The sequence below is a fragment of the Bos grunniens genome, chromosome 16 (assembly GCF_055505025.1).
Source record: "Bos grunniens cultivar Pamir isolate PY7600 chromosome 16, Bosgru_T2T1.0, whole genome shotgun sequence".
In the NCBI taxonomy this organism is placed as follows: Eukaryota; Metazoa; Chordata; class Mammalia; order Artiodactyla; family Bovidae; genus Bos; species Bos grunniens.
This window is the reverse complement of record NC_141180.1, coordinates 74,917,926-75,059,138: the sequence shown is the minus strand read 5'-3', so window position 1 is coordinate 75,059,138 and position 141,213 is coordinate 74,917,926. Positions and strand designations below refer to the sequence as shown.

The 141,213-nt window shown below is 39.4% G+C and overlaps 1 protein-coding gene and 2 long non-coding RNA genes across 46 annotated transcripts; 1 reads left to right on the top strand and 2 right to left on the bottom strand.

The window, feature by feature from the left end:
- Positions 1-25,088: 25,088 nt before the first annotated feature.
- Positions 25,089-41,954, bottom strand: LOC147357025 (uncharacterized). Its single transcript, XR_015143727.1, has 4 exons — positions 41,735-41,954; positions 38,883-38,975; positions 28,385-28,589; positions 25,089-25,338 (listed from the first exon to the last, which is right to left on the bottom strand). It is a non-coding gene; the product is annotated as an uncharacterized LOC147357025 (long non-coding RNA).
- Positions 41,955-42,171: 217 nt separating this feature from the next.
- Positions 42,172-83,955, top strand: LOC147357024 (uncharacterized). 44 transcript variants are annotated; one of them, XM_086345493.1, is made up of 16 exons: positions 42,172-42,309; positions 62,502-62,627; positions 65,171-65,241; positions 65,694-65,718; positions 67,357-67,427; positions 67,878-67,902; positions 69,762-69,832; positions 70,237-70,261; positions 72,185-72,255; positions 72,819-72,866; positions 75,302-75,369; positions 75,833-75,857; positions 79,278-79,367; positions 81,431-81,463; positions 81,933-82,042; positions 83,679-83,955. In XM_086345493.1, exons 2-16 carry the CDS (start codon positions 62,540-62,542, stop codon positions 83,755-83,757), a joined length of 900 nt encoding a protein of 299 aa, XP_086201619.1. In that variant the 5' UTR covers positions 42,172-42,309; positions 62,502-62,539; the 3' UTR covers positions 83,758-83,955. The 44 variants fall into 44 exon arrangements, with proteins under 44 accessions (XP_086201619.1, XP_086201659.1, XP_086201662.1 ...); XM_086345533.1 differs by lacking the exon at positions 79,278-79,367 and adding an exon at positions 79,421-79,468 and having other exon boundaries at positions 72,718-72,866; positions 81,966-82,042; XM_086345536.1 differs by lacking the exon at positions 79,278-79,367 and adding an exon at positions 79,421-79,468 and having other exon boundaries at positions 70,214-70,261; positions 72,718-72,866; positions 81,966-82,042.
- Positions 83,956-110,583: 26,628 nt separating this feature from the next.
- Positions 110,584-116,845, bottom strand: LOC147357023 (uncharacterized). Its single transcript, XR_015143728.1, has 3 exons — positions 116,709-116,845; positions 113,662-113,782; positions 110,584-110,905 (listed from the first exon to the last, which is right to left on the bottom strand). It is a non-coding gene; the product is annotated as an uncharacterized LOC147357023 (long non-coding RNA).
- Between the last annotated feature and the right edge of the window lie 24,368 nt (positions 116,846-141,213).

Below are 141,213 nucleotides of genomic sequence, written 5' to 3'. Positions count from 1 at the left end.
GCAGTCCAGTAGCTGCTATTCCAGCGTGTTCTTTTTGAAGATCCCCACTGGGGGCTTCCTCATTTCCCTCTGCAGGACCCAGCTCTGCCCTCCAACCCCCCAAAGGCAGCAGGGGGAATGCCTAGGTCATCACCAGCTGCAGAGAGAGGTTCGGGTGGCCCCACCCTCCCCAGTCCTGGGCTCCCAGGAACAGAGTGAAAGAGACACGGGCACCCAGAGCTCGTGCAGTCAGGGAGTCACCTGGCAGCTCTGCCTCCCTGTGTGTGCTCCCTGGCCCTGAGGGTCCCAGCCAGTCTGGGGGGTGTCTGAGTCTGGAGTCCCTCAGGATCTGGAACCCTGGGGTCCTGGGTCAGCTCAGGTACCTTTTCTCAACCTGAAGTTAGAGGTTGTGTAGATTCTTCTACGTATGTGTCCAATTCCAACTTAAGAATCACCAGAAAGCAATTCAGTGCCGTGTGCACTTGGGATGGTGGTGCTGGTGGTAAAGAACCCACCTGCCAACGCAGGAGACACAGGAGACTCGGGTTCAACTTCTGGGTAGGGAAGATAGACTGGAGAAGGTAATGGCAACCCACTCCAGTATTATTGCCTGGAGAATCCCAGTGACTGGGGAGCCTGGTGGGCTATCATCCATAAGGTTGCACAGACTCGAACATGACTAACTGACTGAGCAGCATACTTGGATGAGTGGCAGGATTTAACTTACTCATGTTCGTTTTATTTTTTTTTTCCAATTCTGTCCTTAATAACATATCTTGTCTTATTACTGTTTAAAAAGCAGTATCTTCTCTCAAATTTTAATGTTGTAATATGCTAAACAAATAAAATATACATTTATATTATAACAACATAATAACAGTTGAAAATCATTAAACCTCAGAAGAGTTTGGCTGGGGTTTAGAAATGATTATTTAGGAAAATAGAGACCCTATGTAAATGTCCATTTCCAATGCTCAGGTCTCAGGAGCAGTTGTATTGAGTGTAGGATGGGTGAGCAGATTCTCCTACCCACTGTGTCATCTGATCCCTGCTCCTCCCAGGGCCTAGAGGGAAGGCGGGGGGGGGGGGGGGGGGGCAAGCTTTTAGTCCTGAATCCCAGTCCCCTGTTCCTCCACCTGAGTCTCACTGTCCAGGGGACCCATCAGTTGAACATTGCTGGCCAGATGCTCAGGTGTACTTGCTCCTGTGGGGCATTTCTAAACGCTTCCCACTCACAGACAACACCCTTAACAAAGAGCAGAAAACAGACCCAGCGCCCTGAAGATCTGAGCCCCAAAGCCAAGTCTAGATCCTGGGAAGTCTTCTGGGTCCTGCTCACCCTCCCCAGGGAGCCTTCCTCCGTCTGACTCTGCACATCCCAGGGACTCCATCACCTGTGTTGTCGTTGCAGGCTCTCATCTGAATCCCTGAAGACCTGGACCTGGACCCCATCCTGGACCCCAGAGGTGGTGGAGCCCACACAGCACGAGGAGCCTCATTTGGATCAGATTAGGGGAGGCCTCACTGCTTCTTTCCTGAGGGCCCTCATTTAGTACAGCTTCAGTTGTTTTGTTGTATAGATTTAGTATTAGTTTTATCTAGTTTTATCTACAAGTTCTGTATGTATCTGTATGTTCAATGTTTATAGATAAGGTTTTTCATTAAATTTTTAAAATCTATTTGCTATTTTTACAATAACTTGTTTGTAAAACACACATGTATAGAATAGCACCCTCAGCAGAGGTAGAACTTAATGAATTGTCGTGAGCCAGTCACCCTAGCCTCTGCTACCAGGGTAACTCCCCCTTTCACTCAACTCAGTCTTTGTTGAGAAAGGAACTGCAGATTTAGTCCTTACATCTGTTCAGGGTCACCAGCTTCCTCTGCTTCCTTTAAATAGTCCCCCTGGTTTGATTTACTGAAGTGTGTCTGGACTGCTCTTTTCGTTAATCTGAACAAACTGTCGACAAGATAGCTGTACAATTTCCTGGCAGAGGTCTGACTGTCTGGATTCTGAAAGCATCAGAATCTAATTCAGGATGCACACTTGGGGTCTCCGTACCAGTGAATCCATAAAAAGTGTGTTTTGAAACAGACAGAAGAGCCACAGCATCAGGCCCTGGCTGCAATTCAAAGACTACAGGCTAGTCATCTGCCTTGGGGCCTCAAGAGAACCCTGCTCCTCTGATGTTGCAAAGGAGGCTGCAGAGACCCACGCTGAGCAGAGCCTGGGGCAGACTCAGGGGTCCTACAGCATCAGTCAGGGGCCTTTCAGACTTGATGTTGATCCCATGCAGCTGCTCTCTACTGCTCTCTCTATCCTTTATTTTGTATTTTTAAAATTAATTTTATTGCAAAACAGTTACTTTATAGAGCTGTGTTAGTTTCTACTGTACAGAAAAATGAATCAGCCATATATGTATGTGTGGGTATATATATGTGTGTGTGTATATATATGTGTGTGTGTTAGCAAAGCTCCGTGAGTTTAGCTCATAGTGTGACTGGGAGAGTGAATCTCATTAATCTCCATTCCTCACTATTCAACCTAATGCCATGTATGTGTGTGTGTGTGTATAAATGTGTGTATATATGTGTGCGTATATATATCTGTGTGTGTATATACATCTGTGTGTGTGTATATATATGTACATACATGCATATATGTGTATATACACACACAGACACACTCACATAGCCCCTTTCTTTTGGATTTCCTTCCCATTCAGGTTGCCACAGAGCATTAAGGAGAGTTCCCTGTGCTATTCAGTAGGTTATAATTAGTTATTTATTTTCTATGTACTTCTGTATATATGTCAATCACAACTCCCAACTTACCCTATTCCCCCTTTCCCCTTCAGTGTCCAAATGTTTGTTCTCTATGTCTGTGTCTCTATTCCTGCCATGAAAGTGGGTTCATCTCTACCATTTTTCTAGATTCCATGTATATGCATTAATATACAAAATTTGTTTTTCTCTTCCTGACTTACTTCACTCTGTTTGACAGTCTCCAGGTCCCATCCTTTAAAAGACACTTATGAACCACCTCTCAGGCACTGCTTTTTGCTAGATTTGCTACTGAAGGTACCAAGTGACTCTGAGACTGGAGATGCGACAACTACATATTTGTAAGGAAATCGTTTAAATAGGGAAGGGACATATTTTTTTGAATTCACTAATTTAATGATAAAGGCAATTAACTGCACTTCTTTAGCAATAGACAACACCTACAGATGCCTAAACACAAACTCCAAGCTTTTGCTTACCTGAAACACACGCCAGGATGTCAAGGGCATGTTGGTTAGCAGTGGAGTGAGAACGCTTGATATTTCGCTAAAGACTGGGCAGGGGCCACTGAAGAGTGTGACTCCCTGGGCTGCAGACACTGGGGGATTGTCTCTGTCTTGTGGGCTTTTCCTCCATGAACATCAGCAGGCATCTGAGGGGAAGCTTGTCAGGGGGTGGGGTGTTCCTGGGAAAGGTTTACCTGTATGGCCACCCAGGGGATGCAAATGGTGGGCATTGCTGGAACTCTCCACGAATCCATCTCCTCCTTCTCCTCCATGGGAAGCTTTTGTCTACATGGAAAAGGACCACATATATTTCCCCCTGAAGTCACAGTAGAAATCTATAGCACCTGGGGTATGAGAACAGGGAAATTCTACTGCTGGCAGAGGAGCAGGAAGGCATCTTAGGATCAAAGTTACACCTGCAGGAGGGACAGAAAACTCTGTGACACGTTCGTCCCAAAGCCTAGGTTGACGGGGCTGCCTATAATCCACAGCTAATCAGAACGTCAGACAAGACCCGGTGTGACTCCACCACACACTGACAAGCACAGAATGAAAATGGGTACCCTGGGCAGAGCTGCCCTAGGCAGGTTTTCTTGAGGGACAGCACAATGGGAGGCCCAGAGACAGGCAGAGAAAAGATGTTCAAAGATAGAAACACCGGCAATTTTCTCACCACAAACACGAGGTGTGGCTAGAGTAGACTGACATCCATACAGTGAGAGTTGCCACAGCACAGAAAAACTATGAGCTCAGTCCAAACCCTGAAGCGATGAACACAAATCCCCACACTGAAGGCCTGTCCGAAGGAAAGGAGGACTTCCTTCAAGCAAAAATGGTATTTACCTTAGTACCAGCTTCTTTGGGCTTGCCAGGGGGCTCAGTGGTACAGAATCAGACTGGCAATGCAGGAGACACAGGTTCAATCCCTTGGTAGGAAGATCCCCAGGAGGAGGGCATGGCGACCCACTCCAGTATTCTTGCCTGGGAAATCCAAAGGACAGAGGAGCCTAGCGGGCTACAGTCCACAGGGTTGCAAAGAGTCAGACACAACTGAGCACACACACATCAGCTGTCTTATTCGACAAGTCATTATATATATACACAAACACACACGTGTTAGCCTTTTCTCTGCTACACTTTTTCATACTTAATGCCATGTTTCCTATGAAATAGATTGTTACTTTTCTCTTATCAAGACCTTAGATGCTAGAACATCTTAAAGCTTAAGGATAAAAGAATTTCTTTGACTTTTTTCCTAGAATATTTAAATAATAAATTCATAAGTGGAAATAGTTCTGACTTTAAATGAATTTCTATATATAATGTATGGTAAACAGGCTTTTTCTTTGTTCAAATGTAACGTTGCTTTTTAAAAGTATTAAATACTTTTCTTTAGTATTAAATTAGCCTTAAATTGTACAATAAGATCTTTCTCAATAATTTACATGATGATACATGTTAAATTTTAGATAACATAAAACCAGTTCTTAAAATTACACTAAAGTAAATTTTTAAAAGACAGTGTTGGATGAGTTTAATATGGTAGAATATTCATAGGAGGGGCTTCCCAGGTGGTGCTAGTGGTAAAGAATCTGCTTGCCAATCCAGGAGACTCCAGAGACTCCAGTTTCTATCCTTGGGTCAGGAAAGTCCTCTGGAGTAGGAAATGGCAACCCGTTCCAGCATTCTTGCCTGGAAAATTCCATAGACAGAGGAGACTGGAGGGCTACAGTCCATGGGGCCTCAGAGAGTTGGACCCAATGGAATGACTAAGCCCACGTGTGCGTGCGCGCACACACACACACGTTCATAGGACGCTGTATTGAAATAAACCCAGCACTTAGTTTGCAATGGAAAATTATTTTAAATTTGGCCACAAGATGGTGATATCACAAAACAAGTTCAAAAAAATAAAATTCTATTCCAAAGTTCTGTGTTTCTTTCCAACTTAAATCTTTAAATGTAACTATTCTTGTCAATCAGTGACTTCTCTTAAGTTATGTTGTATTTCTTGATCTGTTTCATGTCTGTATTTGGGGTGGGGGGTTGCCTCTCATATCTACTACCTCAGAGAAAAACAATTAAGTCTATTGCATTGAAACCCATATGCAATAATAGCAAAATAAGATTTCAAAAATAGGAAACAATATACTGCTATTTGTATTCATTATTGTTGTTGACTTGTTTCTTGTTATTTAATAGTGAAGAGATTTCCTGCTCCTGGGTCAGTGTCAAACAATGACAGAGCAAGCACTTGGGAAAATAATAAACTCAGTAAGAAGCTGAAAGGATATTTTTGTTCATTGGGTCAGGTCCGTCTCTTTCCTCACCATCTGGATCTCCACGTGTTGAAAGGTTTGCCTAACCAGCTGAGGCAACAAAGGATTAAGGAACTTCTCCAAGATACACAGAAATTGAGAGAAATTCATAACAAAGCATCAATCCCAGATGATTTGATATTCTTCACACTGCGTTCGATGGTCATGTGCTCAAAACGGTGTGGTTACTGGTTAGTACTCTTTCATGAGCTTCAAACAACTCAAGACCCTCATGCTGCAGCTTGTCTAGAAGCTGAGTGTAACATTTGAAGGTTCTCAAGACCCTCAGTGTGTTATATGGACAGAGGGATTTGAGGGTTTAGAAGCCGAGAATAAATGGTACTAGAAATTGCAGACGCTAATCCTTATGGCAGAAAGTGAAGAGGAACTAAAAAGCCTCTTGATGAAAGTGAAAGTGGAGAGTGACAAAGTTGGCTTAAAGCTCAACATTCAGAAAACAAAGATCATGACATCTGGTCCCATCACTTCATGGGAAATAGATTGGGAAACATTGGAAACAGTGTCAAACTTTATTTTGGGGGGCTCCAAAATCACTGCAGATGGTGACTGCAGCCATAAAATTTTAAAAGACGCTTACTCCTTGGAAGGAAAGTTATGACCAACCTAGATAGCATATTCAAAAGCAGAGACATTACTTTGCCAACAAAGGTCTGTCTAGTCAAGGCTGTGGTTTTTCCAGTGGTCATGTATGGATGTGAGAGTTGGACTGTGAAGAAAGCTGAGCACCGAAGAATTGATGTTTGTGAACTGTGGTGTTGGAGAAGACTCTTGAGAGTCCCTTGGACTGCAAGGAGATCCAACCAGTCCATTCTGAAGGAGATTAGCCCTGGGATTTCTTTGGAAGGAATGATGCTAAAGCTGAAACTCTAGTACTTTGGCCACCTCATTCAAAGAGTTGACTCATTGGAAAAGACTCTGATGCTGGGAGGGATTGGGGGCAGGAGGAGAAGGGGACGACAGAGGATGAGATGGCTGGATGGCATCACTGACTTGATGGACGTGAGTTTGAGTGAACTCCGGGAGTTGGTGATGGACAGGGAGGCCTGGCCGTGCTGCGATTCATGGGGTCGCAAAAAGTCAGACACGATTGAGCGACTGAACTGAACTGAATGGTCCAAAGGTAAAAATAAACAAACAAAAAAAAACAAACAAGACACTGTGCATTGTGGGTACACATTTTAGGAACTGTCTTGCACCACCTCAGAGTTAGCACCCATGGGCACTCTGTGAATGTACATGTCAGGAAAATCCCCTGGAGAAAGGGCATGGCCACCCACTCCAGTGTTCTTGCCTGGAGAATCCCATGGACAGAGGAACCTGGCGGGCTACAGATCATGGGGTCGCACAGAGACAGACAGGATTGAGCAACTACCTGCTACTTTCAAATCATTTGTTATATGGATTTTCTAGGTGCAAGGCATTTTACTGCTATCCGGAGAAAACTGCTCTCAGAAATCTAAAAATTTTCTATGTGAAATTGGGATGGATACCCCCTCTAGATTTATAACCATACATGTTAGTCCCATCTTGGTTTATTTATTCATCATAAGATTGATTTTCTTGGTCCCATGTAACCAGAACACCTCTTTCATGGAGGACGCTATCCCCTTCCTTCTATACAGCAAATAGTTTTTCTCTAACCCTGCATCTCATTCTTCATTGTTCTCTGCTTTTGCATATTTACAAAAAACCTCATAAAGAAAAAAAGAAAGGTGAATGGTAGATTATCTGAGCCTTTCCGTATCTCAAAAATGACCTTCTCTACCCTCAAAGGACACTGATAGTTTTATTTGGTATAAAATCAAAGTGGAAAATGATTTCCTTTAAACTTTAAAAGCATAGCTCCATTCTAGACAAAGCGTGTCAAAGAGCAAACTGTGGCTGATCTGAACTTCATTTATTTCTAGATGACTTGTTTTAGTTGTGTGTCTGTCCGTTTTTCTTTGTTTCTCTGGGAGCTTTAGGTTATTGTTTTTATGATTCAAGGCCTAAATCCCAGGGCATGTCTAGGTGTATGTGGCAGCAGCCATTGGTTACGCTCATTAAGTATCTCCAGCTCTCTCTTCTGAGCCCTTGAGGCAGGTTATACCACATGACCAGCTATGCACAGTGAGGGTGGGTGAAGGTGTTCATCTCCACAGACACGGAGACAATCTAAAGACAGAAGCCTGGCTTGCTGCAATCCATGTGGTCGCAAAGAGTCAGACACAACTGAGCAACTGAACTGAACTGATAATAGGGAGAAAATTTGTTTTTAATTTTCAGAACATTTTGCTGAAAGAAGAAACCTCATCCCTTAAGGAAATCGAAGGAACAAACACCCCCACAATGAATGCATCTACCAGAAGTCTGTTTCTTATGAAAAACAAGTTTAATGGCAATAGATGAACAGTAAAAACCAATGGGGAAAACATGTATTCATAACCATATGCATTTTTTAATCAATGAAATACACAAATGTAAAGACTAAACATTTTTGGTATTTTCTTCCTCTCTTCCCAACCATGTAAAAAGTCAGATGGAAACAGTATCAGAAAAGTCCAGGGAAATGAAACTGTGGTACAGGGCTATACATTGTTTCACATATTCATTCCAAGTATTGAGAGAAACTATTTCACTGAAGATGTAATGAAAGAAAGAAAGTAGAAAAGGTCATGATATTTTTCAACAGGACTTTGGGGATACACAAAAAGCTTGATCCATGAAGTTTTAACGGGTATAAAATGGGTTACTATTTATGACTTTGATAAAAAACTCTTAGCAACAATTTCACCTTCAGAACTTTAGTTCAGTGGCTTTCTATGAGGTTTTTGTCTATATGAAATTCTGATGGTACAAGCCAATGGATATTTATCTGGAAGTACAACACCCAGATTTTTTTTTCATGGAACTGGATATGTACTTTCAGGATCTTTGACCTGAAACATCTACACTGCATCTTTCAGCATACAAACATTTAGAAGATCTGCATGTAGGGCTAGGTCTTCAGAGTTTATGATTCTCAATAAAATTACCACCCAGAATATCATTCCTAAATTTACATAAACTGAAATTTTCTTTCTGTCTTTTTTAATATGCTTGTTACCCCCATTAAGTTTTTTTTCTACTGAGATGATAATATTCTGGAACCTTTGTTCAAGCTGGTAAGGACTCTTGTTCTGAATATAGAAGAATTGAGTATATCACAAAATTTCTGAGCTCTCATGATTTTCTGTGTTCCCTCTATGAAATTCAAACTATACCATAATTATGAGATTCAAATTTGACTCCATCCTAATTTTAATATCAAAAGAAAACATGCAAATAAAGATTTAAAGATGATTTGAATATTTGAAGTTATTGATTCCCTACTGATATTTTTTAAGTGGGTATAGTTTTGAGAATTGCTTGCATGGACTTCCATGAAAGTAAATTCATATCAAGAAGTATTAAATGATTACAGAAAGCATAAGAGTTACTCTGTGGGAATGCAATAGTGAAAAATAAATGACTTGTTATGGGTTTGCATATGAACAATTTTCTCCTACCAAACTGATTTCCCAATGCCATCATGCAGGTACCAGGGCCAGTAGTTTCCAGCCCTCAAAGCCTTGGACAAAGCATATCAGTTGGTAAGAAACGGTCACAGAAACAATTGCCATGTTACAAGATTGAGGAGCTGGTGCTGGATGACAAATCACCTTTGCACCCAGCCAAAATTTCCCACCACTTAGCTTCATCTGCATGCCAAGCACAAAGTAGCTGCTTCTGTAAGTGGGTGCAGTCATCCATACCAGAGCATAAGATGTGGCAATTTCAACACAGGCAAATCTACAGAAGTGATCAATATTGTCTACACAAAGCAAATTACTTACTTACCCTTGATCATCATCTGTATTCCAAAGTTTATTCTGCAATGATATTGGGAGAGTATCATCAAAGAAACAATTGATTTTGGACTCAGATGAATATTGTCTTTTACCCATGACACAAAAAGACATTAAATTACTTCACTAAGTTCCTTCAAAGTTACATGACTTTGGTAATTGTTTTGGTAGCTATTTTATATCAAAAGATAAGCAAAAGGAGGGTGTTGAGAAATACTGAAAAAATGTCAGGGAAGTTTGATTTTTTTAATATGGAAAAATGTCTCTTAAGTCCAAATAATTATGAAGCAGACAGATCCTGTCATATTGGATAGTTTCTATTTAATAAAAAGTTTACAAATATTACAGGGACAATTCTGAAATGCTAAGCTTTTGTTCTTGCAGATTCTTAATAATATACATTTAATAGCATATTTACAAGACATGGCTTTGTTGACCAAAAAGAAAAGGGAAAAGGAAACAAACTCAAAATTGCCAAATGATAACTTTATGACAACGACAACCTAGAGGGGTGAGATGGGGTGGGAGGGAGGACCAAGAGGGATGGAACATATGTATGCGCTGTGCTGTGCTGTGTCACTCAGTCCTGTCTGACTCTTTGTGACCCCATGGACTGTAGTCTGCCAGCCTCCTCTGTCCATGGGGATTCTCCAGGCAAGAATACTGGAGTGGATAACCAATCCCTTCTCCAGGGGATCTTCCTGACCCAGGAATCAAACCTGGGTCTCCTGCATTGCAGGGGGATTCCTTACCTGCTGAGCTACAAGGGAAATGCAGAATATAGGTATAACTATAGCTGATTCATGCTGATGCATGGCGGAAAACAACACAATATTATAAAGCAATCATCCTTCCATTAAAAATAAATAATCTTTTTAAAAGGATGAGTTTATTCAGGAATAGCAGAGGAATTGCAACTTGGGACATGAAATCAATAGCAAATAACAAGCAAGCCTGTTTAGGGCTTGAGGTTAACTGCATTTATGGGCAGAAACATAAAGAAGGGAGAGTTGAGTTAGAATTTTTTAAAATGAAAAACCAGTGGAGACCAGCCTTGCTATTTCCCTACTCAGACAAAACCAGCCTCACCAGACAAACAAATTCAGTTCAGCTTATTTGTTGAGGCTAACCTTACCTGGAGCATTTTTTGTTTCCATAAAGGAAATTTCCTGAGGTTGGTATAAGGCAACACATGACCCACTCTCCCTCATTTAAGAAATACCAATATTACTGCTGCTGCTGCTAAGTTGCTTCAGTCATGTCCGACCCTGTGCGACACCATAGACAGCAGCCCACCAGGATCCCCTGTCCCTGGGATTCTCCAGGCAACAACACTGGAGTGGGTTGCCATTTCCTTCTCCAATGCAGGAAAGTGAAAAGTGAAAGTGAAGTCGCTCAGTCGTGTCTGACTCTTTGCGACCCCATGGACTGCAGCCCACCAGGCTCCTCCGTCCATGGGGTTTTCCAGGCAAGAGTACTGCAGTGAGGTGCCAAGTGGCACTAGTGGTAAAGAAAACCCCTGCCAACGTAGGAGACTCAAGAGACACAGGTTTGGTCCCTGGATCAGAAATATCCGCTGGAGGAGGGCATGGCAACCCACACCAGTATCCTTGCCTGGAGAAGCCCATGGACAGAGGAGCCTGGTGGGCTACAGTCCACGTGGTCACAAAGAATCAGACATGTCTGAGACTCTGAGCACAAGTGAAAAATGAGGATTTCTCACAATAACTTGGAAGAGGCTGAGTACCTCAAAATAAAAGATTTTTCTCCTTTAGTTAGAGATAGTAAATCAAACACAGCTACTTAATTATTTTTAGCAACACGTTTTTCAGTGAAAATTTTAGTCATTTTATAGCCATGTCATAGTGTGCTTTTTCCCTAAAACATTAAAAGTCAATTAATTTCATTAAAAAGTTATCATAAAATAGTCTCTTTTCAAAATCAAATCATTTGTGTCTTAGTTGGCCCCCAAACCTCTAAAATTGAAGCACTTTTCAAGTAGTGTTTCTCTCAATATTTTTTGTTTACGTTTGAATTCTTAGCTAAAATAATAAATATTTCCATTATATTTATACACTTGAAATAATACAAATCAATAATCGTATTTACAAATCTCAACTTGAGTGCTTACCTTAGGCTTAGTAATAAGAGCATCTCATAGGCCTAATCTTTTGTTAAGTTGAGAATATTCCAAGACATACTCAAGTTTTCTTATTCTATATAAGTATTAATAACATACAAATCAGGGAATGGCAGTCTGTAAATTCAGGAACCTTTCCTTTTGGAATTGTATTTAATTTTAAAGTGCAAAACTATCTAGTCTGTTAGCACATGAAATTAAACATATTTGTATAAAGAGAAAAAGGAAAGATATGTCTCTGAGTACAACTCTGAATTTCTTTGAACTGTGACTAAATTACAGTGTAATTTCTTAGATTTCTGCTATTACTTAGGAGGACAGTTGTAACTCTATTGCAACATTTTTATTAATAGATATAAACAGTAGAATGAAATTTTATTGACTCTTGAGAGTCCCTTGGACTGCAAGGAGATCCAACCAGTCCATTCTAAAGGAGATCAGCCCAAAGTGTTCTTTGGAAGGAATGATGCTAAAGCTGAAACTCCAGTACTTTGGCTACCTCATGAGAGGTAGCTGACTCACTGGAAAACACTGATGCTGGGAGGGATTGTGGGCAGGAGGAAAAGGGGATGCCAGAGGATGAGATGGCTGGATGGCATCACCTACTTGATAGATGTGAGTTTGAGTGAACTCTGGGAGATGGTGATGGACAGGCAGGCCTGGCTGCTGCGATTCATGGGGTCGCAAAGAGTCGGACACGACTGAGCGACTGAACTGAACTGAAGATAGTACATAATCTTTAATTATAAGCCAAATAACATTTTTTTCAGAACCATTTGGTATAATCTTGTATTGCTCTGCCACAGTTAAATCTGACCTGTTCCTTTAAATAATATAGATTGGAGAACAACCCTATAAAATGATCAGAGATCAAAATGAAATAATAGTTGTCTAATGCTCCACAGAGTAAGTGTTGTCTGTCTTAAAAATTTCCCAGCAGGTACTATTTAATTTGCTAAATTTTCCCAAAATTTGTCCTCAAATTCCAGGCCTTGGAATTTGATATCACCATTATCTCATGTTTATTCAGATGGAAAACTATTGGCTTATGTATTATTGTCAGCCAGGATCTAATCTGAAGAACTACACAGTGATTTTGACAAAGAAAGTTACAGATAATCATTAACTGCATCAGAAACTTGGGAGTAATGACAGATTGGTTAGTGCTAGGTAAAGAGGACTTGAAAATAACACAGCAATAACAGATATAAGGAGCATGCGTTATCTTAAGAGCTGAGACTGAGCATACAGGACAAGACCCCAGGACTGAAACCAGGCTGTTGGTATCGCTACAGTTCACAGAATTGCAGAAACTTCTGTGATACTCCTCTGCTGAACATCTCAGGACAGTCTTCACAGAGGAGTGTACCACTGGAGGCACTTGATTACACAACCATCCTGGGGGTGCTGAAGGAAGCTCCTGGCCACTGGATGTTTTGACCACCATATATTTTAGGAGATGTTCTGTGAACAAGCCACTCACACTGCAGTGTCATCAGGAGTCTGGTGCTGTGACAGTTGCATATGCTGCAAAGTTGGTCCCGTAGAAAGAGCAGGCTTTTCTTGGTTTTGCTGTTCTCACTAACATTTCCCAGGCTTCCCAGATGGAACAGTGATAAAGAATCCACCTGCCAATGCAGGAGATTCAGGAGATGCAGATTCAGTCCCTGGATTGGGAAGATTCCCTGGAGGAGGAAATGGAAACCCACTCTAATAGTCTTGCCTTGGAAATCCCATGGGTATAGAAGCCTGGCGGGCTCTAGTCTGTGGGGTCACAAAGAGTTACACACGACTGAGCATGCATGCACATTGGTATTTCCAAATAACCAAAGCAATTGTAGGAGGCAAAAAGAAAACCCAGAGAACTCATCACCATGCTGCTCCTCAAGCCCTACTTCCCTAGTCCATCTTCCTTCTTCTCTTCAGCCTTCTTATACTGGATTGATAACTTCTTTCAAGTTATCAATTGATAACTTAATAGACTGATTACTTCTTTCCTTTAGTAATTTAACAATTGTTTATTTATCACTAACTTTCCCAGTGATATAGCCTTCATGTTTATATTGGTTTTGAAATATTAAAGTGACAGATAAAAATACAATTGTGGCAAATCAAAATATAATTTGCCTATGCAACTCAAGTTTTGCCAAAATAAATGTTTTCATCATCAGAAATAATTTTGTCATTCAACCCAACTTAGGTCTGCTTGCTTGAGGCACAGCAAAGCCATCTATGGACACCAGGCAGTGGTGAAGGAAAGTACAGTGTTTATTTCCAGGCACCAAGTAAGGAGAACAGTCAGCTAGTGTTCAAAAAACTCAAACTTCTCAGTGGCTTTCAAGGAAGGGTTTTTAAAGACAAGGAGAAGGAGAGGGTTGTATGCAACTGGCTCATGTACATCCTTCTGGTTGGTTGGGGCTCAGGTAACAGAATGGTTATCCAGGAATCTCAAGTATCAATTTTCTGGTTCCCACTAGTCTGGGATCTATGTTCTGGTGGTCAGCATGTAGTCAACTTCTTCCCTTGTGGGGGTTTCAGTATCTGTGAAACAACTCCAAGGTATGGCTCAGAATATGACTAAGAGCTCTTGAGGAATGAAGTGTCCTTGACTCTGTTTTTTTGGCTAAGTTAATACTATTTTGTCTTGCTTGACTGTTTTCCTAGGACATGCAGGATGGTGTGTCTGTCCCTGGGAAGGCCCAGAGGGTGCTGCTCAGTTTCATATCTAGGGTTTTCAGCTGCACTTAGAAGTAATGGGGAGAAAAGTTTCTACTCCACTTCCCTGACCAAAAGTCTAGCTTTGCATTTAAAACTGGTTTTCTCTAAGCACTGTTTTTCTGGCTTTTAAACTACCTTTTGAATCATTATCCTCTAGGTTTTAAAAGCAAAAAACAAACAAACAAAAAAAAAAAACGCTTTTTTCTCTTCTGGCACCTACATTGGTGTTTCTTTTTTATTTTTTTCCTTTCCTTTTTCTTGGCCTTCTTTTTTTCCTCTCTTCATCTTTTTCCCTTTCTACTTTTCCCTCCCTTCCATTTGTTCACTTCCTCCTCTGTCTCTCTGGCTTTCCTGTCCTTCTTTCCTTAAGTAATCTAACAACTGTTTATTCATCACTAACTTTCCCAGTGATATAACCTTCATGTTTATATTGGTTTTGAAATATTAAAGTGACAGATAAAAATACAATTGTGGCAAATCAAAATATAATTTGCCTACACAACTCAAGTTTTGCCAAAATAAATGTTTTCATCATCAGAAATAATTTTATTATTTATTTTAAAGCAATGTAACTGGTAGCAAAATGGCACATAGACAACAGACAGAACCAAATCCCATAGGGTTACAAGAACTAATACTGACTTCATATTTTACTTGCATGTGCAAGTGTAAGTAATTTAAAAAGGCAACCATTTGTTAAAAGGCTTTTATAAGTGTGTTTTTATTTTTTAAATAACAGAAAGACTAATAAACTATCATCATTATAGCAAGCTGATCTGAATTCTGTTGAATTTTAAATTTGGACTCATGTTCATAGTCAAAAATAATTATTTTAAAATTTATGAAACAAATTTTTTCTTTTCATAGAAAATATAGTCAGGTCCTACCTAGCATAAAATCCTAGTCTTGGCAACTGTCATAATGCAAAAATACTCAATTTGAGATATTGGAGGAAATAGAAGATTTCATAAAACCTTACATTTATTCCTAAACACAATTGTAACAGGTAAAGACATGGCAACTCAAAGAAAGATCATATTTAAATTTCAATGTGCAAATATGAAACAAGTTCATTAAATTTATTATTGTTCTCCATTACATATATTAATTCAATTCTGCATTCAGTTTGAATAATTTATATGTGAATATGTCTATCAAATGTATTTCACCTGTGTTCATAACATATACACATGTATAGGCATACCATCTTTGTTTTAAGCTATGTTTCTATTTCCTTGTTTAGTTAAAGAGAATTAAATATAGGGTCTTCCTATTTTAGGGGAAATTCTTGGTGTTCATGTTATTCTAAAATGAAAGTAATATAAAACACTAAACAAAAACAACAACAAAAAGGCATTTCATATACTCAAAGCCAAATTATAAAATAGCTATAATCTACAATTTCACATTTTATACTTTAAATTTTATATTCACAGAATTATGGGGGAATATTAGATTTATTTATTTATTACCTTTAATCTTATTTTCTTTTCAATTTATCTGATTCTTTGTGTAAAGAAATGATACCACGTCTCTTTCTACTTTTAAATGTTCTACTTTCTGTTGAATTAAAATTCAAAGTAAAATTCAGAAAAAAAAATTTGGAACAAAAATATCTTTTAAAATTTGTCAATATCTATTTCATGGGAATAACAACACATTCCAACTACGTTGCAAACTAAGCTGTGTTTTTCAACCCGTTTCTGAAGGGGACTAATGCAATACAGGTAAGAGCACAGGAGTCACAAAGGGTCAACTTTTCTTTTAAAACTGTCAAATTCTTTATGGTCTGCATTAAATTTAAATGGCAGAAACTACCTTTTCTTTTTGGCCACACCACACAGCTTGCAGGATCTTAGTTCTCTGACCAGAAATAGAACTCAGGCCCTTGGCAGTGAAAGTACAGAGGCCTAATCACCACACCACCAGGGAATTCCCCCAAGTTACCTATTTTTATTGTGTATGTTTTCCACACAGTGTTAAAGTACAGTTAAATTAGATAAAATTTTGATATAGCATTTTTGGGAATACGATTATTTTAATGCTAAAGGCATAAATGAGGACTTCTAATGTTTTGAAATTCTTTGTATTCTATAAAAAGCATAATTATACTTCTATTAAAGTATCTTTCTAATGAAACATACTATATAGATATATAAAAAATGTTAAAGCTCAAAGTTTTAATGAAAATCATTACTTAACACTTCAGTTTCAATTCTTGGATTAAATTTAAGTAGACAAATGTGTTTCAAGTATTTTCCCTATGTTAGGTATACTCTTAGGAGAACAATATGTTAGGAGAACAATAAATATTTGCTTTTATACTTTTCTTGGCATATAATGTGTGTCAAACATAAAGACAGGGAAATTTTCATGTAGTTAATATTTATTTTAGTTGGTTTTGATTTCTTCAGAGTAGTAAAACATGCTATCAACATGGCAAATACTAAAATGGATATCATATCATATGAAAAGGCAACAAAAAGGTTAAAATGACTGAAGAATTCATATTCTAAAGAAAACTATGATCCTTACAGAGAAGTCAGCCACATAAATTTGTTTATCTGTGTAAAGAAGACTAGACACAGTATGATGAGCTGTTCTTATACAACAGCAATGTAATAGGACACATTTAATTTTAAGAGGAGCAACCATCTTTTATGTCCATTGGGATGCACCAAACATAGATTTCTAGTTTACTTTCATAACGCCTTAATACTTTTAAAAAAATTGGTTTATACAGCTTGCATCATTGTCAAACAAGGAAACATCAGGTTTAAATTTTTGTGTTCTGATTTAGGTTTTCAAAACCATTCCATTGATGTCTTTCAAATATTAATAGGAGAAGTACCAACAAGCAGTACTTAAAATTTCAAAATACTCTATACTTCCAGGAGATATATATTTTTTAATATGAGAGAACTGGATATATTACAATCTAGTTTATTTCATGCCAGCAATGCTCTTTCTTTCCTAAGATCTAAAGTTGTTTCAAGCAACATCCTTGGAGGGCAAAAAAACAACAACAAAAAAGCTTATTATTATTATTTTTTTAAATCAAAGCTGAGTTTCCTCTCAACAGTCCTGAACCATGGTGTTGCAGATGCTGTTTTTTTGACTGGGTTCACTGTTGGGTAGGTAAGCCAGTGGATCTGGTTGGATTAAGGATCTAACAAAAGAAAGCAAATGACTGCAATAGCAACTAAAGGCAAAGCTCATCCACCCTGACACTTTAGACTGTTACTTAAAGTTTATTTGTTTAGTGTTTATGGTTATCAAAACTTGTCTCTATATAATGTTGGTGGAAGGACTTGCTGATTATTTGGTCTGTAAAGTTTTGCAGGGCTTGTATTATTTCTATACCTAAAAATGTTGTGAAGATGAATATGGATGAATGATGAATCATTATCGTTCAATTACAATCCATCACCATGTTCACCTTATCAAGCATTTATGTTTTATTCTAGTATTTTGTTGATCTATTATTCTTTTTTTTTTCTTTTCAACTGTTTATTTTGTATTGTGGTATAGTCGATTAACAACATTGTGATAGTTTCAAGTGAACAACAAAGGGACTCAGTCATACATATACTATTCTCTCCAAAACCCAGCTGCCACCCAGGCTGCCACATAACACTGAGCATGGTTCCATATGCTATACACTAGGTCTTTGTTGGTTATTCATTTTAAATACATTGATTTATTATTCTTTATTTTGGCTATTTTTCTATCAAGGAGATCTAAATTCTAGCCACGAATATATCACTTGATTGTTCTTAGTTTTATCATTCATAACTATTATTAATTTGATCAAATTATTTCTATAGTCTTTTAAATATTCTATTATTCTAAAAAAATTAATGATTTCAGAAATGCTATGAAGAACACTGTGCATAGATAACAGTTTAAATTAATTAACCTAAAATTCAGGTTGTGCTATATTAAGCAATTAGACAAAAATATTATCCTTAATTCACTCTATCAATAAATAGGTAAATGTTCATCTGCCAAGCTCACACATTTCAATGTTAGAAATTGTTTCAAGAAGGATGGTTTACTTCAGACTGCCTAATGATATGAGTGTCTGTTTCTTGAGCTTCTCTAGACTACAAGCTGGATCTGGGAATATGAGAAGCCACACTCTCTGACCCCTGCAGAGGATTTAATTTATGAAGCAGATAAAAGCATGAAAAAGAAATTCCAAACACCACAGAAAGATGAAAAGAAAAGCAGACAATGAGGGAATGTTTTATTGAGGGGGTTAGGTTGATGTCTCTCCAGGTAGAAGTGGAGTGGAAATGGGACTGAAAAAAAAAAATTCCATCCCAGGGATGGCCTTGGCATGTTCAGAAAATGAGTTTGACTTCAGAGGACTGGTCAGACCAGGAAACAACAGGAGATAAATTCATAAAAGAACCTAGAAAGATGCTAATGAAGGACTTTCAGCTTCAGGATAAGTTTCTATTCCTGTTCTAGAGGCAGTGGGAAGCCATGAGCACTTGAAAGTGAGGTGGAAAGTGAATACATGTAACACAGCTCCTAAAATGTCTTGTTCAGGTGCAAATGCAATGAGTATTTCATCACTTTGTAATAATGTTAGGAGTCACACAAATAAATGGAGAAACTGGGAACTGTAATGAAGATTTTTTTCTTCTCTTAAAAACGAAAAGGAAGATATTCATAAATATGTCCGAATTAAAGGACATATTTATGAATATTGGATTATAGATGTTCTCTGCTTTATTGACAAAGGCCAAAGCCTTTGACTGAGTGGATCACAACAAACTATGAAAATTCTTAAAGAGATGGAAATACCAGACCACCTGACCTGTATTCTGAGAAATCTGCATGCAGATCAAGAAGCAACAGTTAGAACCGGGCGTGGAACAATGCACTGGTTCCAAATAGGAAAAGGAGTACGTCAAGGCTGCATATTGTCACTCTGCTTACTTCACTTATATGCAGAGAACATCATGTGAAATGCCAGACTGGATGAAGCATAAGCTGGAATCAAGATTGCCAGGAGAAATGTCAACAACCTCAGATATGCAGATGACACCACCCTCATGGCAGAAAGCAAAGATGAATTAAAAAATCTCTTGATGAAGGTGAAAGAGGAGAGTGAAAAAGCTGGCTTAAAATTCAACATTCAAAAAACTAAGATTATGGCGTCCAGTCCCATCATTTCATGGCAAATAGATGGGGAAACAATTGAAACAGTGAGTAACTTTATTTTCTTGGGCTCCAAAATCACTGCAGATGGTGACTGCAGCCATGAAATTAAAAGACGTTTCTTCCTTGGAAGAAAAGCTATGACCAACTTAGACAGCATATTAAAAAGTAAAGACATTACTTTGCCACCAAAGGTCTGTATAGTCAAAGCTGTGGTTTTTCCAGTAGTCATGTATGAATGTGAAAGTTGGACCATAAAGAAGGCTGTGCATTGAAGAATTGATGCTTTTGAACTGTGGTGTTGGAGAAGACTCTTGAAAGTCCCTTGGACTGGAAGGGGATCAAATCAGTCAATCCTAGAGGAAATCAATCCTGAATATTCACTAGAAGGACTGATGCTGAAGCTGAAGCTCTAATGTTTTGGCCACCTGTTACGAAGAACTGACTCATTGGAAAAGACCCTGAAACTGAGAAAGAAAAGATTGAAGGCAGGAGGAGAATGGGCTTACAGAGCATGAGATGGTTGGATGGCATCACCAACTTGATGGACATGAGCTTGAGCAAGCTCCAGGAGTTGGTGATGGACAGAAAAGCCTGGCATGTTGCAGTCCATGAGGTCATAGAGAGGTGGGCAAGACTAAGCAACTGAACTGAACTGATGTGCTTTCATGAAAATGAGAAGAGCAATTTAAAGCACTGTAGTCTATGTTCTTCCATCAAATGAAAGGTGAAATTGGTGTCCTTGGATCTATCGACTGGATTTTGTTATCCATGCACCTGCTTTATAATTACTGTGAATATTGATAGCATGGTAGATCAATGAAGAAAACTAATAGTGCCCATTAAACTTTTTATCATCATATCATCTAGTGATTTATTGTTCTTCGAATCAAATTAATATTGTGCCTTCAAATAAAATGAACTTTTGCATGCAATTCTTTAGAAAACCATTTGGATTTTCTATTTAGAAACCATTTAGAAAAAGTTTGGGTATAATCCATTATCCCCTAAATTCATTGATTTTGCTGCAAAAGTCCCCTTCCATATTATAATCACTACTAAACTTATGAGTCTAATAGAAAAATAATTCTTGAATGTCTTTTTGTACATCTTGTCATGGTAGCTTTTTTTTTTTTTTTTTTTTGCTCCAGTTACAGGAAAATTTAATTATCTCAATGCCCAAAATAGAGAGCATAGCAAAGGAGTCTTTTTTGTTTTTTTCAAAATAGTAGTCAATTTGATGTTTTAACTTAAAACTAGTACACGTAATAGTATCTAAAAGGCATAAAATCCCATGCCTATTTTTCCTATATATATTGTAACATCCATATTTTATTTTTATGTTTGAGTTTTAAAAAGTTTCAGGAATTATTTTGAGTTACAAAATCTATTTGATGGAAGGCTAGGTACATGTACTCAAAAGGTTAACATGATCTTACCATTTCATGAAAAATAATCCTGGAAAAGAATCATATTAGTCTCAAAAAAAAAAACATGATTTTTTACGAAATAAGGTACAATCAGTTTAAAACTATATATAATTGAAACTTTGAAAAAGAGGCATACAGAAGTTGGGACTACAAGGGCAGACTGGATACCTAATAGAAATGGCCTGATTTTATGGGTCAAAGGAGGAAAGATATGTGTAAATATAGACACAAGAAAAACAGAGCAGTTTTATCATATTTTAATTATATATGAAGTGCAGTCTCCAGAATGGGCAGTTGAAAGCCAGGTGTATCACAAATAAGATATTTTAATCTAACTTAAAGTGTTCCATTTCATCATCACCACTGGATATAAATTTTGTCAGCTGCCTTAAGAACATTAGCAGCTGGAATTATCATCATCTGATTCCTCAAAGTTCTAATAGTTTAACTATCTGCTACTGCTGCTGCTAAGTTGCTTCAGTCGTGTCTGACTCTGTGCGACCCCATAGACGGCAGCCCACCAGGCTCTCCCGTCCCTGGGATTCTCCAGGCAAGAACACTGGAGTGGGTTCCCATTTCCATCTCCAATGCATGAAAGGGAAAAGTGAAAATGAAGTCACTCAGTCGTGTCCGACTCTTAGTGACCCCATGGATTGCAGCCTACCAGGTTCCTCCATCCATGGGATTTTCCTGACAAGAGTACTGGAGTTGGGTGCCATTGCCGTCTCCAATTTTAACTATCAGATGGCACAAAAAAAAAAAAAAAAAAGAAAAGCATATTATACTTGCTAGTTGTATCTTTGATGCCTTATATAAAATCTTTTCACACTGATTTTGGGTCAGAGTTACTCCTGCTCATGTTATTTTTCTAAGGAGTTTTTGAAGAACATTCATCTTTTGGCCCTAAAACTGAGTACTACTACTCAATAGGAGAACATTCATTCTTCTACTTTTTCTTCTTTAAGTATCTTTTCTTTTAAAAAATAATTCTTTTAAGTTTCATTCATTTAGAAGATGAAAAAATAACTAACTTCTACGTAGAACTAGCTTCTTTCCAAAGCTCAGCACTATATCCCCATAAGCTTTCTAGACATTTCCATTAGCGCATTGAACAATGTACTGAAACCCTAGCTCCTCACCTCTCTTTCCTCCCCACCCAAAGACTGCTCTTTGCTTGGAAAAGTGCCTCACCTTCATGACTTTTTTCAATTAAAGAGGTTTTTTCTTTTTTCTTTTTTTCCTTTTGCAACCACATAGATTTTAACTCTTAAAGCCATGTAAGAGCCATTATTTTCCAATTCCCAGAACAAAGAACAAGTCTTACATTTTGCCTCCATAAATTTATTCCATAGGCTTTTGTCTTTACAACCCTCATCTAGATATTATGACAGAATCTTATTTCCATCCTGCCAATCAATTCAATTCCTTAATAGACAGCTCTTTCAAAAAACTGAACCCTTTCAATCCCAGCTGAAATCTCCCAGAAAACTGGCAATATCTACAAGTCGGCTTCTAATTGCTGGCATATTACTAATACCAACTTTAGTTCTAAACAACTTGCATAGATCCACTGTATGCTCTGCATCATAGAATGTCCTCACACTTCCAAGTCACTGGCCTTATTGCTTATTTTTCTGGTTATAGACACACACACATCCTGTGGACCTAACACCCACCAATTCTTGTTAATCTTTGGCATTAGTTTTATGTCACTAATACAATCTGGAGTTAACTACCTTGTGTAATCAGGCCTTCGTCTAGAAAAACCTTAGAACCATGGATCTCGGTGGAAGCGTCTTATCAGGGTCCTGCCCCGGTTGGATCCAGGGATTCCCTCAGGATGACGGTGTCGGCGATTAGAATAGTGATAGCTTAGTTAAGTATTAATTAGAGATATAAAGAGTGGTTAAATAGGGATAGCTCAGTGAGAAAATTCAGTGGAGAAAAGAGGCTGAATAACTTGGTTTACGTGGAAAACCAATAAAACTCCAAGACAAGGAGTTTGTGTCACCTACGTAGGCCGCAGGCATCCTCCCGTTCTCCCGAAGGAGAGGAGACATTAAGGCCTCCCCAGTCAGATCTTAGAAGTCCCGTCAAAATTAGTAGGCTTAACGAGCCTCCATGCTCCAGATGGGAATTCAGCCAGAAAGTGAAAGAAAGAACGACATGGGGAGACCAAGTTTCGGTGAGCAAGGCCCCTAGCTTTATTTTCAACAGGGGCTTTTATACCCTAAGTTGCACATAGAGGATAATAGGGGGTGTGAAATCATGCAAAGTCTTTGATCCTTATCAAAACCAGGGTTTCTTTTCTGCAAACTTATGGTATACAAATGGTTTAGGTGATTTACATCATCTTTTGGCCAGAAGGCCTGTTAACATATTATGATTCTGACCAAGGTTTGTCAACCATAAGACTTATTTTCTCTAAGAGTAATAATTTTAAAGTTTGGCACTATCCTCCAAAGGTGTTAGATAAAGTTGCATTCCTATAGGACAAAGGTGCAATGGGTTTACAACAAAGGAAAGCATTTATTACCTTAAGGGTCTAAAGTTGTTAACACCAAGGCCACTACTTATTTTTTATACATACCAACTATATTAATTAATACACTTCCAAGGGTACAATACAGGGGATGTGGAAACATGGCAGCAAGCATTGGCTCAACAATGAAATCTTCTACTAGTTCTATTCTGACAATTTCTAACTCTCCGAGAGGCTCTATACTATTTGAATATCTTAAGCTTCCCGTGCCTCTCGCTGTTGGGAGACTGTAAACAATTGTAGCTGTAGGAGTCCGGGTAAACCTGTCAGGCAAGTCAGAGAGCCATCTGAGGGGTTTGTAAACTAAAACACTCTTGTCATGCCCAGGAACTTTATTAACTGGAGCTGTAACTTAACTCTTTTTCAGAGGGAGAGATGGTGGTGGGGTACGGCCCCCTGTAAAGTCAGAGGTGTAGGTGAGAGCACAAAGCAGTAAAGTAGGCAGACTCCGGTTTTGGGGTAGATGCTCAGGCAGGCCCAGAGGGGCACCCCTCAAGTTCTGGCTTGCCTTGCCCACCAGAACTCTCCCACATAACCTTGTTATGGGTGGGGACTCCCGTGCTGGCTCCCGGCAGCTTCTCATAAGGAATTTCTCTCCTAGACTTACATCAACACCTGTCAAAACGACTTTTCTAAATTTTTGCTACATTCTTGCTCATATATCCAAGTGCTCTTATTACCTAGAAGATTGAGCATAAATTCTTTATTTTCTAATCTAAGATCCTTCCAAAGTCAGGTTTAATATGTTTCCAACACTGCAAAGAACTAACTCATTTGAAAAGACCCTGATGCTGAGAAAGGTAGAAGGCAGGAGAAGAAGGGGATGACAGAGGATGAGATGGTTGAATGGCATCACCGACTCAATAGACATGAGTTTGAGTTGGCTCTAGGAGTTGGTGATGAACAGGGAAGCCTGGCGTGCTGCAGTCCATGGGGTCGCAAAGAGTTGGACACAACTGAGCAACTGAACTGAACTGAATATCATGTTTAACTAGTTATTTGCAATGCAAATGCTAACAATACAAAGCTTTTACTCTGGTCACACTAGGCTCTGTAGTATTGCCAGCTGGCACACATTATGCGATGCCTAGGTACTGCATTTTCTCAAGCCATCTCCATGTTCTGGAACGATCTCTCCTCTCCTCCTGCACAAATCCTATCTACCCTAAGAGTCTAGTTCAAGTCCTCCATCTTTATAATCAGAGTAACTCACAATGATGCCTTCTTTCCTGAGTTTAGAAAAACACTATCTCATTTAATCCATGCTTAACTCATGTGACAGTTATGCTATATAGACCACACTTTTAAAGCAGCACTTTAACACTTTTATGAACATGAATAATACCAATTACTACCATAGACCCTTTCCTAATAAAGATTTTGACCCATTTACCTTGGCTTTGAAAAGTCTAAGGGATTTAGAATTAGCTAGTGTGGGATATTTTAGGTTTTCCTTTGAACTTCTTTCTTCTTTTTATTCCACAGATTTTCTATCATTTGTCCAAATGTATATTTGCTCAATATACTGAAAACAAAATTCAAGTTGTCTTCTATACCTCTACCATCCTATGATGCTTTTGTATAGTATGACACACAGCAATACACAATGCAATACACAAAATGCATTTGTTTATTGAACACCAAAATTAGACTTCAATTTTATAAGTGTTTACATCACAAAAACAATATGGGGCTTTATGGGGAAATAAAAATATAAAAATAAATAAATGTGTGGTTTTCTGAAAATACAGGCCTTATGTGAGCTACATCACCTTACACCACATCATTCAGCTCCAGTGTGGTGTCTGGAGATGGGTTTATCACCATGTAGGACAGGGTATTTTGATGATCATTCATTTCATCTAGAAGATAAATAAATGCCAAGTTAGTTATACCACTTACAGAAAATTATGGGAATTATTGCAGAGCATCTTACCTTCAAATCACATAGCTGTCAATAAAAACTTGCTATAGTTTTGCGCACAGTATGACTGTTTATATAACTTTGACTATTTTTAAATTACTGCTATTGGAAATATCTGACAAGTAGTCATTTTTTGTTCCAACAGATGTTAAAAAATAAAGTATCTAATTCTGTTCAAAACAACCACAGTTATAAGCTACCTTGTAAGCTATTATGCTAACACTTTTTGTAAGTCTAAAAAAGTATTTCTATTACAGAAATGGCTGGACAGGATGTTTACTTGATTTGCTATGCTTTAATAATGGCTTCAGCAATACGTGAACCGTGAACTTCCAGATGTTTAAGTTGGTTTTAGAAAAGGCAGAGGAACCAGAGATCAAATTGCCAACATCTGCTGGATCATGGAAAAAGCAAGAGAGTTCCAGAAAAACATCTATTTCTGCTTTCTTGACTATGACAAAGCCTTTGACTGTGTGGATCACAATAAACTGAAAAATTCTGAAAAAGATGGGTATACCAGACCACCTGACCTGCCTCTTGAGAAATGTGTATGCAGGTCAGGAAGCAACAGTTAGAACTGGACAAGGAACAACAGACTGGTTCCAAATAGGAAAAGGAGTACGTCAAGGCTGTATATTGTCACTCTGCTTATTTAACTTCTATGCAGAGCACATCATGAGAAACGCTGGGCTGGAAGAAGCACAAGCTGGAATCAAGATTGCCGGGAGAAATATCAGTAACCTCAGATATGCAGATGACACCACTCTTATGGCAAAAAGTGAAGAGGAACTAAAAAGCCTCTTAATGAAAGTGAAAGAGGAGAGTAAAAAAGTTGGCTTAAAGCTCAACATTCAGAAAACTAAGATCATGGCGTGCATCCCATCACTTCATGGGGAATAGATGGGGAAACAGTGGAAACAGTGTCAGACTTTATTATTATTAACTTTACAATATTGTATTGATTTTGCCATACATCAACATGCATATATTTTTGGGCTCCAAAATCACTGCAGATGGTGATTGCAGCCATGAAATTAAAAGATGCTCACTCCTTGGAAAGAAAGTTTTGACCAACCTAGACAGCATATTCAAAAGCAGAGACATTACTTTGCCAACAAAGTTTTGTCTAGTCAAGGCTAGGGTTTTTCCAGTAGTCATGTATGAATGTGAGAGTTGGACTGTGAAAAAAACTGAGCACTGAAGAATTGATGCTTTTGAACTGTGGTGTTGGAGATGACTCTTGAGAGTCCCTTGGACTGCAAGGAGGTCCCACCAGTCCATCCTAAAGACCAGTCTTGGGTGTTCATTGGAAGGACTGATGCTAAAGCTGAAACTCCAAAACTTTGGCCACCTCATGCGAAGAACTGACTCACTGGAAAAGACCCTGATGCTGGGAGAGATTGGAGGCAAGAGAAGAAGGGGACAACAGAAGATGAGATGGCTCGATGGCATCACTGACTCGATGGACATGCATCTGGGTAAACTCCGGGAGTTGGTGACGGACAGGGAGGCCTGGCGTGCTGCGTTTCATGGGGTCACAAAGAGTCGGACACAACTGAGTGACTGAACTGAACTGAATAATTATAAGAAATTGTGGTTATAGATGGTCATCCAGACATTCATATGGAAATACTGTGGAAAAAAATCATCTAATGGCATTGTGTTTTAAAAAACACAACAGATATGCATCTAAATAGCATGAAAACCCTAAGTACATTTGACTTCCTTACATAATACATCTGATATAAAACATGGTAGTATTCTGGAAGAATGCAGAGTCCTGTGGATCAGATCTACCTGTAAGTTTCAAGGGAAGTGTGCCACTGAATCATTTGTTTTTTTATCAAAAACATACATATTCTAAAAATAAACAGCTGTGCCCTTTAAGTTTTGTCAATTCACTCTGAAGACATCATCAGACTTCAAGTTTGGAGAGTTGACGTGGCATTGGAAAGGAAAAGAAAACAGCTTTAGAATTGAGTTTTTTAGTTTCCAAGGCTATGAGAAGGTGTAAATACAGAGGCTTGCGGACACACAGTCAATAAATATTAATCCTCCCAAGGGTAAAGTTTTTAAGCTGGAAGGGCACTGTTTCAAAACCTGCTCTGGAGACATAGTCCTCTCTAGCTATTTCAGTTAAGATTAACTTGACTCCTAAAGTGGTACTAAATTTTCCAGTTTGACCCAAAAATCTAAAACTATGTTTCATACCAATAGAGATACATCAACATGAAAATAACTTAATAAAATTAAATATAATTTTAGGCCAATACAGATGATTCTAATAATTTTCTACACTGGAAAATATATTATTTTTGTAAAATAGTATCTACCACAATGTGCTTCTAACTAGAAACCTGTCACTGGACTGTGAAAGATAGTACTTTCAGTTACGGTCTTTCAAGTTGATATGCAGATGTGACATTTTTAAGTCTATAAATAAAAATCATTATCTTACAAAGCAATTAAACTGCAGTATAATTGAAGCTTCCAGTAAGTTTTCCAGTAAAATTATTATAAGATTATCAAATTAATATTCAAATAAAGGCATATACTCAGTTGCATAACCCCAGGGCAGACACAAGGAATTGTATCCTGCCATGGGGATAAGGTTGCCAGGCAAAATAGAGAATGCCCTGTGAAATCTGAAATTCAGACTAAAAATGAACAAGTTTAAGCATATTTATATACCATATATTGAATGTAACATGCTTGTACTAAAAATCATTTGTTGTTTATTTGAAATTCAAATTTAACTAGGCATCCTATAATTCTTTTTGCTAAATCTGCCAATAGTACTAGGGGTGTGTAATTATGACTAATTCAGAAAACTGGAGCTTGGAATTCCAATGAGTATATAAAAAGCTTACTCCAAATAAGGTGCGATTTCACCTCAAGGCATATTGTACTGGCAGGAGATCACCAGAATCCTATTTTTATACAGAAAGCAATTTTGACGTATGTAGAAGGAAATGACAACCCACTCCAGTATTCTTGCGTGGAGAATCCTAGGGACAGAGGAGCCTGGTGGGTTGCCATCTATGGGGTCGCACAGAGTCGGACATGACTGAAGTGACTTAGCAGCAGCAGCATTGTTCTTGAAAAATTTCTCCATTGTATGAATTTCCACATAGGCTAAACAAAATCACAGCAGTTGATACTGCATCCTGGAGACTGAAGCATGATGCCCTGAAACGTAACAGGTCATTAGAAAATCTCCATCTCATTTGGCTCTCAAATACCATCTAGTTGATAACATGAAAAAGTAAAATAAATACATTTCTGTACAAATTCCAAAAGATTTTGAAAAGACCTTATTTATGTATTTTCATTTTAATAGTTGAATTTACTACTTTAAGAGCTTCCCAGGTGGTTCAGTGGTAAGGAACCCGTCTGTCCACGCAGGAGACAGTCGGGAAATCCCGTAGAGGAGGGAATGGCAACCCACTCCAGTAGTCTTGTTTGGGAAATCCCATGGACAGAGGAGCCTGGCGGACTACAGTCCAGTCCATGGGGTCACAAAGAGTCAGACATGACTTAGCAACTGAGAACGCATACTACTTTAAGCTTAAAGGTATTTCACCTGAAGTAATATCTGAGATTGAAGAAAAATGTATTGAAAATATTATCTGATTTAAAAATAAGTATGGTTTTCAATTTTGTTGCCATCTTTTAGTACCCCCAAATGACTTACAGGAGGCATTTTTATCATTAGTTGATAATCATAATTTATGACATGATTTTTGTTATTTTTTTCTCCAGTTTGGTCATTTAATAATGTTAACTAGGCATGACTGTGCTTCCCTGGTGGCTCAGATGGTAAAGAATCTGCCTGCAATGTGGGAAACTTGGGTTCAGTCCCTGGGTTGGGAAGAAGCCCTGGAGAAGGGAATAGCTACCCACTCCACTATTCTTGCCTGGAGAATTCCATGGACAGAGGAGGTTGGCGGGCAACAGTCCATGAGGTCGCAAAGAGACATGACTGAGAGACTTTCACTTTCAGGTATGATTAGTCACAAATAATCCTAAATCTGGAGACAACAATGAACAGGACAGGCCAAGTCTACAGATTCACCTATAACAAGTTAGCTGTAAACATTCTATATGATTTTAGCATGTTATTTATCTTAGAATATTCATTAATATTCTGTTGAAATTCACTAATTCCAAATGCACATGCAATCAGTTTTGACACTACATAACATAGTGCAACCTCTACCATAATTATGACATACAATATTTCTATAATGACAAAAAGTACCCTCCTGGCCTTTTGCAGTTTATTCCTTCCTCTCATGCCCCATCCTTAGAATCACTGATTTCTAGAACCATTCACTCAGCTAGGATCTTATAGTGTGTGTGTGATTTTTTTTAAAACTTTTTATTTTGAAATGATTGCATGTTAACATGTAGGAAATAATACAAAATGATGATGTGATGATGTGTTACTCCATTGGTAAAACTTGTAATAGTATGATATCAAAACCAAGCTATTGATATTGATAAAACCCACCAGTCTTACTCAAATTTCCCAAGTTTTACTTACATTCATTTTATGTGTGTTTTATATCTATAGTTCTTTACAGTTTATTTTATTTTTTAACTTTACAATATTGTATTGGTTTTGCCATATATAAACTTAAATCTGCCACAGGTATACACGTGTTCCCCATCCTGAACCCTCCTCCCTCCTCCCTCCGCATACCATCCCTCTGGGTCGTCTCAGTGCACCAGCCCCAAGCATCCAGTATCGTGCATTGAACCTGGACTGGCGACTCGTTTCATATATGATGTTATACATGTTTCAATGCCATTTTCCCAAAGCATCCCACCCTCTCCCTCTCCCACAGAGTCCAAAAGACTGTTCTATACATCTGTGTCTCTTTTGCTGTCTCGTATACAGGGTTATTGTTACCATCTTTCTAAATTCCATATGTATGTGTTATTATACTGTATTGGTGTTTTTCTTTCTGGCTTACTTCACTCTATATAATAGGCTCCAGTTTCATCCACCTCATTAGAACTGATTCAAATGTATTCTTTTAAATGGCTGAGTAATACTCCATTGTGTATATGTACCACAGCTTTCTTATCCATTCATCTGCTGATGGACATCTAGGTTGCTTCCATGTCCTGGCTATTATAAATAGTGCTGAAATGAACATTTGGGTACTCCCATTGCTGGGCATACACACCGAGGAAACCAGAATTGAAAGAGACACATGTACCCCAATGTTCATTACAGTGTGTTTTTTTTAAGGCTTTTATCCCCTTCGTGAAATCTTTTTGTTGAGTATCCAAGTTGTTGCCTGGATCTACTTTAATATTAATACAGTCATTCAAGTTTTCTTTAGAATTGTGATTACATACAATTTACTTATATCCTTTTGCTTTTAATCTATTTCTTTCTTTACATTTTAAGTGTTACTTTTAGACAACATAAAGCTGGGTATTGCTTCTTTTAATCCCATCTGATGACTTCTGCCTCTTAATTGAAATGTTTAATTCATTTATATGTAATATAAATATTAATATTGTTGCTGTTGTGTCCAATTCTCTGATACTCCGTGGACTGCAGCACGACAGGCTCCCCTGGTATCAAGTACCAATACTGCTACTGCTAAGTCACTTCAGTTGTGTCCGACTCTGTGCGACCCCATAGACTGCAGCCCACCAGGCTCCCCCGTCCCTGGGGTTCTCCAGGCAAGAACACTGGAGTGGGTTGCCATTTCCTTCTCCAATGCATTAAAGTGAAAAGTGAAAGTGAAGTTGCTCAGTCGTGTCCGACCCTCAGCGACCCCATGGACTGCAGCCTTCCAGGCTCCTCCATCCATGGGATTTTCCAGGTAAGAATACTGGAGTGGGGTGCCATTGCCTTCTCCGCAAGTATCAATACAATAGGATTTAAATCTACCATCTTGCAGTTATATTTCACTTGTTCCAGATGTTCTCTGCACCTCTCTTTTTTCTCTGCCTTCTTTGGATTAATTGAGGATTTATACAGTTATTCTTATAATCATTCCATTTTATTTGCAATATTGGTTATTAGTTATATGTCTTTGATTTTCTTTTTTTTTTTTTATAGCTTCTCTAGGTCATTGGTTGGCAATTGTTTTTTGAAGAACTAAACAGTTAATATTTCAGACTTTCCAGGCCATATGAGCTCTGCTGCTCCTGCTACTAAGTCGCTTCAGTCATGTCTTACTCTGTGAGACCCCACAGATGGCAGCCCACCAGGCTCCCCGTCCCTGGGATTCTCCAGGCAAGAACACTGGAGTGGGTTGCCATTTCCTTCTCCAATGCATGAAAGGGAAAAGTGAAAGTGAACTTGCTCAGTCGTGTCCGACTCTTAGCGACCCCATGGACTGCAGCCTACCAGGCTCCTCCGTCCATGGGATTTTCCAGGCAAGAATACTGGAGTGGGTTGCCATTGCCTTTTCCCATATGAACTCTGCTGTACTTACTAAACTTTTTCAACTGGAAAGTGGAAGCAGCCATAGAAAATGCAAAAATCACTAAGAATGATTGCTTTTATTTTATCCCAAAACTGGCATGCTACCATTTGCTGTCCCTTACTCTAGGGTTTAAAATATACAGCTTTCATTTTTCAGTGTCTACTCTTAAATAGCACATCACTTTGCATGTAATTTAACAAACTTTCGTGTGTGCTAAGTCACTTCAGTCATATTTTATTCTTTGAAACCCTATAAACTGTGCCTTCGGGCTCCTCTGTCCACGTGATTCTCCAAGCAAGTATACTGGAGTGAGTTGCATGTGCTCCTCCAGGGGATCTTCCCCAACCAGGGACTGAACTCACATCTCATGTCTCCTGCATTGGCACACAGGTTCTTTACCAATAGTACCACTGGGAAGCCCTTAACAAACTTACTATATTCTATTGAGATAGAATTATGTATTATATATTATTATTAATATATAATATTATCAACAATACATCAATATAAACATTATATTAATATATATTATATATTATTATTCTTCCTTAATTATGTATTACTGCCATACTTTTCTGCTTCTATATATTATAAACCTTACAATGTTTGTCATAAATGGCAAATTATTTTTGAACAAAATTTTTAAATAGAAATGTAACTTTTACATTTGCCCATATGCTTACTTATTTTGTTTAGACCTAAAGTTCCACCTGGCATTATTTTTCTTCTATCTTAAGAATTTCCTTTAACAATTTCTTTCATACTGCAGAGCTGTTGTTGACAAATTTTCTCAGCTTTTGTTTTTTAAACCTCGTGCTTATTTGCTTTTAGTTCAGAAAGATAGTTTTACTATGTATAGTGTATTAGGTAGACTATTTTATTTGTTATATTTATATTCCTTGAGCTTCACTGAGCTTCTGAGATTCTGAATAGAGTTCCCACCAAATTTGGACAAAAAAATGTTGATCATTATTTCTTCAAATATCCATTCTCTTCCTCCTGTTTCTCCAATTATGAAATTACTCAATATTATCTCACAAGTAGCTTGCACCAAATTTTCAAGGCTTTTACTTTTTCTTTTCTTCTTTATTCTGCATATTGGATAGTCTATTTCTGGGACTTTATGTTCATTGATGTTTTGATTCTGCAGCAGCTATTTTTATGTAAATCCCATGCAACATATATATTTTTTCCCCAAGTAAAATATGGAATAGTAAAGTATTACAAATTCTAACCTATATGAGCTTCATGTCTTCAAATTTTCTCCTTATCATTCTATTTTCTTCTACCATCTTGAACATATGGATCATATTGTATTATATAACTACTGTAATATTATTTTTTTTAATCTGTTTCTGTTGATTGAATTGTTTCTACTGGTACTGGTCATATTTTCTTGTTTGGGGTCCACTTACATGACTTCCAGCCTGTAAAAGGCCTAAATCACTTGTTAAACTTTTCTTGGGTAACAAAGTTATGTGCTGATTTTTTCCAACACCTGTACACTATTGGTTTATGTTTTTTCTAGTTATTTAAATTGAGACTATAGACAATCATCATAATTGGTAACTTCTTGTTGTTGTTTCAGTGCATTTGGAAAGCTCATTTTTGCTTTCATTGACTATTTAAACAAATTCATAATAAAATGTTGAACTCATAAAATGTTCATTCAACTAATGAAATTTTTTCTCAATGACAAAAATATTTTATTTTACTCAAATGTCCACATTTTTCTTAGACATATGCCAAAACACAGTATTTGATTTCCAGGTGTAAAGATAAAATACATAGATTATTAAGTGCAATTAAGTTAATGGTAGAGTTAAATTATGTAAAAATTTGACATAATGGAGAAATTAATGAAACAAAGCTTTATAGTTTTACTTTAGGGAGACACAGAAAATTCATTGCAGAAATAATTGCATTTACCATAAATCATTAGCAGCTCAGCAAATATCTCTCTTAAAAGCTTCATTACTTTATCTATTAAGGAAACTGATGAATTGTTTCTATTAACATTCCATATACAGAATGAGGTTAACATAAAATCCATGGATTTATCCTCCTGTGTCTGCCTCCTTGTGAGAATGGGTTAGTTCTGGAAATGCAGAATAACATAAAATCATCTATTTTCTGAAATTCTATACTGGTAGTATACTGATTGTACATATCAATACTATTTTACTCATACTGGGAAACGGAAAATGATACATTTCAAAAAACAGTAAAAATTCAGTATCAGTTTCTTTTGAAATACTAAATTATTATTGAAGTCATTACAGTGATCTCAGATACTTATATTATTCCTCCCATGTGCTAAATGTTGTAAAATATTTCTGAAAAATATCTAACTTTGGTGCCTTTCCCTCTTTGGTAATATGTTTCAGGACAAATTTATAACCTTTTACTAGAAAATGTACTTGACCTATTGATTAGAATTTGGGGGAATTTTAAATTAAAACTTACATGAAAATAATCAATGATTTATAAAAGAGTCTGAAAATAGAAGTTGATGATATTACTATTGCTATTACTGCTACCACCACCACAATATATATCATAAGTTTGGGTGGGAGTAACAATCCTTTCTTATTAATTTTGGTTGTTTCTATCCCATAAAAAAGAGAATGACTAAGAATTAAGTCGCCATGTTAACTATAAAACCAGGTCTTGGTTAATCTGTTGATTATTTCAGGCAAATTACAAACTTATTTAACAAAGAAACTAAGACTTCCTGATAGATGTAATGAAAGCCATGTCTAATTAGTAAGTAGTTACCTCTGTCACTTAAAAGGATGTCTTTTTTTCCCCCATTGATGTTCCCTTTCTTACTAACACTATGAAACAAAGGGATCCATGTCAAAATCAGAACTTGCAGCACTGGTCATACCAGGAACGCTTACTTGCCAATTTATAATGGCAAATATATTTATATAATATATAAAATATATAATTATACATATGTAATATATAATTATATATATATGATGTATAATATAAATATCAAATATTTAAAATGTGTGTCATACTAATAGTTAAGAATACATATGTCAATAGTTATTAAGAATAATTTTAGTGAGTATGAGAGCCAAATAAATTGTTGAAGAATGATGCCAGGTATTAACACAAACTAATGATTGTATATGTATATCTACAGTACAGCTTATAGATTGAAGAATCTTTTGTCCCTTGTGTTCTATTATTTTATATCCGATCTCTTTGGGAAAACCTGATTACCTCATTTGTTGGTTAAAAAACATGATGCTCAGGGAGACAGTGACTTATCCAAGGACACATGGCCAGTTAGTATATAATGCCATGAAGTTTGAGGTAAGTTTTTAAAATTATATTGAAGATATTTTCCAAAAAAATTAAATAAAAGACAAGCAGAATTTGTAGGTCATCACATTAGTTAATTTCTCAAGACATGCAGGTTCTCATTCTGTCTCCCAAACCCTTGAGGCCAGATGTGCTCCACTAGTAAATTTTTTAGATTTAGAAAGTAATATAAGGCACATAATGTATTTGATGTAATATTCTCAGTTGGGTCTGAAGCAGCAATGTTCATATTTCTGCAGCAAACATATGAATATTTACAATAAATTTGATCAAATATCCAAATAGTTTCAAGCAATTTGGATCAACTTCTGTGTTTAAACAAGTTTTGGTGTCAAACCTACTTAAAAACTCAGTCTCCAGAAATTTTGGATTTTAAAAGTACAAGTGAAAGATTATATACCTGTAATCTCACTAATGTCCCTTGAAGGATAGGTATATGTTTATCTTAGACAACAACATGCACAAGCATTTACATTATTTCAACCTAACATGTAGAAACAGGCTGTATCAGGAAATATTAAAAATTTATCCTCTGGTTTTAAAGAATTATCTTTCTTTTGGAATTGAATATGATTTAAAAAAAATAAGTGAGAGGTAACCTTTAGGGAGTTACTTGTCAAAAATTAACAATTTAGTGACCTTTTAGATGTTAAGCATTTCTCAGTGTTTATGATTTTTTATTATTTGAGATATAATTAAGTTTTTCTTTAAACAGTACAAAAATAACTTTTCTAATATATCATTTATAATGCAGCATTGTTCTGCAGGTTTCGTAATTTTTCAGAAAGAGAAAGAAGATCTGGGAAAGGATACTGCTGAAGACAGATGAAGGAAAGTAAGAATCCTTTCTATCTGGTAGTGTCTCAGCAAAGGGGTAGAGAAGAAGTGAACTGAGAGCAAACATGAGGTGATGATGCAAAGACATGGAATGTAATTAGTAGATAAAAGAAAACACAGGAGACAAATTGAGGAGTAAGGAGTGTGTGTGCACATATGTGGACTTGTGTTTGTTTTAGGATTAAGGGAAGAGGCCTGATTTCCTTAGAAGAGGAACTAAGAAAAAAAAGGGAGAAATATGACATATTAGGAGAGGGGGGTTAGAAAATAGAATTTGGATTTGAAAGAACTAGGCAGAAGGACTAAAAGTAGAAGGAAATAATCCTTTCATCTGAAACAAACAAGTTAATTATAAAATTAATTCAGAAGAAGAAATATCTAAATATAGTTAGGCAAATACTGACAAAGAAGAGTGAAATGTCCCTAGCCTTATCAGATATTAAAATATAGAATAAAGACTGCAATTAAAACAGTGGGTGATTTTTGTCAGAACAGGCAGACAAAAATCTGCCTGTTGTCTCTATTGTAACACAAGAGAAAGTCTAGAAATAGACACCAATAACATGTATGAATTTAAAATCTGCTAAAAGCAGGATCTAAAAATCGATGGAATGGGGTGTGCATTTTAGTAAATGGTATCACATAACTAAGGGCGTCTCTGGTGGCTCAGGTGGTAAAGAATTCGCCAGCAATTTGGGAGACCTGGGTTTGATCCCTGAGTCAAGAAGATCTGCTGGAGGCGGGCATGGCAACCCACTCCAGTATTCTTGCCTGGAGAATCCCCATGGACAGAGGAGCCTGGTGTGCTACAGCCCATGAGGTCACAAAGAGTCAGACACAACTGAGCTACTAAGCACAGCACAGCACATTATATAACTCAATGTAGAAAACTATCTTCAGTTCAGTTCAGTCGCTCAATCGTGTCCGACTCTTTGCGACCCCATGAATCGCGGCACGCCAGGCCTCCCTGTGCATCACCAACTCCCAGAGTTCACTCAGACTCACGTCCATCGAGTCAGTGATGCCATTCAGCCATCTCATCTTCTGTTGTCCCCTTCTCCTCCTGCCCCCAATCCCTCCCAGCATCAGAGTCTTTTCCAATGAGTCAACTCTTCGCATGAAAATTATCTTAGAAAATACAAAAATGTGTTCCCTTGCCTACCAAATATACCAGGGTAATTTCCAAATAAATCATATATTTGAATACAAAAGGTGAAACCAAATAAGTAATGAAAAATGTGGAAGAATTCCCCTCTAAACTGGAAGAAAGACAGCCAAAGCCACCATGATATCTCATCTGGATTACCATAATAGTCTCCTAATTCACTGATGTGTGTCTGCCCATGCTCTCTTATTCTTAAATTCTACAACTAGACTGATTCTTTTGAAGTCTAAATTAAACTATACAACTCCTCTCCTCAAAATCCTGTAATATGTCTGTATTCAACAAAAGGTAAAGTCAAAAGAGTTGGACATCTTAGTGACTAAACAACAAGAAAAGGAGAAAACATCTGTATGATGGTCTACAAAGCCTCATATAATCTGATCACCTTGTTACTTCCCTAATTCCATTTCCTCTTTCTCAGTCATTGTTCACAAGTTCACAACTCAACAAGTTCACAAGTTCAACAAGCTCACAACTTGTTACACTAGCCTCTTGCCTGATTTTGAAATACGCTAGGGCTTTAGCATTAGTTATAAAGCCAAATCCAGTCTCTGTACCCTGACACTAAATTAAATCTCAGAGACAGAGTTTGGACTTGGGTTCTGTTTTGGGTTCTGAGGGTGGGGTGTCTAGGACTTTGTGGGCTTACTCTTTATTGGTGACTTTAAAGCTTAAGGCTGGGTAAGGAACAGGGTAACCCTTAAAGGGACATTACCCTTAATGAGGGTAAGGAACAGGAAAAGCTGCTGGTTATCTAGATTATCCAGGACTTTTTTTTTTTTTTTTAAATTGAAATACAGTATAGTTGACTTGCAATTCTGATTTATATATACATATATAGCCACTCTTTTTTAGATTCTTTTTCATGTAGGTCATTACAGAATAACGAGTTCCCTGTGCTATACAGTTGGTTCTTATAAGTAATGTATTTTATATATAGTAGAGTGTATATGTCAGTCCCAATCTCCCAACGTATCTTTTCCCTCCTCCGCTTGCTTCCCCCTTGGTAACTGTAAGTTGGTTTTTCGCATCTGTGACTCTTTCTGTTTTGTTAATAAGTTCATTTGTACCATATTTTTTAGATTCCACATATAAGTGATATTATATGGCATTTGTCTTCCTTTGTCCGATTTACTTCACTCATCATGGTTATCTCTAGGTCCAGGGCATTTTTTAAAGGGACTTTCTTGGGTGGCACAGCCTGGCTCCTTATCTAAGGGTTCTGCCAGTAGCTATGTCATGCAGTTGGCTATATGATTATTCAAAATAGATGCCATGAAAATGGATGCCTTGGCAATCAAAAACTTAACTGCAAGTTACAATTAAATGGTTAATGCTAGGCACTTATACCACGTTGCCAATAACATGATTCAATTTTTAAACAAAAATTAGCACTTTGGAAAACTTGTATCAGCATTCTAGTTTTACTGAAAAAACTGATGAAACTGATTGTGACTTTTTATACTGTAGAATGAAATAGGTCAGTATCAGACATAATCACCACCTTCTTAATGGTCAATACATGAAGGTGCAAAATCATGCATATGTGAGAGACCAATTCAAAGTGAATGGATCACCAGTGGGCTTTAACATAAGAGAAAATAATGAATCCACTGACATAGTTACAGCTTCTACTTTGTAAGCAAACTTTACAAAATTAATAGTTATTTAGTTTTTGTGTCATACCTGAGAAACATATCCATCATCATCTGAAAAGATGGTTAAAACATTCTTTTCTTCCAACTGGACTACAGAATGAAGTGAGCAAATCTTCATTTTCTTCAAGGAAAATAATATATTTCAATAGACTGAATAAAGAACCTCATAAATAAAGTGGCATTGTTTCATATTTTTGAAAATCTATTTTTTGCATATCTCACTGATGTGGAAAGTACAGGTCTTTATATAAAAAATATGCTAACCCATAATAGGTTACTTATTTGCACTTTTAACTAAACACATTCATTCTATCATTTTTAGAATAAATAAATATTTATTCTGTAAGTCAGTGTCAGACTTTATTTTTTGGGGCTCCAAAATCACTGCAGATGATGACTGCAGCCATGAAATTAAAAGACATTTGTTTCTTGGAAGAAAAGGTATGACCAACATAGACATCATATTAAAGAGCAGAGGCATTACTTTGCCAACAAAGGTCCATCTAGTCAAGGCTATGGTTTTTCCAGTGGTCATGTATGGATGTGAGAGTTGGACCATAAAGAAAGCTGAGCACCGAAGAATTGATGCTTTTGAATTGTGGTGTTGGAGAAGACTCTTGAGAGTCCCTTGGACTGCAAGGAGATCCAACCAGTCCATCCTAAAGGAAATCAGTCCTGAATATTCATTGGAAGGACTGATGCTGAAGCTGAAACTCCAATACTTTGGGCACCTGATGCAAAGAACTCACTCATTTGAAAAGACCCTGATGCTGGGAAAGAGCGAAGGCAGGAGAAGGAGATGACAGAGGATGAGATGTTTGGATGACATTACTGACTCAACGGACATGAGGTTGAGTAAACTCTGGGAGTTAGTGATACACAGGGAGACCTGGCGTGCTTGCAGTCCAAGAGGTTGCAAAGAGTCAGACACTACTGAGCGACTGACCTGAATGAGTATTGACTTTTGTAGCTATTCTTTGTTCAGTTTCTGAACAAAAATAATATTCCCAAGATAAATTTTTATCTTGACCTCAAAAAAATTATGCTTAATACATCCATATGTGGGAGGAAACATTTTGTCAAATTCTGAAAAGCTGCTAATGTGAGGCAATAATCATTTTTCTTATTGAAAATAAATAAGTTTTCTGGTTTCATATGGAGTTTATGTCTGTAACAGCTGCCTCTGGACTCATGAATCATGAAAGGTAAAAACAAGAGAACATATGGTGGCTTTTGTATATTTTCTCCAGAGAGTTCATTTTGAAGTTTTTCAGAATTTGTCTTAAAATCTGACAGTATTATTAATCTAATTTCCATGGAGAAAGAAAAACATCCTCTTTTATACTTCTTTTTAGAAATTAGAGAGGAAAATTGCAAGTAAATTTTGGTGTTGTATATATGTATACATCAGTTCACTTCAGTTCAGTCGCTCAGTTGCGTCTGACTCTTAGCGACCCCCTGGACCACAGCCTACCAGGCTCCTCCGTCCATGGGATCCTCCAGGCAAGAGTACTTGAGTGGGGTGCCATTGCCTTCTTCTAAGAGGAAAGCAAGCATGGAGTAAGTGTGTAAGGGGCTTCCCAAGTGGCTCAGTGGTAAAGAATCTGCCTGCCGATGCAGGAGATGTGGGTTCCATCCATCTGGAAGACCACTGGGTGAAGGAAATTCCAACCACTCTAGTATTCTTTCCTGGGGAATCCCATGGACAGAGGGCTACAAGAAGATATGACTTAGAGACTAAAAGTCAGATATGACTTAGAGACTAAATGAAACTAAATGACATCACAAGTGGATAAGAACACTATTTTCTGTTGGGTAGCCTACAAAGGCCTTTCTGCTCAGGTATCTTCTTTCACCTATTTATGGACTTATCACATACTTGTCACACAGTATTTATGGTTAATATTTCTTTATACAACCTACAGAGTTCCAGCTCTTCCGTGGATTGCCTGTACCTGTTCACACACATCTGCAATGTTTCCTTCCATAGAGAGGAAACAGCACTGCTGGGTTCTCTTTATTCCAGCTTAGGATAATTATCCTGCTTAAGGCATATATTCAGCTTAGGATAATTATCCTGCTTAAGCTTAGCTCAGGGCTTCCTGGCTCAGCTATTAAAGAATCTTCCTGCAATGCAGGAGACCCCAGTTTGATTCCTGAGTTAGGAAGATTCCCTGGAGAATCCATAGTATACTCACTCAAGTATTCATGAGCTTCCCTGGTGGCCCAGATGGTAACAAATCCTTCTGCAATGAATGCAGGAGACCTCAGTTAGATCCCTGGATTGGGAAGATCCCCTGGAGGAGGGCGTGGCACCCATTCCAGTATTCTTGCCTGGAAAATCCCCACAGCCAGAGGAGTTTAGCAGGCTACATTCCATGGGATCACAAAGAGTCAGACAGGATTGTGCCACTAAGCATAGCACAACAAAAGCTTAGCTCTGTTCTTTCCTCCCCTCTTTTTCTTGGGAGCCAGCTTCCAAAGGAGCCGGGGAGGTAGAAAGGCTCTAAACTGTTACTGAGTGACTCGGTCCATATCTAGGATCTGTTACTGGGAAGACCATCAGCCCACATATAGAAGCCACAGAAACGTTGACTTCCTCATTAAAAATGCAATATTTTATTCCCATTTGCTTAACTCACTTCTTTTATTTATTTATTTGAAATCCAATGAGGAAAAGGGAGGTTATTTGAAGCACCATATTTAAGAATTATGAAGAAAGGATAGGGGAAAAAAATTATCTAGAAGAAGACACAGAGATGAATGAGGAAACCATCAAGGAATTTAAACAGCAGTAGCTCATTTGACAAAAGGAGAATCAACCATTGAATTAAACATCTCTGAAATACCGAGTAAAGTGAGGAGATTAAAACTACATACCTGTGGAGCGGCCAACACAGAGTTCCTTTGTAACAGTGGAAGAAATGGTTTTAGTGGATGTGAGAAGCACAAGTGGCTGGTACGAGATGAGGAGTGAAAGGCTGTGAAGCCTGTGCTGATGGCACGTGAGGACAACTGCCCCGTAACCACGCAAACACGGAAAGCGTCTGTGAAAAGAAAGTGTAAGGGCGCAGGCGCGAGGCTGTTATCGCGAGACCATTGGCGTTGGGGTTAAAGGTCGGGAGACTGTTAGCCTGGTATTTAACGGTCTTCCTGCTCTGCTGATGATCAGCCTAACGGTGGTCCTCTTGGCAGAGTGCAGCAAGACGTGGACCTAGGTCTTATTCTGTGGCCCTCCAGGCCCTTTGGCCTCAGGACCATCGGGTGAGCTGGAGACCCAGAACAGGCTGAGAGGACTGTCTCACAGAACTCTGGAGCCCCCATAAATGCCGGAGCCCCCCTCACCACCACCCACCACCCAGGTCCAGACCTGGAAGCAGCCGGGAACCTCACCCCCATCCCTGCTCTGGTTCTGGGAGTCCTCAGCAGCTGGAGGATATCACAGGACCATTAAGGTAAGAGCTTCAACCAACTTCTGTGTCTCCATCCAAGTTTCCAAACTTGGTCCAGCTTTCATCAGTTGGCCACCCCCAGGAGATAGCCAGAGGTCAAGGTTCAGGTGCAAGGACCTTGTACATCATTACTTCAGACCCACCTCTATGGTTGGGATCTCTCTCAAAGAAGGGTGAGTGTTGTGAGATGGAGATTAACCTGATTGCTATTTGCTGCAAATGATACTCTCCAGTTTAAATGAAAAGCCGAAGGACCAGCCAGCTATGAAGCTCCTCTCTGTCTAATATCTTAAAAAAATGTGTGTAAGACCCTTTGCTGAAAACAGGGAAACAAACCTAAAAGAGCAAACCAGAAAAACAGAGTAGAATCACTGGGTGTGGATCAGGACCTATTTGAATTTCCTGTTATTTCGCTGTAATACTCCTCATCTCTGTAGTTTTTGCCAAGGATTCTTCTTAACTCAATGACCTGTCTTCCTGGACTCACATCCTCCATGAATTATCCTCCGCTTCTCGCTAGTTTTACATTTTGCCCTTCATTGTTGTTGTTCAGTTGCTAAGTTGTGTCCAACTGTTTGCAACCCAATGGACTGCAGCATGCCAAGTTCCCCTGTCCTTCACTGTTTCCCCAAGTTTGCTCAAATTCACATCCATGGAGTCAGTGATGCTATCTAACCATCATCCTCTGTCACCCCCTTCTTCTCCTGCCCTCAGTCTTTCCCAGCATCAAGGTTTTTTTTTTTTTTTTTTTTTTAAATAAGTCGGCTCTTGGCATCAGGTGGCTAAAGTATTGGAGCTTCAGCTTTAGCATAGTTCTTCCAATGAATATTCAGGGTTGATTTACTTTAGGATGGACTGGTTTGATCTCCTTGCTGTCTGAGGGACTCTCAAGATTCTTTTCCAGCACCACAATTTAGGAAGCATCAATTCTTTGGTGCTCAGCCTCCTTTTTAACTTCTCCTTTATCCAGCCCTTCCTTAGAGAAACAGCCTTACTACCAATGACACCATTTAATTAGCTACTATATGTGAAAATATTTAGCAGTGTTCCTGACAATCAATTGCTTAATTCTAGTTAAATATTGGGTTGTTTTTCTTTTTTCCTAGAGACAGTTGAGTATACAGTTCATATGAAGGACAGCATCCTTCATACTAATGAAGGACAAATTCTTCAGTAAGTGCTGTGATGCTTTTTAGATATTATACAGAGAGACAGCTGCTAATGATTTATATAGAAATCTATTTAGACTGACATCTGCCATATTCCCAATAAAAGCAAAGCACTTACCTAAACCTATGCAATGTTTTAGTAAATGCTTTCTTTGAAATTCTAGAGTACTAAATCAGAAGCCTTTTGCTAAATTAATAACAAGTTGTTGAATCAAAGTAGGACTAACTCAATAATAAATAAGAGAAGAATTTTATTGATTACCACTTAAAAAAGTAAAATTACACTCCAGTTGGCATAAATTTTGTAGCTGCTCAGTGAGCACATTTCTTCTCCTGCACATGGCCACGCATTCTGGAGACTGGATGTGATGGAAATGATCCATGCCACTTCTGCATTCCATTAGTAATTCCTGAATTGCTCCTTCATGATCATTCCCCCCTCAACAAGCTGGAGGAAGACAAGCAGGACTAGCCTGGAATTCACATGTTGAAAATAATGATTTTCAACATAATTTAAGTATGTTAAAACAATTAACTTATATTTGAACATTATCTGTTAATCTAGAATAAGAAGCAAGCTAAAAAGGAAAGAAGTTAGATTTATTCACTGATTACTCTTTCCTTTGCACAACAAAGTGAGCAAAATACTGTTTGCAAACATGGCAAATCAAAGTATCCAAATGAAAACATTTACTCCAAAGGGAATGGTTTTGCCTTACAGACAAATTAAAAACCAGCTGTTCCAGCCTTCATGGAAAACATTATACAGCAACCAGTTTGTCCACAAATGAGTCATTTCAACGAATGTAATACATAATACTGCTGGTGGCATTATTTTGATGGGCTAGGTTTATTAAGGTCATTGAGTTAAAAAAATAAAACATTATGTGTACAATAATTGCAAATTGCTCTACAAAGTATCTTTTAAGTTCAAAAGGAAGGGTTCTTCCTACACTAAGTTGAGTTTCTTGCATTTGCTATTGTAACACAGACATAACACATAGACAATACAGAATAGTGCATATTAATTTAGGTAAGAGTTTTATAGTTCAAAGCAGAAAATCCAACAGGAGTGCTATTGGCAACAAGCTACCATTATATAAGATAAATTAATGGAAATATAGCCATGTACTCAACAGTTCTGAGTGAACTCCAGGAATGAATAAAGCAGTGTCCAGACTGCTAAAACTTCAGTACTGAATAATTCATTGCTTCATAGAGCTAACCATCTAATAAAGAAGAACAGGTACTAAACAACAAATTATGTTACTGACACTCAGTCCTAATTTTAATAATTTAATTCTGTATTTCCTAAGGTGACTTAAATTACTTCATTTTAATTTGATTCAATTTAAAAGTATGCATTTTTAATTGTGTCATACATGACTATAGTAGTTGGGAATGTAACAGTAAACTGAAAAAAAAGTAAATCTCTGCTCTAATAAAGTTTCAGTTTTCATGAGAGGCTGAGAATCCTAAAATTTCAGGTTACATAGACTATTACTAGGTGACTCTCCATGGTTCACAGCTTTGTCATGGTGAGGGGTTTTGCATAGCTGAATGAAGCTATGAGCCAGGCCATGCAGGGTCACTGGTGATTAGTGCTATGAAAGAAAAGAAATGAACTTAGGAGAATGAGAGTGTTATGATATTCAAGAGCAGAATTAGGTAATTATTTACTGATATGAGTCAAATATTGAAGGAGCTGCAGGATGTAGAAAATGGGAAGATACTTGGAATGTATTTCCAGACAGACGAAACAAGAAGTATTAAAGTTCATGAGGCAGAAGTGTGTTCAGTGAAAAGCAAGTTCAGTAGGGTGAAGAAAGGTATCAGGGGAAGATGAATAGAAGATAGGGAGATAAAGTGTTATGGACTGAATGTGTCCCCACAAATTGATATATTAAACTCCTAACTCCCAATATGATGATACTTAGATATGGGACTTTGAGGAAGTAATTAGGGTTCAGTTCAGTTCAGTTGCTCAGTTGTGTCCTGTAGTCTCTGTGACCCCAAGCACATACCAGACTTCCCTGCCAGTCACCATCTGACACTATATAAGTAAGATGAAGGAAGCAGATGTGATGTAAATTACTGTAGAAAACCCTAACGATGACAAACTCTAAAAAACATGATTTTAAAAACAGAATCTGAAGATAATAAATTGGGACGTGTTGCTAATGCAGTCAAGAACAAGACCAAGAAGATGAATGAGAGGATTTCAAGAGCAAAGAAATGTTTACTTCCTTTTTTAAACCCAAAGTTGGGAACAGAAAGTCTATTTGCAAAATGTACAATGCCCATACATTTCAAAAGAACGATTTTTGACCCATTTTCTATACCTAGAAAAGCATCATTATGTTTTTTTTTTTTCTTTTTAAAGGACACTCTTAGAAAAACTGGAAAAATCAAGGTATGGTGTTTTGTATTAAATTCTGCTTAAAGTCAGTTTTAAGCAGTTTGCTATTATATAGTAATTTATTTAATTTCTTTCCATTCAGTTCAGTCACTCAGTAATGTCTGACTCTGCAATCCCATGGACTGTAGCACTCCAAGGCTTCCCTGTTCATCACCAACTCCTGGAGCTTGCTCAAACCCATGTCCATTGAGTCAGTGATGCCCTCCAAGCATCTCATCCTCTGTCATCCTCTGCTCTCCTGCCTTTAGTCTTTCAGAATCAGGGTCTTTTCTAATGAGTCACTTCTTCACATCAGGTAGCCACAGTATTGGAGGTTCAGCTTCAGCATCAGTCCTTCCAATGAATATTCAGGAATGATTTCCTTTAGGATTGACTGGGTTGATCTCCTTACTGTCCAAGGGACTCTCAAGGGTCTTCTCCAACACTGTAGTTCAATAGCATCAATTCTTTGGTGCTCAGCTTTAAAGTCCAACTCTCGCATCCATACATGCCTACTGGAAGGACCATAGCTTTGACTATACAGTCCCTTGTCAGCAAAGTAATGTCTCAGCTTTTTAATTTGCTGTCTAGGTCTGTCTGACTAATTAGAGTTAGATGATGTCATTAGTCACTCAGTTGTGTCCAACTCTTTGTGACCCTGTGGCCTGTAACCTCTGTCCATGGAAATCTCCAGGCAAGGATATTGGAGTGGGTAGCCTCTCCCTTCAGGGGGTATTCCTGACCCAGGGATCGAACCCGGGTCTTCCGCATTGTAGACAGACACTTTACTGTCTGAGCCACAAGGGAAGTCCTATATAAGATTGCAGTACTCACCAAATTTGTCTAAAGATTGAACACAGTCTCTATCAGAGGCCCAACTGGTTCCACTGCAGAAATTGACAAACACAGTCTAAAATTCATGTAGAGTGGCAGGGGACTTAAAAAGCCAAAACAGCCTTAAAAAATAAAAGTTGTTAGACTCATAGCTCCCAGTTTCAGATCTTATTACAAACCATAGTATTCAAAACAGTGTGGTACTTGCATAAAGGTAGACACATAGACCAGTGGAATAGGACTGAGAGTCTGGAAATAAAACTTTATATCTGTAGTCAATTGGTTTTTAGCAAAGGAATCAACACTGTTCAACTGGGAAAGAATAGTCTTTTCAACAACTGATGCTGGGACAACTGGACAGCCACATGCAATATAATAAAATTGGACTCTTACCTCATGCTATTACACAATCTATCTAGAAGTAGATGTAACATGTAAAAATAAAAACAAACTACAAAACTTTTAGAAGAAAACACAGGGATAAATTTCTGTGACCTCAGATTTCACAGATAATTCTTAGATATGATACCAAAAGTATAAGCAAAAAAATAAAAATTTTTTATTAGATTTCATCAAAAATAATAACACTTCTGCTTCATGAGAAACTATCAAGGGAAGTGAAAAGATAAAAAGAAATTATTTGAAAATTAAATTTATGATAAGGTACTTTCTTTCTAGGATATGCAGAAACATTACAGTTCAATTAGAAGAAGACAACCCAATTAAAGAATGAGTGAGGAACCTGAATAGATATTTCTATAAAGAAGTTATATGAATGACCAATAAGCACATGAAAAGATGCTCAGCATCATTAACTACCTGGGAAATCCAGACTGAAACCACAATGAGTTTTCTTTCACCTTATACTCACTAATATGGCTATAATCAAAAAGTCAGATTATAAGTGTTAGCAAGGATGTGAGAGTTGGACTGTGAAGAAAGCTGAACACCAAAGAATTGATGCTTTTGAACTGTGGTGTTGGAGAAGACTCTTGAGAGTCCCTTGGACTGCAAGGAGATCCAACCTGTCCATTCTAAAGGAAATCAGTCCTGGGTGTTCATTGGAAGGACTGATGCTAAAGCTGAAACTCCCAATACTTTGGCCACTTCATGCCAAAGTTGGAAAAGACTCTGATGTTGGGAGGGATTGGGGGCAGGAGGAGAAGGGAACGACAGAGGATGAGGTGGCTGGATGGCATCACTGGCTTGATGGACATGAGTTTGAGTGAACTGCAGGAGTTGGTGATGGACAGGGAGGCCTGGAGTGCTGCAATTCATGGGGTCGCAAAGAGTCGAACACGACTGTGCGACTGAACTGGACTGAACTGAAGGATGAGAAGTATCAAACTCCTTATAGACTGCTGGTGGGAATATAAAATGGTATAGCCATACTTGAAAACAATCTGGTGATTTGTGAAACTTTTCCATATGTTACCTTTTTACCCATAAATTCCACACCCTAGTAGATACCTCAGAGAAACTAAAATGCATGTCCACACAGAAATTAGTAGAAAAATATTTATACCAACCTTATTAATAATAGCCAAAAGATGGAAATAACCTGAATTCTATCAGCTTACAAATGGATAAATGAAATGTAGTATATCCACACACTGGAATATCATTTAGTCATAAAAAGTGATGGGTTAGTGATACATGCTACAATATTTATGAATTTTGAAACCATGATGTTAAGTGAAAGCAGCTAGTCACAGAATGCCACATAGTATGTGAATTGTCCAGAATGGGTAAATCTATAGAGACAAGAGGGGTTTCCCTGGTGGCTCAGTGGTAAAGAATTCACCTGTAATGCAGGAGACCCAGTTTCGATCCCTGAGTCAGGAAGATCCCCTGGAGAAGAGGACATTGCAACCCACTCCAATATTATTGCCTGGCAAATCCCATGGACAGAAGAGCCTGGCAGCTTTAGTCCATAAGGTCACAAAGAGTCAGGGAAGCCAAAATGACTAAGCAGAGACATATTCATAGAGACAGAAAGCAGGTTAAGGGTTACTTAGGTTTGAGTTGAGGGCTTAATGTGAATATAAGATGGTAATACCTAAAGAGTTCATGGTTTCTTTTTATGGAGACTATAAAATTGAGAATAATGATGGTTGTATATTTCTGCCTATATAGTAAAACAGTGAGTTATACCCACTCGGTAAACTGTATGTTATGAGAATTATATTTAAATAAAACCACTATAAAGAAAAATAAAACATTTGGTGAAGAATTGAAGATAGGAAAAAATTTTTTTGAGAAGTTCTATAATAAAAAGGAATTTAATGGGGCCAGAATTAGATGAAATAACATGGTCAGGGGAAGTTTTGGGTTTTTTTATTTATTTTTTAAATAAGGAAGCACAACGTGGAGAAAAAGGAGCAAGAAATTTATGGAGGATGTTTAGGTGCTGAAAAGAGCATGTGAGACAATTTAACAAAGACAATGGCTTTATGACAAATATTCTATTAGAAAACTTAGTTACTTCTAATTAAATAAACATTGATTTTGACCCTAAATAACTTGAGCTAATCAAGCCAAGTTTACTACCACTTATTTATGAAACTGGATTTTTTATCTTTTTAGTCCTAAAATCAGTTCCCATTCTATTCCATAATCTGAGATTTGGATAATGCTATTTAGATTATTTTTACAAATTCTGATCACTCTTCTGGGTCCCCAATTTCAAATATATATATATATATATATGTATATTTGGGAGAAGGCAATGGCACCCCACTCCAGTGCTCGTGCCTGGAAAATCCCATGGACAGAGGAGCCTGTTAGGCTGCAATCCTTGGGGTCGCTGGGAGTTGGACTCGACTGAGCGACTTCACTTTCACTTTTCACTTTCATGCATTGGAGAAGGAAATGGCAACCCACTCCGGTGTTCTTGCCTGGAGAATCCCAGAGACAGGGGAGCCTGGTGGGCTGCCGTCTGTGGGGTCGCACAGAGTCAGACACGACTGAAGTGACTTAGCATAGCATAGCATATATACATATTTATAAATATATAAATATATATATTTATATATATAGTGTTATATATAGATATATAAAACACTCTAGAGTGTTATAAACTCTATATATGTGTGTGTGTGTGTGCATATATGTATGTACATATATATTCTTTATATCATACAACTCTGTTGTGACTGTGTTTGTTGTTTTGGTTATAATTATTTCAGTTAGCTATAGCATAGGTTTAGGCTTTAAATAATAACTCCAGGTTTTCTGCTGCTATCATCTTATTTACTTCATTAATCTCAGTCTCATTTTTCATACCAATATTTAATTATAATCATACTAACCTGTATCTTGATTGTCTGTAATGATATTAAAATGATACATAGAAAGAACCTCTGCCCTTTGCCCACTGTTCAATATGCTTTACAATTTTGATCACTTTTGTCACATTTTGTGCTTAATATCACATGAAAAATTTTTCTTAGCATGTGTCTACTCAGTAATTTCAGTCAAAATCAATAATTATCTGATAAAAATACACTAAGGTAGATATGGTAACCCTCATTTTAAATCAAAATATAGCTTTGAACTTATCAGTGGAGAAAAATAAAAGAACTCATTATCAGTTCCATAAGTCATTCAGTATCTTTACATATTACTTTTGGTTGAGAAAGAAAACTTTAAGTAGTTTGTCATTCCCTGAGAGGTGTAATTATTTAACTCATTAGCAGGAGTCAAACTGACTGCTAAATTTTGGTGAGTCATATCAAATAAGCAAAATCTGAATGTTTTTCTAGTAATTTCTTTCATAATGTCAACTTTGAAAACCAAGAAATAATACAAAACAATGTTTGTAACACTAATGAATGTTCTTCTTGATGCAAAAAGGGTAACCTAAAACACTTCTTATTAAAAAAATTCAGTTCACCCCAGCAGGCTTGAAAACCTGGTGCAATCTGAGTTTTACAAAAACAGTAATATTAAAGTTGTTATTAATCTCTCATCTAGATGACAGAAATTCAGAAGTCCTTGAAATGTTTTCACCTTTAAAAGTGCTACTTTTAAAGCTACTCCTTTTTTTTTCTTCAAAATGTACTTCATGTTTCCAAAATCAAATGAAAACCTCAGTTCACTTTTTTCAAGTCTAAAGGCTAATTAAAGGTATGTCAAATATATATTAATACTCAATATTGAGTGCAATTTTGGACATAAAGAATCAGTTAATAATAAATACTTATGTTTGCACTTACAGGAATATGTAAGTTGTTAATATTTACTTTAACTCTTCCTTTTAGTTTCTGAGAATATACACTATACATACATACACATATACATTCATTTGTACACTGAATGTATTATATCATTTTGATTGACCATAAGACACATAATTTCCCACATTATCTCCTTTCTGATATTTTAATGCTTTAGTAGTAAAGAACCCACCTTGCAGGGAGCGAGCTCCGCCCCTGGCAAAGGTCATGAGGAAGGAGGCTTGGCATACGCAAAGGCGGGATCAAGCCTCAGGAGTCTCCCTGGAAATTCTCGAGCAATCTATCCCCAAAACCAGAGTCTGCCTACTTTCTGCTTTGTGCTTTCACCTACACCTCTGACTTTACGGGGGGCTGTCCCCCACTACCTCTCTCTGAAAAAAGAGTTAGCTTACAGCTCCAGTTAATAATTCCTGGGTGTGACAGTGTTTCAACCTACAAACTCCTTTGGAAGTCCTCTAGCCTGCCTGAATAGGTTTTTTCCGGCAACATGTGATTGTTCAGAGCCTCCCAACTGTGAGAGGCAGGAAATGTTCTAAACTGTCTAAACACAGATTCCTTTGAGTAGTTAAAAGATTGATTAGAAATTGTATTGGTGAAGGGTTTTTCACTTGTTGGGCCAATGTTTGCTGCTAAGTCTCCATATCCCTTACCTACTGTGTCCTTGGCCGTGTATTGATTGATATAATGGGTGTATAGAAATGTAAGCAGTTGCCTCAATGTTTGTAACCTTGGACCCTTGAGTTAATTCTTTTCTTGATTGAGCCCACCTCACCTTTGCCCTATAGGAATGCAACTTTCTCCAATGCTTTTTGGAGGCTGGCGCCTGACTTTAGAATAATCACCTTTAGAGAAAAATAAGTTTCTTAAAATGTTAACAGGCTTCCTGGCCAGAAGATGATGTAAATCACCTAAACTTTTGCATATGATATGTTTGAAAGCCTGGCTATAAGGATCAGGAACTGCTGTCTTTGCATGACTCTACCCCCTTCCCCCATTATCCTCTATGCACAACTTAAGGTATAAAACTACTTTGGAAAATAAAGTATGCCCTTTTGTTCACCGAAATTTGGTCTCCCCATGTCGTTCTTTCTTTCACCTTCTAGCTGAACTTTTCCTCTGAGGCAGGGAAGCTCGTCAAGCCTACTAATTTTGCCTGGGCTTCTAAGATCTGACCGGGGAGGCCTTAGTGTCTCCTCTCCTTCGGGAGAACGGGAGGATGCCTGCGACCTTCGTAGGTGACGTAAATTCCCTGCTTTGGAATTTTATTCAGCCTCTTTTCTTCACTGAATTTCTTCGCTGAGCTATCCTTATTTCACCACTCTTTATATCCTTAATAAACGTTTAATTAAGCAGTTGTTTCCTGATCCTCGCCGACGCCGTCCCCGCTTCGAATTCCCTGTATCAGCCGGGGCTGGTCCCCGGCACCACCTGCCAATGCAGGAGACATAGGTTCAATCCTTAGGTTGAGGAGATCCCCTGGAGGAGGGCGTGGCAACCACTACAGTATTCTTGGCTGGAGAATCCCATGGACAGAGGAGCCTGGTGGGCTACGGTCCATGGGGTTGCAAAGAATCGGACACGACTAAAGTGACTTTGCATGCACACATGCATCATTGATGGAGTCTTACATTGCTGGTGGATAGTTAGGCAGTAATAATAATGCACAATAGTTGTCATTGCTTGGCATTTGGCTTATATTTTCTTCTTTGTATACATACCACAGTGATATAAATATTTAATAATGCTGTGTTATAAAACAATATTGTATTATAGTTTCAAGGTATTTTTTTTTCTTTTTTGTTGATACATAAGATAATGGTGGAGAAGGCAATGGCACCCCACTCCAGTACTCTTGCCTGGAAAATCCCACAGATGGAGGAGCCTGGTAGGCTGTAGTCCATGGGATCGCTAAGAGTCAGTCATGACTGAGCGAGTTCACTTTCACTTTTCACTTTCCTGCATTGGAGAAGGAAATGGCAACCCACTCCAGTGTTCTTGCCTGGAGAATCCCAGGGATGGGGGAGCCTGGTGGGCTGCTGTCTATGGTGTCGCACAGAGTCGGACACGACTGAAGCGACTTAGCAGCAAGATAATGGTGACTTAGATTCAAACAGTGATACCTTAGGTTTGATAATATACACAATAAATACATGTACACATTGACTTGAATTCATTTCCAAGCATATCTCCCTTCAACCCAATATTGTTGAAAAGCAGTTTGTACTCATTCTATTTCCTCCCTGCCTGTCCACTGTTTAATTTATTGTTTGACTTTTGTTCTCATCACTGAATAACCCTTTCTGGAAAAACGTAATCGATGACTTCTGAATATTTAGTTATCACCCTTGGCATCCTTGCTGAAATTCACATCTTTGACTGATTTTTTTTTTTTCTTGAAATATTTTTCTCCCTTATCCCTTTGGGATTTTCCTTAATTTTATACAGTATTAGTTGCCATTATTTCTTAGTCTTATACATTGGGATTTCTTCCTTAAGACACTTAAGTCTTGCTATTTCCAACAGTTTTATGTTCAGTTTTCTTCTCACTCAAGAAATGGTATTAACTTCATTTTAATTTTATCTAAGAATATGGTTTCAAACATTGTGTTTGCCAATAATTCCCAAATCAATACAGTTTTCCCAGACATCTCTTTGAGAGTCAAAATGTATCCAACATTTTATTATGTTCCCTTGATGATTTCATACTCATATCAAACTCCAAATATCCAATAATGAATTATAACTATTTACATGTTATTTAAAATTTTTATCTAGGAAATATTCTTTGATCTTCATATTTAAACTGTATCTCATCCTGGTTTCTATACGTTTATCTACACCATAATCTGCATTGTTTCTTGCATTAAGAATCAGGAACACAAGCAGGAACACAACACTTTATTTCTTTATATCTTCACATTAAATTAACAAAAATCCCTTCTACCAATCAGAATGGCCATCATCAAAAAGTCCTCAAGCAATGAATGCTGGAGAGGGTGTGGTGAGAAAGGACTCCTTCTACACTCTTGGTGGGAATGTAAATTGGTACAGCCACTATGCAGAAGAGTAAGGAGGTTCTTTTAAAAACTAAAAATAGAGTTACCACGTGATCCAGCAATCTCACTTCTTGGCATATATCCAGAGAAAAACATGGTCTGAAAGGATACATGCACCCCAATATTCATTGGAGCACTATTTACAGTAGCCAAGACATGGAAGCAACCTAAATGTCCATAAACAGAGGCATGGATAAAGAAGATGTGATACATATATACAATGGAATATTACTCAGATATTAAAAAGAATGAAATAATGCCTTTTGCATCATGGATGGACCTAGAGATTGTCTTACTGACTGAAGTAAGTTAGAGAAGTAGAAATATCATATGATATCCCTTATATGTAGAATCTTAAATGATACAGATGAACTAATTTACAAAGCAGATACAGACTCACAGACTTACAGAAAGAATTTATGGTTGCCAGGGAGGGAAGGATGGGGGAAAGGTATAGTCAGGGAGTTTGGAATTGACACATGCACACTACTATATTTAAAATGAGTAAGCTGCAAGGACCTACTGTATAACACAATGAATTCTACCCAATGCTCTGTAATAACCTATAGAGGAAAACACTGACAAAGAATAAATGTATGTATAACTGAATCACTGCTGTACACCTGAAACTAACACAACATTGTTCATCAGCTATACTCCAAAGTAAAATAAAATTTTAAAAAGCTATGTTTAGGATCAGCAAATTCTGCCTTCTAAATACATCTCTGAACCTCTCGCCTTTCATTCCTTCTGCTACTTTATTAATTTAGGTCTCTTCCAAAATAGTTCACTATTAGAAAGACCCCTGTCATAGTGTTCCTTCTGAAATTTATTCTTTAATCCTTCCTTAATATTGCTTCAAAAGTGATCATTTGGAGGAAAAATAAATCCTGATTATTTTTCTCTCTTAATGAAACCCCCTTAATAGCTCCCTCTTCCCTTCCAGAACAAGTCTAAACAACCTAGCATGTTTCTTGATAAGTTTGATGATTATAATACAATATTGTTGCCTCTATTCACCATACTATGCATGACATCTCTAGGACTTATTTACTACTCATTGCAAGTTTGTATCCTTAAACAACATTTGTCCTATCCCCACCAACCCCATCCCCTAGTAACCATCATTTTACTCTCTTTTTATTTTCCACATATAAGTGGTATCATACATCATTTGTCTTTCTCTATCTGAGTAGGTCTTAATTATTCCAGCCACTAAAAACAAATGAAAATTTTATGACATGATAAAGAAGCTAATTATTGCTATGTTGTCAATCATAGTAAATATGTATCAAATCAATGTGTTTTACAGCTTGAATTTACATAATGTTATATGTCAAATACATTTCAGTTTTAAACAATAAATAAACATCCTAACATGCTATAACCTGGCCTTGATTACATCACCAGGGTTATCTCCAGCTATACCTTACATTCAGATTGAATTATTCAACAGTTCTAATCGTTTCTAACTGCCAGCTGCTCTCTCCTATCCTTTTCTAATGGTCATTACCTTTTATTTCCTTCCTAGAAAATTCCCATTTATCTTTAAAATGTAGGTCATAAATGACAAAAGATGTTCTCTGACGCTCTTACTGTTGTACTAAAGAAATTGTACTGTTTGTTTGTGTATCTGTCTTTGCAGCTAGCCTGTGGGTGTCTTGAGGGGGAAACAAATGTTTCCTCATTCATCTCTATGTCTGCATTTCTGTGCACAAGTCCCAGAACTTAATTGGAGCTTCATCCATGTTTACTAAATGACTAGTGAGAAAACAGTGAATAAATATACAAATAAACTAAAAACTGAATAGATAAACAGCTTTTCAAAATTAAAATTAAGAATAATTCTATTCCTTGTAAGCCTGACTTTGTTATGTAATGGATAAGATACATCCTAGGTGTTAGCGTCACTGATGTTTTCAGCCTGTAAAACGTACCTTTATCTGTCTCTTTCCTGTTCTGTGCTAAGTTGTACTGTTATTAGAGAAACATGATTGAAAGTATCAAAAAGAGGAGGACATTAGAAAGCAAGTTAAGGGTGCTCCCTGGCTGTCCAGTGATTAAGACTTTGCCTTCTAATACAAGGAGTGCAGGTTTGATCCCTGGTTGGGGAGCTAATATCCACATGCCTGGAGGCCAAAAAACCAAAACATAAAACAGAAGTAATGTTGTTACAAATTCAATAAAGACTTAAAAAAAAAAGTTAAATGTTCTGAAACAGAAGATTTTAAGGTAAAGTTTGTAGTTGCCTAGAAAGATTTATTAATGAATGAGATTTAGAGGGGTCTGTGGACTTTCTGAAATTGTACACAGAAGGTGAACTGCATGTGAAAGGAAAGAATCCAAAGACAAAATAAGGAATTGTTTGACAAATGATGCTTGCTTATAAGTATGGCTCTAGAAATTCTGCTACTAAAATGAATCAATACACTAAAACAGAAAACTTCACCAAAATCTGCTCTAATTATTTGATACTACAGAGGCAAACACTCCAAAACTTACTTTCATATAATTGATTTTCGCGTTGCTGTGTGAATTAATAGGACTCCCGTGGACATCTCTTGCCTTGAGGCCTTAATGCAGTTGCCATTCAACACTGGAAGGTTAGAATCTGTTGAATCCTCACCTGGTCTGCTCATCCAGTGAGAATTATTCCCGTTGCTAGGACACTGGAAGATCAGCTGTTGATCATTGCATCAAAGAGAGGAGGACATTACTGCATGATGACTGGGTTAAGAATATGATAAAAGCACCCCATGTGCAAATGTCTCAGGACAGGATACAGAAGTTGCCAATCCAGTCAAGGATACACCTGAAATAAGCAAAGCATCCTTCTCCACTCTATTCTATTTATCAAGGCAGTCACAGGACCCTCCTAATGGTTGTTGTTGTTGTTTTAAATAAGAAGACAGCTTCTTATCTCTTGATCGAGGAGGGGCAACATCACATTGCAGAGCTGTACATTATATAGTATATTCAATGTGTATACTATACATTCTCTAAGGTGGTCCTGTTTCATTGTTCTTACATAATTTATCCTGTTTAATTATTACAAATATTCACCAACTTTTATAAACAGTTGTTGAATCAACTATAGGAAAATTTTTTTAAAAATCCAATATGTTGCTTGGTCAAAGGAATGCTAATGTACTTGGCAAATTGGAGCTATATTAAAACTCAGTTAATTCTTCACCATTAAAATCATTAATAGGGCATAGCAAATGTAATCAAAAATTCTTTTAATGTTCTTTAACATTAATTGAAAGTGTCCCTCTTTTCTCAGCAAACAACCACAAGTTCATTTGGTGAATAAACACATCGTAAATGATGTCTGTTAAAATGACTTAATCATTGATGTACCATCATCATCACTTCCAAAATGTTCTAAGGTTTTTGAGACATAAATTACCACATGTGCTTTAAAAAATACTGTGTTCCTTTTATGACTGTATCAGGATATTTCTACTCTATATCATTTCTGGGGGGAAATTTCTATCATCCTAAAAAAATAATTAGTCCATCTTGACATACATCTTTAGAAATATTCAGAATTGTTCAATAGAAAAGTTTGTCTTGAAACACCTGTAGTTGTTTTCCTATTAAAATATTTTAAAGGAATATTTAGCCCTTAATAAGAATATTAGTCATAATATCCTTCCCTCTTTTTCCTTCTCACAGCCAAAATAGCAAAAATATTTAAATCAGTGATGCTTTTAAAAATAAAATAAATGTCTTCATGATATAAGGAAAAGTAACTGTAATAAAAAGACAGTGATGGGACTTCCTTTGTGGCCCAGGGGTTCAAATCTGCCTACCAGTGCAGGGGCCATGGGTCTCATCCCTGGTCTGGGAAGATCCCACATGCCGGAGAGCAACTAGCCTGTGCACCACAGCTACTGACCCAAGCTCTAGAGCCTGCGAGTTACAGCTACTGAAGCCTGTGGGCCTAGAGCCTGTGCTCCACAACAAGAGAACAGTTCCCACTCAGAACAGCTAGAGAGAATCGAGCACAGCAATGAAGACCCAGCTCAGACAAAAATAAACAACAACAACAAAAAACTTAGTGACAAATTGAAAACATGCTTGCAGCACACGACAAAAACATTCATTTTTGTGAGCAGAATTTACAGGGCTCCAAATAAAAAGTAAAAGTGGATACATTAGGTATGAAACTTAATTTTGTTTATAAGATTAAATCTTAGGCTCTGTTTCTTCTAGGTAAGTCTGGGGACTCGCAAAGAGTAGAAATGGGTGGAGGAGACGGTACTAGGGGTGGGGTGGGTGCACAGTCAATATTGTAAGACCTTTAGCGGAACCCTTAGACTAGGGTTAGAGGTCATGTTCCACCAACAGGAAACCTGTCAGCAGTCCTCGCCAGAGTGTGGTGAGTCCGGGACAGAGGCCTTCTCCATGCGCTATCCAGGCCCTCAGGGCAGGTGCGTGAGATGGGGGCCCAGGACAGTTTGGGGACAGTGTCCAACAGAGCCACAGAGCCCTCGCCACGGCTGACAGGCCAGATCCAGGCCACAAAGCAGTAGAAGTGAAAGTGAAAGTCTCAGTCGTGTCCAACTCTTTGTGATCCCATGGACTGTACAGTCCATGGTGTTCTCCAGGCCAGAATGCTAGATTGGGTAGCCTTTCCCTTCTCCAGGGGATCTTTCCAACACAAAACCATGAACCTCTCCCCAGTCCCTGCCTCCATGACCTATAAGCTGCAGAGGACGATACGAGCATGGTCCCCGGAGCCCTGGGCATCTGGAGGATATGACCCTGGCTACTAAGGGAAGAGTTTCCCAGCTCCCGTCTCTCTGTTCATGTTTCCACACTTGGTCCAGCATTGATCGGTTGTCCACCCCGAGGAGGTGGCACGAGGTTAGGTTGGTGTGCAAGAATCTTAAAATGTCATTTCAGGCTCGCCTCTGTGGTTGGGACCTCTCTCAAAGAGCGTGATTATTGTGAACCAGGGATTAACCCGATTGGAAATTGCTACAAGTGTGTCTCTGCAGCTTAAATGAACAGCCTGAGGCCTGCCTGGGTCCTGGGCACCAGGCACCCAGAGAGAAGAAAGTTGGATGGGGTCTGGGACCCGGCTCTGAGGTGCTCCCAGCTGAGACCTGCACTGTCAGCCAGGGCAGGGCACTGGATGGAGGACCCCGTCTGGGTGCCAGATACCCTGCCCCGCCGAGGACCCCCTCCTCCTGGCCTGGGCCTGGACCCCAGAGGTAGAGGGTGGTGCCTGGGACCTGATGCTTTCTTGTCAGAACTGAGAGTAGCGTTTGTTTTGGGGGGAGGTTTACAGCAACATTGGGGCTTCCCTCATAGCTCTACTGGTAAAGAACCTGTCTGCAGTGCAGGGGACCTGGGTTTGATCCTTGGCTTAGGCAGGTCCCCTGGAGAAGGAAATGGCAACCCACTCCAGTACTCTTGCCTGGAGAATCCCATGAACAGAGGATCCCGGCAGGCTACAGTCCATGGGGCCACAAAAGTCGGACTTGACTTAGTGACTAAACCACCACCACCACCACAAGAACATCATGACCTGACCATGACCTGACCTCAAGAACAAAGACTCTGACCCCAGAAGTAAGCAGGCCACTCCCTCAGCTTTCCTAGAAAAGTGCTTTGCTGAAAGTTTTCTGAGTGCTCAGCTTTGTTTGTTTGTTTGTCTTTTCTCCTTGTGTGGCCCTGCAGGAAGGCTTTCTCTGCTCCAGGCTCCTGATTCTTGGTGTTGTTTGGCCTCACTGTGTGTTAGGAGCACAGACTTGTGATCAGTACCAAGATGATATTCTAATCAAGAATAGAATCTCTTTTTATTCTCAATGTGTTAGATTTGTCCCTCCTCAGCCCGAAATGTTCACTCTCAACTATATTTGGGGACAGAACATTCTCACTCATATAAATTATTTTCTTAATCAGAGAGGAATGTGTGAGCCTGAGATTCAATCTTTGAAATAAAATGTTTACTCTGAAAAGCCAAATGTGTGCATAGAATCACAGTAGCAGTTGGACAGTTGCAGTTGGACTCATCCTGTGCAGAGTCCAGTTAATTCTGAAGGTTCTGTGATGTGTGGTCACCACAGTAATGTGGTGATACACATTACGAATTCTGAACCCAGTGCCAGTTGGTTCATGTATGGTGGCAAAGGAGAAATGGATAACTTGAACTGTTGTTTTGGAGGTAGGTTCCCACTGATCCTCTGAAGGCTGTTCCTTCAAATAGGCTGGTTAACTTTACTGATGAATTTTCCTCATCTTTTAAAAAATTTTTTTTTTCCATCACTCTAATTTATCTACAGAGTTATAAATGTGTTTTATAGTCTTGTTTTATTCCTTAAATTATATTTGGATTCTCCTGTCAGCTGGCTGCCTTAAACATCTTCCTAAATTTCCAATTTCCCAATGCTAGTTTTGTATACATTCTTACCAGAGAACAGATGTAAAGAACTAACAGAGGAGAACCATGATGTCTCCCCAACATCGGACATTATAGCAAAAGGGAATTACATCTCAACTCTTGTCAAATGTTGCTGCCCAAATCTACAAACACTAGCAGTGTAAATCGTGAGACTTAAAAAGGAAAGAAACTGGGATTTACTGGTGGGATTCTCAAGGGCTGATGTGGGCTGGATCATTGTTTGGCTGTTGCCAAGGAGTTTAGTGAGATGGCATAGCGCTGTCGGGTTAGTAGGATGAACATTTGGTCACTGAGGGAAGGAGTCTGTCTGTTGATCCTCAAGGAGAATCTAGGGTTACAGTCTCCAGGCTGTGAGGATGGAGATGATTTTCAAAAAGAATATGGGGCTCTGTTGTCTTCCACTACAGGGTCTAGAGCATGACAAGAAGTTGATAGAGTCAGAATTTTAGTGGGGGAAGATTGAACTCCTGCTCATTCTTAGCTAGCACTTGGTCCAGACTGCTCAAATAAGAGTTCAATTCAGCTGTGAGACTGAGCATCTGAGACTTAATTAAGCCACCAAAGCCCAGCTCAGATGTCCACCTCCCCAGTTAACTCACATTAACTGCTCATCCAGACTTGGTCAAGTTAAAGGGAAGCTAATTCTTGGTAGAGCCATCATGTGACCTTTGGTTTAGAAGGTTCTGGGCTCTGAGCCAACTTGTTGGCCAAACAGCCGACTGGTCACTTAGCAAGGTGAACTGGGCTTTGGGAAGGCTGCTCGTGAGATGGTTGAGTGTGTGAAGAAGCTTTGGAGGATGGACAGAGTTGGAATCCTGTGGTCTTTCTGAGGGGCTTCGCTCAGAGGAAACATATTTTGGATCAGGAACTGAAATATAGAGACGAGTGGTAGGAAGATTTGAGCTCTTTTTTAAGGCTGAGGCATTTTCTCCAGGGCATCAGCTCTCATCCACAGAAAACCAGGGGCAGGATAATTTGAGTTGGGGGTAGGGTTGAGGTCCTGATTAAGGGGGTTTAGCGCAGGTCTCAGGGGTGCAGGCATCTGTGTCTTCAGGTAACCATCTACAATCCTGTCCCAGATCCACTATATATCATTGTTTGACCCTTGGAAAGTCTCTTCACCCTCTAAATTTCAACACCTTCTAATGTAACATATGGATTACAGCCCCAACTTTGTCTGCCTTCCTCTTGAACAGGGCTGGATGTCAGAAGAGGTGATAATAGATACTCTCCATGAGCTATAAAACCTTGTTTGTGTGAAAAAGCTGAAGAATAAGCTTCCATCCCCCCTATTGGAGCCATCAAAATGCCCTCTCTGCTTTCAACTGCTACTGAAGGTCCACCTTATTCTTATTATCATTCAAGGTTGAACACTTACAGAGATATTAAGAAGCACCAGTCCTTTACTTCTCTATTTATTTATTTGTATATCTATCATTTATTTATTTGGCAGTATCGGGTCCTAGTTGTGGCACATGGGATCTTCATCACATCGTGCAGATCTTTTGTTGCAGGGTACTGACTCTCTAGTTGTGGTGCTTGAACTCAGTAGTTGCAACATGTGGGACTGGAGTTTGCCGAACAGAAATCAAATCCCATCCCCTTCTTTGCGAGACAGATTCTTACCCAATGGACTGCTGAGGAAGTCCCTCCTTTATTTTTCTAATATTTTGCCTATATTTAATCATTCCTGGCTTCATAATACTAAAAATAGGCCATGTTAACATTTCTCTCACTCAGGACAGGGAACTGAGGCAAAGAGGGATCCATATATCTTTCCCCAGTACCTGCTTCTCCTAAACGGGATTTGAATCCAGTCCATCAGGCATGGTCACCATGCTCTGCTGAGTTTCTAGCTATCAGTTTAATAGAGATATTTGCACACACAGCCAGTCTGTTGGGTGTTTTCAGTGCACATCAAACTGCAGATCTTCCTAAGTCCACCTTGGATTCAGGAGGCCCTGCTAGGCATCTGGTAAGGAAGGGGACCAGAAGATTGAATTGTGGATCAATTATTATTAGTTCCTGGGTGATCCTGTGCCGGCAAGGTGTTGACACCTCTCACCATTATAATGCATTTCACAGGAGGTTTCATCCAGAAGGCGAGAAGAAACATCCCTCAGATGCAAAGAACATCAAGAACTAGCTGGATAAAGACACTTTGTTGTTGCCCAATTAATAGGGTGAATCCTATAACTGACTCAACTGAAGGTACTGTGGAAATTTTCCCATTAGGTTCACTCAGGAATAATTATTGTAGTATGTTCAGTGCCTCTTATTTAAGAAAAAAACAAATATTAAGCAATGTTCTTCTTTTATTTCATGTGTTCAAATTGCAACTATATCAGTTGGTACTGCTTTAACTATGAAAGGAAAGATGCATTCTAAATTCAACATTTGGTTCATGCTTAAAAGTGAAGATGGTCTCTAGCTATGGTTTGAAGATTAGCTAATTTTTTAACACTAGCTGTGATGTGTTCCCCCCTGAAGTCATGTTTCAGGATTTCTTTAAATTATTAGACTTTATTTAAAGCAGGGTTACGTTGCCATAAAAGTTGTACGGATTATACAGAAAATTCCTGTATCATATCACTTCAGTTTCAGCTATCAAATTCTACTCACAGATAACATATGTGTGGTACATTTTTTACAATTAGTAAGAAAATATATTTTTAGTAATTCAAAGTCTAACATTGTTAGTTCACCTAGTATTCACACTTTGTGTTGTTATATTCTGTGATATTTTAAATATGCACATTTAAATTATAGTACCATACAGAAATCTGCACACTAATGTTCACAGTGTATTATTAGTACTTAAATACTAGAAACAACCCAAAGACCATCATGTGATGAATGGATAAATGAAATGTGATATGTACTCAGAATGGAATACTATCCCACCATAAAATGAATTAAGGATTGAAATATGCTGTAAAATGGATGGACGATTAATACAAACATTTATTATAGTTAGTGAAATAAGGCAGGCACAGAAAGACAAATATGGTATGCTTCCACTGGTTTAAGGTACACTGACTAGGCTAACTCATGGAAGCTGGAAATAGAAATCACCAAAGCGAGGAGGCAACGGAGAAGGTGGATAATGACTTAATGGGTACAGAGGTTATATTGGATCTGATGAAAAAGATGTAGATGGTGTTGATAGATACACTAAATTGTGAATATAGAAAAATCAAGATTGCTGGGAGAAATATCAATAACCTCAGATATGCAGATGAGACCACCCTTATGGCAGAAACTGAAGAAGAACTAAAGAGCCTCTTGATGAAAGTGAAAGAGGAGAGTGAAGAACTTTGCTTAAGGCTCAACATTCAGAAAACTAAAATCATGGCATCCGGTCCTAGCACTTCATGGCAAATACATGGGGAAACAGTGGAAACAGTGGCTGACTTTATTTTTCTAAGCTCCAAAATCACTGCAGATGGTGATTGCAGCCATGAAATTAAAAGACGCTTACTCCTTGGAAGGAAAGTTATGACCAACCTAGACAGCATATTAAAAAGCAAAGGCATTACTTTGTCAACAAAGTTCCCTCTATTCGAGGCTATGGTTTTTCCAGTAGTCATGTATGGATGTGATCGTTGGACTATAAAGAAAGCTGAGCGCTGAAGAATTGATGCTTTTGAACTGTGGTGTTGGAGAAGACTCTGGAGAGTCTCTTGGACTGCAAGGAGATCCAACCAGTCCAACCTAAAGATCAGTCCTGGGTGGTCATTGGAAGGACTGATGTTGAAGCTGAAACTCTAATACTTTGGCCACCTGATGCGAAGAAATTACTCATGTGAAAAGACCCTGATGCTGGGAAAGATTGAGGGCAGGAGGAGAAGGGGATGACAGAAGATGAGATGGTTGGATGGCATCACCGACTCAGTGGACATGGGTTTGGGTGGAATCCAGGAGTTGGTGACGGACAGGGACGCCTAGCGGGCTGCAGTTCATGGGGTCAAAAAGAGTCGGACACGGTTGAGCGACTAAACTGAACTGATGGAACTTTTTAATTCTTAAAAATTATGAAAAGAATAAATACAATGTATTTTTGATCACAGTGCTCAATCGCCAAGTTATGTCTGTGAGCCCATGGACAGCAGCAGGCCAGGCTTCCCTGTCTTTCACTATCTTCTGGAATTTGCTCAAATTCATGTCCATTGAGTCGATAATGCTATCCAGACATCTCATCCTCTGTTGCCCCTTCTTTTCTTCCTGCCCTCAGTCTTTTCCAGCATCAGGGACTTTTCGAGTGAGTCTGTTCTTTACATCAGGTGGCCAAAGTATTGAAGTTTCAGCATCAGTCCTTCGAATGAATATTCATGGTTGATTGCCTTTATGATTAACTAGTTTGATCTCCTTGCTGTCCAAGGAACTCTCAAGAGCTCTTCAGCACTGCTGTTCTAAAGCATTAATTCTTTGGCACTCAGCCTTCTTTATGGTCAACGTCTCGCAACTGTACATGACTACTGAAGCATAGTATGATTTTTAGTGCTTCCCTCTGTCAGACTGAGAGTTTCAAGTCTATCAGGTTCCCCTTAGCTAGAAAGCTAAGGCTCTCTGACTCATTTCTGAAACGTTCATCTCCTTTGCCTTCCTCCACCCATAAGAAAGGTTGTCCAACAGATTTCAGCCCACACTTATTAACCACCCACATCCACACACTCCCCCCCATGTGTCCACATTAACAAAGTCTTCCCGATCAGCATCACAGATGTCCTGACAATTCCTCTATGTCCTCCTAGAGCTCCCTGAGGACCAGCTTGAGGAGCTATCCATTTCAACGTTGGAGGAAGAGGCTCTGCCCAAATCCATAGTAAGTGCCTCCTATTCATTTGAGATAAAAGTGTTGCTTCATGACTTTATTTTCTAGCTGAGTTCAGATAAAGGTTCAAAATATTCAATACAGTTCATATAAACAGTTTTTAATTTAATGGATGCATTTTTCCCAGCAGATAACTTATTCAAAAGGATATTTTCCAAAAATGACAACATAAATTAAAAACTGGAATCGGGAGCAGTTTCCTCAGCAGAAACTGTTCCTTCTTGAAATGAAAGTTTTAACTACTGGTGAAAATGAGCTGGAGAGATCTTCCAGGAGGAGCTCCAGCCTTTCCCACAGGTGTCCTCTATGTGTTCTTTTGGGGCTACAGACTCAACAACACATTCCCATTTGGTTTTCTGAAAAGAAAAAGAGAACAAAGGACCTGAATGCACAGTACTCTAGATGCTGACACCCTCACACTCTTTTCTTCTTTCTAATTGCAGGCATGTGAACAAGCCAGTGAACACGGTAAATATTCAGGGATCATCCCTCTGATGAAAATAATCTAGTTGATCAAGGTGACAATCTCTTGCCAGCTCTGTTTGGAGAGTCTCCCTGATGCTGGATTCCTAAAGGGGGTGAAGACAGGGGGTACGGATAAGAGACGGATCTCACAGGAAAGAAAAATGTCCGTGCTCTATGGTACCTGGAAACAACTACATCATTTAGATGCATGGGTTTGGGTCCCATGTGTGAGCCCATGCAGTGTGATTCTAAAGCTGTCTGTGTGTGTTTCCTCAGGATATGTTTCCCTCTTATAAAGCACAAGTCAACTGTGAACTTTCTAAACACTTCTCATCACACTGTGCACTGGCTATAAATTACCTAATTCTTTCCTCATCTCAGTCATTCCTCAAGTTCGGTTAATATTCATTTTGCTCGAATGGAGATGGTGCTGAGATAAATGGACCAAGCTATTGACCTCCTAAGTGGAAAAGAATAAACTGAGCACCTCGGGGTGTTCCCAGTGTGTCTGCTCTGGACCCCTGACCTGCACTTATCACTCAACCATGGGATCCTCAGTCATGGAGCAAGGGGGGTCCCTGCATCTACATTTATGCCTGGAGGTACTAGAACTCCAGAGGTCCGAGCTGTGTCCCTCATTGTAAGATGGGCTCAGTGGTCATGGAACCCAGGACAAACATAGGTGGATTATTGCCAACTTTGGCACAGTCATTATTGTGAAAAGCACATTGGCATTCTCATCCTCCTGGTCAATTCACAGATCTGAAAGTTGCATTCCCTTGTTTAGACAGTACAGGCCATATCTGTTGGTGCTAGTGTCATTGCTTAACCAAGGACAAAAGCAGATTGTCATCAGGGAGATACTTCATTGTACTGGGTGACATTACCATAAGCCTTACATTGGTTAAAGCCTTTAGCACACTCTCAAGGGAAGGTGTCAAATAGATCTCAAAGTGGAACTTGACACTCGGCTTGGGACCTTGACTCTTGTTGTAAACTTCCTGCACACCTGGATCCAAGAAGGTCAACGTTTACCCCATGCTTTCTCTCCATGCTGAACTGTCCCACGAAATGTATGGCTTCAATTAGTGTGAACAGACACTGACTCAGTGAACGTGCAAATATTGTTTGGAAAATGAAGACTAGGAAGAAACATCACATGCTTGATAAAAGCTATTTGGCAAGGTAGGGTTGAATTCAGTCCTCTAACAGAGATTGCTTTTAATCAAGAACAAAATCTCACAGAAAACTTAGTAAGTGCATCAGCTGAAACTGAATCCTGGGGAGGCAGTGATCAAGGAAGAAATCCTTCTGGATAGGGGTGGTTTTGCAGAAGATATAAACAGGCAGGAGTTTCATGAGTCTTTGTCATCGAAAGGTGGCATGCATTTCAGTGTTTCTTTTTTCCCGAACTGTTATGTTATCACTAGTTTAAATACAGAAGTTTAGTTTCATTATTTCCTGCTCCTCTGATTTGCTCTTATTTATACAACAAAGAGGATGATTCAATAGCAACTCAGTCCATAGTTACTAATGCCTTATGCATACACTCCACCCCATACTCCTCCAATAAAAAGGCTCCTCAGAGGTTAGTGAGCACCTCACCTGTGTCCCTGTGCTGTTTGTTCTGTGTCCCTCCAGCTCCCCAGGAGGACATGGTGGTGGATCTGCCCCAAGGCTGGGCTGCGGACGAGCCTCTCAGAACTGCGGACGTAAGTGCACCTTTAATCGGGGCAACGCTGCTGCTTCACTTCTTTATTTTCCTTTCAGTCGAATACAGTTGTAGTAATCTGACAATTTACGTTACCACTGAGGCATGCGAATCCTTGGCTTGGAAAGTAGAGAGGATAAATCTATTATCAACACAGTCCTGATTCAAAAGGACATCTAAATAAGACAGCATCATTTATGACTGTAGGTACTTTGCTCAGCTGAAAGTTTTATTTCTTGAAAAACAGTTTGTAAATGTTGGTCAAATTAAAACTGAGAGATCTTATGTGAAGGAGACCAGTCTTTCCAACAGGAGACTGTCTGTTTTATTTTGGAGCCACTGAAGTAAAGAGTGCTAGTTACCTGAGGACAAAAACCAAATAACAGAAGACTTAGTGCATAAAATTCAAGATGCTGACACACACTCTCTGTTTTCTTCTCTGCAATCACAGCAATCCGGGAAAGCCTATGAACACGGTAAATATTCAGGGATCATCATTCTGCTGAGGGACAATCCAACTGATAAAGGTGGGGTTCTCTGAATGGCTCTGGTTGGAGAGTGGCCCTGATGCTAGATTCCTACTTGGGGTGTGGGCTGTAGGTGAAGAGAAGAGACTGATCTCCCAGGAAAGAACAGTGTCTTTGTTCTATGGTACCTGGGAGCAACTACATCATTTAGATGTTGTGGGTTTGTGTGAATCATGGTTGGGGGCCTATGTGTGAGCCCAAGTGTTGTGATTCTGAAGCTCTGTGTCTGTGTGTGTTTCCTCTGGAGAAGTTTCCTTGTTACACAGCACTAGTCAACTGTGAACTTTCTAAACACTTCTCATCACCACTGCACATTGACTATACATTACCTGATTCTTTGCTCAACTCAGTCTTTCCTCAAAAATGAAAGTGAAAGTTATGCAGTTTGTATTCAAATCTTTGCAGCCCCATGCGCTATAGTCCATGGAATTCTCCAGGCCAGAATACTAGAGTGGGTAGCCTTTCCCTTCTCCAGGGGATCTTCCAGAGCCAGAGATCGAACACAGGTCTCCAGCATTGCAGGTGGACTCTTTAAGAACTGAGCTATCAGGGAATCCATTCCCCCAAATAGCTTAGTATTAATTGCCCTAAGATGAAGATGGCAATTGGACAAATGGCCCAAAATCTTAACCTCCTAATGGAAAAGCCAAACTTAGTACCTAGGGTTGATCCCAATTTGGCTCCTCTGGATGAGTAACCTGCTCCTACCAGTCAGCCACGTGATCCTCAATTATGTGGAAAGGGGGTCCCTGCATCTATATCCATCCCTGGAGGTACTAGCAGGCCCAGGGGTCCAGATCCTGCCCATCATTATAAGGTGGGCATAGTGGTCAAAGAACCCAGGGTAACTATAGGTGGATTAACGCCAACTTTGGCACAGTCATTATTGGGAAAAGTATCTCAGGACTCACATCCTCCTGGTAAACTCACAGATTCTGAGTGTTGTGTAGCCTTTTGTAGAGTGTAAGTCATATGTGTTGGTGTTCCTGTCTTTGTTTACACCAGGACAAAAGCATGTTATCAAAAGAGATGTATTTCATTGTACTGGGTAACATTACCATAACCTCACATTGATTAAACCCTGTAGTACACACTCAAGGGAAATTGTCAAATAAAGCTCACAGTGGGACATGATAATCTAGTGACCATGACTCTTGTAAATCTCATGCATAGCTGGGTCAGCAACACTCACGTTCACTCCATGCTTCCTCTCCATAGTGAACTGTCCCACTAAAAGCGTGACTTCTGTGAGTGTGAACCGCCACTGACTCAGTGGACGTGCAAACATTGTTTGGAAAATCAAGCCTGGGAAATAACACCACGTGATTGATAATAGCTATTTGGAAAGGTAGTCTTGAATTTAGTCCTCTAACAAGAGTTTACTTTTAATCGAGAATAAAGTCTCACAGACTTGGTAAGTACAATGGCTGAAACAGCACATCCTGAGGATGCAGTGATCCAGGAAGAAATCCAGAAGATAGGTGTGATTTACCAGAAGCTCTAAACAGGCAGGAGGGTCATGGGTCTCTGTCTTTGAAAACTGGCGTGCATTGTATTGTTTCACTTTTCCCCATTGGTTTGGTTATCACCAGTTAAATGCAGGCACTCTCTTTCATTGCCTTCCTGCTTGTCCCCTTTCTTGTACTTCATCCAGCAAAGAGGAGGATTCAAGAGCAGCTGAGTCCATAGTTACTAACCTCTCTCATGTACACATTCCACCCCATGTCCCATCAAACAAACAAACAAAAACCCTGAGATTTTTGTAAGCAGCCTCTCCTCTGTCCTGATGGCCTTCTGTTTCCCTCCAGCTCCCCAGGAGGACCTGGTGTTGGAACTGCCCCAGGCCAGGGCTGAGGAACCGCCTCTCCGACCCCTGGAGGTAAGCTCAACTGTCTGTGTCTCACATAGATGCTGTTTCACTTCTTTCTGTTTCATTCAGTTATAGTAATCTGACAATGCATTTTAACACTTATGTATGCAATTCCTTGCTGGTGAAATATTGAGGTTAAATCTGTTATCAACACAGACCTGATTCAAAAGGAGACTAAAAAATACCGTCAACTACTACTGTAGGACTTTCATCAACAGAACTTTTTCCTCCTGGAAACTGAAATATCTTAAGTGAAAGAGCCCAGCCTTTTCAACAGGAGTCCTCTCTGTTTTTTGGGAGATGGGGGAGCATTGACCAAAGAGTTTTAGTTATCTGAGGGCCAAATTCAGATTACAAAGACTTACTGAAGAGAAGCTGACACCCTCACAGTGTTTTCTTCTCTCTAATTACAGGAATCCAGAGCAGCCTATGAACACGGTAAATATTCAGGGATCATCTCTCTGCCGAGAAACAGTCTAATTAATGAAGACGGGGCTATCTTGCTTGCTCTGGTTGGAGAGGCGCCCTGATGCTGGATTCCTTCCTACAGGGAGTGTGGGCTTGGCATGCAGAGAGGAGACTGATCTCCCAGGAAAGAACAATGTCTGTGTTCTATGGTCTCTGGAAACAGCTACATCATTTAGATGCTGTAGGTTTGTGTGAGGAGAAGGCAATGGCACCCCACTCCAGTACTCTTGCCTGGAAAATCCCATGGATGGAGGAGCCTGGTAGGCTGCAGTCCATTGGGTCGCTAGGAGTCGGACACGACTGAGTGACTTCACTTTCACTTTTCACTTTCATGCATTGGAGACGGAAATGGCAACCCACTCCAGTGTTCTTGCCTGGAGAATCCAAGGGACAGGGGAGCCTGGTGGGCTGCCGTCTATGGGGTCGCACAGAGTCGGACACGACTGAAGCGACTTAGCAGCAGCAGCAGCAGGTTTATGTGAATCAGGTTTGGGGGACCAGGTGTGGGCCCATGTGGTGTGATTCTGAGGCTCTGTGTGTTTCTGTGTGTCTGTGTGTTTCCTCAGATGTTTCCCTCTTACACAGCAGTTGACTATAAGCTTCCTAAACACTTCACATCACCACTGCACATTGATGATACACTACCTGATTCTTTCGTCAGCTCAGCCATTCCTTAAGTTTGCTTAATATTCATTTTCCTCAGATGGAGATGGTGCTGAGAAAAATGGCCCCAGCCCTTGACCTCCTAAGTGGACAAGCCAAACAGGGAACCTAGGGGTGGTCCCAGAGTGACTACTCTGGACCCCTGACCTGCACTTACCACTCAGCCTTGAAATCCTAGTCATGGAACAAGGAGGTCCCTGCATCTATGTTTATGCCTGGAGGTACTAGCTTCTAGAAGTCCAGACCATGCCAATCATTATAAGGTGGGCTCAGTGATCACAGAACCCAGTGCAAGCAAAGGTGGATTAGTAGACAACTTAATTAGCACAGTCATTAGTGTGAAAGGTACCTCAGGACTCACATCCTCCTGGTCAGCTCACAGATTCTGAGAGTTGCATGGCCTTGTGTAAACACTGTAGGTCATATCTTTTAGTGAGTGTCATTGGTTAAAGATGGAAAAAATCGGATTATCATCAGGGTGAAATTTCATTGCACTGGGTGACATTACCATAAGCCTTACAGTAACTAAACCCTGTAGAACACACTCAAGGAAAGGTTTCAAATAGATCTCACAGTGGAACTTGATAGTTAGCCTACTCACTGTGACTCTTGTTGTAAATCTCCTGCAGAGCTGGGTCAGAGAGTGTCAGTGTTCACCCCATGCTTCCTCACCATAATGAAATGTCCCAGTAAATGTATGACTTCTGTGAGTGTGGACAGCCACTAACTGAGTTGATGTGCAAGCATTCTTTGGAAAATGAAGATTGGAAAAAATATCACATGATTGACAATAGATATTTGGAAACATAGGATTGAATTCAGTCCTAACAGCTTGCTTTTAATAAAAAACATAGTCTCATAGAACACTTGGTAAGTACAGTAGCTGCAACTGTGGATCCTGGGGAGGCTGTGATCTAGGAAGAAATTCAGAAGACAGGGGTGATTTACCAGAAGCTCTAAATAGGCAGGAGTGTCATGGGTCTCTGTCATTGAAAGCTAGCATGTACTTTAGTGTTTTTTCCCCCCATTGGTTAGGATATCACTAGTTAAATGCAGAATTCTCTCCTTCATCCAGCAAAGAGGATAATTCAACCACGTCTCAGTCCACAGCTACTAACTGCCCTCATGCATACACTCCACCCCATGTTCCTATCAAACAAAAAAATGAAACGCTGAGTGATTAGTGAGCAGCCTCACCTGTGTCCTGATGTCTCTTCTGTATCCCTCTAGCTCTCCAGGAGGACCTGGTGGTGAAATCGCGTGAGGCCTGGGCTAAGAAGCAGCCTCGGAGGACCCTGAAGGTAAGCTCACCTGGCTTTATCTGGGATAAGATTATTGCTTCATTTCTTTATTTTTTATTCAGTTGAATATAGTTATAGTAATCTGACAACATTCATTACCACTGATGTATGCAAGTCTTTGGCTGGGGAAATATTGAGGATGATTCTATTATCAACACAGACTTGATTCAAAAGGACATTAAAAAAAGACAGCATCAGTTACTAGTCTAGGTACTTTCCTCATTCCAAAAATAAATTTGTAATTGCTGTTCAAATTAAACTGAGACATCTTATGTGAAATACTCCAGGCTTCTGGGTCATCCCAGTGCACCAGCCCCAAGCTTGGGCAAAACCAAAAAAATATTGTAAAGTAAAAGTAAATAAATAAACAAAATAAAAATAAAAGAAGAGATTATAAGAAAAAAAGAATACTACAGGCTTTTCAACAGGGATCCTCTCTGTTCTTTTTTTTTTTTTTTGCAGGGGGTTGGTGCATTGACTTAAAGAGTTTTAGTTATCTGAGGACCAGAGTCAGAAAACAAGAGACTTACTGCAGAGAAAACATGATGCTGACACCTTCACAGTGTTTTCTTCTCTCTAATCACAGGCATATGGAGCAGCCTATGAACACGGTAAATATTCAGGGATCATCCCTCTTCTGAGAAAAAACCTAGTTGATCAAGGTGGGGCTCTCTTGCTGGCTCTGGTTGGAGAGGTACCCTGATGCTGGATTCCTACAGGGAGTGTGGGCTTGGGGTGCAGAGAAGAGACTGATCTCCCAGGAAAGAACGATGTCTGTGTTCTATGGTACTTGGAAACAGCTACATCATTTAGATACTGTGGGTTTCTGTGAATCAGGTTTGGGGGCCCATGTGTGGGTCCATGTGTTGTGATTCTGAAGCTCTATATGTGTGTGTTTCCTCAGGCTATGTTTCCCTCTTACACAGCGCAAGTCAACTGTGAACTGTCTCATCACTTCTCATCACCACTGGACATTGTCTATATATTACCTGACTCTTTCCTCAACTCAACCATTCCTCAAGTTTGGTTAATAATTATTTTCCTCAAATAGAGATGGTGCTGAGAAAAACAGCCCAAGCTCTTGACCTCCTAAAGTGGACAAGCCAAACTGGGAACCTATGGGTGGTCCCAGTGTGTCTGCTCTGGACCCCTGACCTGCACTTATTGCTCAGCCATGGTCCTCAGTCATGGAGCAAGGGGGTCCCTGCATCTGTGTCCATGCCTAGAGGTACTAGCAGCTCCAGAGTTCTAGATTCATTTTAAGGTGGGCTCACTTGTGATGAAACCCACAGCAACCAAAGGTGGATTAACAGCCAACTTTGGCACAGTCATTAGGGTAAAAGGCACCATGTGGTCGTATCTTCCTGGTCAGCTCTCAGATCTTGAGAGTTGTGTGGCCTTGTGTAGACAATGTTGGTCATATGTGTTGATGCTAGTGTCATTGCTTAAACAAGAACAAGAGCAGATTCTATCAGGGAAACATTTCATTGTACTGGGTGACATTACCATAAACCTTACATTAATTAGACCCTGTAGCACCCAGTCAATGGAAAGTGTCAAATAGATCTCACAGTGGAACTTGGTAGTTAGTCTAATGACCATTACTTTTGTTGTAATCTCCTGAACAGCTGGGTTAGACAAAGTCAGTGTTCAGCCTATGTTTCCTCTCTGTAATGAACTGTCCCATTAAGTGTATTACTTCTGTGAGTGTGAACAGCCACTGATTCAGTGGACATACAAACATTGTTCGGAAAATGAAGACTGGGAAAAAATATCACATGATTAATAGTAGCTATTTGGAAATGTAAGATTGAATTCAGTCCTCTAATGGAGTTTGCTTTTAATCAAGAACAAAATCTGACAGAAAGCATAATAAATTGAGTAGCTACAAATGTGGATCCTGGGGAGGCGATGATCTGAGAAAAAGTCCAGAAGACAGGGACCATTTAACAGATGCTCTAAACAGGCAGGAGGGTCATGAGTCTCTGTCATTGAACATTGCCATGCATTTTAGTGTTACTTTTCCCCCCCATTATTTAGGTTATCCCTAGTCAAAATGCAAAAACTCTGTTTAATTTCCTTCCTTCTCCTCTCCTTTGCTCTCCTTCATCCAGCAAAAAGGATGATTCAACAGCAGCTTGGTCCATAGCTACTAACCTCCCTCATGCATACACTCGACCCTATGTCCCTGTCAAATATAAGGAAAAAAAAAAAAAGAAGAAAGAAACACTGAGTGATTGATAAGCATCCTCACCCATGTCCTGACTGCAACTCTGTGTTCATCTAGCTCCCCAGGAAGATCTAGTGGAGGAACTGTGCTTTCTATAATCAACTTTCCCACTGTACATATTGCCCTTGTGAAGGTGGACAGGAACTGACTCAGTGGACATGCGCACTATAGAAAACAAATATGGATAGAAAAATATGATATCATTCATAGTGGCTCTTATTAAATGGCAGGAATTCAGTATTGCCAAATATTGTATATTTGATTTCATTTAGGAAAATTGATTTGTGAATTAAGAGAATAGCATATTTTGCCCAATATTGAATTCAGTTCTCTAACAGAGATCACTTTTAATCAAGTACAAATCTCATAAAAAACATGATGATTAGAATATTGGCAACTGTAGATCCTGGAGAAGAGTGATCTAGGAAAAATCAAGGGACGGTGGTAATTTAGCAGGAGCTCACAATAAGCAGGAGGAGTCATGGGTCTCTTTCATTGAACAATACACACATTTTAGAGCTTTCCTTTTTTTAGATTGAATATTTCATGTTGATTAGGTTCCTCTTGCTAGAAAGGCAAAGTTCTATTTTCATTTCCTTCTTCCTCTCCTTTACTTTCCTTCCTCTCCTTTACTTTCCTTCCTCTCCTTTACTTTCCTTCCTCCTCCAAAGAAGATAGATGAACACAAGTTCACTTCATGCTTATTAACCTCCCACATCCGTACACACCACCCCATGTCCACACAAAGAGAAAACCTCCTGCATGATTCCTGAACAGCCTCACCAGTGTTCTAAAAGCTACTCTGTGTCCCTCTAGACTTCACTGAGGACCTGCCAGTCAACCCACCATGTGACAACACAGAAGACATTGAGTATTTCTCCAAGGCAAGCTGTTTTTGTTTTTTTCTGGTCTGAGATAGAAATATTGTTCCATTTCTCTTTCAGTAGAATTAAGTTGTGAGTCTGAACATTTTTGTTTCAGATAGAGACAATTCCCTTGGTTGGGATAATGTAGACGAGAGTCTTATTACCAACTCATGATTCCTCAGTCCACAAGACACTAAAATTGTTAGCATCCATTACACTCTGTAGAATACAGATTTATCTCTCCTGCAGCAACATTTCTTCTAGGAAAAGAATTGTGCAATTTCCAGCCTAAATGGACTTGGAATTCCATCCTCCAGGCACAGGTCTTGCCTTTCATCCTGAGTATGTGTGGGCTGACCTTTCTGGGTTCCCTGGGCTCCACCACTGCTCCTCATCAGGTTTTCTACTGTCCCCAAATGAACCAAAGACTGTGCATCTATGTGATCTTATCCTCATTGCATCTTCTCTTCTGTACTTTCAGGTGGCCCTTTCAGGATGTGAAACTGGTATGTTTTCCAGAATCATTCCCTTTGGGAGAAAAAACTTTGTAGATGAGAAAGTTGGGGCTTTCTCGCTGGTTTTAGTGTAGAGGCCAAACTGATTCCAAATTCCTGCTGGGAATGAGTATAGGGGCCCTGGCAATAGAAAGTAATTTGCAAGAGACCTATGTGGATGATTACTGTACTTCCAGGAAGAAGCTGTATTATGGTTAATAGTGTAGGTTTGTGTTCATGGGACTGGGTGTGTTTTTATGTATAATGAATAGTGTGATTCTTTGTGTGTTTGAATTTTTGGGTTGTGTTTTCCTCAATGTCTGTCACCTGAACATCACTGTTAGTGGTGTCAGCCCCAAAATATTTCCCATCACAATGTACCATGAATGTTTATGTGTATAAAAAGAAAACACAGTATATACATTCACTGTATCCATTGATTTTATACCAAGTGAACATCCTTTTCCCAGAAAGACAAATCCCATCACTACCGAGGAAGATATTTACAGGATTCTTTTTAATTTTTATTAAAATGTTTATTGGCTGTTCTTGGCCTTCGTTGCTGCCCAGGCTTCTTTCTACTTATGTAGAGCAAGGGCAACTCTCTAGTTGTGGTGTGTAGGCCTCTCACTCTAGTGGCTTGTTTGTTGCAGAGCATGGCTTCCAGGGCTCTTGGGCTTCCATAGTTTGGCACATGGGCTCAATAGTTGTGGTACATGGTTTAGTTGCTCCACAGCGTGTGGAATCTTTTTAGACCAGGGGTTGAACTCCTGTATCCTGCATTGTCAGGTAGATTCTTAACCACTGAGCCACCATGGAAGTCCTATAAGATTCTTAATGAGCAAAACTGTGTTTCAGAATCCCCTTTACTGGGTCAACCACACCTTCATTTAATAGGAAATCTCATCACTTAGTAGGTCTTGTAGGATTTTCATTGCTCATGATTCACCACTCTGCCACTTCCCTCATTCAAACTCTTTCTATTGGAGCCTGAGAATGAATCTCTCCCCCTCATCCAAGGCCCCCAGTACTGGGGAGGCTCCTTCTTTCTGCAGGGAGCCGCTGGTACCCAAAAGCAACACCCAGTTTCAGAGGAATCTGAGAAAGGAGGAGGCTCCAGGCATAAATGGAGGAAGTTCATTCCAGCTTTGCCTCTTACCCTTTGAAGTGTCCAGTCTGTCCTGTTAACTCAATGCACCATGTTGTTTAGCACGTCTCTAGAACTTTTCCATCCTGCCACTAAAATCCTGTAACCATTGATAGACACTCCCTGTGTCAACCTCTTCCCAGGTCTTGGATCCACCCTTTTATTCTCTGCTTCCCTGAACTTTCCTTTCGATACGGCAGGTAAATGGAATTGTTCAGTATTTGTCCTCCTGCGACTAGCTTATTTCGCCCTTACCAATAGCTTCCCACTTTGCTTCAAATGACAGAATTGTCTTCATTTTTAAAGACTCAATCACATTCCAGTGTATGTATGCACCACATTTTCTTTCTTGATTTATCTGCCCTTGGACACTGAGCAGTTTTTCTATCTTGATTGTTGTGTACGATGCAACAATGGATATGAGATTATAGACATCTCCTGGAACATTCTAGTTTTATCTCCTTTGGACATAAACTCAAATAAATGATTGCTGGATCTTATGATAATCTTCTTAATAATTTTTTGAGGGACCTCCAGAGTGTTCCATAATGGCTATGCCATTTATCATTCCTACCAACAGGCATGGAAGTTCCACTTCTCTACATCCTTGCCAATATCTGTTGTTTTCTTCATATAATACACCTCCTGAAAGGTGATATCTCCTTTTGACTTGGTTTCCATTTCCACTAAGTACCCCATTTGCTACTTAGTGATGCTAAGCATATTTCCTATGTATATTGATCACTTCTATGTCTTCTATGAAGAAATGTCTATGAAAGCTTTTGAACATGTTTTAAAGTCAGTTATTTGCCTGCTTTTATTGTGAAGTTGTATTTTAGCAGTTGCTTTTATATTCTGGATATTGGCCCTTTATTCAGATACAAAGTTTGCAGATAACTTCTTTGATTCTATAGGTTGCCTGTCTACTGATTTTTGAGGAAACAATCCTTTCTTCACTTGATAATTTTAGAACCTTAGCAAATATCATTTGGCCACAGGGGTCAGTGTATTCAAGATTCCCTCCTTACGATTCATTGGTCTCTCTGCCTATTTAGCTGCAGGTAGAACACAGTTTTGACTGCTGTGGCATTCTTGCCTGTTTTGAATTCAGGAAGCCTGAAGGCCCCATTGTTGTTCTTTGCTCTCAAGAATGTTTTTGCTCTTTGGGTTTCTTCTGGGTTCCATAAGTTTTAGTTTGGGAGATTTTTTTTTTCCATTTTATTAAAATGACGTGGGATTTTGTAAGTGGTTTCAATATATATGTACATCACTTTTAGGAGTATAGGAAGGTCAACAACACTAAATATTCCAGTGTATGAATATGTTACGGTATTCCGATTACTTGTCTCTTCTTTTTTTCAACAGTATTCTATGGATTTCAGTGCACAAAACTTTCACTTCCTAATAAGCCTTTTCCACTGCCTTGCTTGGGTCCTCTAGAATCAGGGATGGGAAAGATGGGCTCAGGAAGAGAGTGAATATTCCTCCCTTCCCTCCATACCTACTTTCTGGTTACTTGTAGTACACGAGTGCTGGGCCATGCCCTTTACCTCTGCCCACAAATGAGCTCCCTCCTGAGAATTTTCTTTGAATCTGAGTGTTCACCTTACTAGGGCTTCACTGGTAGCTCATTTGTTGAAGAATCTGCCTGCAATGCAGGAGATCCTGGTTCGATTCCTGAGTCAGGGCTATCTGCTAGAGAAGGGATAGTCTACCCACTCCAGTATTCTCGAGCTTCACTTGTGGCTCAGCTGGTAAAGAATCCGCCTGAAATGTAGGAGACCTGAGTTCAATTCCTGGGCTGGGAAGATGCCCTGGAGAAGGGAACGGCTACCCACTCCAGCACTATTGGGATGTTCACAAGCACTCTCCCAGTGCCTGCACTGGGTTCAAGAGCCCCAGATATACCTACATATGATCTTATCAGGCCATCATATCATCTGGAATAAACAAAAACCAGAACAGGCAATTAGTTGCCTTTTCCTTGTCTGTGGAGCCCTTAGAGCTGAACTTTCCAGTGTAGTAGCCATTAGCTAGAGCTGCCTATCAATAATTAACATATTTCAACAATACTTAACTTGTTATATTGAAACAATCATGAAAAGCACACATAGCTTGGTCACACTAGCCATATTTCAAAAGTGTCCATAAGCATTGGCATTTCAGCTTTGTAAGCTGGAATGTAAGAGCTGTATTGGGCCTGTAGAAGTGTAAGGTTAAAAGGTAATTTTCTCAGCCTCTTTCTCATGTGAATATGTTCAACTGTGATCACCGTCTTGTTGAAGGGCTCTGACTCCACAAAGCACAGGGGAGATTTGAGCCTAGAAGGAAGACCGGGGAGATGCTGTGTGAGCCAAGTGGAGGAGGAGAAATGGGTAGCTCAACTTGTGTAATAACTGTATTATTGCTCATGGTTATCTTTCTACAGACTGTTTTCTGGAAAGTCTTAGCATCAGTGATGCGGAAGACTATGCAGGTAGGGAACAACTCTCAGGTGGGATTTAGAGGGAGAGGGTTCCTGGACCATTTGAGTTACACCTGCTTCTTCAGAGATGAATATAAACTGAGGAAGAAGAAGGAAATATGTCTAGAGTTGTAGTTTGTTCTTTTCATATTTTAACAATATAATAGAGCTATGTGTCCATGTAGTTTATTCTGTTGTGCTTATAGTCATTTCTTCTTGCTTTTCCATTTAGAAATATCCTTTCTCACAAGACTCCTTGTTCCTTGCCCTTTCACCTGCCAAATATGAAAGCTTGGCTTCTGGTTATTACCTGCAGTGTAGTATACACGAAGGACTTTGGCTTCATGTTTAAATTCTCCTATGATGGCCATATCCTAGTGGCACAAAAGTCTCATAGTCACTTGACACTGGAGACCAAGTTCTGGCAGTGAGTGTCAGGTGGTGGGTGAGACATGAACTCTCTCCCTGTGCATTTTCAGGACGTGTGGCTTGCCCTGATGTTTGTCCTCACTGTTTATTCCTCATGTAAAGGGTGCTCTCAGGGTTGAATGAGTCAGAGCACACGTGCTCCTGAGTCCCTGCCTGGGCTGAGTCTGCTGGAGTTCCTCTCAGAACCACACCTCCCCAAGGATGCTGTGCTGAAGGTGCTTCCACGTGAGAGCAGCCCATGTGCCCCTAGAGACCAGCATGGCTGCAGATTCTAGAAACTGTGAAGGGGCCACTGGCTTTCTTTACACATATTCTCGGAGCTCTACTGACCTGGTCTTCTGAGACTGACCAGACCTAGGTCAGAGACTCAGAGCAGCAGAACTCGGGGTGATTGCTCATCTTAGAACCCAATACTCCCTCCAGACAGAAGCTCTTGGTGGTTTTGTTCATGATCTTTGCACACTCCTCAACTCGTTGATTTACCTTTCATTTTTTTTTAATTGTTTTACATTTGAGTTGTGGTATTTTCTTATATACTTTGAGTATGATCTCCCTTTCTGATATATTATTTGTGATTTTTCTGTAGGTTATCTTTTCATCCTACTGATTGTTGAAGAGACTACGCTTTCACTCTTTTCTTGTCTTAGAAACTTGGTGAATTTCATTTAACCCTATATCCATGAGTTTACTTGGAGCTCTTTATTCTTGTCTTTAGGGCTATGCATGTGTTTCTATGTCACTATCATACAGCTTTGATCCCTATATGTTTGTAATGTATTTTGAAATCAGGAGGTGAGGAACTTTGAAATTAGTTCTCCAGATTATCGTGTCTATTTGGAGTCCTTAGGGGTTCCATATATATTTTTGGATTTCTTTTTTCCATTTCTGGCTAAATGAACATGAAAGTGTTTGCCTCTATCCTCTCTTAGGGTCTGGGAAACTTAAGGTGTTGCTGAGAGCATTAAGTATCTCCCAGGCCACTGAGGTCACGTCAGGCAACGGGATAGTCTCTGTTATGTGAACTTTCCTCCTTCCCTCCCCTAGGGCTCAGAAGATTATCATTTCCATGCCAGGCCCTTCCTGGGAGTGGTGGATTGTTTAATTAAATAATGGACTGATTAGAGACAGTGGCCATACACCCATCATCCTTCTAATATTTCCATGTTGGAGAACTCTAGGGTTGGTAGAGGCTCAAGGAGGAAGGAAAAGAACAGTGACTAGAGGAGAGAAATGATGAAGGAAGTAGAGGGGAAACAGTGGTAGAAGAAGGCAAGCAAGGTCGTGGGCAGAGATGCATGGAGACAGTGACCACCTGGAGGAGGAACACGTGGAAATGGTGTCATTCCTCGTCACTCGTAGACAAGCTGAGGGTGGCAACAGGATGTTGGATGTCAAAGACCCACTTTTTCATTGCAGAAGTAAAACACTGAGGCCCTGGGAGGTCCCTGGAGAAAAGGGCACCAGGGGTCCCAAGGCCAGGTTGTGAGGAGCACAGGGTCCCCTGGTCACATCCTGACTCTAAATCTCCCCTTTGCTTTCCCACAGCCACTCCAGTTGAGTGCTGCCCTCAGACACCAGGTAACTTCATGCCACATATTGAGGATTTGGAGGAGAGCAAGACTATAGAGTTCATTTATTTCTTCTTTCATATCTTTTAGAAATGTTCTCTCTTATCCTGATCAATAGACTCTTCTTTGCAACCCTTCCCTTTCTCCTCTTTCCCTCTTTTTCTGATTAGCCTTCTGCAGGACCTGGTCTCTTGTAGACCCTTGGGGACCTGGGAGCTTATGAAAAATCTACGAATCTATCTTCAGCCCTATTCCCGCATTTTCTTAGCCTTTCCCTACTCCTGACCTCACGTCTGTACCCTTGAACCTGGCTTTGTCACCATGAGTGGCCTGAGCAGGAGTTGAGGCTGGAGTCAGCAGGTCTGGACCCACACAGCTGAAGGGCCCCCATGAAGTCTGCACTGCCCTGCGCTACCCCATATGGTTACTTTCCTGCCCTGGGAGGGATTGGACCTGCTTGACTGATCTCTTCCTTCCAGATACCAAAAAGATCTCTGGTCATCTTTTTTAAGATTCGTTCTACAGAAGTCAGTGGTGATGATGAGGAAGACTGGAAGAGCAAGAGTGAACATGGGACCTGGGGTGAAAGGTGAGGCAGACGAGGGCCCACGTCTCCATCATGACACTCGCTTGTTGGTGCTTCAGAATCACCAGCAGAAACCATGGGGTCTGCTGCTGAGTGTCACCACAAACGTAGAGACAAGAGGGTGGTAACAATCTGTGCAGACGAGTGGAGAATGCCCTGAGCACGTCTCCCCAGGCAGAGAGTGCTGTCCACAGATGCCTCCGAGGTTGCTGGACTAGCTCCTCTGGCAGCTGTTACATATGCAGGGAGTCTGGGGGGGCACTGTGGGGCCACTGGATGCAGGAGTCCAGGAGGTGCTGTTCCAGAGTGCTCTCTTTAAAGATCTCCCCGTGGGGGTTTCCTCATCTCCCTCTGCAGGATCCAGCTCTGCCCTCCCATCCCTGCTAAAAGCTGCAGGGGGAATCCCTAGTCCATCATCAGCTGCAGAGAGAGGTTGGGGTGGCCCTGCCCTCCCCAGTCCTGGGCTCTGGGAACAGAGTGAAGGAGACACAGGTGCCCAGAGGTCATGCAGGCAGGGCATCACCTGGCAGCTCTGCATCCCTGTGGGTGCTCCCTGGTCCTGAGGGTCCCAGCCAGCCTGAGGGGTGCCTGAGTCTGGGGTCTCTCAGGATCTGGAACCCAGGGGTCCTATGCTTCACCTCAGGGAAGCATATCTCAACCTGAATTTGGAGGTTCTGTAGATTCTTCTGTGTATGTGTCCAACTGAAGACACACCAGAAAGCAATTTAGTCCTTTGTGCACTTGGGATGGTGGTGCTAGTGGTAAAGAACCCTCCTGCCAATGCAGGAGACACAAGAAAAGGGTTTGATCCCTGGAGATTCACTGGAGAAGTAAATGGCAACCCACTCCAGTGTTCTTGCCTGAACAATCCCAGTGACTGAGGAACCTGGTGGGCTATCATCCACAGGGTTGCGCAGACTCAGACATGACTCAAGCGACTGAGCAGCCCACTTGGGATGAGTGGCAGGATTCAAGTTACTCATGTTCCTTTTATTTTGTTTCCAAGTTTGTCGTTAATAACATCTTGTTTAATTATAGTTTGAAAGAAATGTCTTCTCTCAAATTTTAATGTTGCAATATGCTAAACAGATAAAATGTACTTTTTTATAATATAAAAACAGTTTAAACTCATAAACTTCAGGAGAGTTTGGTTGGGGGTTAGAAATGATTATTCAGGAAAACAGACTCAGGTGTCTGTCCATTTCCAATGCTTAGGTCTTAGGAGCAGTTGTACTGAGTGTAGGATGGGTGGGCAGGTTCTCCTACCCTCTGTGTCATCTGACCTCCTGCTCCTCCCAGGGCCTAGAGGGAAGGGGGGACCCAAGCTTTCAATCCTGATTCCCAAGTCCCCTGTTCCTCTGCCTGAGTCTCACTGTCCAGGGGACCCATCAGTTGAGGTTTGCCAGCCAAACCTCACCCAGGTGTACTTGCTCCTGTGGGACATTTCTAGACACTCCTTACTAACAGACAACACCCTCAGCAAAGAGCAGCAAACAGACCCAGTGCCCTGCAGATCTGAGCCCCAAAGCCAAGTCTAGATCCTGGGACATCTTCTGGGTCCTGCACACCCTCCCCAGGGAGCCCTCCTCTGTCTGACGCTGCACCTCCCAGAACTCCATCACCTGTGTTGGTGTTGCAGGCTCTGCTCTGAATCCCTGAAGACCTGGACCTGGACATCATCCTGGACCCCAGAGGGGATGGAGCCCCCACAGCACTAGGAGCTTCATCTGGACCAGATCAGGGGAGGCCTCATTGCCTCTCTCCTGAGAGTCCGCATTTAGTACAGCTTCAGTTGTTTTGCTGCGTTGATGTAGTATTAGTTTTATCTACAGTTTTATCTTTATGTTCTGTATATATCTATATGTTCCATATTTATAAGTAAGTTTTTTCATTAAATGTTTTTATCTATTTCAAAATAACTTTTTGTAAGAACACATATGTATAAAGTAACCCCCTCAACAGAGGTAGAACTTAAGAAATTGTCATAAGCCAGTCACCTTAGTGTCCACCACCAGGATTATTTCCCCCTTCACGCAACTCGGTCTTTGTTGTTTAAGGAACTGCAAATTTAGTTCTAACATCTATCCTTCTGTCATTGTCTTTAAGAATTCTGTTTTCTCACATCTGCTCATTCCAGTGGTCATAGGAGGTCAATATTACCCTAGATCTTTCAAGACTTGCATGTCAGGATTTTTCAAAACTCAGTCTGCTTTCAGGGTAAAAAGTTCATGATCCATCATTGATCTCCATTTGTAGCTTAAGCATGTTTCTCTCTTTTCTTCTAACACAGAGGATTTCTCTCCAAAAAGGCTCTTTAAATTTTAGTTGTCATTCCTTATATTTCTCCTGCTCTTTTATTCCAGCTGCCCAAAGGATTATTCTCATTGACTATATTCTCATGGTGTACATTTTGTCTCCCAAACTCATTTATTTTATAAGGTATTTTTGTAAGTATTAATCTCTGTCATGCAACTCTCTCATCACCATATCCCTCTCCTCTCTGGAAAAAACATCTTTGTTCTCTGTTTCGATGACTACATTACTGTTTGGTTATTTTGGTTCACTGGTTTTGATTTTCAGTTTCCACATTCAAGTGACATCATACTGTATTTGTCACTCTGTCTGACTTATTTTCCTTAGCATAAAACCCTCTAGGTCCATCCATTTTCTCACAAATGACAAGATTTCATTCATCTTTTTGGCTGAGTAATAATCCATGCATACCACAGCTTATTCATTTATCTCTTGATACACACTTTGAAAAGATACCCATAAATGGAATTGCTCAATCATATGGTATTTCTGTTTTTTAATTTTTGGGAAAACTCCATAATTAGAGTATATACCTTAAGATATTACCGGAAAACTGACCCTAATATCTAAAGTGGGTATTTTCTAAATAACTGAATTATTTAGACTGACAATTCAGTTCACTTCAGTTCAGTCACTCAGTCGTGTCCAGTTCTTTGGGACCCCATGGACTGCAGCACACCAGGCCTCCCTGTCCATCACCACTCCTGGAGTTTACTCAAACTCATGTCCATTGAGTGGGTGATGCCGTCCAACCAACTCATTCTCTGTCATCCCCTTGTCCTCCTGCCTTCAGTCTTGCCCAGCATCAGGGTCTTTTCAGTGAGTCAGTTCTTCCCATCAGGTGGCCAAAGTATTGGAGTTTCAGCTTCAGCATCACTTCTTCCAATGAATATTCAGGGCTGATTTCCTTTAGGATGGACTGGTTCGATCTCCATTCAGTCCAAGGGACCCCCAAGAGTCTTCTCCAACACCACAGTTCAAAAGCATCACTCAAGGGTGCTCAGCATTCTTTATGATCTGACTCTCGCATGCATACATAACTACTGGAAAAACCATAGCTTTGACTAGACACACTTTTGTTGGCAAAGTAACGTCTCTGCTTTTTAATATGCTGTCTATTTTGGTCATAATTTTTCTTCTAAGGAGTAAGTGTCTTAAATTTATGGCTACAGTCACCATCTACAGTGATTTTGAACCCAAATAAAGTCTGACCTGTTTCGTCTGTTTCCCCATCTATTTCACATGAAGTGATGGGACCAGATGCCATGATCTTAGTTTTCTGAATGTGGACCTTTAAGCCAACTTTTTTACTCTCCTCTTTGACTTTCCTCAAGAGGCTTTTTAGTTCCTCTTCACTTTCTGCCATCAGGGTGGTGTCATCTACATATCTGAGGTTTTTGATATTTCTCCCGGCAATCTTGAGTCCAGCTTGTGCTTCTTCCAGCCCAGCGTTTCTCATGATGTACTCTGCATATAAGTTAAATAAGCAGGGTGACAACATACAGCGTTGACGTACTCCTTTTCCTATTTGGAACCAGTCTGTTCCATGTCCAGTTCTAACTGTGGCTTCCTGACCTGCATATAGTTTTCTCAAGAGGCAGGTCAGGTGCTCTGGTATTCCCATCGCTTTCAGGATTTTCCAGTTTATTGTGATCCACACAGTAAAAGGTTTTGGCATAGTCAATAATGCAGAAATATATATTTTTCTGGAACTTTCTTGCTTTTTCCATGATCCAGCAGATGTTGGCAATTTGATCTCTGGTTCCTCTGCCTTTTCTAAAACCAGCTTGAACATCTGGAAGTTCACGGTTAACATTGCTGAAGCCTGGCTTGGAGAATTTTGAGCATTACTTTAGTAGCGTGTGAGATGAGTGCAATTGTGTAGTAGTTTGAGCATTCTTTGGCATTACCTTTCTTTAAGATTGGAATGAAAACTGACCTTTACCAGTCCTGTGGCCACTGCTGAGTTTTCCAAATTTGCTGGCGTATTGAGGACAGCAGTTTCACAGCGTCATCTTTCAGGATTTGAAATAGCTCATCACCTCCACTAGCTTTGTGTGCAGTGATGCTTTCTAAGGCCCCCTTGATTTCACATTCTAGGATGTCTGGCTCTAGGTCAGTGATCATCTTGGTCATGAAGATGTTTTTTGTATAGTTCTTATGTGTATTCTTGCCAACTCTTCTTAATATCTTCTGCTTCTGTTAGGTTCATACAATTTCTCTCCTTTATCGAACCCATCTTTGCATGAAATATTCCCTTGGTATCTCTAATTTTCTTGAAGAGATCTCTAGTCTTTCTCATTCTATTTTTTTCCTCTATTTCTTTGCATTGATCACTGAGGAAGGCTTTCTTATCTCTCCTGACTATTCTTTGGAACTCTGCATTCAGCTGCTTATATCTTTCCTTTTCTCTTTTGTTTTTTGCCTCTCTTCTTTTCAGAGCTATTTGTAAGGCCTCTTCAGACAGCCATTTTTACTTTTTTGCATTTCTTTTCCATGGGGATGGTCTTGATCCCTGTCTCCTATACAATGTCACAAACCCCCATCCATAGTTCATCAGGAACTCTATCTATCAGATCTAGACTCTTAAATCTATTTCTCACTTCCACTGTATAATCATAAGGGATTTGATTTAGGTCATACCTGAATGGTCTAGTGGTTTTCCCTATTTTCTTCAATTTAAGTCTGAATTTGGCAATAAGGAGTTCATGATCTGAGCCACAGTCAGTTCCTGGTCTTTTTTTTTTTTTTTTTTTTGCTGACTGTATAGAACTTCTCCATCTTTGGCTGCAAAGAATATAATCAGTCTGATTTTGGTGTTGACCATCTGGTGATGTCCATGTATAGAGTGTTCTTTTGTGATGTTGGAAGAGTGTGTTTGCTATGACTGGTGTGTTCTCTTGGCAAAACTCTATTAGACTTTGCCCTGCTTCATTCCATATTCCAAGGCCAAATTTGTCTGTTACTCCAGGTGTTTCTTGACTTCCTACTTTTGCATTCCAGTCCCCTATAAGGAAAAGGACATCTTCTTTGGGTGTTAGTTCTCAAAGGTTTTGTAGGTCTTCATAGAGCCATTCAATTTCAGCTTCTTCAGCATTACTGGTTGGGGCATAGACTTGGATTACTGTGATATTGAATGGTTTGCCTTGGAAACAAACAGAGATCATTCTGGTGTTTTTGAGATTGCATCCAAGTACTGCATTTTGGACTCTTTCGTTGCCTCTGATGGCTATTTTATTTCTTATAAGGGATTCCTCCCTGCAGTAATAGATATAATGGTCACCTAAGTTAAATCCACCCATTTCTGTCCATTTTAGTTCGCTGATTCCTAGAATGTCTACATTCACTCTTGCCATCTCCTGTTTGACCACTTCCAATTTGCCTTGTTTCATGAACCTAACATTGCAGGTTCCTATGCAATATTGCTCTTTATAGCATCGGACATTGCTTCTATCACCAGACACATCCACAAGTGGGTATTGTTTTTGCTTTGGCTCCATCCCTTCATTCTTTCTGGAGAGGAGATACCCCTCATCCAAGGTAAAGCGCAACAGCTGCACTTTGCTGGAGCTGCCGTGAAGAGATACCACACATCCAAGGTAAGAGAAACTCAAGTAAGACGGTAGGTGTTGCGAGAGCACATCAGAGGGCAGACACACTGAAACCATAATAACAGAAAACTTGTCCTTCTAATCACACGGTCCACAGCCTTGTCTAACTCAATAAAACTAAGCCACTCCATGAAACTCAATGATACTAAGCCATGCTGTGTGGGGCCACCCAAGACGGGCGGGTCATGTTGGAGAGGTCTGACAGAATGTGGTCCACTGGAGAAGGGAATGGCAAACCACTTCAGTATTCTTGCCTTGAGAACCCTATGAACAGTATGAAAAGGCAAACTGATAGGATACTGAAAGAGGAACTCCCCAGATCGTTAGGTGCCCAATATGCTACTGGAGATCTTTCCAAGCCAGGGATCAAATCTGCAATTCTTAGGTCTCCTGCATTGGCAGATGGGTTCTTTAAGATTAGATATTTAACATATTGAAGATGTCTTATTATTCAGTAGTTTGCATTAGGCTCATTTAGAGTATAACAAAGTCACTGAGTCATCAAATACACTGAACCCCTCGACCCAATGGGTAGACATTTCCAGAATCTCTAGTGACAGCATTTATTGAGAAGCTGTCCTGATGCAGCCTAGCACTTCCCTGACACATCACAATAGCCCTGCAACATAGACAGGATTTTCCCAGTTTTAGAGATGAAGATCTATGAATTAAAAGACATTAAGGAGTCTGCCTTTAGTAAGCAATCAACAAGTAACACTGTTGAAATTTTTATCCAGCTGCATATTTGAGTTTGCCAGAAGGTAAAGAATCTGCCTTTAATGTAGGAGACCCAGGTTCAATCCCTGGGTCAGGAAGATACCCTGGAAAAGGGAATGGCAACCCACTCCAGTATTCTTACCTAGAGAATCCCATGGACAGAGGAGCCTGGCAGCCTCCAGTGCATGCGGTCGCAGAGTCAGACAGGACTGAGTGACTAGCACTTTCCTTTTTTGAGTTTGTCATTGTATCAGACTGATAGTTTGAAGTTGTTTTAAACTGATTGAATATTACTGAAAATAAGTTCTCAGCAGGAATAAGAATGTCATTGGCATATCAGCTGTCTTTCATCTGCATGCGATGGTATTTAAATGAACTCTTGCAAGAAAGTTCAATGAAAAGCACATGAAGGTATTTCCTTTCTCTTTTTCATACAACTTAAAATTTAAATATTTTTTTCTTGAAAGAAATGTGATAAAGTATTTTAGTAAATATGCCATTGATTTTATTGTAAACTCTATACTTCTTATATTCTCCATATATCCATTTAAATTCATGTTCTCGTATGCTTATGATCTGTTCTTATTTCATCCTTCAGACATAAGCCATGATTCTTAAAGTAATAATTGTTAAAAACTGGTCTCAAGTTATAATAAAATAAGAACTGCAAAACACTGTGCCCTTGATCTTTAGGAAAAGTTAAAAAGCTTTGAGAATAAATCTGAATGCCCGTATCATAGGGTTGCCATTTTGATAAAAAATTTATACCAGTGTGCTTAACCTACTATTAAGGTAGTCTTGATTCCTTCTTTAAATATAATGTTTCTAATTATCAGTAATTAAAACACATTTTGGGATATAATTCTTATTAAACAAGACAAATGCTGCATGAAAAGTAGTGTGACCTTTTTATTACTGCTTTGTCAGGACATTTCTCCAGAGACATTTATTCCTTTTCAAAGCTTTCTATGTCTTTAAAGAACTTAGTAAGGTATAGTTTGTTTCTGGTGTGACTCTCAGATTGTACATTCAAAAAGAGGATTTATAATTTATTATGGACTACAAGATATTGCAGTGTGAGTTAAATAACAAAAAGGAGAATTTTTATTATAGAAAGATAAATCATACCCACTTGAGAAGACTAATATAAATGCAGGAAGAATTTTATGTGTGGTAATAATTTGGGATTTTATTTCATTAAATATGCTCAGAATGTTTATATATTGATATTTCAGAACTCATCTGATATAAAATGTCCTAGTAGAATATTCAAATTAGACAAGAATTGAACACTTAACACAGTATGGGATGGGGAAAGTATGTTTGAATTTCATCATTGCATTCCTAGGAATAATGTTTAATTTGGGGTTCCTGCTTAAACCTCAGACCAACAGAAGTAGCTAGTGTGTCCAGCAGCATATTCAGGCCTTTCTCCTACTTCTTTCCTTTAAGTCATTGTCACCTAATTAGTGACGATAATTTAATAAATGAAAAACAATAATGAAAACAGAGTGAATTACCTTAATCAGAAATGGCATAAAGGATTATAAAAGAACATTTGTATAATACCCAGGATGGGCTTTCAACTCCAGAATCTTATAGAAATTATGTAATGATTGATGTTCTTGAATGGGAGGAAATAGATCTGGGAAGAAGAATAAACTTTAGCATCCTGTGCTTATTTGTATATATTATTTCCTTGATATAGTTCGGCAAAACAGAAAATTAAACATAATTAGCAAAAACAAAAATAAGAATTCAGTACCTAGAACCTTGTAAAAGACTTTCAAATCGATGCACCATGTATAGGAAGACAGCATTCACTGCATAAATTTGAAAAGGTGTGAGGCCCAACTTGTTTCCCTTGCCACTGATTTCAATCACAAGAATTTGTTTTTCCAGTGATGGAATGTGGTGGGCCAGCACACCTAGCCTCCAAGCCAGCCCTGAGCTCTGAATCTCCAACACACCTGAGAGATGTAATATTTCCTCCATATCATTAGGCAAGGATGTCACAGTCACCAGCAATTGTAGCCACAATAGATGGTGACCTGGTGAGCCCTAACAGCACTTAGGAAGGAGAAGAATGCCAGCTATCAGACTGTAGCCACTCCCTACAGTGAGCACCATGTCAGTTCAGGATGTGAAAAACAGGATTCTGGCCCCAGAATAGCTGAGATGCATATCAAAGAAATGATTTCAGTGACCCCAGTCTCTTACATCTACTCATACACAGAAAAAGTGCTAAATTCCTTAACTTGAGATATCTGGTTTTCTTTAGCAATAATCTTTTGATGTTAAGACTACCTACCCTTTGTTACAAAACTTCTGTATCACCTGGCTCTTTCCCTCATGTCCTGGAAGCATTTCTCTCAGGGTCACTTGAGATGCCAGCTCTTGGTCTTGAGGCCCTAAAAATTTGTACCACATAAAATAGAGCTCTCAATTTTTAGGTTGTGAATATTTTTTAAGTCTGCACCCCTTTCCTACTAGCCTTGATTACTGCATTTTTAAATACCATAATATCCTAAAGTCAGTATCTTATAGTTTTACCTTTTCCTATGAAGTGAAACATTACATAAATAATGGTATTGCCATTAGAAAGGGAACATGATGATAATAGTATGCATAGCATGATGACAGTTGTGAAAATAAAAAGAATATGCATAATTACTATGGAAACACAAGAAAATGGCTAAAAGAGCATATACAAACAAGGGCATATCCTTGGGAAGGAAGTGAAACCTAATGGGATGAAATGGAATTTCAATTTTTTTGTCTTAAATATTTTCTAGCTAAAACATATAGAGTTTTAAATTAAAATATAAAGCAATGACTTCCCTGGTCGTCCAGTTAAGACTCTGTGCTTCCAATGCTAGGGACTCAGGTTGATCCCTGGTGGGGTAACTAAAATCCCACCGGCTGTAAGGTGTGGTCAAAAAGAAAAAAAAAATGTATATAAAACAAATGGTAAGCAAAATGGAGTGCCCTAAAAGTATGAGTAATAACAAAAATTTAATTATAAAATTAGGTGTAAACATCAGAAACATTGAAAGTACACCATGTCATTTAAATATGCAGGTATGATTGCTACTTCAGTTTTTTTCTATAAATGAAATACAAGGACTTTCCATATAGTGTTTGAATTCTCTTATCTCTCAGGTATATGTGTAGGCATTATATCTAAATGAAACAAATTCAGTGCTTGTGAACTACATCTGTTCCAAATTTCACAAATTCTTTAATATTAAAACTCAAAAACAATATGAAAAGAGCTTTAAAAATCAACCAGAACACTGATTTTAAGGCTGCCCTACTAAAAAACTTAAAAATAATGACCTGAACCTTTTTTGTAAAGTCTAGCTTTCTAGGTCTTTTGCTGAAAGAATATCCCTCTTACCTTACTACTGAGAGCATTAAAATTCCCAGGAAAATGGGAGAGATGTTATTATAATATATAATAGAATAAAGGGATTTGTATTATCTTTAGAGAAATTCTTCTGACATTTTTTCTCTTGTCCAGTATGTATGTATGTGTGTATATATGTGTGTGTGTGTGTGTATATATATATATATATGTATATATATATATATATATATATAATGTTAAGGGTATTTGCTTTGTTACTTGTCTGTTACTGAGTGCTATACTACTGAATGAGTCCCTGGTGTCACTTAGTTTTCTGTGTGATGAAGCTGTGCAAAAATTCTCTAAGGCCAAACTATTTATTTCTATGCACAGAAGATTCTCTGATCAACAATAGCAAGCTCTATTTTAAAATTAAATCAAATAAGGACCTTTAAAATATACAAATATATATATATATAGATAGATAGATACATCTGTACATCTTATGATAGATCAGAATATTCATGTATATCTCACCATTTCTATATCTACATCTAAATCTGTGTTTATATCTCCTGAAGAGGAAAAGACCACTGAATGCAGGCATTAAAACTTATTGTTCCCTTGACATACTATCAGCAAGTTAGTAAAGGCCTCCTGTCTCTCAAAGTACCTAATTTTATCTACTGGACAAAACCAAAATTTTTTCCTTGGGTCCAAATTCATCTAATGAAAGCATTGTTTAACTCAACACAGAAATACACACACGTACATACATGCACAAACAGCTTTTTTTTTTTTTTTTTTAAGGCCAGTCTTTATCTCATACTCTTTAGTGTAAATGGTTTCACATTTTATTTAAAAGTTAAAGCAGAAAAATGAATCCAGTGTTCAGAGACATAAGAAATAGGATCATGAATATGTAAAAAGAAAAAAGTTTGGAATATCAGAGGTCCCAAGGCACAGTTTGCATTTTTTGTAAATGTTTATTCTCTTACAAATTTTTAAGTTTGCTCTGAATATTTAAGATTTATATTTATGACTGAAGAGAAGTACAACATTGCTATAGCTTGATGATGATGGTCAATTTTGCAGTCTTTTACTCTACTGCTATGTTTTGCCTTTTCCCAGAAGACTAACTGGGAATTTTGCAAGAAGCATTTATATTTTAATTTAGAAATGACACACAGGTACAAAAACGAAAATACAGATCAATGGAACAAGATAGAGAGCCCAGAAATAAACACATGCACATTCAGTCAATTAATCTACAACAAAGGAGTTATGAATATACAATGAAGAAAAACAGTCTCCTCAATAAATGATGCTGGGAAGCTAGATAACTACATGTAAAAGAATGAAATTAAAACATTTTCTAATAACACACACATATACAAATAAACTCAAAAGGAATTAAAGGCCTAAATGTAAGACTGGATACTGTAAAACTAGAGGAAAACATATACAGAACCTCTTTGATATAAATCATAGCAATATCTTTATGAATTTGACTCCTAGAGTAATGGAAATAAAAATAAACAAATGGGACCTAGTTAAACTTTAAAAGTTCTGCTCAGCAAAGGAAACCAAAACCAAAGAAATGACAGCCTACAGAATGAGGGAAAATATTTGTGAATGATGTGATTAATCTCCAGGGATTAATCTCTAAAATATAAAAACAGCTTATGAAGCTTAATATAAAAAATAAAAATAAAAACAACAACCCAATCCAAAAATGGGCAGAAGATCTAAATAGGCATTTCTCTGAAGCAGACATACAGATGGCCAACAGACACATGAAAAGATGCCCAACATTTCTAATCATTAGAGAAATGTAAATCAAAACTATAGTGAAATACCACCTCACACCAGTCCAAATGACCATTATCAAAAAATGTACAAATATTAAAGGCTGGAAAGGGTGTGGAGAAAAGAGAACCCTTCTAAACTGTTGGTGGGAATGTAAACTACTACAACCAGCATGGAGAACAGTAAGGAGGTTCTTAAAAAACTAAAAATAGAGCTACCATATGACCCAGCAATACCTCTCCTGGGCATATATCCAGAGGAAACCATAATTTACAAAGATACAGGCACCCTGATGTTCGGTGCAACACTTTTACAACAACTGAGACATGGAAGCAATCTAAATGTCCATCAAAAGAGGAATGGATAAAGAAGAGGTGGGACATGTATACAAGGGTATAGTATTCAGTCATTAAAAAGAATGAAATAATGCCACTTGCAGCAACATAGATGGACCTAGACATTATCATACTAAGTGAAGTAAGACAGAGAAAGACAAACATCATATGGTATTGTGTATATGTTGATTCTTAAAAATAAAAAGAGAGAGAGAGAGATACAAACAAACTTACATACAAAACAAAACAAACCTAAAGACATGGAAAACAAATTTATGGTTACCAAAGGGGAAAAGCAAGGGGGGTAAATTAGGAGTTTGGGATTAAAATGTACACAATACTATGCATAAAATATAAAACTGACAAAGACCTACAGTATAGCACCAGGAATTATACTCAGTATTTTGCAATATCCTCTAAGGGAAAAGAATCTGAAAAAAATAGAGATGTGTGTGTGTGTGTGTGTGTGTGTGTGTGTGTGTGTGTTTAGTTGCTAAATTGTGTCCAATTCTTTATAAACCCATGGACTGCAGCCCTCCAAGCTCCTCTGTCCATGGATTTCCCAGGCAAGAATATTAGATCAGGTTGCCATTTTCATCTCCAGGGCACTTTCCCCACCCAGGGCTTGAACCCTCACCTCCTGCATTGGCAGACAGATTCTTTACTGTGGAGCCAACCAGGGAAGCCCAGAGATACATATGGACTACTACTATATCTACTATAGATAGATCTCAATCGCTTTGCTGTACGCCTGAAATTAACACAACATTGTAAATCAACTATACTTCAATAAAAATGAAATATTAATTCAAAAAACAAATTTTTAAATGGCCTACAGGTAGTTTGACTCCAAGAAAAGTAAACAATAATTTAAGTATCAGCATTTATATATCTCCATTACATAAGACTCTTCAAGTGACCCCTGCTCCCTTCCCACTGTATGTTCCTACCTCTATCTTTAGTCTCAGGCCTCAGTCTGACATCAAACACTACATGTGCACAACTTGCATTGTGGAGTCTGGGAGAAGGAAAATCCCAGTTTTATTGTTTAATAGCCATTGGAGTGTTATGAACTTAATTTTGTCCTCCTACATTTTTCTGTTGGAGTCTTAATTCTGTATCTACACAGAAAGAAAGCCATGAGAGAACCCAGTGAGAAGGCAGTCATCTCAAAGCCAAGGACGGACTTCTCAAGAAAAACCAACTTGATCTTAACTCCTAGCCTCCAGAATATGAGAGAATAACATTCTGTCTGTGGTATTTTGTGATCGCAGCCCTAGTAAACTAAGACAAGACCCTAAAACATCTTTGAATCTAAATTACTTTAGCTATTTATATACCTTATAATGACAACAGATTGTATTGACTAACATGTGAAATAATCTAGAAACAGTGATGTACATACCCATAAATCTTATTTTCTCTCAGTATGTTTTTCCTGGGACTTCCAGTTCCATTGAACTCATTCCCAGGGCTTCCCTGGTGACTCAGAGGTAAAGAAACAACATGCCAATTCAGAAGATGTGGGTTTTATCTCTGGGTCAGGAAGACCCCCTGAAGAAGGAAAAGGCAACCTGCTCCAGTATTCTTGCCTGGGAAATCCCACAGACAGAGGAGCCTGGAGGGCTCTAGTCCATGGGGATGCAAAGAGTCAGGTACAACTTAGCAACTAAACAACAACAAACTCAATCCCATCAGTGGTTCATGTTATAAATATAAGGGCAGAAAATGAGAAGAGAAAAAGTTAATAATCAAAGGCATCTAGAGAAAGTTCACCTGCATAACATTTACAAAATATTATTCAAAAAATATCATTTTATTTTTACTTTCTCTAGTTCTGGTAATACTATTCTTCATGAATATGTCTGTTAGAATATTACCTTTATCTTTAAATGAAAAATTTTGAAATGAATAACACCCTTAGAAATTCTTCCAGATTTACAATGTAAGTAAATATAAAATGAAAATGACTTCATCTTGTTGTATAAGCAATTAATGTATTTTTGGTCTCATATTTAAATATCAATTTGTTGGGTCTCCCAAATATTCTGTCTGGAACTTGTGAGTTACATTCAAGTGTGCCAACAACTCAGGAGAAGAGATCTTTCTCTGCCCCAATATGCCTTACTTCATAATCCCATAGACTCCTTACAATTTTTTATTGACAAAAAGCTGATGATCATGATTAATCCCTCACTTTCTTTCCCTTCCCATTTCGCATCTGCTAGATCAACATTCAGAATTTGACCACCCTCTCCACCTCCATCTCCACCAGTTCTGATTCCAGTCTCCCCTGAATTATTTTAATTACATTAACTTAACTATTTTAATAGATACACGTCTGTTACTGCCCCTACCCTCTTTCTCACTCCTTCCTTACATTATGTTCTTTTCAGTCCTTGAACCAGGAACCCTGCAAAGGATCAGACCACATACCTCAACTCTCCTCCAGCAAGGGAGCTTTACCTCTCAGGGCAGTCCCACACATGCTCTTTTCTTCCATCAATTTTCCCAAAGCTGGCTGAACCCGTACTTGATCACCATTGTCTCTAATTAAAGGTAGGGAGACGAAAGGAACTGATATAAATATATCTGGCGATTCTAGACTAGTTAAGTTTTTACTTGTGTGTGTGCCCACGCACATGCGCACTCAGTCGTGTCTACCTCTTTGCGATCCCTTGGAGTGTAGCCCACAAGTGTCCTGTGTCCATGGATTTCTCCAGGCAAGAATACTGGAGTGGGCTTCTATTTCCTTCTCTAGGGGACTTTCCTAGGCCAGGGACTGAACCTGAGTCTCTTGCTTCTTCTACAATGAAAGGCAGATTCTTTACCTCTGCATCTCCTGGGAAGCCCATCTTTACGTACATGAAATTATTACATTCATTTAACAGACAATACCCACTCCAGTGTTCTTGCCTGGAGAATCCCAGGGATGGGGGGGCCTGGTGGGCTGCCATCTATGGGGTCGCATAGAGTCGGACATGACTGAAGCAACTTAGCAGCAGCAGCAGCAACAACAGACAATGAAACCAATGAACATCTGGAGTATTTGTATGCGACGGTGCACGGAACGTGGCAGAGAGGAGCTACCCCACGTCGGAGGTCAGGGACAGAAGCCGGGAGGACCCCAAGCCTGATGGGCGGCGGCTGAGAGGAGCTACCCCACGTCCGAGGTCAGGGGCGGCAGCTGAGAAGAGTTATCCCACATTCGAGGTCAGGGGCGGCAGCCAAGAGGTGCTATGACACGTCCGAGGTCAGGGGCGGCAGCAGAGAGTGCCAGGCTGTGAAAGCGCAGGAGCAGCCAAGAGGAGCTATCTCTACTGGAGGCCAGGGGCAGCGGCCGGGAGAAGCGACCCCACGTCCAAGCAGTGGTGGCTGCACGAGCGCCAGAGGGCCTCAGTTCAGTTGCTCAGTTGTGTCCGACGCTTTGCGACCCCATGAATCGCAGCACGCCAGGCCTCCCTGTCCATCACCAACTCCCGGAGTTCACTAAGACTCATGTCCATTGAGTCAGTGATGCCATCCAGCCATCTCATCCTCTGTTGTCCCCTTCTCCTCCTGCCCCCAATCCCTCCCAGCATCAGAGTCTTTTCCAATGAGTCAATTCTTCACATGAGGTGGCCAAAGTACTGGAGTTTCAGCTTCAGCATCATTCCTTCCAAAGAATTCCCAGGGCTGATCTCCTTCAGAATGGACTGGCTGGATATCCTTGCAGTCCACGGGACTCTCAAGAGTCTTCTCCAATACCACAGTTCAAAAGCATCAATTCTTTGGAGCTCAGCTTTCTTCACAGCCCAACTCTCACATCCATACATGACCACTGGAAAAACCATAGGCTTGGCTAGACAGACCTTTGTTGGCAAAGTAATGTCTCTGCTCTTCAATATGCTATCTAGGCTGGTCATAAATTTTCTTCCAAGGAGTAAGCATCTTTTAATTTCATGGCTGCAGTCACCATCTGCAGTGATTTTGGAGCCCCAAAAATAAAGTCTGACACTGTTTCCACTGTTTCCCCATCTGTTTCCCATGAAGTGATGGGACCAGATGCCATGATGTTCATTTTCTGAAAGTTGAGCTTTAAGCCAACTTTTTTACTCTCCTCTTTCACTTTCATCAAGAGGCCTTTTAGTTCCTCTTCACTTTCTGCCATAAGGGTGGTGTCATCTGCATATCTGAGCTTATTGATATTTCTCCCAGCAATCTTGATTCCAGCTTGTGCTTCTTCCAGCCCAGCGTTTCTCATGATGTACTCTGCATAGAAGTTAAATAAGCAGGGTGACAATATACAACCTTGACGTACTCTTTTTCCTATTTGGAACCAGTCTGTTGTTCCATGTCCAGTTCTAACTGTTGCTTAGAGGAGCTATTCCTCGTTCAAGTTCAGGAGGAGCTACCCCTCGTCCAAGGTAAGGAGCAGTGGCTGTGCTTTGCTGGAGCATGCCGTGAAGAGATACCCCATGTCCAAAGTAAGAGAAACCCAAGTAAGATGGTAGGTGTTGCAAGAGGGCATCAGAGGGCAGACACACTGAAACCATAATCACAGAAAACTAGTCAATCTAATCACACTAGGACCACACCCTTGTCTAACTCAATGAAACTAAACCACGCCATGTGGGGCCACCCAAGACCATCGGGCATGTTGGAGAGGTCTGACACAATGTGGTCCACTGGAGAAGGGAATGGCAAAGCACTTCAGTATTCTTGCCTTGAGAACCCCATGAACGGTATGAAAAGCAAAATGATAGGATACTGAAAGAGGAATGCCCTAGGTCAGTAGGTGCCCAATATGCTACTGGAGATCAGTGGAGAAATAACTCCAGAAAGAATGAAGGTATGGAGCAAAAGCAAAAACAATACCCACTTGTGGATGTGACTGGTGACAGAAGCAAGGTCCGATGCTGTAAAGAGCAATATTGCATAAGAACCTGTTATGTTAGGTCCATGAATCAAGGCAAATTGCAAGTGGCCAAACAGTGGATGGCAAGAGTGAACGTCAAAATTCTAGGAATCAGTGAACTAAAATGGACTGGAATGGGTGAATTTAACTTAGATGACCATTATATCTACTACTGTGGGAAGGAATCCCTCAGAAGAAATGGAGTAGCCATCATGGTCAACAAAAGAGTCCATAATGCAGTACTTGGATGCAATCTCAAAAACAACAGAATGATCTCTGTTAATTTCCAAGGCAAACCATTCAATATCACAGTAATCCAAGTCTATGCCCCAACCAGTAATGCTGAAGAAGCTGAAGTTGAACGGTTCTATGAAGACCTACAAGACCTTTGAGAACTAACACCCCAAAAGATATCCTTTTCATTATAGGGGACTGGAATGCAAAAGTAGGAAGTCAAGAAACACCTGCAGTAACAGGCAAATTTAGCCTTGGAATACAGAATGAAGCAAGGCAAAGACTAATAGAGTTTTGCCAAGAACATGCACTGGTCATAGCAAACACCCTCTTCCAACAACACAAGAGAAAACTCTACACATGGACATCACCAAAGGTGAACACCAAAATCAGATTGATTATATTCTTTGAAGCCAAAGATGGAGAAGCTCTATACAGTCAACAAAAACAAGACCAGGAGCTGACTGTGGCTCAGATCATGAACTCCTTATTGCCAAATTCAGACTGAAATTGAAGAAAGTAGGGAAAACCCCTGGACCATTCAGGTATGACCTAATCAAATCCCTTATGACTATACAGTGGAAGTGAGAAATAGATTTAAGGGCCTAGATCAGATAGAACCAGTGCCTGATGAACTATGGACAGAGGGTCGTGACATTGTACAGGAGACAGGGATCAAGACCATCCCCATGGAAAAGAAATGCAAAAAAGCAAAATGGCTGTCTGAGGAGACCTTACAAATAGCTGTGAAAAGAAGCAAAGCAAAAAGCAAAGGAGAAAAGGAAAGATATAAGCATCTGAATGCAGAGTTCCAAAGAATAGCAAGAAGAGATAACAAAACCTTCCTCAGCGATCAATGCAAAGAAATAGAGGAAAACAACAGAATGGGAAAGACTAGAGATCTCTTCAAGAAAATGGGAGATACCAAGGGAACATTTCATGCAAGGATGGGCTCAATAAAGGACAGATATGGTAGGGTCCTAACAGAAGCAGAAGATATTAATAAGAGGTGACAAGAATACACAGAAGAACTGTACAAAAAAGATCTTCATGACCCAGATAATTATGATGGTGTGATCACTCACCTAGAGCCAGACATCCTGGAATGTGAAGTCAAGTGGGCCTTAGAAAGCATCACTACGAACAAAGCTAGTGGAGGTGATGGAATTCCAGTTGAGCTATTTCAAATCCTGAAAGATGATGCTGTGAAAGTGCTGCACTCAATATGTCAGCAAATTTGGAAAACTCAGCAGTGGCCACAGGACTGGAAAAGGTCAGTTTTCATTCCAATCCCAAAGAAAGGCAATGCCAAAGAATGCTCAAACTACCGCACAATTGCACTCATCTCACACACTAGTAAAGTAATGCTCAAAGTTCTCCAAGCCAGGCTTCAGCAATACGTGAACCATGAACTTCCAGATGTTCAAGCTGGTTTTAGAAAAAGTAGAGGAACAAGTGATCAAATTGCCAACATCTGCTGGATCATCGAAAAAGCAAGAGAGTTCCAGAAAAACATCTATTTCTGCTTTATTGACTATGCTAATGCCTTTGACTGTGTGGATCACAATAAACTGTAGAAAACTCTGAGATGGGAATACCAGTCCACCTGACCTGCCTCTTGAGAAATTTGTATGCAGGTCAGGAAGCAGCAGTTAGAACTAGACATGGAACAACAGACTGGGTCCAAATAGGAAAAGGAGTACGGCAAGGCTGTATATTGTCACCCTGCTTATTTAACTTATATGCAGAGTACATCATGAGAAACGCTGGGCTGGAAGAAGCACAAACTGAAATCAAGATTCACGGGAGAAATTTCAGTAACCTCAGATATGCAGATGACACCACCCTTATGGCAGAAAGTGAAGTGGAACTAAAAAGCCTCTTGATGATGGTGAGGAGGAGAGTAAAAAAGTTGGCTTAAAGCTCAACTTTCAGAAAACTCAGATCATGGCATCCAGTCCCATCACTTCATGGGGAGTAGATGGGGAAACAGTGGAAACAGTGTCAGACTTTATTTTTTTGGGCTCCCAAATCACTGCAGATGGTGACTGCAGCCATGAAATTAAAATACGCTTACTCCGTGGAAGAAAATTTATGACCAGCCTAGATAGCATATTGAAGAGCAGAGACATTACTTTGCCAACAAAGGTCTGTCTAGCCAAGCCTATGGTTTTTCCAGTAGTCATGTATGGATGTGAGAGTTGGGCTGTGAAGAAAGCTGAGCTCCGAAGAATTGATGCTTTTGAACTGTGGTATTGGAGAAGACTCTTGAGAGTCCCGTGGACTGCAAGGATATCCAGCCAGTCCATTCTGAAGGAGATCAGCCCTGGGATTTCTTTGGAGGGAATGCTGCTGACTCTGAAGCTCCAATACTTTGGCCACCTCATGCAAAGTGTTGACTAATTGGAAAAGACTCTGATGCTGGGAGGGATTGGGGGCAGGAGGAGAAGGGGACGACAGAGGATGAGATGGCTGGATGGCATCACTGACTCGATGGACGTGAGTCTGAGTGAACTCTGGGAGTTGGTGATGGGAGGTCTGGCGTGCTGCAGTTCATGGGGTCGCAAAGAGTCGGACACGACTGAGAGACTGAATTGCACTAAATATAAGTTTCCATGTTATTCTCTTCATATATCTCCCCCTCCCTCTCCCCAACCATAAGTCTGTTTCTAAATCTGTTTCTCTATTGCTGCCCTGTAAATAAATCCTTTGGTATCATCGTTCTAGATCCCATATATATGTGTTCAGATCAGATCAGATCAGATATATGTGTTAGTATATGGTATTTAGCTTTCTCTTTCTGACTTCCTTCACTCTGTATAATAGGCTCTAGTATCATTCATCTCATTAGAAGTGACTCAAATGCATTCCTGGTTATGACTGAATAATATTCTATTGTTTATATGTACCACAACTTCTTTATCCATTCATCTGTTGATGGTCATCTAAGTTGCTTCCATGTTCTAGCTATTGTAAATAGTGATGCAATGAACATTTGGGTACATGTGTCTATTTCATTTTTGGATTCCTCAGGGTGTATGACTAGGACTGGGATTGCTGGGTCATATGGTAGTTTTATTCCACTTTTTCAAGGACTCTCCATACCATCTTCCATAGTGGCTATATTAATTTGCATTCCTACCAACAGTGCAAGAATATTCCCTTTTCTCCACAGCCTCTCTGGACTTTTTGATGATGGCCTTTCTGACCGGTGTGAGGTGATATCTCATTGTAATTTTGCTTTGCATTTCTCTAATAATGAGGAATGTTGAGCATATTTTCATGTGTTTGTCAGCCATCTGTATGTCTTCTTTGGGGGTAATGTCTCTTTAGGTCTTTTCCCAATTTTTCATTGGTTGATTGTTTTTCTAGTATTGAGTTGTATGAGTTGCTTGTATATTTTGGAAATTAATCGTTTGTCAGTTCTTTCATTTGCTGCTATTTTCTACCATTCTAAGGGGTGTCTTTTCATGTTGCTTATAGTGTCCTTTCCTGTACAAAAGTTTTTAAGTTTAATCAGGTCCCACTTGTTTACTTTTGCTCTGTTTCCATAACTCTAGGAGATGGGTCACAGAAGATCTTCTTTTGATTTATGTCATCAAGTGTTCTGCCTATGTTTTCCTCTAAGAGTTTTATAGCTTCTGGTCTTGCATTTAGGCATTTAATCCATTTTGAGTTTTGCTTTGTGAATGGTGTTAGGAAAGGTTCTAATTTCATTCTTTTACATGTAGCATTCCAGTTTTCCCAACACTACTTATTGAAGATGCTGTCTTTGCCCCATTGTATATTCTTACCTACTTTGTCAAAAATAAGGTACCCATAGGCTCATGGGTTTATTTCTGGGTTTTCTATCTTGTTCCATTGGGCTATATTTCTGGTTTTGTGCCAGTACTATACTGTCTTGATGACTGTAGCTTTGTAGTATAATCTGAAGTCAGGAAGCTTGATTCCTCCAGCTCCATTCTTCTTTCTCAAGACTGCTTTGGCTATTTGGGGTCCTTTGAGTTTCCATATGTAATTGTGAAATATTTTGTTCTAGTTCTGTGAAAAATGTCATTGATAATTTGATAGGGATCACATTGATTCTGTAGGATAGTCATTTTCACAATATTGATTCTTCCTACCCAGGAATATAAAATATCTCTTGATCCATTTATGTCATCTTTGATTTGTTTCATCAGTGTCTTATAATTTTCTGTATACAGCTATTTTGTCTCCTTAGGTAAGTTTATCCCTAGATACTTAATTATTTTTTTCAATGGTGAATGGGATTGATTTCTTAATTTATTTTTCTGATTTTTCATTGTTAGTATATAGAAATGCAAGTGATTTGTGTAGTTATGTTGTATCCTGTGACTTTGCTAACACTGATTATCTCTAGTAATTTTCTGATAGTATTTATAGGGTTTTCTATGTGTAGTATCATGTCATCTGCAAACAGTGAGAGCTTTATTTCTTCTTCTTTTCTTTAATCTGGATTGTGTTTCTTACTTTTTCTTCTCTGATTGCTGTAGCTAGGACTTTCAAAACTATGTTGCATAGTAGTGGTGAAAGTGGACACCCTCGTCTTGTTCCTGATCGTAGAGGCAATGCTTTCAGTTTTTCACCATTGAGAATAATGTTTGCTGTTATCATATATGGCCTTTGCTATGTTGAGGTCGGTTCCTTCTATGTCCATTTTTTGAAGAATTTTAATCATATGTGAGTGCTGACTTTTCTCAAAGGATTTTTGTGCATCTATTGAGATTGTCATATGGTTTTTTACCTTCAATTTGTTAACATAATATATGCAAATGATTGATTTGCATATATTGAGAATCCTTGCACCCATGGAATAAACCCAACTTGATCAAGGTGTATGAGCTTTTTAATATGCTGTTGAATTATTTTTACTAGAATTTTTTTGAGGATTTTTACATCTATGTTCACCACTGATATTGGTATATAGTTTTTTGTTTTGTTTTGTTTTGTCTGTCTGGTTTTGGTATCAGAGTGATAGTGGCCTTGTAGGATGAGTTTGGGAATGTTCCTTCCTCTGCAATTTCTGAAAGAGTTTTAGAAGAATAGGCATTAGTTCATCTCTGAACGTTTGATAGAATTCACCTGTGAAGCCATCTGGTCCTGGGCTTTTGGTTTTGGGGTAGATTTTTGATTACAGCTTTGATTGTAGTGCTCATAATGGAATTGTTCATAATTTCTATTTCTTCCTGGTTCAGTATGGGAAGATTGAGCTTTTTTAAAAATATGTCCCTTATTTCCAGGTTATCCATTTTGTTGCCATGTAAGTTGTTAATAATAGTATCATGCTGCTGCTACTGCTGCTAAGTCGCTTCAGTCATGTCCGACTCTGTGCGACCCCATAGACGACAGCCCTCCAGTCTCCCCTGTCCCTGGGATTCTCCAGGCAAGAACACTGGAGTGGGTTGCCATTTCCTTCTCCAATGCATGAAAGTGAAAAGTGAAAGTGAAGTCCTAATCCTTTGTATTTCTGCATTGTCTGTTGTAAGCTGTTCTTTTTCATTTCTAATTTTGTTGATTTGACTATTCTCTCTTTTATGCTTGATGAGTCTGGCTAAGGGTTTGTCAATTTTGTTTATCTTCTCAAAGAACCAGGTTTTATTAATCTTTACCATTGTTTCTTTTATTTCTTTTTCACTTATTTCTGCTCTGATCTTTATGATTCCTTTCCTTCTACTAATTGTTTTTGTTCTTCTTTTTTTTTAGGTTCGTTTAGGTATAAATTTAAGTTGTCTATTTGATGTTTCTCTTATTTCTTGAGGTAGGATTGTATTTCCATAAACTTTCATTTTTGAACTGCTGCATCCCATAGGTTTTGAGTTGTTGTGTTTTCTCTGTCATTTGTTTCTAGGAATTTTTGTGTTTCCCTTTTGATTTCTTCAGTAACCGGTTCATTATTTAGAAACATATTGTTTAATCTCCATGTGTTCATGTTTTTTACAGTTTTTTTCCTCATAATTGATATCTAGTCTCATAGTGCTGTGGTTGGAAAATGTGCTTGATACAATTCCAATTTTCTTAAATTTACTGAGGTTTGATTTGTGACCCTGGATTTTCTATCCTGGAGAATGTTCCACAGCACTTGAGAAGAACATCTATTCTTCTTCATTTGGATGGAATATCCTGAAGATATCAATGAGATCCATCTAGTCTAATGAATCATTTAAGACTTGTGTTTCCTTATTAATTTTCTGTTTTGATGATCTGTCTATTGGTGTAAGTGGGGTGTTAAAGTCTCCTACTATTACTGTGTTTCTGTCAATTTCTCTTTTTATGTCTGTTAGTGTTTGTCTTGTGTATTGAGGTACTCCTATGTTGGGTGCATAGATATTTACAGTTGTTATGTCTTCCTCTTGGATCTGTCCCTTGATCATTATGTAGTGTCCTTCCTTATCTCTTGTAACATTCTTTAAGGTCTACTTTCTCTGATATGAGGATTGCTAATTGGGCTTTCTTTTGCTTTCCATTTGCATGAAATGTATTTTTCCATCCTCTCACTTTTAGTCTATATGTGTCTTTAGGTCTGAAGTGGGTTTCTTTTAGACAGCATATATATGCATCTTGTTTTTGTATCCATTCAGCCAGTCTGTGTATTTTGGTTGAAGCATTTAATCCATTTACATTTATTTTTTTTAATTTTATTTTATTTTTAAACTTTACAATATTGTATTAGTTTTGCCAAATATCGAAATGAATCCATCACAGGTATACCTGTGTTCCCCATCCTGAACCCTCCTCCTTCCTCCCTCCCCATTCCATTTACATCTAAAGTCCTTATTGATATACATATTTCTACTGCCATTTTCTTAATTCTTTGGGGTTTGCATTTGTAGATCTTTTTCTTTGCTTTTATTTCCCAACTATATAAGTTTCTTTAACATTTGTTGAAAGCTGGTTTGGTGGCACTGAATTCTCTTAACTTTGGCTTGTCTGAAAAGCATTTTAATTTCCATCAATTTTGAATGAGATTCTTGCTAGGTGGAGTAATTTTTGTTGTATATATATATTTTTTCCCTTTCAGTATTTTAAATATATCCTGCCACTTCCTTTGGCCTGCAGAGCTTCTGCTGAAAGATCAGCTGTTAAACATATGGGGTTTCCCTTGTATGTTCCTTGTTGTTTTTCCCTTGCTGCTTTTAATAGTCTTTCTTTGTGTTTAATCTTTGTTAGTTTGATTAGTATGTGTCTTGGTGTGTTTCTCCTTGGGTTTATCCAGATGGGACTGTCTGCACTTTGTGGTCTTGATTGACTATTTCCTTTTCCATGTTGGGAAAATTTTCAACTATAATCTCTTCAGAAATTTTCTCATATCCTTTCTTTTCCTCTTCTCTTCTTGGACCCCTATAATATAATGTTGGTGCATTTAATATTGTCCCAGAGTTCTCTGAGACTAACCTCAGTTCTTTTCATTCTTTTTACTTTATTCTGCTCTTCAGCAGTTATTTCCACCATTTTATCTTCCAGTTCATTGATCCATTTTTCTGCTTCAGATATTCTGCCATTGATTCCTTCTACAGTATTTTTAATTTCAGTAATCCTTTTGTCTCTGTATGTTTATTTTTTAATTCTTCTGGCTCTTTGTTAATTGATACTTGCATTTTCTCCATTCTGTTGGCAAGGTTTTTGATCATTTTTACTATCATTTTCTGAATTCTTTTTCAGGTACTTTGTCTATTTCCTCTGGATGGTGCTGTGTGTATATGAGGCTTCCCTATCTGTACAACCCTTATGGCATCACTTCAGACTAAGATAATTTTGACATGCTACTTTAATTATAATATTGTTTTCATCCTCCCTAAGGGGCTAAGAGACTTAAGCAGTTATTTTGAGAATTAAGTTTCTCCCAGTTATCTAAAGTTACCTCAGGCACAGAATACTTCTTTGTTAGCTGAAGTGGATTGTGTATCTAGGCTGTTGTGGAAAGTGATGCAGTGAATTTAGGACTGCAGATATCTCTTTGTGATACTGATTTAATTTCCTTGGTATATATATCGAGAACCTTATTTGTGGAATCATATGATATTCTTTTTATACTTTTATAAGGAACCTTTTATTGTTTTCCACAACATAGCCACACAATTTACATTCCCACCAGCAGTGTGTAAAGGTTCCAGCTCCCCACATCATGGCCTAACCTGTTCTTTCCCTTTATAATATACAACCTAACAGGCATGAGGTGTTGATTTACTTTGCCCTGATGATTAGTCAGGTTGAAAACCTTTTCCTTTGTATGCTAGCCATTTGTTTTGTTGTTCCTGAAACATCAGTTTAATTCTTTGCACATTCCTCAACTCCCTTATTTACTTTTTTTAATATTTTGTTTTGCATTTGAGCTGTGGTATTTTGTGTATTTTGAGTATGAGCTCCTTATCTGATATATGGCTTCTAATTTTTCTGTAGGTTATCTTTTCATCCGATTGACTTATTGAAGATACTACCCTTTTCCGATTTCATTGTCTTAGAACCTTGACGAATTTCATTTGACCATGTATCCATGAGTTTTCTTGGGGCTCTTTATTCTGGTCTTTAGGGCTATGTATCTATTTCCATGTCAGTATCATACAGCTTTGATTCCTATATCTGTGTAATGTGTTTTGAAATCAGGAGGTGAGATACTTTGATCTTTGTTTTCAAGATTATTTTGTCTATGTGGAGTCCTTAGTAGTTCCATATATATTTTTGGATTTTTTCCATTTCTATGAAAATGATGTTAATATTTTAATCGGTGTTGCAATGAATTTTACTTAGCTTTGAGTAGTGTAGAAATCTCAATGGTACTAAGTCTCCAGTCTATGAGCATGATCTGTCATTTCAGCTCCTTGTGCCTTAGTTCATTCTCTCAGTGGGGTGTGTAGTGTTCAGTGTGCTGATCATTCTCTCTGAAAGCCCTGTGTCCCTCCCTCCCTGATCTCAGAGTTAGTGGTGGAGGGATGGGCTCGTGAGGAGATGCAATGTCCCTCCCTCCCTCGTCACCTCGTCTCTGATGATGTTCAGCACAGGTGCCCTGGGCCCTGTGTCCATACCTGTCCCCTCAAGTGGAACACCTTCTGGGAAATCCTCTAAGATCTGGATGTTGGCATTGTTGTTTCAGTGTTTCAAGGGCTCATGAGTACCTGGAATGTATGCACGAGCCCAGGAAATACCTACAAATGAATCACCAAATCAGGTCAGCCAAATACACTACAGAAGTGTTGGGATACACTTTATAGGCCCGCAAGCCCTGTCCTTTGCCTGGACTTGAGACCAAAGAAAGATTCCAGAGTTGACAGAGATATCAAAGGTTTAATAGATGGGATGTCTTACATATCTGAAGTAAAAGGGTCCGGGTAATGAAAGGTTGTTGCTGAACCATGAACAGATGCCAGGATTCTTGGCTTCTAGAGGAGAAGACTTCAATCCAGGGCCAGAGATGAGGCTTGATTGCTCAGAGCTTTTGTGTAATCAAGTTTTATTAAAGTATAAAGGAGATAGAGAAAGCTTCTGACATAGGCATCAGAAGGGGGCAGAAAGAGTACCCCCCTGCTAGTCTTCAGCTGGATGTTATATAGTCTCTAGCAGTCTGTTAATGAAAGAAAGGAATGTCTTAAAACTCAGAATGGCACCAGGCCCCTCACCCATAAGATGTATTTTGGGATAATCCTGGCATCAGAGGAGTCAACCTGGGCCATAAGAGGACTGACTTGAATCTTGTAGAAAGGCAGATTACCATACAAATAGCATCGTTTACATAGATTAGGGGAACAATGTCTGAGTATAACATAATGGTTTGTCAAGTAGGTTCTGAGCCATTAGGCAGAACCAACTTGAAGACAGAGTTTGGGGTAAAGGCATAGTACATTAACATAGCTTAAGACAAACATTTCCATAAGAAGAATGCATTAGTTAACTCAAGGTTTGAGAATAGTTAACTTTAGGTGAAACCAGGGGTCATTATGGCAACACAGTATTTTAAGAGAAACCTCCCTTTACATTTGTATAGAGAAGGGAAAAAAAAAAGAGAGAGAGAGAGAGAGAAAACATATTGCTAGTTTGTTTCCTCCTGCTGCTTAAGAGAGAGATAAAAATGTCTGACACTTGCAGCCTATTTCCTCCATTTGGAGACCCCTGGCCTTCCTGCCTGTTACCCTCTCAGAGAGATACCCACTGTGGATAGCAGGGGACAGGCAGAAGACAGGAGCTGCAGCATTCTTTACTCTGGGGGGGATAAGGAGTCTACCAGTTACAGCGGGAATGAACAGCAGATTGGCTCATTGGTTACCATGGAAACCAGAAAAGGGCCACATCCCTCTTTGCCCCTCAGGCTAAATACTCTCATGGGGCAGAGCCCTCTTCTTTGTTACTTGAAATGGCCAGAAAATGAAAAGATAATAAACAAGAGGGTTCTTAACATCCTATATATATATCCGTGCATACTCAATCACTTAGTTGTGTCCCGCTTTTTGTGACCCCATGGACTATATCCCAACAGGCTCCTCTGTCCATGGTATTTTCCAGGCAAGAATATTGAAGTGGATTGTCATTTCCTCCTCCAAAGTATCTTCCCAACCTAGGGACTGAACCCATGTCTCCTGCATTGGCAGGCAAATTCTTTACCACTGAGCCACCTGGGAATCCCTACCAAAGTTCCTGTTCTGCCATAATCTGTCAGAAATGGCAGAATAAGGGGTGCTGATTTTAAGATTCATTCAGTCTTCCCTGGTGGCTCAGACAATAAAGAATTCACCTGCAATCCAGAAGACCTGGGTTAGAACCCCGAGCCAGGAAGATCCCCTAAAGAAGGAAATGACTAACCACTCCAGTATTCTTGCCTGGAGAATTCCATGACAGAGGGCCCTGGCAGGCTAGTCCATGGGCTCACAAATTGCTGAAATCAACTGCATGAGTTATCTGCACACATATATAAACATATATAGTGGTTTTTGTGTATTATAGTTGGTAGCCACTAGCGAGATGTGACTGCTATAATTTGCTAAAAAACATGTTATACATGTGTCAAAACACTTGTGATTTCAGGTTGGTTAGCATGAAGGTGAGAGCACTAATGGGTCTCTAGAAATGAGAGGTTGAGAACTCTTTCAGCATCCCTATCTTTAGGTTTGCAACTGAGATCAGTGTCTTACTGAAGGGCTCTGACTGCACAGAGCACAGATGACTGCCACCTGCTATCCACAGTGGGGTGTTGCAGGAAGGGGACCCCTTCCAGGGCCCAAAACTGAGCTGTTGTCTAATACTCAGAAATGAATAGTCTGAGGAGACACACGTGCTGACAAAGCAAGAGATTTTATTGGGAAAGGGCACCCAGGTGGAAGGCAATAGTGTAAGGGACCCCAGAACAGCTCTCACACATGATTGCTGTCTTAGGTGTTATTTGGTTTTATGGCGATGGGATTAGTTTCCAGGTTGCCCTTGGCCAATCATTCTGACTCAGAGTCCTTCCTGGTGGTACACACCTTGTTAAGCCAAGATGGATGCAAGAGAGTAGGATTCTGGGAAGTGGTCAGGCATGTGTGTCTCCTTTTGACCTTTCCCGAGCTTTTCCAGTTGGTGGTGGCTTATTAGTTCCATGTTCCTTAGCAGGACCTCCTGTCGTAAAACAATTCATGCAAATGGTTACTGTGGGGCCTAGCTAGGGTGGGCGGTTTCAATCAGTGTGCTTACCCTAACAGCTCCCCACTGAGAAGCGTCATACTCAAGATACTTCGTGGGAATTGGGGCCGAGGTCTCTTTCTTCTGTAATTTCTTCCTGCTGTGCATGGGTGTAGGCCCGCCTAGCAGAGCAGAAGTCTCTCTCTACCTGATCTAAGCCAAGGTATTTTTTGCCTGAAACCAGCATTCACCCTTGTAATAACAGCAATTTAGTTTGAAACTGTTGGCTCCTCTCAGAGATGAAATAGGAGACCTAACAGGATGGTAATCACTGGTCCCCAGAAACAGGAGGCAACATTTGGGGTGAGGGCTACAGGATTTGTGACTTTTTTTTTTTTTTTTTTTTGATTGATTGCTGGTGAGGCAAAAGAGCTGTGCCCCAGGAATCTTGTGTTTAGTCTGAAGTTATCATCCTCCACCTAGTTTGGGGCTCTAGTTCTGTAGAAGAACTCAAAGACATTGTTATGCTTATTTCTTTGAGTAGGAACCAGGACCCTGTCTGGAGGCTGTACCACCATTTGATTGTTTCTCCTGTTTCTGTATCCCCTCCCTTCCCTGATGAGCAATCATTTGAATCCACCCTTTGGAGCTCAGGGAAGGTCAAGGAGGCTGAATGAAGCCTATATCCTACAGACAAGAAATGGAGAACACAGAACAGATCTGTACTCCAGAGCCCCACAGAGTTCTGCTCAGTTTTAATTTAGGGAACGAGGCAGCCATGATTGTGATAACTTCCTGTGAAAATGGGGCATAGGACTGCCTCAGCCTGGAGAATAGACACCGACTTGGAAGTATTCCTGAGTTCCAAGTTCTAGATCTCAGTCTTGTACGATTAAAATCTCAATCCCTTGGTCTGCTATTTTGGTGCAACAGACCCAATTAGAAGTAGTTGGAGGAGTGATAACTGGAATTTAGTAGACAAAATAAATCTCATTTCTTTTTAGAAGTATAGGCCTGAAACCCAGTCTGAACCTGGCACTTCAGGGAGACATGTAGCCAGGTAGCCAGTTTCCTAGTTTTATAAAAAGTAAGGTTGCAGTTACTAGCTTCCAGCATACATTGTTTTGAGAATGGTGGCATCCAAGCTGGACATGCCTCAGAAATCTCAAGTGTTTAGCAAGACAAGGTCTAATCTGAAAGTACACCCATAGCATCACCTAGTTATTTCCCAAGATGTCTGAACTGTAGCTGCTCTATTTGGACTTTTAATTGTAAATTTTTCCTTAATAGCCAAAGCAGATTTCACTGTTAACGATGTCGGTGTTTCTCTAGGTATGAAAAGATGTAAGATTTGGGACTCATAAAGTCTTTTCTTGAAAAGATCTATCTGAAGGCCTGTTCTGCCAGTTTTTCCCCAGAGCACAGAGTGCCTCATTCCTGATTTTCATCCTGAACTCCTTTCAGGGGAATTGAAGGTCAGCAGTGGCAGTGGCCATGATTTAATCTTTGTAGATGTAGATGGCAAGTGTCAGTTTTCAGTTGGCAGAGCCCCCATTGCTCATAAACTTGACCATGATTCTGAGGGGTGCATTTCTTCACCATTTTATCCCATGGTGCTGAGAATGTCCATTCTCAGGTTTGGCAAAGATTTTGTTGACAGGCCATTCAATGTGCTGTTACTGGACTAGGCCATAAAACAGTATCCAAAATTCTCTGGACCACCTGTCTTACTAGCCTCTTGGTCCAGAACAACATTCCCTCTTGTTGCCTCTTCCCATATCTAGAGTTACACTGTTACCATCATCAATCTCATATGGAACTATATATTATTTTATCAGACGCCTCAGTCACACATTTAGCAGTGTAAGAAACAGCAATTTTGTAAAACAGCTATTTTTTGTTTAATTGTGTAAAACACAATTAAAATTGTGAAATACAAATAACATAGCCAGCAGTATTAGTAAAGTCACAAGTAAGACTTAAGAGCTTCCATTAGATGTAGCCCAGTATATCCCAGGTCATCTGACTTAGTCTACTCTGTACGAATCTTTATCTTCCAGGGAAATTATATATTGGCACTGTCTATAAGGCACATAGGCCAGTTTTCTAGTATTACTAGACTGATTAACCTTAGTATGATTTAATTGTTTCCAACATAGAGGAGACTTTAAACTTAAATTACCATAACCTGGAGTTATCTATACAAATCCATCCCATAATTGTGGGAGATGTTTTCCTCCTTTGCTGAAACTTTGCTTGTTGCTCTGATTGAGTTTGAGTGATAGAAGAAAGCACAAATTTATGGCCAGAGTCAGAGCAGGCATTATTAATTGACCTGGTGAGGGGATCCCATCTAGTAATATCACAGTGACCTGAATATGACGATAATTTTTTTTTTTTTTCTAAGTAAATTTTCTCAGGGCCAACCAGTTAGAGCCTTGTAGTAATTTACCAAGGTAATCCAGAACTAGATATAGGTAATTGGCCACACACCCAACAATTGGATTGATTTCTAAAACTAGCATAGGATCAGGTCTATGATAGAAAAGCATTTGATTTATATGCAGAGGTCTAAGAAGTCAAGAAAACATTATAAACGATCATGTAGTTTCTCCTGTTTGAGCATCATTTTAAGGTGAGATCAGGTCAGCTGTCTTCTCTATAGACCAATCTAGTGTAAGGGCCTTTGGAAGTGGGAATTAATCTAAAAGTTAATTTCCCTTCAGTTTCGTGCATGAGCCAGTTAAGAGTACCTGATAAAAACGTCCTTCCATCCAGGTTGGAGACAGTCCCTTAAATTATGTCTTTTTCCAGTTCTTGATGCAGGTCATTGAGGCATCTGATCTTCATCCAAATGTAGATTACTGAGATAAGCTTCAGAAACAAACTTAGGGTGTTCTTTACAAATTCAATTAAATTTTACATTAATATCACATAACAGCAAAGAACTATCCAAGAAATGAATCTTACTAGATGCAGACCTCCTTTAACAAACTTGGATTTAGCATATATTGAAACATCTTTTTCTCCCTAAAATTACCCTCATTTTTATCATATATAACCAAATTAAGGCTAGTTTGTTTGCAAAATAGGTCTGTTCCCACTAATTTTGGTCTGATGATTTATATAACCATGATTGATCACAGACTTTTTATTTTGCTGAAACATTTATAGAGTCTCAGACTGAACTTTCAAAATAAAACAGGGCTGGGAAACTCACACCAAAGGCTTATCACAGATTTTGCCTAACAAATCTAGGTGAATTCTTCCCTTTTTAAGGTCTCAAAAGTTCCTTGAGATTTTTGTACCTTTTAGTGAGATAATCTTCCTAACTCATTTGATAAACTGGAAACCTAAGAGTTTCCAATTTCTGGAGGAGTCAGATAGAGAGAAAATATAACTGTTTGGCTTATAATATATAATTTTACCAAAGTATTGTCATAATTAGTTTGAGAGGAAGATTTTCCCTACTCCCAGAAAATGTAAGATTCAAACCCGTAATTTTTCAGATACAAACCATAAAAGTTATAAGCATATTCGCTAGTTCATTCAGTCCTTTTGTTAACTTTTGTGAAGTCATCAGGTTTTCCATTAGTATACCAGGACATATAAGAATGTTAAAGTGAAGTGAAGTTGCTCAGTAGTGTCCGACTCTTTGCGACCCCGTGGACTGTAGCCCACCAGGCTCCTCTGTCCATGGGATTCTCCAGGCAAGAATACTGGAGTGGATTGCCATTTCCTTCTCCAGGGGATCTTCCCAACCCAGGGATCGAACCCAGGTCTCCCGCATTGTGGGCAGGCGCTTTAACCGCTGAGCTACCAGGGAAGCCCTAAGAATGTTAAGAACAGATATAATTTCTAGGATCTCTGTATCAGTAATTTTACCATACATTGTAACATGAGTGGATTTATTACTCATTTGATAATCTCTTTCATGTAATTTAACCAACCAAATAAACACAGTTTAATATCTCTCTTTGGGATGTTTCAGGGGCCCTCTGAAGCACCCCAAAGTTAGCTAGAGGTCAAAGGAACTTCAAAAGAATTCGATTTAGTAAGTTTTATTGAAAAGATCAATTAAAAAGGTTTAGAACATTTGGTCAGATTTAGTCAATGTTGATGGGTGTATCATTTAGCTTGCTGATATGTCACAGTGGGCATAAATACCAAGGCTCAAGGTCTAGTGAAAGTCAGCTCCGCCATCTTGGACCTAGTTGGCTCTAACCAGTTTTCTTATGCTTGTGTCATTCGTAACAAAACCCATTTATCTAACTAATTGTAATCCAATTTTAGAAAATCTTGGTCATGCATAACTCTTTTTAGCATTTTTTCATTCTTTTTTTTTTTTTTTACTGAAAACACACTTCCTACTTTTCTTTAGCAACCAAGAACTAACTTTCATATTAGCATTTTATAGATTGGCCAGCATAAATACCAGTGATAGTCTCTAAAACCCTTGCTTTCTTAGAACATTTTAGGATGGCACCAAACATTATTCATTTATAGCTCCGAATCTCTTTGTTTCTCTGTAAAACAAAATTAGTGTTTAGTAGTAAATGCTTCAAAATCTTATTTTATTTGGAAATGATCTAACTATTCAATAGACTTTCAACACTTCGTTTAGCACAACCCTTAGAAATTCAAGTTATGCCCATCTGGAGAGAATATTTTAAACAGATATTTCTAAAGAATAATTATTCCTAATAGAGTTTATCCAAAAGCTCATATCTCATTTACATTTTTTTTAGAAGTTTCTTCACTAGAGGTAATTTCCCTATTGACAAACTTGTAACAGATACAATATTTAGCTTACTAGGTACAGTGAAAATATTCTACTTAATGTTAATTACTCTAAGACATGTTTATATTAGACAGGTCAAGAAACAAACATTAATATCAGGTATTTAATACTGAATATTTCCCACTTCACATGAAACTAGAATTTATTGTTTAATTTAGAATTATTTGATTTGTAAGGACTTACTTTTCTTTAAGCCAATTAAATACAGCTCATTTACAAATTAACCTCACAAATACTATCCAGAGACAAAGACATGCCAAGACATATTTAGACAGACACAATGCAAGATCTAGCTTTATTTTCTATGCTTAGTCATGAATTGGATATTACAATATAAAGTTTACTAGTTTATAAAAAACAGTTGGAATAGATAATACTTTTAAAGTCTTTTCCCCTTTTTTCCTCAGTCTCAGGAGTTAAAGATGGTCTAGGTAAGTGTTCCCGAGAACAGAGCCAGAGCCCTGGTCTCAAGGCACAGGGAAATAAAATCAAGTTCTAACAAAATTGCAGCAGTGTCCTCATCAGACACTCCCTTAAATACAAGAAAACAGTCTCTCAGAAAACCTCCTATACAGACACAGAACTTCAGATCCAAGTGCGAACAGAGTAAAGGAAAATATCTCAGGTCTTCAAAGATTTCAAAGGAAGGAAAGGAAGCCAGGTTGAAAGAAGGGGGAGGAGGCAGGAGAGGGGGGCAAAAGGGGTGGCCTTACAGACATCTCCTGCCACCTGCAGACACCCAGGCCTGGGCCTCCAGAGAAGGGAGGACTGGAACTCGGCCCTACCAGAAATCAGACCAGAACGGAACCAGAATTCAACTTCTCTGCCAAGAGGAGGTGATCAGTCTCCAATCCTCAGCTCAGGCTGAGGCCCTTCGATCATCACATTCCTGTGTCCAGGACCGGGGGACTAGTAAAAAGGGGAAGGATAGGAAGGGTTAAGGAGAGTAGAGAGAGAGAGAAAAGGGGAGAGAGGTCAATAAAGTCTCTTGTTCTTTACCGGTCGTGGCACTCTGGTCAGTTGTCCTCATCAGGAGACCAGGGACAAAAAGGTCCCAGTTGCGGCTGCTGGGTCTGGTCCATTGGCAGGCAAGCTGGCCCCTGAGTACCCCCAAGTGGTCAGGATGTCAGTTGCAGTGAAGAAGAGTCCCCGCCAGACTCGCCATTTGTTGCAGGAAGGGGGACTCCTTCCAGGGCTCGAAACTGGGCTCTCATCTAACACTCGGAAATGAATTGTCCAAGGAGACATACGTGCTGACAAAGCAAGATATTTTATTGGGAAAGGGCACCCCGGTGGAGAGTAGTAGGGTAAAGGACCCCAGGAGAACAGCTCTGCCACATGGCTTGCAGTCTTGGGTTTTATGGTGACGGGATTAGTTTCCGGGTTGTCCTTAGCCAATCATTCTGACTCAGAGTCCTTCCTGGTGGTGCACGCCTTGTTCAACCAAGATGGATGCCAGAGAGAAGGATTCTAGGAGGTGGTCGGACATGTCGTGTCTCCTTTTGAGCTTTCCCAAACTCTTCCAGTTGGTGGTGGCTTATTAGTTCCTTGTTCCTTAGCAGGACCTCCTGTCATAAAACAACTCATGCAATTGGTTACTGTGGTGCCTGGCCAGGGTGGGCGGTTTCAATCAGTGTGCCTCCCCTAACAACTCCTCCCTGAGAGACTTCATACTCAAGTTACTTCTTGGTAATTGGGGCGCAGATCTCTTTCTTCTATAACTTCTTCCTGCTGCGCATGGGCGTATGCCTGCCTAGCAGAGCAGAAGTCTCTCTCTACCTGATCTAAGTCAAGGTATTTTTTGCCTGAAACCAGCATTCACCCTTGTAATAACAGTAATTTAGTTGGTTGGGTGGGGTCTGGGACCTGGCTCTGCAACTGCTGCCAGCTGAGACCTGCCTCCTCAGCCAGGGCCGTGCACTGGTGGGAGGACGCAGACTGGGTGCTGGATGGATGCCCTCCTGAACCCGAGAAGGATAACCTGCCCGCCCAGGACCCCTCCTCCTCTCCTGGGCCTGGACCTGGGAGGTAGAAGGTGGTGCCTTGGGACCTGACCCTGTCTTGTCAGAACTGAGCGTAGCATTTGCTTTGCAGGAACATCATGACCTGACCATGACCTGACCTCAAGAACAAAGTCTCTGACCCCAGAAGTAACCAGGCCACTTCTTCAGCTTCCCTAGAAAAGGGCTTTGCTGAAAGCTTTCTGGGAGCTCAGGTTTTTTTGTTTGTCCTTTCTCCTTGTTTGGACCTGAAGTAAGGCTTTCTCTGCTCCAGGCTCCTGAAGGTTTGGTACTGCTTGGCTTCACTGTGTGTTAGGAACACACACTTGTGATCAGTACCAAGATGATATTCTAATCAAGAATAGAATATCTTTTTATTCTCAATGTGTTAGCTTCGTCCCGCTTCAACCTGAAATGCTATCAACAACTTGGGGGCAGGTCATTTTCTCTCATATAAATTATTTTCTGAATCAGAGAGGAATGTGTGAGCCTGAGATTCAGTTTTTAAAATAAAATGCTTGCTCTGAAAAGCCAAACTTGACCATAGAAACATACTTTCTGGACAGTACCCATTGGATTCACCTTGTCCAGAGTCCAGTTCACTCTGAAAGTTCTGTGGTGTATCATTGCCATGGTAATGTGGTAATGCACATTTTGCATTCTGTACCAAGTGCCAGTTAGTGAGCTGAGAGAGGTTCATGTAAGGTGTCAAGTGAGAAGGGCTCACCTTCAACCTTGAAAGTTTGAAAATGGGTAATCTGAACTGTTGTTCTGGAGGTAAGTCCTCACTGATCCTCTGAAGGTTGTTCCTTCAAATGGGCTGGTTAACTTTTACTAATGAATTTTCCTCATCTTTTTTTTTTTTTTCCTTTTCCATCACTCTAATTTATCTGCAGAGTTATAAATATGTCTTATAGTTTTTTTATTCCTTGTTATATTTTGACTCTTCTATCTGGTGACTGCCTTAATTATCTTCCTAAATTTAGAAGAATGTACAATTTCCCAGTGCCAGTTTTGTACACGTCCTACCAGAGAACAAATGGAAAGACGTGAAGCAGGAAAACCGTGAGGTCTCCCCTACAATGGACATTATAGGAAAAGGGAATTACAGCTCAACACTTCTAAATGTAGCTTCCCAAATCTACAGGTACTAGCAGTGTAAATCCAGAGACTTTTAAAAAGGAAAAAACCTGGGATTTACTTGTGGGATTTCTATGGGTTGATGTGGACAAGATCACTGTTTGGCTGTTGCCAGGGAGTTTGGTGAGATGGGGCAATGCTGTCGGGTTAGTAGGACAAACATTTGGTCACTGAGGGAAGGAGGGTCTCTCTGCTGATCCTCAAGAAGAATCTTGGGTTGTGGTCTCCAGGTTGTGAGTATGGAGATGATTTTCAAAAAGAATTTGGGGCTCTACTGTCTTCCACTACAGGGTCTAGAGCATGATAAGGAGTTGATAAGAGTCAGAATTTTAGTGAGGGCAGACTTAAACTCCTGCCCATTCTTACATAGTGCCAGGTCCAAGCTGCTCAAATAAGTGTTCAGATCAGCTGTGAGACTTTGAGCATCACAGACGTAATTAAGCCACCAAAGCCCAGCACAGATGGCCACCTCCCCAGTTAACTCACATTAACTGCTCATCCAGACTTGGTCAGTAGAAGGGAAGCTAATTCCTTGTACAGCCATCATGTAGCCTTTGGTTTAGAAGGTTCTGAGCTCTGAGAAACTTGGTGACCAAACAGACACAGTACAGGATTCCATACCTTGTAAGGGCACCAAAGTAGAGGGAGTATATATTGTATATATGTATATATGTAGAATGATAAGTGACCAGTAACTTTAAGCTTAGTTACTGGTCCTTGTAACAACAATGACTGATATTTAAGAAGCCTCTGTCCATCATCCAAATATTAACCTTAGAATTTAAGATTCCACTCACATCATGAGAAGTCAATACAATAAGGTTTCGTCCATTAATTATTTTTAAAGCTTCAGGTCGATGCCCCAATTACTCTTAGGCAATGGGCCACCCGCGTGAAATTACATCTAATTCTCTGCTTAGATAAGCACTAGGTTACTGGTGAGGCCCTCGGAGTTGTGTCAAAACTCCCAAGGCCATACCTTTTCTTTCAGTGATAAACAAATTAAATTCTGATCCTGTGGACAAACTCAAAGCTGGAGCTTGCAGGAGAGCAGTATGAAGAACTTTAAAAGCCTTTTGAGTATCTGGAGACCAAACCAGTTTGTCGGTTTGAGCTTGCTGAGTTTCAGCTATAAGTTTATATAAAGGCCCGGCAAGTTCCCCATAACCTGGAATCCTAATGCAACTGTAGCCTGTGATTCCTCAAAATCCTCTCAGTTGTCTTAAAGTCATAGGTAGGGGATGATTTAGTATAGGTTTAATTCTCTAGGGACCTATGGCCCTAGTCCCTTCTGATATGATTAGGCCCAGCTATCTAACAGATTCTTGACAAAGCTGAGCCTTTTCTATTGATGCCTTGCAACCGCCGCCTGCCAGGAAGTTTAAGAAAGCTCCTGAGGCTCGTGAACAAGCTTCCTCTGTCTCAGCACAGAGCAGAATATCATCTACATATTGTAACACCACCGCTTCACAGCTATTAAAGTGTTGAAGATCCCGTGACAAACTTTGTCCAAATAAGTGAGGACTGTCACAAAATCCCTGGGGCAAAACTGTCCGGGTCAACTGAGAAGCTGGCTGCGTAGGGTCTTCAAAGGCAAATAGAAATTGACTTTCCTCTGCCAAAGGCACTGAATAGAAAGCATCTTTCAAATCAATTACTGAGAAATATTTGGCTCATTCAGGCATTTCAGACAATAGAGTATAAGGATTAGGCACCATGGGGTGTAAAGAACTACAGCCTCAAATTTATTATTAAATCTTGAACGTCTTCATTTACCATTTGATTTCTTTATACCCAAAATAGGAGTGTTGCATGGACTGTTACAGGGAATTAATAGTCCCTGCTCCTTTAAATTTTCAGTGATGGGTTTTAACCCTTCTTTAACCTCAAGTTTCAGTGCATACTACTTCTTATGTGGAAATAAGTGCAGGTCTTTGAGCTTGGCAACTACAGGAACAGCAGTTTGTGCTCGACCCACTGATTTTCCATCAGCCCACACTCTAGGATTTACATTTTGTTCAATTAAAGGGAGAGAAAGGGAGGGCTCCATATTCATGAAAACAGAAGCATGGACCTTGCTCTGTATATCCCTCCCCAAATGCAGTGAGGGAGACCTGGCATGATCAGAAACTCGTGTGAAAATAGCACAGTCTCAATTATAGCTTAAAGAACAAGTGAAATAATACCTTTTGGCTCATCCAGACAGTCCCATTATGGAAGCGGATTGGGAAGAAAGTGGGCCAGGGGCTTCAGTAAACACAGAGTAAGCTGCCCCAGTGTCTAAAAGGAAATCGACGGATTGGCCCCCCAAAGTTATTAATACCCAGGGTTCCTCAGGTGTAATTAGGACGGCAGCTTGTGTGGGGACTGCATGGGCAACTTCAGTCCTGATTGTCTTGAGAGTCCGACCCCTGAAACCTACGCATCTGGGGGCAGTCTCTCTTTCAGTGTGGTCCTTTGCAGATCGGACATGGAGCAGGGGGCAGCTTAGATGCCTGAAGGCAATCCCAACTGAGGTGCCCCTCCTTTCCACAGTAATAGCAAGCCCCTCCCTTTTCACCTGGGTCCCTCTGCGCATTTTTCTCAGGCTGTTTCAGGATGGTTCTTACAGCCATTATGAGGGCTTCCACCTGTTCCTTTTTCTGCCTTTCTTTCTATTCCTAATATTCCCTACCATAATAGACTGTCTGAGCCAGTTTTAACACATTATCTAAAGACTGATTTGGTACACACACCCGTTTTAATAGCTTATGGTGGATATCTGGAGCCAACTAAGTGAGAAATCTATCTTTTAACATCACTTTTCCCTCTTCACTTTTGGGATCAATCTTAGTGAATCTGTGAAGGGCTTCTCTCAGTTTATCTAGGAATTTACCAGGAGCTTCCTTCTCCTACTGTTCTATGTTTGCCAATTTGCCACAGTTTAAAGGCTTAGGACACGCCTGCTTGAGTCCTTCAAAATACACCTGACAAAATGACTCTGATCCCATCTTCCTTTAGCTATGTTGTAGTCCCAATCTGGTTCTATAGTTGGGACTGCCTGATTCCCAGTGGGGAGGGCGGCTATCTTGTCCTCCCTCTCCCCTACTGATTCATTACCAAGCCATTCATCTCCATAAGCAACAGCTTTTCCCAAAATTTGACTCTGAGTCAGGAGTCAGTGTTTGTTCCAAGATATACATCACATCCTTCCAAGTAAGGTCATAAAGCAGAGTAACACCTTTAAAAGCTCTAATATATTTTTCTGGGTCCTCTAAATAGTCCCCTTGATTCTTGGTATTTCTTGGTAAGAAAAAGGCTCATTAACTTGCATAGACTGATTATTTTTCCTAGTGAGTGCTTCATGAAGAGCAACTGCTTGTGTGGCTGTTCCTCAGTCTCTCTGGCTGCTCTGTGCATATGATCCCAGGGATAGACTGGAGAAACCTGATTTTCTTGATCTCTTTGTCTCTTGTCCTCCATCTCATCTAGCAAAGTAGGAGGATAGGAGGGAGCTAAAGGAGTCACACCCAAACCCATACCCTTAGGACACAAGTCTGGCATATTTCAAAGAGAGAAAAAGGGCAACACATATGCTACTTCTACCCATTACCCTTGTTTTCTACAGAACCGGTCTAATTGTAAAACAGTATTCTACTTAAGAGACCCTCCAATTGGCCACCATTTGCTGTTCTCCAGTGGCTACCGTGGTCATGCAGTATCACATAGGAAGAACAGGTGTGTCTTCTTTAAGCCCTGGGAATCAAATCTATCCTATTTTTTCAGGATACAGTTCAAAGGAGTGAGGCTGGAATTGTTAACTCCCATCTGTAAGAGAGAAAAAAGTGACCAGCGCCATCTTTCTACCAGAGGCGTCCCTCCCTGCTCTAGATGGGGATGTAGACAGACTTTACACCAAAGCTTTTCTTTCCTGGTCAGACTTAGTCGGTCCCTTACTGTTGAAGGCACCGTACTCATCCCTCCAGGTTCTACTGCCGAGATTGAGTGGGGATGCACCAGGGATAGACCTGATGGCATCCCTGACTGACGTCCAGCTCTTCACCATTAAACTTTGCTTGCCTCTGATGCCACCCGGGGTGAAATTAGAGTAACCTTCCACGAAAAGACACCAGGATTCTTGGCCTCCAGTTGAGAATTCAATCCAGGGCCAGAGATGAGGCTTGATCACTCAGAGCTTTTGTGCAATAGAGTCTATAAAAGTTTAAAAGGGATAGAAAAAGCTTCTGACATAGACATCAGAAGGGGGCAGAAAGAGTACCCCCTTGCTAGTGTTAGCAATGGAGTTATATACTCTCCAATTAGTTACGACAGGGAATCAAAAGAATGCCTGGAAGTTGTAAAGACCTCACTAGACCTACTCCTATAATTTACATTTTAAGATAACAGGATTAGCCAAAAGGTTTTTTCCAGAGACTGTCCTCAAGCAGGACACATTATTGTTATATAAGGAATGTAGAGGGAAAGAGGGAAAAAAAACTTGTCCTTTTTCTTCCTTGAGAATTCCAGACCCCTCTCTCCTTGGGGACACCCAGACTTCTTATCAAACTGCCTAGGAAATGACTCTCTCACAAGGTCGTGGGCAGAGACTCATGGAGACAGTGAGCACTTGGAGGAGGCACAGCCTCATTCCTGGTCACATGTAGACAAGTTGAGGGTGGCAACAGGATTTTGGAGGTCAGAGACCCACTTTTTCACTGAAGCATAAAACACTGAGGTCCTAGGAGGACCCTGGAGACAAGGACACCAGGGGCCCAAGTCCAGGCTCTGAGGAGCACAGGGTCCCCTGGTCACATCCTGACTCTAAATTGCCCTTTTACTTTCTCACAGCCACTCCACATGACTGCTGCCCACCAACACCAGAAAACAGTATGGCAGATAACGAAGAATTAGAGAAGAAGAGCAAGAATATGGAAATCATTTATTTCTTCTTTCATATCTCGTTTTTTTTTTCTTTTCTTTTTTTCTGATCCACAGACTCTTCCTTGTAACCTATTCCCATCTCCTCTTTCCATCTTTTTATGATTATCATTCTGCAGGACCAGGTCTCTTATAGGCAACTGGGTTCCTGGGACCTTATATAAAATATATGAAATCTGTCTGCAGCCCTCTTCCCCCACTTTCTTAGCATCGTCCTCACTCCTGACCTCAGGTTGGCACCCTTGAATCTGGCTTTGTCACCGTGAGTGGCCTGAGCAGGAGTTGAGGCTGGAGTCAGTAGGTCTGGACCCACACAGCTCAATGGGCCCCATAAAGTCTGCACTGCCCTGGGCTACCGCATATGGTTGCTTTCCTGCCCTGGAAGGGCTTGGACCTGCCCGACTGATCTCTTCCTTCTAGATGTCAGAAAACTCTCTGTTAATCTTTTTGAGGAATGCTTTTGGAGATGTCATTGTTCTTTCCTGGTGCCTCGAGGTTAAAGCATCTGCATGCAATTTGGGAGACCTGGGTTTGATCCCTGGGTTGGGAAGATCCCCTGGAGAAGGAAATGGCAACCCACTTCAGTATTCTTGCCTGGAGAATCCCATGGATGGAGGAGCCTGGTGGGCTACAGTCCATGGGGTCCAAAGAGTTGGACACAACTGAGCTACTTCACTTTCACTTTCACTTTGGGGATGTCATTGATGATGATGAAGACCTAGATGAGCAAGTGTGAATGAAGGGCATGGCATGAAAAGGTGAGGCTGAAGAGGGCACATGTCCCTCTTTTTTTCTGAGGATATACACAGACAGGCAGATTCACAGTGATACTATGTGGTTTCAACACATGCTCACCTCCAAACACCCTCCTTCACACAATCCCACACCATCTAAATGATGCAGTTGCTTCTGGAGACGCCAGAACTGGGCCAGTACTTTTTTCTGGGAGGTCAATTTCTAGGTCTCACCACCTGTAAGAACCAAAAATCAGGGCTCCTCCTCAAATTGATGCAGCAAAGGGCCCCACCTTCACCAATTAGATTGTATCTGAGCAGAGGGATGTATATCCCTGAATATGAAGAAATCTCTTTGGCTGTTTCATAAACCTGTGATGAGAGATGAGAAAAAAAGTGTGAGGGTGTCAGCATCTTTTATTCTCTGCACTAAGTCTTCTCTTCTGATTTTTCTTCTCAGAAAACTAAAACTCCTTAAGTCAATGGCCTCAAAAGAAAACAGAAAGGCTCCCGTGTTAAAAAGGGTGGCCTATTTCATGTAAGATCTCTGTTTCCATTTGAACAACAATTACAAAATTCTTTTCCAAGAGGAAAAATTTCTGCTGAGGAAAGTACCTACTGTTATACAGTAGTAACTGATGCTTTCGTTTTAAAATGTCCTTTGGAATCAGCTCTGTGTTGACAATTGATATACCTTAAATATTCTAGCAACCAAGTAAACTGTATGCATCAGTGATAATGTACATTGTCAGACTACTATAATTGTATTCGACTGAATAAAATAAAAGAAGTGAAGCAACGGCCTTATTTCAGATAAACAGAGGTGACCATACCTTCAGGGTACTCAGTCCCTGTTCCTCATTCCAGCCCCGGGGGGGGTTCCTCCAGCAGATCCTCCTGGGGAAGTAGTGAGACACAGAGTAGCTGTCAGGACACTGGTGAGGCTGCTCACCAATCCCTCAGTGTTCTATTTTTCTTTTTTTTTTTTTTTGATGGGGACACAAGGTGGAGCGTATGCATGTGGGAGGTTAGTAATTATGGACTGAGCTACCACTGAATCATTCTCTTTGCTGGATGAAGGAAAGCAAAGGAGAGGAGCAGGAAAGAAATGAGCTACAGCTTCTGCATATTAACCAGTGATAACCTAACAGATGGGGAAAAGAAACACTAAAATGCGTGTCAGCTTTCAATGATAGAGACCCATGACCCTCCTGTCTGTTGAGCTGCAATTCCCTTATTGTGCAATGTCCAATGTTGGGGAGACCTCATGGTTCTCCTGCTTCTGTTCTTTCCATTTTTGTTTTTATGGAAGAGTGTGTACAAAACTATCACAAGGAAATTGTACATTTTTCTAATTTAGGAAGATATTTAAGGTGGCCATTTGACAGCAGAACCAAAAAATATAAATTAAGGAATAAAACAAACTATAAAATACATTTATATCTCTGTAAAGTGATGGAAATGAAAAAAAAATGAGTTGATGTATGGCAAAACCAATACAACATTGTAAAGTAATTAACCTCCAATTAAAATAAATTTATGTTAAAAAAAAAAAAGGAAAAACAAGTCAGTAATAGTTAACCAGCCCATTTGAAGAAACAGCCTACAGAGGATCAGTAGGAACCTCCCTCCAGAACAACAGTTCAGGTTGCCCATTTTCAGTCTCAAGGTTGAAGGTGAGCTCTTCTCACTTGACACCATATGTGAACCTCTCAGCTCACAAAGCGACACCTGGTGCAGAATGTGCATTATCACATTACAGTGGAGACGATTCATCACAGAACTTTCAGAGTGAACTGGACTCTGCACAGGATGAGTCCAACTGCTACTGTCCAGAAACTCTGTTTCTATGGACAAACTGGGCTTTTCAAAGTAAATATTTTTTTTTCAACTAAGGAATCCTAGGTACATGGATTCCTCTCTGATTAAGAAAATAATGTATATGAGAGAAAAAGGCCTGCCCCCCAAATACAGTTGTTTGTGAACGTCTCAGGGTGAAGAGGAACAGGGCTAACATGTTGACAAGAAAATGTATTCCTGTATATATATCATTTCTATTCATTTCTAAAATTTCTAAGTAACCAGATATTTCTAGATCAAATAATTCAAAATATGTTCCAGTTGAAATAAAAAGCATTAATTGAAATTCAATTGCAAAATGTCATATTCTTACTGTAAAATACATATACTTATCAAATTATGTAAATCCTTCTCTCCTCTACATATATTACTTCCTTTTCTCCAGATACATCTACATGTACAGACTTACTTATCTCTCAATCTCTGCCAATTCATTTAACAATTTATCTGTTATTGTGTGTAAAGCCTGGCTATTCACTGAACAAGTAACAAAAAACAATTCACTGTGTTTTCAGCTGTAGGTTAGGTGAAAAGTGTATTGTTTTTCTACATGAAGAATTTTAGACCACCCAAAACTCTAGGATTAAATGTGTGTTCTGGGTCACAATTCAACACCTAATCAATCCCCAATCTCATGGTCATGAACAGTGGCTACAGAATGATAAGTGACCAGCCCCCTAAAACACAGAAGCGAAAACTTTAAGAGAAAGATGAAAAAGTGAAAATGAAGTCACTCAGTCATGTCCAACTCTTTGCGACCACATGGACTGTAGCCTACCAGGCTCCTCTGTCCATGGGATATCCCAGGCAAGAATACTGGAGTGGGTTGCCATTTCCTTCTCCAAAAGCTGCCCCATTTAAAACAAACTACCCCATTAAAAGTTGCCGCATTTAAAACAAATAAATTCCATGCCCAAGGCATGGAATCCCGTATTGTGTGTGTACCTCTGTGTTCAATAACATCTGATTCTTTGGAACCCCATGGCTGGTAGCCCACCAGGTTCCTCTGTCCATGGGATTTTCAAGGCAAGAATACTGGAGTGGGTTGCCATTTCGTTTCCAGGGGATCATCCCAACCCAGGGATGGAACTCATGTCTCTTGCACTGGCAGGCAGATTCTTTACCACTGAGCCATCTGGGAAGGCCAGGTATAGTACAAAGCCTTATCATTACTGGAAAAAAAAAAAAAGAATGAAAGTGTTAGTAACACAATCACGTTGGGCTCTTTGCATCTCAGTGGACTGTAGCCAGCCAGTCTCTCTGTCCATGGGATTCTCCAGGCAAGAATACTGGAGTGGGTAGCCATTCCCCTCTCCAGGGGTCTTCCCAACCCAGGGATTGAACCTGTGTCTCTTGCATTGAAGGTAGATTATTTATTGTGTGAGCCACCAGGGAAGCCCTTCATTGCTGACTCAACTCACCTCACCTCCAAATATCTGAACTAACAGATTAAGTGCGTCCTTGATGAAGTAAAACAATAATTAAGATGGTGTCAAATTATTTAAAAGGATTACCCAACTGAGATATGAACCAAGTGTGGACTGTGAGGAAAGCTGAGCACCGAAGAATTGATGCTTTTGAACTGTGGTGTTGGAGAAGACTCTTGAGAGTCCCTTGGACTGCAAGGAGATCCAACCAGTCCATTCTGAAGGAGATCAGCCCTGGGATTTCTTTGGAAGGAATGATACTAAAGCTGAAACTCCTGTACTTTGGCTACTTCATGGGAAGAGTTGACTCAATGGAAAAGACTCTGATGCTGGGAGGGATTGGGGGCAGGAGAAGAAGGGGATGCCAGAGGATGAGATGCCTGGATGGCATCACTGACTCGATGGAAGTGAGTCTGAGTGAACTCTGGGAGTTGGTGATGGACAGGGAGGCTTGGCGTGCTGCAATTCATGGGGTCACGAAGAGTCGAACGTGACTGAGTGAATGAACTGAACTGAAATGAACAATTTTAGTGCTTCCCAGCTTGATGGAAAATGTGTGTATGTGTGTCTGTGTGTGTGTATATATAAATAAGGAAACTGAGGAATAAAAATTAAAAAAAGAATTAGGGAATCTATTTTTTAATAGTATTTTAAAAGTATGTATTAAATTTGTTACAATATTGCTTAGTTTTTATGTTTTAGGATTTTTGGCTCCCAGGCATGTGGGATCTTAGTTCCTGACTAAAGACTGAACCCAGAACCCACTCCCCTTACTTTGGAATCCTAACCACTAGACTGCCAGGCAAATCCCTAGGGACTGTATTTTCAAATATATTGGAGGAATATAATTCAAAAAGAAATAAAGGACAGCAGTTCAGACACCCAATTTTAGAAGGAAATCAGAATGAAGCAGATTTCCCTTCTAGTTACCACCTGAGAACTCATGGTGAACGAAGAGCACATGAGTAAATGTAGGTACAACTCTTAGAAACATGTACGTCAGAGTGTCAGCACTATCTGATAGTTCCATTAATAAGTCTGGAAAAAATAACAGTACTTCCAGAGACAGCATCTAGAAGGCTATAGAATACGGAAGGAAGGAAAGAGATTTTAATATACATTCTGTTGTAACTTGTGAATTTTCCACAAGTGTGTTATTCTCGATGCTTTTAATATAAAATATTTTTATAAACTAAGCCCCATGTCATGGCACGTGACACCCACTTTGGTCCCAAGGTGAGGAATTCAGACAGGGTGCACTGGGGATGGCTATTTCTGCTCTAGGATGTTGGGGTCTCAGGAGAGGAGACTCACCAGTTGGGGTTGATACTACACTAGGAGCTGGACTCCACTGGAGGTGACGTCACTGCCACGTCTGCAGCTGAAGCTGGGCTTGCTGGCAGAGCTTCAGGAAGCCTCCCCACAAGGCCTGGGCTTCCTCCTAGAAGGCAGAACCACAGAGCTCATTGTGGGTGGTAAATGGCTCCAGCAGGAGGTTGACCTGAGTGGCTCATGGCCGTTTCAGGCTTAACTGTGGACATTACATAGTGTTGTTTCCAGGACATCTGTCAGTGATAAGTAAGCCCTCATTACTCTGTATCAACTCTTGTTAAAGGAAAGGGCCTAGACTCACATCTAAGTGGGTGAAACATAAAAGAAATTGTATAGGTGTTAAGATTTATACCTGTACATATCAGTTTAAAAATAATAGCAACACATGAAAGGATGCTCAGCATCATTAATCATCAGGGAAATGCAGATTAAAAAAACAAACAATGAGGTATACAAAAAACAAATGTTGGTGAGGATACTGAGAAAAGTGAATCCTCCCACACTGTTGGTGGGTATGTAAATTGCAACAGACACTACAGAAAACAGTATAAAGGTTCGTCAACAAAATAAATATAGAGCTACCATATGATCTAGCAGTTCTACTCCTGAGTATATATTTGAAGAAAACCAAAACCACTAGTTCAAAAACGTACATGAAGCCCACTGTTCAAAGCAGTATTATTCACAGCTGCCAAGATATGAAAGTAACCTAAGTATCCAGCAGCCAGTGAATGGATAAAGAAGATGTTATGTGTGTGTGTGTATATATTCACATATGTGTGTATATATATATATATACACACACACACATATATATTCACAGACATACAATAGAATACTGCTGCTGCTGCTGCTGCTGCTAAGTCGCTTCAGTTGTGTCCGACTCTGTGCGACCCCATAGACGGCAGCCCACCAGGCTCCCCCATCCCCGGGATTCTCCAGGCAAGAACACTGGAGTGGGTTGCCATTTCCTTCTCCAATGCATGAAAGTGAAAAGTGAAAGTGAAGTCGCTCAGTCGTGTCCGACTCCTAGTGACCCCATGGACTGCAGCCTACCAGGCTCCTCTGTCCATGGGATTCTCCAGGCAAGAGTACTGGAGTGGGGTGCCACTGCCTTCTCCAAATAGAATACTACTCATTCATAAGAATTAAAATATGCCATTTGTAGCAACATGGATAGACTTGGAAGGTATTATGCTCAGTGAAATAAATCAGAGAAAGACAGATACTGAATGATATCCCTTATGTGTGGAACATCAGCAACACAACAAACTAGTGAATGTAACAAAAAAGTGAAGCAGGCTCATAGAGAGAGAGACCAAACAAGTGGTTACCAGTGGTTATCATTTCTTTCTCCAGGGCACCTTCCCCACCCAGGACTTGAATCCTCATCTCCTGCATTGGCAGGCAGATTCTTTACTTCAGAAGGAAAGCCCAAGGAAGCCCACAGATACGTATGAAGATATATAAGTACATATGAAACTGAATCACTTTGCTGTATACCTGAAATTAATACAACATTGCAAATCAACTATACTTCAATAAAAGTTAAATATTAGTTCAAAAAATAAACACACTTTTAAATGGCCTACAGGTAATTTGACTCAAAGCAAAGTAAGCAATAATTTCAGTATCAGCATTTATATATCTCCATTACATAAGACTGTTCAAGTGACCCCTGCTCCCTTCCCACTATATGCTCCTACCTCTATCTCTAGTCTCAGGCCTCACTCTGATGTCAAACACTACACGTGCACAGCTTGCATTGTGGAGTCTGGGAGAAGGAAAATCCCAGTTTTATTGTTGAATAGCCATGCGAGTGTTCTGAACTTAATATTATCATCCGACACTTTTCTGTTGCAGTCTTAATTCTGTATCTACACAGAGAGAAAACCATGAGAGAACCCAAGGAGAAGGCAGTCATCTCAAAGTCAAGGATGGACTGCTCAAGAAAATCCAACTCGACCTTAAATCCCAGCCTCCAGAACATGAGAGAATAGTGTTCGGTCTTTTAAACAACCGGGTCTGTGGTATTTTGTGATGGCAGTCCTAGTAAACTAAGACAAGACTCTAAAATATCTTTGAATCTAAATTACTTTATTTATACAGCTTATAATTACAATGCATTGACTAACAAGTGAAATAATCTAGAGACAATGGTTTACATACCTATGAATTTTATTTTCTCTTTGTATGTTTTTCCTGTGACTTCCAATTCCAATGAACTACTCATTGAACTCATTCTCAGGGTTTCCCTGGTGACTCAGAGGTAAAGAAACCACCTGCCAAATCAGGAGATGTGATTTTGATCCCTGGGTTGGGAAGATCCCCTGGAGAAGGAAAAGACAACCCACCCCAGTATTCTTGCCTGGAATATCCCATGAACAGAGAGGCCTGGTGGGCTACAGTCCATGGGATCGCAAAGAGTCAGACACATCTTTGCACCTAAACAGCAAACTCAATCCCGTCAAGGTTCATCTTATACTTATAAGGGCAAAGAAAATGAGAAGAGAAAAAGTTAATAGTCCAAGGCATTTAGAGAAAGTTGGCTTGCATAAAATTTACAAAATATTACTCAAATAATTTCTTGTTTTATTTTTACTTTCCTCTCATTCTGGTAATACTATTCTTCATGAATATGTCTGTTAGAATATTATTGTTTTTGTTGAAATGAAAAATTTTGAAATGAATAACACCCTTAGAAATTCTTACAGTATCACAATGTAAGTAAATAGAAAATGAAAATGACTTCATCTTGTTGTATAAGCAATTAATGCATTTTGGTTTCCTATTTAAATGCCAATGTGTTGGGGCTCCCAAATCTTCTGCCTGGAACTTGTGAGTCATATTCAAGTGTGCCAGCAACTCAAGAGAAGGGATCTTTTTCTCCTGCAATCTGCCTCACTTCAGAGTCCCATCGACTCCTTATAGTGTTTTCTTGACAAAAAGCTGATAATCATGATTAATCCCTCACTTTCTTTCACTTCCCATTTCACATCTGCTAGTTCAACCTTCAGACTACCCACCCCACCTCCACCTCCACCAATTCTGAATCAAATCTCCCCTTGCATTAGTTCTTTTAAGTCCTTGAACCACAAACCATAGAAAGGATCAGACCACACACCTCAACTCTCCTCCAGCAAGGGGGCTTTGCCTCACAGAGCAGTCCCACACATGCTCTTTTTCTCCATCCATTTCCCCAATCCCCATTATCTCTAATTAAAGGTAGGGAGAAGAAAGGAACTGATATTACCTACATCTGGTGATTCTAGGCTAGCTCCCTTTTTAATTGTGTGTGTGCCCGTAGGGTCCACCTCTTTGCGGTCCCATGGAGTGTAGCCCACAAGGCTCTTCTGTCCCTGGACTTCTCCAGGCAAGAATACTGGAGTGGGCAGTTATTTCCTTCTCCAGGGGATCTTCCCAGCCCAGGGGCTGAACTTGAGTCTCTTGCTTCTACATTGAAAGGCAGATTCTTTACCTCTGTACCATCTGAGAAGCCCATCTTTACATACATGAAATTATTACACTCATTTCATAGACAATGAAACCAATGATTATCTGAACTACTTGTATAGCTCTGTGAATAAGTGTCAATTTAGCTAACTAGCAGCGACACTGGGATTCAAACCCAGATAAATCTGGGGCCAATTTCCACACCCTATCTGCATCATGCTGCCTTGAAGGCATTCTTTAGCACTTCTCATTGGCCTCCCTGGGATCCTAGAAAGACTGTTTTGGCAGGTAGTAAGAGGAGGTGTTTAGGAAGCAGAAAAAAAAAAGAATCTGAAGACCATATCTTCACATGTAAAAGAGAAATAAAATTTCTAACACAGAGAGTTCTTTAATGAAATCAAAAGTGAAAGTGAAAGTGGCTCATTGATGTCAGACTCTTTGTCACCCTATGGACTATACAGACCATGGAATTCTCTAGGCCAGAATACTGGAGTGTGTAGCCTTTCCCTTCACCAGGGGATGTTCCCAACCCAGGGATTGAACCCACGTTTCCCACATTGCAGGCAGATTCTTTACCAAATGGGCCACAAGGGAAGTCCAAGAATACAGGGGTGGGTAGCCTATCCCTTCTCCAGCAGATCTTCCCAACCCAGGAATGCAACTGGGGTCTCCTGCATTGCTGGTGGTTTCTTTACCAACTGAGCTCTCAGGCAACTCCAAGAATCAGATAAAGAATTTAGCACTGTTACTGCTGCTAAGCTACTGCTGCTAAGCTGCTGTTGCTATGTCATGTCAGTCGTGCCCAACTCTGTGCGATCCCATAGACGGCAGCCCACCAGGCTGCCGTCCCTGGGATTCTCCAGCCAACAATATTGAAGTGGGTTGCCATTTTCTTCTACAGTGCATGAAAGTGAAAAGTGAAAGTGAAGTCGCTCAGTCATGTCGGATCCTTCGCGACCCCATGGACTGTAGCCTACCAGGCTCCTCCGTCCATGGCATTTCCCAGGCAAGAGTACTGGAGTGGGTTGCCACTGCCTTCTCCTTAGCACTGTTAGTAGGGAAGAATAAGATCACACACAGATATATACCTTGCTACTTTTCCTAACCCCTTTCTGATTAAACAGATCTAAACACACACACACACAGAGTAATTCAGGTTAGGCCATCCATGTTCTTGTTGACTTCTCCAAATTCACCACCTAACACCTCAGTTTATGTCCACTTCCTTGACTTCCTCACTGTTCCTGGCAGGCACATCCACACAGGGGCGCCTTTGCTTTAGACATCTTCTCTGCCTGCCGAGTTCATCCCCAAGACTTATATCTGTCATTGAGCAAATAAAGATTTTAAAAACTAAGATCAATCTCTGACCATTTTGTTGCCCAATTATATCTTCTTTTGTCAGTTATATTAAGAGTTTTTAATATGTCTATGCTGACTGATCATTTGCAATAGAGGTCAAAATTGCAATTATTTAAGCCCACAAATTGCTTTAGAGGGCAATAAAACAGAAAATTGACACTGTTTGATCTTTTTCACAGTCGTTCCTTTATGGAAGCTTACCTTTTGTAATGAAAATGTACTACTAAACCGCTTTGACATTTTCCTTAATGTGCACAAAAACAGATATACACAATAGATCAGAATAGAATGGAAAATAAACTTAAAAATGTCATTGTGGAATATCGTGAAGTGCTCTGAATATTTACCATTGTAAGAAAATGTCCAAGAATAGTGCATATGAAAAGTATTTCTAAATTGTACACAATTTATTAAAAAAAAAAAATAAACCACCTTTTGCTATCTTTTAAAAAAAGAAAATATCCAAAAAGGTGTTGGTAATTTTTCTTAATCTGTTTTCAATATTGTTTGAAAAAAGGGTTTGAAAATTTAACAGAAATATAGATCAATGGAACAAAATAGAAAGTCCAGAGATAAATCCACGCACATATGGACACCTTATCTTTGACAAAAGAGGCAAGAATATACAATGGACAAAAGACAATCTCTTTTTAACAAGTGGTGCTGGGAAAACTGGTCAACCACTTGTAAAAGGATGAAACTAGAACACTTTCTAACACCATACACAAAAATAAACTCAAAATGGATTAAAGATCTAAACGTAAGACCAGAAACTAGAGGAAAACACAGGCAAAACACTCTCCAACATAAATCATAGCAGGATCCTCTATGACCCACCTCCCAGACTAATGGAAATAAAAGCAAAAATAAACAAATGGGACCTAATTAAACTTAAAAGCTTTTGTACAATGAAGGAACCTATAAACAAAGTGGAAAGACAGACTTCAGAATGGGAGAAAATAATAGCAAACAAAGCAACTGACAATTAATCTCAAAAATATACAAGCAACTCCTTCAGCTCAACTCCAGAAAAATAAATGACCCAATCAAAAAATCGGCCAAAGAACTAAACAGTTCTCCAAAGAAGACACACAGATGACTAACAAACACATGAAAGGATGCTCAACATCACTCATTATCAGAAAAATGCAAATCAAAACCACAATGAAGTACCATCTCATGCTGGTCAGAGTGGCTGCTATCCAGAAATCTACAGACAATAAATGCTGGAAAGGGTGTGGAGAAAAAGGAACCCTCTTAGACTGTTGGTGGGAATACAAACTAGTATACCACTATGGAGAGCAGCGTGGAGATTCCTTAAAAAACTGGAAAAAGAACTGCCATATGACCCAGCAATCCCACTGCTGGGCATACACATCAAGAAAATCAGAATTGAAAGAGACATGTGTACCCCAATGTTCATCGCAGCACTGTTTATAATAGCCAGGACATTGAAGCAAACCAGATGTCCATCAGCAGACAAGTGGATAAAAAAGCAGTGGTACATGTACACAATGGAATATTACTCAGCCATTAAAAAGAATACATTGGAATCAGTCCTAATGAGGTGGATGAAACTGGAGCCTATTATACAGAGTGAAGTCAGCCAGAATGAAAAACACCAATACAGTATACTAATGCATACATATGGAATTTAGAAAGATGGTAATGATAACCCTATATGCGAGACAGCAAAACAGACACAGATGTATAGAACAGTCTTTTGGACTCTGTGGGAGAAGGTGAGAGTGGGATGATCTGAGAGAATAGCACTGCAACATGTATATTATTGTATGTGAAATAGACCACCAGTCCAGGTCTATGCATGAGACAGGGTGTTCAGGGCTGGTGCACTGGGATGACCCAGAGGGATGGGATGGGGAGGGAAGTGGGAGGGGGGGTTCAGGATGGGGAACACATGTAAACCTATGGCTGATTCATGTCAATGTATGACAAAATCACTACAATATTGGAAAGTTAATTAGCCTCCAATTAAAGTAAATAAATTTAAAGAATAAATAAATAAACTGGAAAGTGTATCATAAAAAATAAAACTTAATATGATAAATATAATATCATTTATGAGATGGCGTTGACTTACAAACTACAAAAGAATGTTTCACTCTATTTTATATATTAGTTTAATATTAAAAAAGAATCACTGGTCCTTTGGCTCTGACCAATCAGATAAAAAATTCTGACTTTTTTTTTAATCTATCTAGTTTTTGTATGGTTGTATGATAGGCAAGTATAAGGGAAATATTTACCTTAAAGATATTACTGTTGTTGAAATTAACTTTTCTTAGAAATGTGCTTTTCACTGCCAAGATAAGAACCCAAAGTAGTACAGGGAAGTATTATTTGATTTTTTGTTTTGTTTTGTTTTTTTCCAATGGTATTCCTCAGAATAGTTGGAAATTCCCCAGATTTATAAAATACCAATATGAAAAATATAACTATTCTATAAAATCTAATTGCATAGGAATTGAAAAATATCCTCTGTTCATTAAAACATTTTAGGAACGGAGAGTTTATAAGGGGTTATCTCTTGAATGTGGGAGAAAAATTATGCCCCACATTCCACAACCAAAAATAACATTATTGAAGACACACAGCATTACTCAGTGTCATGATAAGGCTAAAAATTCACAGGACAAATTCTATGAAAAAGTTAAGCATTTATGATACTTATATATAGTAAACCTATATATGTAGTAAATATGTATATAGTACAAAATCCATTAGCTCTAAAATTTGGTAGTGTAAATGAAAATTTTGATGTGATGGAAAAACTCCTAAATATGATGTCTGTGACAAGCACAACTTAGTTCTGAGGTTTAACAATGTTTCAGAAGGGAGGTGGGGTTATTTTTTTATTTTTATTTTTTTTTTTGCCACACCTTGTGGCTTGCAGGGTCTTAGTTGCTTGAACAAGGATTGAATCCTGGGCCTGGGCAGTGAAAGTTCAGAGTCCTAACCATTGGACCACTGAGGAAGTCCTGTAATGTCTTAACAATGCTCATATGAAAATGGCCACATTTACGACATATAACTACTGACAGTTCTCCCAAAATGGTCAAAGCTGTAGACCCTTAATTTAACTGAGGTGGCAACATTTTTCAAGGCCATGAAACATAAGTCAGTTCCCTGCATAAGGGTCTTAGAGTTACTCTCCATTAGAAAATTAAAACAGAAGACATACTTTTGTAATAATTAAGTCTCTGAACTTTGTGCCCTCTTAGGGTCAGGCCACAGGCTATTCAGTTGTGGTAGATGAATCAGAGTACCAATAACAATCTTCTTATATATTGAAATTAAGGTGCTTAGCTATGGCATCTTCCAGAGAGAGTGGAAATTTTAAGAATTCATTTTATTGAATTTTTTTTATATTTTAATTTACTTGGAGGACAATTATTTTACAATATTGTATTGGTTTTGCCATACATCAACATGAATCTGCCATGGGTATACACGTGTTCCCCATCCTGAGCCCCCCCTCCCATCTCCCTCCCCATACCATTCCTCTGGGTCATCCCAGGTGCACCAGCCCCAAGCATCCTGTATCATGCAACGATTTTACAAAAGATCAATAAAGGGTCTGATCTTTACAAAACTATTTTTATATTTCTCATTTCATATTACAATAGTATTGTGAATTTATTGCACATTTTTGGCAAATAGAAACAAAAAACCCCAAATTAAATCACTGACACATCCCCTGCATTAAAACTACTGTTAACATTTGGTTTCATACATATTCAACATTTTGTATGCATTTTAAAATATATACTTTACTTTTTTATGAGAATATTATTTCACTAGCATCCTGGGAACCATCTTCTCGTTTTTCTGCCTCACTGATTGCTATTTTTAATTTTTTTTTAACTTAACCTGTTTATTTTTTACTACAATATTGTATTGGTTTTGCCATACATCAACATGCATCTGCCACGGGTGTACACGTGTTCCCCATCCTGAACCCCCCTCCCACCTCCCTTCCCATCCCATCCCTCTGGGTCATCCCAGTGCACCAGCCCCAAGCTTCCTGTATCCTAAATCGAACCTGGACTGGCGATTCATTTCTTATATGATATTATACATGTTTTAATGCCATTCTCCCAAATCATCCCCCCCTCCCTCTCCCACAGAGTTCAAAACACTGTTCTATACATCAGTGTCTCTTTTGCTGTCTTGCATACAGGGTTGTCATTACCATGTTTCTAAATTCCATATATATGCTTTAGTATACTGTATTGGTGTTTTTCTTTCTGGCTTACTTCACTCTGTGTAATAGGCTCCAGTTTCATCCATCTCATTAGAACTGATTCAAATATATTCTTTTTAATGGCTGAGTAATACTTCATTGTGTATATATACCACAGCTTTCTTATCTATTCATCTGCTGATGTACATCTAGGTTGCTTCCATATCTTGGCTATTATAAACAGTGCTGCAATGTACATTGGGGTACACGTGTCTTCTTTCAATTCTGGTTTCTTCAGTGTGTATGCCCAGCAATGGGATTGCTGGGTCATATGGCAATTCTATTTCCAGTTTTTTAAGGTATCTCCACACTGTTCTCCATAGTGGCTGTACTAGTTTGCATTCCCACCAACAGTGTAAGAGGGTTCCTTTTTCTCCACACCCTCTCCAGCATTGACTGCTTGTAGACTTTTGGATCACAGCCATTCTGACTGGATTGAAATGGTACCTCATTGTAGTTTTGCTTTGCATTTCTCTAATAATGAGTGATGTTGAGCATCTATTCATGTGTTTGTTAGCCATCTGTATGTCTTCTTTGCAGAAATGTCTATTTAGTTCTTTGGCCCATTTTTTGATTGGGTCGTTTATTTTTCTGGAATTGAGCTGAAGGAGTTGCTTGTATATTTTTGAGATTAGTTGTTTGTCAGTTGCTTCATTTGCTATTATTTTCTCCCATTCTGAAGGCTGTCTTTTCACCTTGCTTATAGTTTCTTTTGTCGTGCAGAAGCTTTAAATTTAATTAGATCCCATTTATTTTTGCTTTTATTTCCAATATTCTGAGAGGTGGGTCATAGAGGATCCTGTTGTGATGTATGTCAGAGAGCACTTTGCTTATGTTCTCCTCTAAGATTTTTATAGTTTCTGGTCTTATGTTTAGATCTTTAATCCATTTTGAGTTTATTTTTTTGTGTATGGTGTTAGAAAGTGTTCCAGTTTCATTATTTTACAAGTGGTTGACCAGTTTTCCCAGCACCACTTGTTAAAGAGACTGTCTTTTCTCCACTGTATATTCTTGCCTCCTTTGTCAAAGATAAGGTGTCCATAGGTGTGTGGGTTTATCTCTGGGCTTTCTATTTTGTTCCATTGATCTATATTTCTGTCTTTGTGCCAGTACCATACTGTCTTGATGACTGTGGCTTTGTTGTAGAGCCTGAAGTCAGGCAGGTTGATTCCTCCAGTTCCATTCTTCTTTCTCAAGATTGCTTTGGCTATTCGAGGTTTTTTGTATTTCCATACAAATTGTGAAATTATTTGTTCTAGCTCTGTGAAAAATACCGTTGGTAGCTTGATAGGGATTGCATTGAATCTATAGATTGCTTTGGGTAGTATACTCATTTCACTATATTGATTCTTCCGATCCATGAGCATGGTATATTTCTCCATCTACTAGTTTCCTCTTTGCTTTCTTTCATCAGTGTTTTATAGTTTTCTATACATAGGTCTTTAGTTTCTTTAGGTAGATATATTCCTAAGTATTTTATTCTTTTCATTGCAATGGTGAATGGAATTGTTTCCTTAATTTCTCTATTTTCTCATTATTAGTGCATAGGAATGCAAGGGATTTCTGTGTGTTGATTTTATATCCTGCAACTTTACTATATTCATTGACTAGCTCTAGTAATTTTCTGGTGGAGTCTTTAGGGTTTCCTATGTAGAGGATCATGTCATCTGCAAACAGTGAGAGTTTTACTTCTTCTTTTCCAATTTGGATTCCTTTTATTTCTTTTTCTGCTCTGATTGCTGTGGCCAAAACTTCCAAAACTATGTTGAATAGTAGTGGTGAGAGTGGGCAACCTTGTCTTTTTCCTGACCTTAGGGGAAAGGCTTTCAATTTTTCACCATTGAGGATGTTTGCTGTGGGTTTGTCATATATAGCTTTTATTATGTTGAGGTATGTTCCTTCTATTCCTGCTTTCTGGAGAGTTTTTATCATAAATGGATGTTAAATTTTATCAAAGGCTTTCTCTGCATCTATTAAAATAATCATATGGCTTTTATTTTTCAATTTGTTAATGTGGTGTATTATATTGATTGATTTGCAGATAGTGAAGAATCCTTGCATCCCTGGGATAAAGCCCACTTGGTCATGGTGTATGATCTTTATAATGTGTTGTTGGATTCTGATTACTAGAATTTAACAATAAATACAGGATCAAAACCTTGAACTTGCAATTTCATTTATTATATTGAACTCAGTTTCATCAAGTCAAAGCCATGATCAAACAAAATTACAAAGTAGTGGGGGGACCTACAACTGTGAAGTTACTGAATTACAATTTAAATAGTGTAGTGATAGCTGTATATGGTAATACTGCAGCAATGGAGGAATGTTATCATTATGTGAAAGTTTTCCTTACAATTAAAATTAATATAATTACCAATATTCTGTCTATATTTGGAATTATTTACATTCTAAATGGCTTCCTCTTAACAAAAAATGAAGTTATTTTATACAATTAAATAATAAAAGAGTTTAGTACAGGCCAGATACTCATTGCTATTTATATGTTCCAGAATAATCTAAGCCTAATTATTGTAACAACTCTGTGAGGTATATCTTATTATTAAGGCTACTGAAAAAAGTGAAAGTCACTTATTGCTGTCCAACTCTTTGCTGACCCCATGGACTAAAACCTCTGTATACTGGATTCACCAAAGAACACTGGAGTGGGTTGCCATTCCCTTCTCCAGGGGATCTTCCAGATCCAGGGTACAAACCCAGGTCTTGTACACTGCAGGTGGATTCTTTAGCATCTGAGCTCTTTACAGTGGAAACCCATAAAGTTACTGAAACACATGTTAAACAGCTAACCTAATGTCACCAAGGAGTAAAAGGTAGAGTTAGAATTTGAACCTAAGAAACCAGGTTCTAGGATTAAAGTTTTCAGGTACTACACTATAGCTACAATACTAAATACAAAAATAAGGTCTAAAGTAAAGTAAGAACGAATGATAAATTCATTTCTTTTAAAAGCAGATACCACTATGACAATTATCAGAGTGGCTAAACTCCAAT

Coding starts and splice junctions, on each gene's coding strand:
- LOC147357024 (XM_086345490.1), top strand. CDS start 62,540: ATGCAAAGAACATCAAGAACTAGCTGGATAAAGACACTTTGTTGTTGC. Junction 75,858..79,277: donor CCTTTCAGGATGTGAAACTG/GTATGTTTTCCA, acceptor GTCTTGTTGAAG/GGCTCTGACTCCACAAAGCA. Junction 81,464..81,932: donor GTGCTGCCCTCAGACACCAG/GTAACTTCATGC, acceptor TCTTCCTTCCAG/ATACCAAAAAGATCTCTGGT.